Source organism: Plutella xylostella, chromosome 26, assembly GCF_932276165.1.
Source record: "Plutella xylostella chromosome 26, ilPluXylo3.1, whole genome shotgun sequence".
In the NCBI taxonomy this organism is placed as follows: Eukaryota; Metazoa; Arthropoda; class Insecta; order Lepidoptera; family Plutellidae; genus Plutella; species Plutella xylostella.
The window spans coordinates 6310766-6454944 of record NC_064006.1 but is presented as its reverse complement, the minus strand read 5'-3'; the positions used below and the strand labels follow the sequence as shown (position 1 = coordinate 6454944).

General features: G+C 38.4%; 7 protein-coding genes across 8 annotated transcripts; 3 read left to right on the top strand and 4 right to left on the bottom strand.

Moving 5' to 3' along the window:
* Positions 1-38740: 38740 nt before the first annotated feature.
* Positions 38741-51792, bottom strand: LOC105391681 (homeobox protein Hmx). The gene is made up of 3 exons (XM_011563205.3): positions 51493-51792; positions 44391-44500; positions 38741-39754 (listed from the first exon to the last, which is right to left on the bottom strand). Exons 1-3 carry the CDS (start codon positions 51768-51770, stop codon positions 39114-39116), a joined length of 1029 nt encoding a protein of 342 aa, XP_011561507.2. The 5' UTR covers positions 51771-51792; the 3' UTR covers positions 38741-39113.
* A 17735-nt stretch (positions 51793-69527) lies between these two features.
* LOC105391678 lies at positions 69528-87669 on the bottom strand. Its single transcript, XM_038111350.2, has 8 exons — positions 87443-87669; positions 79670-79882; positions 77204-78934; positions 74559-77128; positions 73425-73553; positions 72267-72407; positions 71791-71927; positions 69528-70302 (listed from the first exon to the last, which is right to left on the bottom strand). The coding sequence occupies exons 2-8, from the start codon at positions 79874-79876 to the stop codon at positions 70142-70144; spliced, it is 5076 nt and encodes a 1691-aa protein (XP_037967278.2). The 5' UTR covers positions 79877-79882; positions 87443-87669; the 3' UTR covers positions 69528-70141.
* On the top strand, positions 84938-104744 carry LOC105391679. 2 transcript variants are annotated; one of them, XM_011563201.3, is made up of 18 exons: positions 84938-85091; positions 94070-95087; positions 95204-95373; positions 95653-95792; positions 96770-96929; positions 97077-97256; positions 97491-97603; positions 98096-98163; positions 98578-98668; positions 101355-101435; positions 101656-101714; positions 102015-102074; positions 102211-102283; positions 102545-102674; positions 102913-103017; positions 103519-103692; positions 104282-104402; positions 104604-104744. In XM_011563201.3, exons 2-18 carry the CDS (start codon positions 94072-94074, stop codon positions 104713-104715), a joined length of 2853 nt encoding a protein of 950 aa, XP_011561503.3. In that variant the 5' UTR covers positions 84938-85091; positions 94070-94071; the 3' UTR covers positions 104716-104744. The 2 variants fall into 2 exon arrangements, with proteins under 2 accessions (XP_011561503.3, XP_011561505.3); XM_011563203.3 differs by lacking the exon at positions 101355-101435.
* LOC105391680 lies at positions 104729-109522 on the bottom strand. Its single transcript, XM_038111352.2, has 6 exons — positions 109277-109522; positions 108488-108603; positions 108046-108139; positions 107516-107614; positions 106266-106411; positions 104729-105936 (listed from the first exon to the last, which is right to left on the bottom strand). The coding sequence occupies exons 1-6, from the start codon at positions 109392-109394 to the stop codon at positions 104899-104901; spliced, it is 1611 nt and encodes a 536-aa protein (XP_037967280.2). The 5' UTR covers positions 109395-109522; the 3' UTR covers positions 104729-104898.
* Positions 109523-115801: 6279 nt separating this feature from the next.
* On the top strand, positions 115802-129395 carry LOC105391676 (retinol dehydrogenase 14). The gene is made up of 3 exons (XM_011563198.3): positions 115802-115928; positions 127820-128116; positions 128533-129395. Exons 2-3 carry the CDS (start codon positions 127822-127824, stop codon positions 129258-129260), a joined length of 1023 nt encoding a protein of 340 aa, XP_011561500.3. The 5' UTR covers positions 115802-115928; positions 127820-127821; the 3' UTR covers positions 129261-129395.
* A 95-nt stretch (positions 129396-129490) lies between these two features.
* LOC105391675 lies at positions 129491-133363 on the bottom strand. Its single transcript, XM_011563195.3, has 2 exons — positions 131989-133363; positions 129491-131223 (listed from the first exon to the last, which is right to left on the bottom strand). Exons 1-2 carry the CDS (start codon positions 133192-133194, stop codon positions 130081-130083), a joined length of 2349 nt encoding a protein of 782 aa, XP_011561497.3. The 5' UTR covers positions 133195-133363; the 3' UTR covers positions 129491-130080.
* Positions 133364-133850: 487 nt separating this feature from the next.
* LOC105384163 (nucleolar protein 56) lies at positions 133851-143642 on the top strand. Its single transcript, XM_038111641.2, has 8 exons — positions 133851-134012; positions 134087-134291; positions 134616-134783; positions 137064-137262; positions 137654-137917; positions 138981-139135; positions 142634-142804; positions 143404-143642. The coding sequence occupies exons 1-8, from the start codon at positions 134010-134012 to the stop codon at positions 143610-143612; spliced, it is 1374 nt and encodes a 457-aa protein (XP_037967569.1). The 5' UTR covers positions 133851-134009; the 3' UTR covers positions 143613-143642.
* The last annotated feature ends 537 nt before the right edge of the window (positions 143643-144179 follow it).

Genomic DNA, 144179 nt, shown 5'->3' with positions numbered 1-144179 from the left:
CCAACTTTCCGACACTAGGATGGCATTAGCGCAACCCGTAGAGAAGGTGTCTAGAAGTTCACTGTAATGTGCAGGTATGCTCTGAGCGTTAATGTGGCAAATATTTAAATTTTTAGAAAAAGGAGCAAAGTCTTTAGCTAAAACAGCACCCAGCGTCAAATCATCATCCGTGCTTAGATAAGAGAGCGAAGAGTGAGCTGATGCAAACGAGTCATCGTCGCTAGACATAAAATATAGATACAATAATATATAATACTAATAAATAAAAATATAATAAATTAACTATCCAGTGACGTAAGCAAAATATAAATTAAGCTAAATTAAAGACCAAAAAAAATTAATTCTATTGACCTGCACTGTCCTGCTGGCTGAAAGTTAGATTAAAAAATAAAATAAAGTGAACTAACATTTAACACAACAAGACAAAATATTCTGATAGCCCGGGTAAAAGTAAATTATGTTTTAACAAGTTGAAAATTGAGATAACTTACAAATATTATTCTGGCATACAAATTACGAGCGCAGCAAATAGATAGATGACACTGACATAAACAATGACATTTGCATTTGTCACTTCAAATTTTGACATTGACATTTGTCACTTCAAATTTCTATTTGACAATGACAACTACGAATTACAACATTGAAAAGAATAATAAAATGTACTCTGCGATTGAAAAAACAAAACGAAGACAAAATAAAAGCGGGCAAACGACAAAAACAAAATAACATGATACCTTCGAGGTGGAAGTAAAATAAAGCAATGAAATTGTGACAAAGCGAAGAATCACCGTTTGTCCCTGCAAGCCGATGAACCGGCAGTCCTACTCCTGGTGGCAGGCGCGGTCGCACCCGCGGCACGAGCTTTGGGCGGAGAGACCTTGCTCTGATTGACCACCGGCTTTGCAGAGGGCAGAGGGCCCTTCGCTGCGTCCTTAGTCTTCAGGGTGACGGCGGGGTGCTTCTTGCACAGCTCGTCCAGCGCCGCCTCGGTCACGACCTTGACCCGGCTGTCATCGGGCAACTTCACCATGACGGCGCCGCTCCTCGTCCAGCAGCTGCTGACTCCGAAGTGTCGGCGCGCGCGCATGAAGAGGCGCTGCCGGGGCTTCGTCAGGAACTCGCCGACGACCACTGGACTTGCCTTGAGCCTCGTCTTGCTGCTCCACAGTTGAGACTTGGTGGCTAGACTGGCAAGTCTAACCAAGATCGGCCTTGTAGCATCCGGACGTCGAGCACCAAGCCTGACACATTGGACCATGGAGCTCCTGTCAAACTCAGACATCCCCATGAGATTGACCACAGTGTCACAGATCAACGCAGATGGATCTTCATTATCCTCCTCCTTGATGCCAGTGAATAGGAGGGCATTCCGGCGGGTCTGGCAATCCATCTCGTCTACTTGTGTGGCAACACTGAGGATCTGTTCCTGCAGCAGGCGCAGCATGGGCAGCACGGACTCCTTGAAGCTGCAGTAATCCCGCGTGAGCTCCTCGAGGTCCAGCTTCTTCGGGGATGAACTCAAGCTACCAAGTCTCCTTTCGAAGTCCTCCATTCGGGCAGCCATTGTTTGCTCCAAGCTGATCTGAGTTTCATGCAGTTTTTGTGAAGTCATCATTTTGTTGTTTTTGTTTGATCTTGTTGTGATGACAGTTGAAAGGTCAGCCAGCAGGTGGGTGTGCAATTACTATTATTGCATGTAGTAAGCAACTCAATAACAGTTATTCACTATATTTGTAAATAATATGAATTTAAAAATAATATTGTAATTAATTTTTAGATGATTTTTCAAATATTTATAAATTAAAAATTTAAAGTTATGTGTTGACTTTATTACACCCTACCCGCGAACCAATTATAGGTTATCTTATTTCTAGCTAATTAACATGTTGATTCATATAACTAATGACTTGCCTATTTACTTTAGTGAAACAGCCAGTCCATCCTTGTCTGATGTTTATTATGATTTAAAACTGCAAATTGAAAATTTTCCTTATTAATATAAACTACAACTATGTTTTAAAACGAAAAACAACTAAAACGTAACATCCTTAATGTTTATGTTACGGCAAGAATGAATTTGGTAATTTTAACACTTAATAACTTGTTTCATTTACTTTCTGTGTTGCTTTTATTCGTATATACTACAAAAAAAAAAAAAAAAAAATCAAAAAATCAAAAATGTATTTATTGTTACAAACAAATCATTAACAAAAATGGCAAGGGCCCTTGTACTAGGTGGTAACCTGTATTACTAGGTACCCCGCTCTTTCACCACGACAATAATTATTTTAAAAGTAGCAGTATATTAAAACAAACACTGTACGCTATTAATTTAAGTTTTAGAATTGTAGGTATATATATTATTATAACTATCCGAGTTGGTTAGTAATGTAAAGTGTGTGTGTGTGTGTGTGTGTGTGTGTGTGTGTGTGTGTGTGTGTGTGTGTGTGTGTGTGTGTGTGTGTGTGTGTGTGTGTGTGTGTGTGTGTGTGTGTGTGTGTGTGTGTGTGTGTGTGTGTGTGTGTGGTGTGTATGTGACAATGGGCTAACATTTTAATTAACAAGATTCTCTGTTTCCTTATAGCTAAATTTTAACAATAGATTAGGTAACTTTCTTTTAATTTCGTTAATAGTCAAAGGATAAATTTGAATTATTTTATTTACTTTATTATAGATTGATGAACACTGGAAATTTAATTTATTTTTTAAGATGGTTAACAATACTATTATTAACCATCTTAAAAAATAAATTAAATTTATTAAAAAAAACAAAAAAGGAATATTGTAAGTTCAGTGGGATTTGAACCACCATTCCGATTCACGTAAGTCTTGTATCATACCAACTGAGCCATTTAATCATAAAATTTTGCTTCATATCATAAAACCAATGAATCATTGTCACTGGCACAACTACATGCTTACAATATCCGTGTGTGGCTTGCCCAGAACTAAATAATGACGTCAACGTCGCCGACACACACATACACTACCTGCGTTAGTGTGCCCTGCCAACCATTTAACGTTGCCGTGTGTACTTACTTTATTTAATTAAACTAACATTATAATTTTACTGTAATGATAAATGTAGAGATGAATTACTTAAGTGTGGAGATGAATATGTTACAAAAAAACATCTCAATAATCATTTCATCAAATGATCGACCCCTCCGAATGAGTATCGAATAGACTGCAAAGAATATAATCATAGAAATGAACTCCGAGTCCAAATGAAAAAGGTGTCAAAGATCGAATTTACGATTCATTATACTTAATCCGAGTAAAAACGGGGGAGGAATGCATAAACTCTGATGACCAAATAAGAACTTTACTACGCTCCAAATGGAACCCAAAATCGAAAAGACACATTCGATTTGATTTCAAAAAAAGAATTCGAAATGCGCACGCATGTAAGTACCCATTGTGGCGACAGATGTACCAACATCAGAATCGAAATGTCAGAACTACCATTCCAAATTCAAAACGTCCCAACTCGCGCTACACAACCCCAACCTTAACAATCTTTACACTCTATGGTCGGACGAGGTTGGATGCTATCTTTTTAATGGGTCTGTTTTTATAAAGGCGGTATGAAGATGAATCGGTGAGTGCTTGTGCTTAAAAAAGTAATTCGTTGGCGGGGTTCGTTGCGTGAGGGTGGCCGCACTGTAATTAAGTCTATATGAATCAGTTGTCATGTCTATTAGGGTTTATGAATAAAATTACTTCTGTTTCGTGCTGCGAGAGGCTTAGGCGTGACTGCGTAGTTTATGTTTATATTGGACGTTTTAATGGACGCGTAACCTTTGTTTTAATTGGATAAGTATTATTTTGTGTAGTTAGTTACTTTCTTTGTTGATGTTATGTTATGCATCAGTAGCTTACCGACCTATGTGTCGGTAATTTTTCCCAGACCAAAAGCTAGGTTGCTACACTAACCTACATAAAGTTATAGATAATCAACTTACTTAAAAACATAATTAATTCTAACCTCAAAATAAACAACATCAAAGTCTTGTGGTCACAGACCAATTACCCGACACCGCAAATTTACAAACTCTTATCTGTGTTCTCGGTTAAAATATCTTTAAAACAAAAAATTACCCCCAACCGCGGTCGAGAGGGCAATTTTGACCTCTCCTCATAAAATGGAGGAATAAATGAATTGAAAATATGTGTTTATGCCATTAGCGGGTCGACCATTAGGGCTGGGTCCCGCGGGTATAATGCCAAACTGGAGTATAGTTAACTGGCGACCATAGAGTAGAGAGCGGGCTTTTTATTGTTGATCTTTTCTATTTAAAAAATAAAATACTTAAATGGCAATATAAAATGCTCTGCTTACATTTTTTTTTCTTTTTTACATTTTGGTATACAAGTCAACATCCCGTATAGTGCAATGAATTAGGCATTTACGTGTTCAATGTTCATCTGTGGCTAACCGGTGACAAAAGTATACCAAGAAGCAATTTTTTAAAATAATTTCATTAAAAATATATTTAGGATTGCAATAACATTACTTTATACTAATATTTATGTGTAGTGTAGTAGGCACTTTCCGTGTTCAATGTTCATCTTTGGCTAACCGGGCGTGGGGCGCCCGCCGGATCAGGTTTCGCGCCATTTGGGCGACCACTCGTGTAATAGCCGGTTAGGGCCGACGCACACTTAGTCGTACTACTATTTCTGTTGGCCCAGTACTTAACAAAATAAAAAATATTATGATGTTGAAAAGGTAATCACGATTCTAAAAAAAATAAAAAAATGATAGTTGAGTATAAAGAAACAAGCTGTCGGCTGAATTAATCTTTTTATTTTCTGTACACTCACGACTCACGAGCAATTAGAAAGTTCCAGTAAGATATGGAACGTCAATGACAGGAGGTTTTTCATTGCTCATGAACTCATGAGTGTACTTATATATATTTAATAAAAATTAAACCTGTATAAATTTTGGCTAAGTGAGCGCCACCGCGCGACCCCCTAATGTTTCTCTCCAACCAGTATTGTCTATTTGAATTTGGAATAAGCCAGGTTGAAATTGGAATCGAGATGTTTGTTTTCGATTCGATGGTTAAATTCGATTCACGGGGGTCGTTAATCTAACAGGAGTTCCAAATTTGGAATAAGCCTATTAACACGTTAAGGACGTGTCGGATTCGTACTGGTTGGCGAGATTTTTACTTTTTTCGTTTTTGGAAGTCGTGAACTGGAAAACGAGTTTTTATATTGGCATAAATACATAATCTACCTATGAATTGAATTATGGATGCGTCTCTATTCTCTCAATAGTGAAATAAAATGTTTCTGTATAATACTTAAACGGTTATAACCGTCTGTTAGCTTAAGTACAAATGAACAAAGTGATTACACAAAATTAACCAAGCTGAGATTTCCTCCGAAATTAAATATAACATAACCCCAAAAACGTAAATTTCCACTAATCCTGTGTCCAATAATGGCACACATGATATCTGGTCTGCAGTCGGGCGGTAATTACTCCATTACACAGCAATAGGCGATGTAAGAGAGTTTTTGTTCCGTACAAAGGGGGCCTTAATTGGACCACTAGAATGTGCCCCGCGGATGTTTAGGGTTCGCGTGTGGATTGGGAGAAACCGACCGACTACGGTTAGATAGATAGATATAATACATACTCTTTATTGTACACAGGAAAAATAATATGAAAATTAAAAATAAATAAATAAAAATAAAATCATTTATTTTAATCATTTATACATACACATTAACATTTTTATATTAACACAATTACAATTAACAAGTTGTCACTTAATTAGGGTATAAAAGACGATCTTGTCACTGGCCAGAATTACTTCCTGAAAATAGACGCATTTTTCCTGAAATAAAAATGACATATTATGTATCTAGCCTATCTGAAACCTAGTTAAACATTGTGAGATTTGGCGTTTCGACTTTCTCCGTGTTCGGCATCATAAGGGTCACAGTGACAGTTAAATAAAGTCCATTTTTCTCTCCACCTTTAGTTTGCAAGGTGCGGGTGCCTATATAAATAGAGTGAGTCGCCCGCGCGCCTCAGTTGTAATATCACCATGCAGAAATGACTAGGTTTCAGATAGGCTAGATACATAATATGTCATTTTTATTTCAGGAAAAATGCGTCTATTATGTAGTCTGAGCCTATCTGAAACCTAGTTAAACATTGTGAGATGTGTTTATTATCGCATGGTGGAGAGAAAACCAACTGTGACCCATAAGCTACTGATGAGTGTATCAGTAGATAAATATTTGAATCTATAAATTTATAATGCATAGATTTCTAGGTAATAGATATACTAAAAAGAAAGGTATAAGTATACATAAGACTTAAGTACTTCCTTAATATTCCTGACTTGTCAGAAAGTTATGGAAGGTATGTACCTATACATATAGGTAGGTATTTATACATATGGATACACACAGTGCCTCTTCGAAAGCAATACTTATAAGTAATTATTGATCAAAATCTTGTTATTGTCAAGGCAATATTTTTAACATACACTAGCCGAATGGATGGAACCAGTGAAATACTTTGCAACAATATTTAAAAGTTGTAAAATGTAGAATATCGATCCAGGCCGCTGGGGCTCAGGTCAGCACATGCTGACTAGGGTATGTAATTCTGGACTGACCTCAGAAATGCAGCAGCCGACCCTGGAGCCTCGAGGACCTGCTCAGTCAGCCCTGTATGACGACACGGCCTGCAACACCTGGCGCGGCATCTAGTCCTTGGAACGAGGAGTGGTGCTTGAAGGGAAGATAATTTTACTAAATATCTCAGCCTCATCAGCTACTGGAAAAGATTAGATGAAGGCTGTGACACTGGCGGATAACTAAGTATTCAGTTTTTCAAAACATGATGCAGGTCACTATATTCATATTCTAGATTGACAAGTAACACACAGTCTAATTTTGTATTCTAACTAACTCGGCGGTTAACGAGTTCCTGTGCAGTCCTACTAGGAAGGAAAGTTATTTTATAAGCCTTTGCACCGATTTTGTGGGCTACTATCATTCTGTATCATCATGTGTGAATATTATGAGCTCTGGCAGCATTCCTTGGTAGATGACATCAATTAATAAAGATTGATTAACACAACAATAACAATTATAATAGTTGATAAATGAAACCCGGCTAACATGTCTTAACTGGGTAAGTAAATGATCAGTCATGCCACCAGGATAAGTAAAATGTTCAGTACTTCATATGAAAAACATTAACAAGGTCACCTTTAGGTATGTTCGTCAACACTAAGGGCAGGTCTCGGCCAAAACCTTAAGGCTTCGCCTTGTTGCAACTTCAAAGATACGTATGTAGGTACCTACTTACATTGTTGTAGGTTCGATTTTAAAACCATTAAGTCAACCTAGATAAAACAAAATAAAATAGCTCGATTAAATAAAGATGGTACGTAAAGATGTTAGTTGTACCTGATCAGACCTGATGCAACGACAGCCAACATAGACTCTCTAATCTGTGGAAGCAACAATCATGGTGGCGGGAACATGGACAGTTGGACGAGCCACCTCGAGCCTGACTTATCAATCAGAACTGACAGTTCGCCAACAGCAGATAGCTTGCGGCTATCTATAGGTAAACTTAGGTAGTTAGCTATACCCAAGAAAAATTCCTTGGACATCGATATAACAGTGGAACTGCGAATAACTGTGTCATTCTTTAAAACAAAAAGGCTTGTTGTGGTTGTCCAGCTAAGGAAGGTTACCTACTTCAGCGACCTGGTATTGCATTCTGAAAGAACTGCGAAGAGCTACTATTATGACTAATAATTATTACTTATTTAGAAAGTTTTCAGCAAACTCTAATAAATCAAGCAGCTACCTCGTCACCGCTGCCCGGTTATAACTCTGTACTAGCTTAGTAGATATATATACCAGTTCTAGCCTTCAGCTAGAGGCCAGGAGCTCCTAAATGAGATGCGAGTACGAGCATGACACAAGTAATTTTTTACTTGGTAACTAGTTACGTAACTAACTGAAAGATCCATAAAACAGTTGAGGATTACTAAAATGGAATTGTGAAAACGGCACGTCTGCATCTTAACCAGTCAGTCTAAGTAGTTTCAGCAGATACAGTGTTGAAAAATAGTTATGAAACGTTTGCGCCAAAATCAAATTAACATACATTTTCATTAGAGAAGCCGCTTAGGCATGAATAGGTACTTTCACCCTTTGGATTGTGCTCCAAATGATGACCTTCGAAATTCATAGAAATTTAATGACAACTGCCATTGTTTATTATCTAGCCCCGTACATTGAGTAGGGCTGCGGCTACACGTGATGTGATACACAGTACACAGTAGGTATATGCATGTTCCCAGAATAGTGGAAGTTATAATTTTACCAAAAGGTAGTCGTCTCGTGCAAGAGCACCGTTACTCGATTTATTCGATACACAACTAGTAGACAGCTGCTGCGTAGGAGGTTCACGCATTTTTCAACAAAGAGCTCGGATACACACTCACAATCCACTGGGACATAAGGAAGACAGCTAATATGGTGCCACTCAGAAACCGCGATGACACTCCGATCATGATCACCCGACAGTAAGATCATAATAAATTCGGTAACTTGTGAAGCGGTATGGTATAGCAACAGTGACTTTCACGAAATCAGGAATTAGCTCAGTGCTTTTAGGTTGAACACTCGCCGGTGGGATTCACTTTGCTCACAGACGAGAAAAGAAAATACTCAAAGCTGGAATCTGCCGATGTGTCATGACACTTAAGATAGTGTCTGGGGGGTCACTTTATATGACGAAAAACGAACTTTCAGTGCACTGCGGCGCGAGCCGCTCTATCTGTTTGTATGTATTAAACGTGCCGATTGCACGACAGCTCTCGTTCGTTCGTTTCTCATCAGTATAGAGTAACGCTCCTACTTACCGTGCGTCACCATTCCCATGAGCAGTCCAATGATCTTAAAGCAGTTTAGAACAAAAGCTGCATAAGACAGTTTCTTCAGCAGAGACATTGAAATAAAAAATTGATTGCACAACTATCCCCAGGAGCAGTCTACAGGTCACTTTGGGCAGTTCAGAAGAAAGCTGCTTTAATAGAATACCCTACCTCAGCGGAGGCATCAAATTGAAGTGCTATAACACTTTTAGAAGCGGTGCACGTACGTTACCCGATTTGTCGTCATCCATGCCGATGCGGCTACGGCGACTGCAGGTGGTTACTCAGGCTTCGTTGGTGTGCCCTTGTATGGCTATGCTTGGCAGTAAACGTTCGTCTGCATATGCCAAAATCACTGATGAATAGCGCACGTTACTCGATACCTTCTAAATAAGTCACTCCTAATGATGGCTGATGATGATGATGACCGTGCTAGCAATAGTGCAGGCGGTTCCGCTGAGCATAAAATCTCTTCCCAGACAGGGGGCGTTTGGATCCGGCAACCAGAACAGGAGTGCCAGGTGTGCGCAGCGATGCAGGTGGGACAACACCGCGGCCAGGGCAGGAGTACATGGTTGGGTCTATGCAGCGATGCAGGTAGCACAAACCGGTGGCCAGGGCCAGGACCGGGTGTACGCTGCGATGCAGGTGGCACGAAACGGCGGCCAGCGCAGGAGCACAGGGCCGGGTGTATGCTGCGATGCAGGTGGCACGAACCGGTGGCCAGGGCAGGAGCGCAGGGCCGGGTGTACGCTGCGATGCAGGTGGCACGAGACGGCGGCCAGCGCGGGAGCACAGGGCCGGGTGCAGGTTACACGAAACTTCAATTTCACCGAATCGGCCTGCCTACCCTTCAGCGGGTAGGTACCGGCGGATCACATTACTTGTCGCACATGCCACAATGTCCCAACATACTGAAACTCGGAGCCACGTGCTTCCTGTAAAAAATCCTATGACGGTCCTGGAAAGCTCCTGTTTGTAAAGCCTTACATAAGCTATAATCAAGTGCATTATTGTAATAGCAAAGTTTCTATCAACTGTTTTCTAAAAATATTAGAAATTGAGGGTAGAAAAATATATTTTTATTATTTTTCCTGTATAAAATTAACATATGCTTTACTTAAAGCGGTCATTAATGTAAGTATCTAGCTCAAGCGCCACTAGTAGGACCGGAATATGTGATCAATCATCACCACGACTATTGAATGGGACCCTACTGCGTGGGATAAAAACCCCAAGCGCCGGAGCATTATGACCAGTGGCTGAGCTTTTAAAAGCAGTAAATAATAGCATTTTACTCACGGCTTATCAACTCAAACCTTCGTTGCGAAATCCTCAGTAATGGCTGCGTCAGCAGCCGGCAGGTCCCGCTCCCCGACGCCACGTGTCACGGCGGCCGCGCCCCGCGCCGCCTGGTCCGCATCACGCTACAGCTCCCGGCAGCGAGGACTTCGCAAATTCAATATTATATTTTTCCCCGTTCGGAGCGAAGCCGACGAGAACCGTGGCTACATTGAGCCATTTTGCCGAAGTGTTCACTTCAAAAATCAAAAACCAACTGAGGCGCGCGGGCGACTCACTCTATTTATATAGGCACCCGCACCTTGCAAACTAAAGGTGGAGAGAAAAATGGACTTTATTTAACTGTCACTGTGACCCTTATGATGCCGAACACGGAGAAAGTCGAAACGCCAAATCTCACAATGTTTAACTAGGTTTCAGATAGGCTCAGACTACATAATACTTAATTTTAATTGGGTTTTCCTAAACCGATCGAGCCGTGAACACAAATTGGCGTTTACTCGCCGTTACTCTAACGGTGTAAGACTAAAAACCCACACTCCACATGCTGCAAAGAATTCAGACAACGAAAAGCTAAATGTGGCCTTTTAAAGTAAGTTTTTTAATCTCAGATTCTAAATTTACAGAAATGAGCACAGTCGATTGTCCCGCGATTACGTGACGTATCATTCTATTGGCGGGACAATCGACTGTTGATGAACCGTTCAGAATTCATTTAGTATCTGAGATAAAAAAAAGGAAATACAGACTCAGATTAGTAGGCTGAACTCATGTATTTTCTGCCGCTACACGTTTAACCCCGTTCTGGTGAGCATTTTTCTGCCGCCGGCAACCCACATTTGCTTGCTTAAACTTTTGTTTGTGAGAGAAGTCCACCAGATAATTACTCACCAATTTACCTAGGCCTCTGTCGTTTATTTATCTCGTACTAATTTGGGTACACAAGAAATTGTACAAGGTACGGTAGGAGACCAAGGTACACTGGTAGATTGGGTTAACAAAATGGACCTTTTTTAATTTTGTATTGGGATTATTATATTTTTATCAGTAAGTAGGTATCTTCTTTGTTTAATGGCAAGGTTATTAATTCAGGTACTTTATTGATTTATCTACCAGTCAGACAGTCAAATGTATTTAAAAATAGGTTATCAATATAACTTTCCTCTTGTTTCACCATTTCTGGCTTTAAAGAAAATACTTCATAACATAATTTCACCATTGAAGAAAGAGTAATCAATAGTTTAGAGACACAAATTATATCCCTCACCTGGGTTTGCATTGTTCCCTGGACACTTAGTAACTATTTATTCATCTGCGCCGGCAGGGCCCTAATGATGTGCCATAAAGGCAACAAGCATTCTAAATTAGGCACTGAACTAAACTGAAAAAGTTCCGTTCCTACCACCACCAACACATTAGTATTCAAAAATCCTTAAGCAACGTCGCTTAGCCACCAAACATCTGTCAGATCCATACAAGTCACGTCAGATTTGACAGATTCGTAAGCATTATTAATATGCGGTAGATACTAGTTGTTGCTTTTTTAAATGCAAACCAAATAAAACTAACTCACAACCTATTATTTTTTTTCAACCACTTACAATCTCATCAATCTCAGCCAAAAGTAACATCGGCCTCATAAAAAGATTGTCAAAACAACTGTTCGCCCCCACAGTACTCGCATCTCTATTTGCCGTCTCTCTAGAGGCCTGTCCCGGCCGGGATTCGAACAAAGGACCGCGGACACAAGAGGCAGATAGTTAATAGCCATAAACTGCAGTTAAATGATGGATATGTATGGTGCACTTATTTGGGGAGCTATTTGCGGTCTGTTGTTTTTATTTGTAGTATTTCTTATTTTTAAATTATAAACGGCCGAATGGCGTAGTGGTTAGTGACCCTGACTACTGAGCCGATGGTCCCGGGTTCGATTCCCGGCTGGGGCAGATATTTGTTTAAACACAGATATTTGTTCTCAGGTCTTGGATGTGCCCGTAAAATGGCAATAGGCCCGCCCCCTATTACATTGGGACTAACATACACTCTGGCGAAAAGTGGGTGCAGAAATGCACCTCTGCCTACCCCGCAAGGGAGTACATTAGTACAAGGCGTGAGTGCGTGTTTTTTTTTTTAAATTATAAAAAAGAATATACAGAAAATCTTACCTATATCGCATAACCTAAACAGGTTAGCTAGCCGTGTTTTTCGAATACTTTTGCTGTCTTAAACATGCACGTTTTAGCTGATAGTTATTTTAAACACTCAATTATAAATATTATAAGTACCTAATCAAAAAAAAACAGTTAAGTATTACTAAGCAAACATATAAATATCCTAATATTTGTATTTGTTAGTAGGTACATAACCATACATTATACGGCAGTTCTGTCAAGAATAATATTCTACAGGGTTCATGTTGACCACCTGAATCATCCCCTTTCGGCTTACTATACAGGGTGTTGCAAAATTGGTATATATTGAAAATTCGCGAAAAAAAATTTCATTTTCCATAGAAACTTTGTTTGTCACGTGACTTTTACTATGGAAAATAAAAAAAAAATTTCGCGAATTTCCAAATTCTGATTTCAGTTTCGGGCTTAGATATACCATGCTGCACATGTAGGTTTCGGCTTAGTATACCCTTTTTGCAACACTCTGTATATACACTTTTGCAACACCCTGTATACGATTCCACATTCTGTAGCTATGTTACATGTTACTCACTTCATCTTCAGCCTCCAATTAACCAGTGAGGCATCATCAATTCCACATTTTAACCTACAAAGTAACACATCCGCGTATAGCGATGATAAACATAAATTAATTAGGGCCGCCCCACAGTCTGCTAAAGATACACGATTCCGCAATTAGCGTGCGCGCGCCCTTACGCCGCGCCGGTGTGCGCGCGGCCTAATATCGGGTGTGCACATGAGCTTAATGCACAGTGGGACCCGTTGATAGTGTGGATACCTAAGTACAGTATGCCTGCTAGCTTATTAACCACTCGTCTCTCGAAACGAGTATTAGAAATCTTTGAAAAAAATAAAACACTATTACCACTGCTACAGCGCTACTACAAGGCACTAACTATACCACTCGCCACTGACAAGCCGAATAAAAATAAGCTATAGAGCTTCCACTATGCTATTGATTTTTGACGTGTCCTTTTATGTCTGGTAAGTAAAGTTGGTTTTCCTTTGCAGTCATCAAATATGTATGGGATTTTGAATGTCAAAAAACCAATAATATAATGGACAGAGTATAAAGTAACACATCCGCGTATTTTAATTCAGATACTAAATTGACTAGTGCAAATGTCAAATTGAGAAATATCAGTTCCATGATTTATTCAACTTGACATTTGCACTTGTCAATTTAGTATCTGAGATAAAATAATAGACTTTAATTTATAACAAAGTAAGTATGGTACCTACGTATTGAAATAACGAAAATAATATAATATCAATGAAGTTCAAATCAAACATGAACATGCCTGTGAGTTTCAACATTTTAGTCACGCAGCTAACTAAGGATTTAGTACTGACAACTAACAATAACAATAGCTTTAACAGTATCGTTACTGCCATTGGTACTGTGCCACGAGCTTAGGGTGGCATTTCATTTGTCGTGATTATGTTTGGCCGTTTTTGCTAACGAGGGATGGGGTTTGATGGGGTTTTATATTATATTTGATCATTTAACGACGTTAGATGAGAGTGGTGGGACGCGTTTGTAACGTGGAACTTTATTACTTAAATAATTTTAGGCGATTTAGTGAGGCGATAATGCATTTTGAGAACAGTTTGTAAATTAACAGATCACATCACAATATAAAGGTTGTTGTTAAAAGTATATGTAAACCAAAAAGGGGGAGGGCTTCGGAGGTAATTCTGAACAACTTTAATTCTGCTCCTTATTTATACGAGTTCCTGAAAACAAAAGCCATAGAAACATTGTTGGTGATTTGAATTTTTGTTCTCGGGTCTTGGATGTGCCCGTAAAATGGCAATAGGCCCGCCCCCTATTACATTGGGACTAACATAACACTCTGGCGAAAAGTGGGTGCAGCAATGCACCTCTGCCTACCCCGCAAGGGAGTACATTAGTACAAGGCGCGAGTGCGTGTGTGTGTGTGTTTGAATTTTTACTACACTCACGGGCAAAGAAACAGTTCCACTTACAAAATATTAACACCAAATAACCCCAATTTCTTAAAACATTTAATAGAAAATTTGAATAAAATCTTTACGTTATTAATTGGTAATATTTTGATCCGCCGATTAACCCACTGACGGACACTGACTGCATTTGACGTCCTCCACACTTTTAGAAAAAAATCACAACGTCGAATGCAGTCCCCGCTCTTTTTCTAATTATTTCAACAACGGTCAATGCAGTCCTGTTTTACCTAGAGTTTGTATGAAGACCATCTTGTTGTGCTTTATTTGGAAGGATTTCAAAGTTATATGTGCACCCAGAGTACCTTTTTTTCACACAGCAATAATTTTTCATACAGAAAAAAGTGTGAACTCACACGCACACAACGGTCATCGACGTCGTGATTTCTTTACTGCGTCTAGGCAGTGTGCCGGCATGTGCACCAGCAGATCATCACACAACTCCCATACAAAAATGTTGTGCGTTTTTATGAGTTTCACTGTTAATCTAGTGTCCATCAATGTGTTAAATGTACTTACTCAAATATTCGGCGCCATTAAGTTAGTTTTTTTCAGTTTTGGAGTAATTTGTTATTTTTCTCACTAGGGGCCACTTGCAGAAACATATTAAATCTAGATTTAGTGTTAAATCTCGATTTAGTGTCAAATTTTATATGGATTGACGTTTATTAAATCGACATTTGACACTAAAATCTAGTTTGTTGGTGCAAGGGGCCCTAGAACTTTTTCATTGCCCGTGAGTGTACTTAGGCATGGTTATGGTTGGCGTGCTTATAATATCTGTAAGATGAAAAGTCAATGGGCTACCAACTGGGCTGGGTCGACGATCTTAGGGCCAATTTTTTGATCCGTAGCTACTCATACTACTCAAGCATTTGTCAAAAATGGCAATAGTTAAAAATCACCAAAACTGTGACTTGACTTACGGTTAAAGGCCAAAAGCGGCCCTTAGCCGATACAGGTAAAGGCCGAGAAAATAGTACTTTTGCACTCCTTTTTTGGGAGGCCTATGTCCAGTGTCCAGTAGCTGGCGATTACAGGCGTCACAATCAGTCATGTGTTTAAATCATTTAGGAATTCCCTCAAGTTACTCTATCACAAATTCATATTAAAAAAATGATATACTTAACAAAAAAAACAGACGCCATGATAAAAAAAAAAACAACAACAATAAGTCTGTCGGAAACAATACTTGCTACCGTCTTCCGACAAAGCCATGATCTGGACCAAAGATAAATAATATTATTTTCATAAATAGCTTTTGTACTTATTAAGGGGAAGTCTTTGGGGTGGAGTAGTGAAAGTGAGCAAGTGCCGTTACGGTTCCATTCCATTGCTTGTTAAGAATAGGTCTGTAGCTTTTAATATTTATTTTATTTTGATATCATTTTACAAGTTTCATAGTAGGTAGTACTTATTCATTATTTTTATGCGTCCCCCTTTTTTACGACACAAGATTTACTCGTTAAATTTCTAGTATTAAAATTATAAATTCTAATAAAATAATACTTATTGTATAACATTTCAAGTACCCATACTATTCAACTCGTTGTACAAACAACTTGAGAGTTAAGTTATAAACCGAACTCCACTACAAAACCGACTCTCCAAAAAATCGAACAAAACCATAAGTTACTCCGCACTCGTAGTCATGCGACCGAATAATAATCCTCCCCTTAAATACACGTTAAGGGTGCTTCACACGCGTTATTAGCTTCTTTGTGGTGCTCTCCGATATTTCACGCATCGATTAGCGACGCTCGTGTGGGCGGGCCTTATATCTCTTTGTGAAAGGTATCTATTGTTTTTCTTGAAAGGAGGTTTCGCTAAATGGAAAACCTTTTTAATGTGCTTTTACTTTTATATCTCTGTTGCACAAGGGAGGTATTATTCCGAGGTTGGGATCTGCCAATAAATTCGCGATGGGTAGGTAAATTTTACTGTATGATTGTAACATTCATCAATGTTAGGTATACCTACCTAAGGGCTGATTTTTCAATGGTCAGATAAGTGTTATCTGAAAAATAAAATTGTTGCTGTCACTGTCTAGTAGACGACCGAATGGCGTAGTGGTTAGTGACCCTGACTACTGAGCCGATGGTCCCGGGTTCGATTCCCGGCTGGGGCAGATATTTGTTTAAACACAGATATTTGTTCTCAGGTCTTGGATGTGCCCGTAAAATGGCAATAGGCCCGCCCCGTATTACATTGGAACTAACATAACACTCTGGCGAAAAGTGGGTGCAGCAATGCACCTCTGCTTACCCCGCAAGGGAGTACATTAGCACAAGGCGTGAGTGCGTGTTTTTTTTTACTGTCTAGTACAAACATTCAGATGCGACAGCAACAATTTTATTCCTCAGATAAAACTTATCTGACTATTGAAAAATCAGCGCTAAAAGAGTTATATTGTTAAATTAATTTACTTGTTATAGATAGGTAACGTTATCTACGTCCTTCTTAATTTGTAGACAAAAACTTGACATATTTACACTTGATAGGTTCAAAAATCAGTCACTATCACTAAAACAGTATTTTTACAGAGAGCCTTTACGTGTAATATCCGATCAAATGGGGTAATTCAGTAATGGGTAGGTTTAGCCCTTGCTACCCATTATTCCACATTGTGCATTGTGACAAAAATTGATACAGGAACTGTCAAAAATGCTATCTCAAAAAAACCTGTAAGTATGAAAAAGACCAGCCCTAAGTAATTACCATAGAAGTACTGATACCAAATTAACTGTTTGTTCTCCAATCGACCATTAAAAAAAACAACAGTTAAATCCTCCAGACGTCGATATAAGCGGCCTGTGTCGGCGAAAAACAAACTATAAATGGATTATCTATGGTTAATTTCACCACTCTGGAGGCAATGGCGCGAAAAATCGCAAATTTTGTCTATGTCCGACCAAGATGGCCGACACAGATGCGCTCCAAACAGCCAAACCCTTTTGGGACTATGGAATCAAATAGCATAATGCCAGATGCTCTAATTTGCAATTTTATCGAATGTTGACAATTTAATAGTGGTTTACTGTAGTGTAATATAATGACTGTGGACAGATACGGCTGCGATGTGTCTCTATTAATCAGATCAAAACTAAACCGTATGACCGAAATTGAGTTAAAATTGTCACAGTGCCAATACTCGGTCATTTGTTTAGGAAGCATGTTGGAACTCAATGATGATTTATCAATTAAGTTCTCGTCATGTACTCGTGCGCAGAGTAGATATTGTTGTCAAACGAACTGCAAAAGAAACGTAGCGAAAAATAACATACAATGGTTGTCATTAGCTGCCAGTATAACTTTACCGATGACTGGTAGTTACCAAGAACTTCATCGGTCGAACTGCGAAGACAGTTTGACAGTAAACAAAATGCTTTTTTAAAATTCTTGAATGTGATATACTTACCATCTTGTTAGTATATTGTTAATCTAAGCATACGCTAGAACATGTTAACCATAGCTATGTAGTAAGTCCACGTCTGGTATCCAGTAATCCTCCGTGCAAAGGGTGCGGTAATAACGTTACTTTGTCGGTAACTCGTTTACATTTTTTTGCCGCCATTCGGAGTGCCGGCCGAAGATTCTTTTTTACTGTTTTCACGTACAGTTTTCAGGGACGCTATTCTGGAGAAAAAAGTGATAGTGGATCTGTAGAATGACGTACAGTCAAAATATAAAGTCCTGACATGAAAGAGTGCGATTTTGCTAAGACTTTTTATGATTATCACTTACTTATTTATTATTTTTACATAGGTACATTTTAAAAATAAAATATCTTTTGATTATGGATTTTTAACGGATATATCCTTTAATAAATACAACAAATCGATTCAATTTAATACAATCATAAACGATTAGATAGGATCAACTTCCGTTTTCACGACTTTATAGTTGGACTAAGCATTTTGTTAATTCAAGAGCAAAAACCTGATTTTGTACTACTTACCAAATTTTGACAACGGCAATCAGCTACCATGCAATCTTCTATTCTGTAAGCCTACCAATCACTTTTTCAACATCACCAAAGGTGTACTGGTCAAGAATGCTACAAGCATTAAGCTCGACATTGTACCTATTTACTTTGTGCCATAAAGAATAATAATATTACCACCGGCGATCATTGGCAATTAACAATACTGAAGCAGCATTATAACAAACACAAATGATCTGTATGTATCTGACAGATGTTTGACAGGTAGCGATGCTACTATGGGTTGCTAATGTGTCGATGGTGGTTAAGCAGCATATCCATAAACAATTAAGAATGCTCCTGTGGATTATTTGAATTGGGCAAGTAACTTGACACTAATGATATACTTTTCGTAATGTCTCATTGTTTTCAGCTGTCGATAAGCCACCAGTATCGGGTACAGTGCGACAAACTTTTCTGTTCCGGTAAGAGTTAACTGAATTGGTCCATATTTGAATATTTACTAATCATTTATACTTACATTGATATAGATTAGATAGGTTTATTAAAACCGCAAGGGTTTACCCTACCATTACGGGAAAACTTAACATCGTAAAGAATGAAGAAATATTATACATTTACGTGAGCTCTCACCGGAACAGGTAAGTTTGTGGCACTGTACAGATTAAGGAACTCACGATCACTTTGATATCGCCGAGGTGTCCTGAATAAGGCACCAGATAGGGGTGCTCCATGGCATCATTTTACATGCATATACCTAGCAATAAAGTTAGATACTTACATCCTATAATGAAAATAATTTTTCGTTCAAACGAAATTAAGTTTTTAATTATGTATGTAGTCCTCCGACAGCTATGATTACAATATTTAAGTTACTTTTTTATATAAAAAAAGAATATAAGTAGGTTTCTACTGAAAGATTGCCATTACCTATTTTTTTTACTCAACTCAATGTCGTGTCTTTACAATTTAAGTCATTATTTTATTAAACAAAGCTAAATGAAAGTAGTCTGCTAACCTATTTATGTAATCTGTACTTCTGCACTAAGTAATTAACTAGTTCACATATTCCTACAAACAAAATTTTGAAATGTTATTAAAAATAACCTCAAAATAACTGTGCATCCCTTCCCTATTCCCCACATATCGACGTTATGCAGCCATCAAAAATAAGTGCAATGAAACTCGTCATAGCTTTTCCATTTTTACCCAATCCTCTTCTGAAGCCCGTGAGTACAGTATGAGTACACGAGTACATTGAGTACATTCGTACTGGGCGCAGCTTTTAATTCATTTTGCCTTGATAACTTGGGATGCGGATTTAGATTTCTTTTTTAATTCATTTTTCATTTGGTGCATATTACTTTCCTGTGTAACAGCGTGCGGGGCTTCGTCCGGCGAGTGGGGAGCCTCGGGTTATGAACCACCGTCGAGGTGACTCAAATATTGTAAAACTGGCATTGTTGCGGGTCCAATTTACTACGCATTGGTTTACGCGGTTGCTGCTCCGGCAGCAGTCTTTAAGCCTAGTCAGAGGCCTTCCGGTGGCTTGAAAACATCTGACAGTCAGGTTGCCCACTTACCCGACAACTCTCTCAGCACAAGCTTACTTGTGTTGGTGTCTTCCAACCCGCACTTGGCCAGCGTGGTGGACTAGGCCTAAACCCTTCCTTCATTGGAAGGAGACCCGTGCCCCAGCAGTGGGGACGTGATAGGTCGTGATGAATTTACTAGGCAGTCAGAAGGCACTGGGTGCAAGAAGGGCACGCCAAGCCGTGACAAAAAAAAATCGAGCGCGAAACGAAAAACCTTTGTCACGTCTTGACGTGCTAGGTGCTAGGCCTTCTGGACACTTTTGCGGCTGCCTAATTTTTGCAGTATTTCGGCTATGTTAGCCGAAGCAAGGACCGATTATTTCGATGCAATCTGGCGCAAGAAGTCAGCGTCACTGCTGCGCTGCGGGGCGGCGGCAACACTATCCTCAGAAACATTGCAGATTGGAATGTTGAAAATTCTTAGCGAATTCGTGACGAAGACTAGCTAGTGGCTAGGGTTTGTCTTGTCACCTTGGTGGAAGGATTGGCCAGCCAGATAAGCGTCTTTCGCTGACTACCCAGTATGCGCCGGCGGACGTATTAATAACAAAAAGAGTCCTCCTTCCGTGCATCTTAAAAAAAATATGATCTAAATTGTAAAAAAATACTTTCTCCTTATAAACTTTGTCGGTCACGTGTAGTTTTTATGTGCTCTATGTACTTATAGGGATATTTTTCTCTCTAATTTTCAAAATTTGTCCAGAATAACGAGTTTAGGCCTCTCTCCTTTTCAGCCTTCTATACCACTTTCGCTGTCAAAATATGCAAGCTGAAGTGGCAGTGGGCTGGTCATATCTGCCGAAGAACCGATAACCGTTGGGGTAGACGAGTTCTCGAGTGGAGACCACGAACAGGCAAACGCAGCGTGGGACGCCCTCCTGCCCGCTGGACTGACGACCTTAGGCGGGTGGCGGGTAGTGGTTGGATGAGGAAGGCCGAGGACCGAGAGTTGTGGCGCTCCTTGGGAAAGGCCTATGTCCAGCAGTGGATGATTATTGGCTGATGATGATGATACCACTTTCTAAGTAACAAGTAATCCAAATTTAGATCTATCTATACTTACCTATAATATTATTTATTATAGCATCAAATGCGACATATTCCACGCGAGTGTAAAGCTGCGGGTTGAAATGCGTAAATATCAGTTATGAATTCATTAGCCGCTCGTGTGTCGCCGCCTTTATTTTATTTATGGTCGATTTTAGCCCGGGCTTGTGATACGTGCGCAGTTAGATGAATATTATGAAAGGACGTTTGTATGAAACCTATGGCTTTGGTGTAGATAATATTTCATACCTACGATATATTTATTACAAGCTGTTCCCGCGAGCTTCAGCTCCTTAAAAAGTTTTCCAATGGGAATTCCGAGATAAAAAGTAGCCTATATTATGACCATAATATGTATACCAAATTTCATTCAAATCCGTTCAGAAGTTTTGGCGTGAAAGAGTAACAGACAGACAGACAGACACAGCTACTTTCGCATATATAATATTATAGTTATACACGTACAGGTTGTTATAAAAAGGGTATAGGAAGCCGAAAGGGAGTAACTCAGGGGCTCATTCTGAACAACGTTTGAATTGACTTATCTTACTTGGTACTTTACTGTCTAACTAACCTTAGGTACTTCTTTATTTTTCAAGAGATAGCCGGCTCAGGATACCTACTACCAACTAAAAACAATAATATTTTGTTAAAATTTTAAATTAAATCTTTGAAAAAATGAGGGTCTTTTGATGTCAGAATTTTGTGAGTGGAACTTTTACATTGCCCGTGAGTGTATTTTAAAAGTAATTCAATACTCGCACTAAAACAATTTGGTCTAATCTTCTATATTATTAAATAGACCCAACATTTCTACTTTTCAAATCAATTAAAACCCAAGTCTCGCTTAATTTAGTAAAAGAATTAGGGTAAAAATTGTCACCTTTCACATTTTAATTGTGACTTTATATTTAATGCTAGAAACATCTGGCTTTGGGACAAAAAATACTGTTTAATTTATAGCTTTGTCACTTTTGTGACCCTCTGTCTCGTTTAATTTGCTCTTTGAGTATAATTTTGTTCGTTTACATATTTCTTAAACAATTGATATGCGTTCATTCCTATTAGAAAGCCTTTTGCCCTTGTTTTAAGATATCCTAACTAATATACTAACTTACTAACTATAATAATATTATAAATGCGAAAGTAACTGTGTCTGTCTGTCTGTTACTCTTTCACGCCAAAACTACTCAACGGATTTGAACTAAATTTGGTATACATACGGTCTAGACCCTGGGAAAAAACATAGGCTACTTTTTATCCCGGAATTCCCACGGAAAAACTTTTTAAGGCGAAGCGTAGCGCGCGGGAACAGCTAGTATTTAATAATATTAAAATTTGACACTGCTCTATAGGTATAATTAAAAACATTTAAGTAGATACTTAACATTTTTGGTATGCAAACTAAATATGTAAGTAGGTATATAAATATCCGAATAACTTACCTCGCTTATACAATTTAACTTATAACACTTTATCAAAATCCAATTTATACATATCAAACTAACAATAGGGTCTTTGAACGAATAACAATTCCTTTCTTAGCACTCATTCATTTTGCACAATCAAATTTGTATTACCCTATATCGTTGCTCAAGACGAACTAGTATCTATACTGCTGTGAGTAAAGTGCAAAGTCGTTTGCCGACGTTTTTACAAACCCCGCAAGTCTATCATTTGAAAGCTTTGTAACCCGACTCGCCACTATTTACCTATTCATTTTTCAAAAAAGGAACTTAACGCCCAAATCGTCGCACTAATACTGGACAAAAAGAAAATAAACGGCTTTTGTTGAGCCGAAAGAGAAAAAACGACCCTAACTTTTTAAATCGTAATTCGTAGGTTCAAGTTGCGAATGTGGCGTTCTATTTCCAAACAGCAGCAGTGTCATCGGACACTGTGTACAGGGTGCTGGGAATTTTAAAGTCACATTTTAGACAACTGTTACTGTTTTGATTTGTCTTGCTGCGATCTGTCAGAGCTGGACAGATGCCATGATTTTTTAAATTATCAAGTAGTAATTAGCCACTTAAAGCTAACTTATTGCTAACTTGTTTAGGGACCAGTTTACTATAAATTCTCCCCTGGGCCCTGCTCGGACGATGCCCAATGTTGAGACCCATGTACAGAAAATGAGTACTCGTTTTACAGCAAAAGAAATAGCAAAGGTCATAAGGTCTATATCTAGAGGGAAATCTCCAGGTCATGATGGTCTCAGCATTGAGCATCTCCAATACGCGGGTCCTCATATATCTAGGGTTCCGGCAATGTTCTTTACATTATGTGTTAGACACTCTTACTTACCTCCTGAGATGTTAATTACGGTGGTGGTGCCTGTCTTGAAAAATAAAACCGGCGACGTTGGAGATATGAATAACTATAGGCCCATATCTCTGGCGACAATCCTTGCGAAGGTTTTTGATGCCTTACTGAATGTGCATTTACAAAATCACTTGGTATTGCACGGTAATCAGTTCGGTTTTCGACCGAACCTATCAACTGAGAGTGCAATACTAAGTTTAAAGCACACAGTGAGGTACTACACCGATAGACAGACTCCGGTGTACGCCTGCTTCCTTGACCTCTCCAAAGCCTTTGACCTGGTCTCCTACGACATCTTATGGGGAAAACTGAGGGATATCGACTTGCCTCATGAGCTAGTTACAATTTTTCAGTACTGGTACTCGCACCAGGTCAACAACGTGAGATGGGCGGGCGTGATGTCCGAGTCTTTCGGTATGGAGTGCGGGGTGAGACAAGGGGGGTTAACCTCCCCCTCACTCTTTAACCTATATGTGGATGCGCTGATCGTCGCGCTTAGCAAGCAGCATGTCGGATGTCACGTAGACGGCGTATGTGTAAACAATTTGAGCTACGCAGATGACATGGTGCTGCTGAGCGCGTCGGTCTGCGGTCTGAGGAAGCTTCTGCGGATCTGTGAGGATTACGCAATGAGTCATGGTCTGAAATATAATGTGCCGAAAAGCAAATACATGGTCTTTGCGGCCGGTTCAAAACGTCCCGACGGTGTGCCGCCCATCAGACTATATGGCGTGCCTTTGGACCGGGTAGAACATTTTAAATACCTTGGGCATGTTCTAACACCAGACCTCAAAGACTGTGCTGATATAGAGCGGGAAAGAAGGGCCCTATCGATAAGAGCAAACATGTTGGCTCGCAGGTTTGCACGTTGTTCACAAAATGTAAAAATAACTCTCTTCCGAGCATTTTGTACCTCATTATACACGTGCAGCTTGTGGGCTAACTACACGCAGAAGTCTATTAGGGCCCTTCAAGTCCAGTATAATAACGCGCTAAGGGCAGTGTTGGGGCTGCCCCGTTACTGCAGCGCTTCAGGCATGTTCGCGTGGGCGCGCACTGACTGCTTCCACGCGACCGTGCGGAAGCGCTGCGCGTCCCTGGTGCGGAGGGTGCGGGCCAGCCCCAACACTGTCCTTGCGATGATTGCGAACAAAGAGGAGTGTCCTTATATCCGCCACTGCTGTCAAAAACATGTCACAACGAACAGTGGCAGATATAATATTATTAAATTTTAATTAAAATATATATAATTTTAATTATTATGATTTTTTGTATGTTTGTTTTTGTATAAATTTTATTTACGTTGACAATATTATTCGAAAAGTATCTTTGTTTTCTATTTATATTATTTTACTTATTGATAATTTATTTTAAATTTTACTGCATAATATTATTGTACCTAATGAATGTTTTAAAATTTTCTGTTAATTTGTTCCTCCGATTTTGTTTTGTGTTCTATGTGTAAATTGTATTTTTAATGTGTAAATGTAATTTTTAATGTTTTATATTATGAGTCCGTGGTTACTTGAAATAAATGAATTTAATTAATTAATTAAAAAAAAAAAGCCATTCAAATCAAGTGGCTTTCATAAACCCTCCTTCCAAGCAAGCCCATCCCCCCTAAAAATGTAGGCATACCATTATTGTATACAAATGAATAAGTAAATAAATATATTTCATTTACTCCACCTACTGTCTAACAATTAATAGTGGCTGCGTACAATAATTTTAAATGGCTTTCAGTTTAAATAGCAAAAGGATTTAACATAATTAATGAAATACCTACACAGTACGCGTAAGTACTTATAAATTATCTGATTTAAATGAATACCTGGGATCATTATGTGCAATTCACACGTATAATTTAAATGGAAAGGTTATAAGGTGATTATATATTTTGTCCGAACTCTGTTCATCACAATTAATTATTATTTTGTTCGGTTCAGTTCATTTTGTATTTAACCTTTGCATTTATTTTGGTTCAGTGAATAAATAACACTTTACAGAAACACCAGTTATGAATGATAACGATATATTCATGTAAGTACAGTACAGACATTAATTAAACACACGTAGGTACACGCGCTTTCAAGGAATATAATGTTCAAACAGGTAGGTATACTATGTATTCTTTGGGAAATTAAATATTCGATATAAAATTATAATGGTTCTGTATAATTTATATAGTGTTAAATTTTATATATTTATAAAACTATCTTAGCAAAAACTAAGCACCCTGTGTTCACATTACTATCAAGCGTTTTGAAATACGAAGCGAATGTTTTTAAAAACGTGTAATGGCGTTCGAATAGTCTGACACCTTCAGTTTAAAAACTTTTTGGTCTTTCATTGTTGTTAGAACTACTTATTCTTTGATTCCAAATTTTTATCTGTGATCCTTTTTTCTCAACAAAAGTAGAGATGAAGATAAAGTTGTTGAAAGGAGCGCATTAGAGAGATTTGTGAGAATATCCAGCTCCTTACAACATAGATAACTTGTGGAACTAAGCATTTAATCTTTTAAGCACAATACTTAATAAAGTTTTACTTACACTTAGAAAGTAAGTATTATTGTAACATAAACATCATACGTTTGTGTACTAACCTGAGCAACCCGCTAAAATAGCTGAAAACTATTCTACACCTACACTCAGTCACTCACACATATAAAAATTAAAATGATCAACAATCGCGATATGATTAGCAAAATGTATTCACTTACGAATTAATTTAATTAAGTACAGCCTTCTATTATTTATAATAAAACATACAAAGAATTTTTGACGGTTATGTTTAGGGTCCACACGACCCTCTATCGCTTGCTTAGATCAACAATGTGAGGTCTGATAAACGCTACATTTTTGTGTTAAAGACGACTTTGTTTTATGGCATTAAAATATATAATATAAATATATAAACATACCTTGTACTAATTACCTCTATGTACTCCCTTGCGGGGTAGGCAGAGGTGCATTGCTGCACCCACTTTTCGCCAGTGATTATGTTAGTCCCAATATAATATTTACGGAAACATAAAATTTTAATTTATTGCATGAAAAAGAGACAAAACTAAATACAGCAAGCTGATAGTGTTTTTTCTATTCTATTAGATGTGAGAAGAACCAATAACCGATTGGGTAAACGTGTTCAGCAGATCTAGTTCAGGTTTGATAGTTTGTCGAAAAGTATATATAAAAGTTCGAAAACTATAAAAGTTCTCGCATACTAAGTGGCGCCTCTAATGGAAACTATCATGAAACTTTTGACAGATAATGTATGCAGATGACAGGAGAAAACGTAAACTTTTTTCGTTTTCATAAATAGCAAAACCCGTACTAGAGGGTCTGGAGTGGAGACCGCGACTAGGCAAACGTAGTGTAGGACGCCCTCCGGCTAGATGGAGTGATTGGATGCGAGAATCTATAGATCGCATCCAGTAGCGTGCGAAGAGGCATAGGTCCAGCTGTGGACTGCTATAGGCTGATGATGATCTGTGAGGGTTTAAGCACCTACTGCACAACCTGGCTCAACACAACGGAACCTTTGTGCATATCCCCTATACTCTCCTAAGCTGGGTTGGTGAGATCACACATCTAGATGTGCTAATTCGAAATGATTCGGTTGCAAAAGTGGTATAGGGAGCCGAAAAGAGGAGACTCAGAGGGTTGATTCTAGTAAAGATTAGTTGATTCTAGTGAAGTAGTATCATCGATAGATCGACGCACGAATCGCACGATCAGAATCCACGTCCTCTTTTTAACCCCTTTGGGTGTAGGTACACTAGATACTGCACCACTTTTGCAACATTCCATAAGTATTATTATGTTTTTCCTCACGATGTTCACCATCCCCGTAAACGGACAATGTTTGTCGTATATACTGTTTTTAAGCTTACAGATAACTTTACTCTCCGTACGTTTGCACCAATACCACACATAACACTTCTTTTACCTATACTGTACTATATAAATAATGAGTTGTAAAGCCGTATCTACACTTTAATTGGATTTGACTAATTTGACGCGCGCGCTCCGGTTTACATAAAATAAACATTTGTCCGAGGCCCGTGCCTGCGCCCATGTGTGTATAGCCTGTTCGAACATTTACTGTGTGGAATGGCTACTTAGGTCATCTGGTAGAGATTGCTATTTTATTTTATTTTACTTTATTAGGGACAATAAACAGTTATACATTAAAGTGTAATACATTGTGTTAAATTTAAAAACTTACATAAATGTACAACCCACGACAATGTCCACAGGTTACAAAGAATCAATATTTATAAAAGAGGATACGCTATAAGAATATACTTAGGATAGCATTAAACATAAATCAGTAAATACAAAACCAAATAAACACACACTTACAAACAGTGAATAAAATAAAAATAAATCACTATTTATAAGCATAATGTGGATTTTGTGTAAACATCAAAACAAGAACAAGAAGAAAGAGAACAAGAAATCATTCACAAACACTGTTGATTAGAAATAAGTACACGAGTGCAATGGTTTTTAAAGCAGGATGGTGAAAGGGCAAAAATATCCACGTCCACAAAAGTTCCATTATAGGTTTCAACCAGGCGATACAGGGGAGATCGTGAACCAGAAATGGTGCGATTGGTCCTCATGGCAAACAATCGTCGCACGCGCACAGCACGACGGTGAACGGTTCTTGGTACTAAGTAGCATAGACTGTTAGTTAACTGATTGCAATCAAATTTGTTGTGGCAGATTCCGTACAAAGTCATGGCTTCCAAAAGTTGGCGTCGGGACTGAAGAGAGAGAATTTTGTATTTTTCTAGTAACTGAGGATAACTGAGGGAGAATTTGAAAAATTTAAAGTGTACTGAACGAAGGAATGATATAAGCAATAAGGCCGCCTTTTGTACTGTTTTTCTTTTTAAGTATACTTTTTTGTATTTCTATGTGTTTTGGTGCAATTATTGTAGTATATACTCTAAATACAAGAAAACAAAACAGGTTTTTCGCATGATCGTATGTTATTATTTTGCAAATAATTATTACTTAAATATCGTATCACTGGTAAAAAATGGCTTTACTTTATGCCCGCCACTGTATTATTATGCGCGCTAGTATTTTAAACGGCGCGAAATGTTTTATAATTTATAGTGTATAGCCAAGAAGTATTACCTACTTAGGCCCTGTTTCACAATTTCTGGTTAGTGGCTACCTGTGAGATAAAAGACATGCTGTTATTCTCTGTTATTATAAAATTACAAAACGCACCTTCTTTCATCGAACGCGCATTCACTTATCTCCCACACATCGTTACTAACAAAGTCAATTTATTGTCTAATTACAAATAACTAATGCTGCCTTCTGCTTTTTAACTGAAATTCGTTGGCATTATGCTAATGCGCGTGTGCCGATTAATTTAAAACAATATTGCGGCCGCGCTTCTGAATATTTTAGGAAGATACTTTGCATATGTTGTGTCTTTTAACTTAATATTTTACGGATAGATGTAATGTATAGCTAGTTAATAATGTTCTTCTTCTTGGATGGTAGGTGACAAATGCTACATTATTTCTTAGTTCAATGTTTTCAGTTATGTCTTTTAAAGGTAAGCGTCCATCTATCGGTATCGTACGAAGAAAAACGGTGCGCGGTGTCCGGCAATGGCGATGAAGTGGACGAACTTGTGTGAATTTCTGTACAAAGAATAGTAATGCGATGCGTCCGTTGCGTACGATAACGTACCTTATAAAGCCTGCTGAACGACGTGAACGTAACAACCTATTAATTACACCGTTAATAGTCTACAAATGGCAATTTTATTGGACATTAGATAGTATATATAACTATTAAATAAGCATAGACTATGATACAGGCCACCAAATGATCCAAAACCACTCAGCTATATTAATACTGGGTGAAAACTGTTACTATTGTTTTAAGGGGAAGTGTGGTTAATGGTTAATTGCTATAAGTAATGATAATTTTTAAATAACTACCTAAAAAAAAATAAACAACCTAAATAAAAAATACCAGAGCAATCTGTGAATTTAGCTTGTATTCATTACTTATGAACGGCTGGACAGATTTTTATGAATCACTATGGTCATGACACATGAAAAAAAAACAAGACACTCTAAGACAAAATCTAATACAAAAATATATTAAAATTTTATATACTTAAGAGTAGAGTATAGCACTTGCTCGTCCATACAAAAAGAGAAAACGTTTTACTACCCCTAAATATTATCCAATCTCCATGATTTTTTAATATGTTATTGACACAAGGAATAACTAGGTTTATAGGTTTTCCTTTTTTCAAAATTTTTTATAGATTCAAACTTATAGGCACCTCAAATAATGTTTTTTTTGTGATTGCGACTTTGTTGAATTAAGCCGTTTGTGGATCAATAACAACGTATTTTTTTAAAAAAAGCGAAACCTATAAACCTAGAATATATTAAGCTGAAGCGATTGACACTAAAATCAAAGAGATTGGTTGATATTTAGTTAGTGTAAAACGTTTTCTCCCAAAACCAGAATTTCATCAAGAAAAGTACCTATTGTCAGTCCCGAGCTGCAGTGCTCTCTATCGCACGATTGAGGGTCGGGGGGGGGAAGCAAAGCACACGTACGATAGGGATGTCCATAGTGAAGTCGATAGTAGAGATGGGATCCCACCTGCGTTATCGATATCTATAGATATACACAGGATGTCCCATGTTAAATTGCACATCCGAATCATAGTGACACAACTCGTCATTCTAAACATCTTTTGTTTTAAGACTTTTGATTTTTTGCGAATTTTATTTTTGCTAATTCATAGAAACGAGATGATTATGAGATTTTTTACTATAGACAGTAGATTTTTTTTCACGAATTTACAAAAGTCGTAAAACAAAAGTTGTTTAGAATAACAAATTAAGTCACTATAATTTTTATGTGCACTTTAATTTAGGACACCCTGTATATAAAAAGATGTGAATAGGAAAAGTTTAAAGTACTAGTAGGTTTTCAAGCAAAAAAATGACTAGTGACTATATTATATTTAATCCTCACTCAACATGGATTAGGTTACTTAGGAAATTTTATTTACTTACATCTAAACTAACATAGTTACTTACATAAAAATATAATACTTACTTACTTACTATAAATTGACTTGAGGCCACAAAAGCGAATTATAAAATGTATTCTATGATATAATTACTTAGGTAAGTATACTAAGACATCATCAGCCAATAATCATCCACTGCTGGACATAGGCCTCTCCCAAGGAGTGCCACAACACTCGGTCCTCGGCCTTCCTCATCCAACCACTACCCGCTACCCGCCTAAGGTCGTCAGTCCAGCGAGCAGGAGGGCGTCCCACGCTGCGTTTGCCTGTTCGTGGTCTCCACTCGAGAACTCGTCTACCCCAACGGTTATCGGTTCTTCGGCAGATATGACCAGCCCACTGCCAATTCAGCTTGCATATTTTGACAGCTATGTCGGTAACCTTAGTCCTCTGACGGAAAACCTCATTTCTGATACGATCCATCAGAGAAACCCCAAGCATAGCTCTCTCCATAGCACGCTGAGCGACTTTAAATCGGTGGACCAGTCCTACCGTCAGTGTCCACGTCTCTGCACCATACGTCATCACTGGCAGGACGCACTGGTTGAAGACTTTTGTCTTCAGGCTCTGAGGAATGGCCGAGGAGAATATGTGACGAAGTTTCCCGAATGCAGCCCAACCCAGTTGGATGCGCCTTGCAGCCTCCTTGTCGAAGTTGCTTCTGCCTAGCCAAATAGTCTGCCCGAGGTAGACATATTCTTGCACAACTTCGATTGTTGCCTCACCAACGGCGACCGGCTCCGGTTTGATGTGAGCATTGTACAGTAAGGGGCAGATAAACCTGACCCCCCTCAGAAGCATTGTTAGTATGAGAGGGGGGTCAGGTTTCTTTGCACCTGACCGTACATGACTTTCGTCTTGTCCAAGTTCATACCGAGGCCTACACGTCGGGAAGCAGCATTTAGGCCACTTAGCATCCAGCTGAGTTCCTGCAGAGATTCTGCCATAATAACGATGTCGTCCGCGAAGCGGAGGTGTGACATGTACTCGCCATTTATACATATGCCATGTCCTTTCTAGTCCAACGTCTTAAAGACATCTTCCAATGCATTGGTGAACAGTTTCGGAGATATCACATCCCCCTGTCTCACTCCACGTTGCAGTTGGATAGGTCTTGTCTTGTGGTCCTGTACTTGGACAGTCATAGTAGCGGCGTTGTACAGACATCTCAACACCTCGATATAGCGCCAATCGATTTGGCATCTCTGCAAGGATTCCAAAACTGCCCAGGTCTCGATGGAGTCGAAGGCTTTTTCATAGTCCACAAAGGCTGATTATACTCTTCGGTCTTCTGTATAATCTGCCTTACTGTGTGGATGTGGTCTATTCTACTAAAGCCTTTTCGAAACTGAAACTCGTCTAACTTTTGGGCAAGACGGTTTGTGATAACCCTTGAGAACAGCTTGTATACATGGCTTAAAAGCGAGATCGGTCTATAGTTCTTCAGAAGGGTTTTGTCACCCTTCTTAAAGAACAATACCACGACGCTCTCAGACCATGCCTCCGGTGTAATGCCATTGTGAAGAACCGAATTGAAGAGCCTCTGGAGCTGTTCGAGGATTGCAATACCTCCAGCTTTCAGAAGCTCTGTAGTAATTCCGTCTTCACCCGGAGCCTTGTTGTTTTTAAGCTGCTCAAGGGCTATCCTAATCTCGCCTATGTCGACGTCAGGGATGTCGTCAGTGTAGTGGCGTATTAGTGGCGCTCTGGAATCGGTGAGCTGAGCCACAGACTTCTGCGCGTGTGAAACATAAAGTTGTCCGTAAAAACCTTCGATTTCGGCAAGAACCTCCGGCTTAGAGGCAACGATATTACCATCTGCAGACCTCAACTTCGTCAAGTGGCCTCTCCCAAGTTGCTGAACGAAGACTTTTGACCCCCGATTTCGCTCAATTGCTGCTTCTATGGCGCGTGTGTTGGAGCGACGGAGATCTCTTCGTATCAGCTTCTTTATACGCTTGTTGAGTACCCGTAGTTCTGACGAAGTGTCACCTGCCGACGGAAATTCGCGTCTCTGCCTCATAAGCTCGAGTGTCTCGCTTGAAAGTTTAGACTCCTTGCTTTTGCTTCTCATGCTAAAAGAAATAAATACTAAGACAACTCAAGATTTATAAACAGCCCCGAAACTTTGTTAGTAGGTACTTATAAACTTATATTTTTACAAAACTATCATAATGTTTTTTAGTTTCACTGTATAGATGTAAATAACCTTACATACAAAATTATAGTCCAAGTACCGGCAAAAGGTCTATTTTCCAATAATCAAAAATCAATTTTATGTACTTACCTACTAGCTCGTTACTAGGTAGGTAATTACCTACATAATAAAATACTTACTCACATGAAATTATCACTAATTACTTATACTTCTTTCTATTTATCTTCAATAATTTCAAGTTTCGCTCACAAGTCACAACTCACAAGCACAACACAGAAATAATAATATGAAGGTAAGACGAAGACACTCCGTGTTTGGTCGCAATTTCTCGCCAACCGGCGCGGCGGCGCGGCAGCGGCAGCGTCCATCGATGTGTGCGTGACGCTACTTGCATGTGTGTGTGCGGTGCCCGGCGCGGGCGAGTGCACGAGCGACAGCAATACTTTTCCTAAATACCTATTTCGCTAGGATCGCGAAGCTATACTCTCCTCTTAAGTCCCTAACTAAAAAATAAAGACAAATTTATAAAGAAGGACTCCTATAAAGATACAATACCTAGGTATTATGAGTAAGTATACACAATCAGAACTTGACTTTACTAACACCTACATTGTAACTATTGTAAGCATGCAGGATACTTACTTAGGCACTGTAATGTCAGTAACCAATATTATTTTGCTACCTTACTTTCCATTCTTCTTCTTATTTTTGTCGGTGACAAACACTAGGTACTTACAGCTATTACTAGATCCTAGGTTTTCCCATCATGGTGGAAGGACTTCCCCTTAAGTTGAAGCTTTTCTTTTTCATGAACATAGTCTGATCACGGAATACGCTCGTTAAAAACAACCTAATACTTATTTTATTTTGAACGGCTAGAAATGAGTTAATTTTCATTTCATTTTATATGTTGCATTCATCATCCCATCGAACTTAATATTTTTTTTATAAATAGTTTAGAAAAAAATAAACTTGGTAATTGATTTATTAATTTAATTGTTAGGGTGCAGCACCTATATGCATGCCTACCTATGTATCACGGTCCTTAACATTTAGTTTTTACGGGACTTATTGTTAGTGTGGTTAGGTTAGCTAATGTTATTATAGAAAAAAATATAATGTTTGATAATAACAGCGTAACGTAATGGATAAGGCCTCGTCCTCTCAATCGAGAGGCCGTGGGTTGAAATCCTGGCCTGTACCAATGAATTCTTTCAATTGTGTTTTCAATTAAGGAGTTTAAGTACAATAATACCACGTGCTCTTACGGTGATGGAAAACATCGTGAGGAAACCTGCACATCTAGATTCTAGATGTGTATCCTAAGTGCATTGTACTCATCCCAAAACGGCGATATGGTTCGCAACCTATCACGTGAGTACAAATGTGCTGCGAAAAGTGGGTGGCTCGCTTAAGGGCCACCTCTGACTACCCCTTCGGGGATTACAGTCGTGAGTGCATATGTATATTATGTTAATAATAGATTTCAATGTTTTCTTCCGACTCCACATAATTAACAACTATACTTACATAACAAAATCTGAAACATAAAATAACAATACCTACTTATAGCCTACTAGGTACGTAGATTTAATAATGCTACAAACACTAAATTCATATTAAATTAATTGCGCAAATGAATAAATTCCATTAAAAGTAAAGCATTACAACACTGTCATCCGATTCACGTATCATTAACGCATATAATTGTTATTAAATTCAAAGAGCAATTAAGCAGCCCATTAATTTACAATGGCGGCCAAAAAACTGGGCCCACCCGAAATTAACCCGACTATCGTGTTCGGACCAAATCGATTACCGCGCGCATTTATGCCGCATCTGCTGTTCCAAATTTGAATAATTACAAGTTTTAAAAACAAAAACAAACAGAGCGGCAATGGAACCCGCTATTATGCCAACGTGTCGATGATACAAAAACTGTCAGTTTGCGTAAATTACCTCTTAACATGTTATTAATGGACTCTGATATCGTTAGTTCACGGAATCGGCCATCCCTCATGTTCTTGTTGACTTCGCCGTGTAATTTAAAAGGTTTATCGTGTTCCTCTATCTACGGTTTTATTCATGTAAGATAATATGAACCGGATACTTAATAAGCTTATGCAATTAAAAGTTCTAAAATGACATTGTGATGTCATGATGTGACAGGAAAAAAAACTGCGATAAATGAGACAGTGAGTACTGCAGGGTTGGGACTGTGTAAAAATCGTTAAGGCCACTTAGAAAAGAGTGTGCACTCACGAAATTAAAAATAAAAGTTTTTATTAGTGAAGTGACAGTTAAAAGGGACAAAACGGCGTCCCGGTAACAGTCGGAGCGTGGCGGCACTCCGGGGCACGCGCGATCGCGCGATAAAAACGATCGAATTTTAATTAAATTAAGATTCCTGAGTTCCTCACTCGACATTTTCAAACGTTAGATGGCGCTGATACCGCTTCTCAATGCAATCTAAACTCTATTAACCTGATATAGAGCGCCAATCCAATAAATACAGTGTCTTAGGTTTACAGTAATTATTTCTGAATGTTGGCGTTTGTTGCGGTAGTTTTAAGGTTCGGTTTGCTTTGCCAAGGTACAGTTAAAGCCATGTCAGGAAGATAATTAGAGAATTGTCGTGATAAACCAATGTAATCTCTATTACGGACCGATAAAATCCAAATTGCTTTATGGTAATGGTCCTGCTTGCGTGATACGCCAGCATTATCGAGATAAGAGTGTGTTTTGTGTAGTTTTTTTATATGAAGTAATAATCGAATAAAATTGCGAATCGCTTAATTAAATAGATATCTTAATTAAGAGCCGACAGACATTGAAATGTATTGGCTTTTTGGGTGTAATATTGTAAATAATATCTAATATTCGTGACTAATGATAGTTTTGTGTTTTTTTTAACGAGGTCGTTCGCGATGGGTGTTAGATAATGTTTTGGGGGTAATAATTCATACATATTTATGGTTATCGCTTTCTGGCTATGGCGAAATTGTAGTGGAGTCTACATTAACAGCTCTGTTATGATATTTAGTTATTACTTGGCACAAAGTTTTACTTAATTACATAAATAGTTTTAGAATTTACTTAGTACTTACGTTTTATACAGCTTCATCACACGCCTTATGAGTTGCACAAATACTTGTTGTAATTTTAAGTTCAGCCAGTGACTCTCACTGTATTATTACAAATCGTACCGGGCAGTCAGCTACTGACGCTATTCTTGACGGCTTCTTTCACTGAAGAGACAAACCCTAGACCACTTCAAGTTAATTTTTCAGGTGCCATGAAATTGGCGCGGGGCCTGGGGTGGGGGTCACTCTATACTGACGAAAAACTAAGTTTCGGAGTGAGCCACGACTCTATCTCGTTGTACCAACCAACCATGCTGATTGCACGACAGCTCTCATTCTATCGTATTCCGTCAGTATAGATAGAGTAACCCAGCTTTTTACGTATTTTATTTAATTCTTTATTGTAAATACCTATTAAAAATAAAAGTTCAAAGGGTGGACTTAATGCTAAAACCATTTTCTGCCAGTATTTTAAGCAGCGTAATTCAATTCTCCATAATACTCCCTCGATTCACACGCTTATAACCTTATAAAACCACGTGGCAGCCCGTACCCTCTGACCGGAAGTAGCTAACCTCAGGGACCGGATGTGGTGTTTAGCGCGCGCCGACACTTGCCGCCCTCGCTATGCTGTTTATCGATAGCCATCTTGACAAAATGGCGACGTGTGTTTGAAAATTTATTTGAAAATATCGTGACTGCAAATTGTAACGTTATTTAGGCGATCATAGCTCAGGGAGTCAGGGGAAGGTGATGGTTCGCATTAAAAACAAATCATGTCGGAATGAGACCTATTGATGTAATCTACTGACCTGCAAACGTTTTCACTAGAACTTATGAATCCGTAGTTTTACATTTCCTTACGAGGGCGATACCGAAATGATCGGGAATAGAAAAAAGTACAAAGATATCATAATATTATTTACTTTTATTGTTTTTCAAAGTAGTCTCCGTGACATTCAATGCACTTTTTCATTCGATTAAACCAATCATTGAAACAGTAATTCCAGTCTGAAGTGGATACTGTCAAAACAGCTGATTTGTAAGCTTCGACCGCCTCTTCTGGGCCGCTAAACCGTTGACCACGTAGCATATCTTTAATTCTTGGGAATGTAAAATAATCATTGGGGCTCAGATCAGGGCTATACGGAGGATGGTCCATCAACTCCACGTTTTCCATATTTAAAAACGTTCTTGTTTTGCGAGCGGTATGAGAGCTTGCATTATCGTGGTGAAGGATTATACGACGATTCGGGTTAGTTTTACGAAGTTCTCTTACGACTTCCGGCAAACAAACTGTTGTGTGCCAATCAGCAGTAACCGTCCTTTGTTCTTGTAATGGAATCGTAGCCACATGGCCAGTTTTCGATACAAACGAAGCGACCATTTTTTTCGACACGCTGCGTGAGCGAATAACTTTTGTTGGCTTGACCTCACCTTCGAAGACCCAAACTGCCGATTGATGTTTTCTTTCGGGCTCATATGAATAAATCCACGATTCATCACCAGAGACGATATTGTAGACAGCATTTGAACTGCCTCCATTGAACCGTTGCAGAGCAGATCGACACCAATTAACACGAGCCGACTTTTGTTCCTCGGTCAAACGGTGGGGCACCCAGCGCGAAACTAACTTCTTGACACCCAGTTCTTCATGTAAAATGGTTTGAATGGCTGTCATACCAATGCTGAGAGAAGCCCGAATCTGCTCGTATGTCACATGTCTATCTTCTTTTATTAACTGGCGTACAGCATCGATGTTATCTTGTGTTACCGCTGTTTTTGGCCGACCAGTAGAAGGGACTGTGGTAAGAGAGGAACGTCCACGGCGAAACTCAGAATACCAACGATATATATTCGTTTTACTTGGTGCTTCAAGTTTATAAATAGAAACAAGCTCGGCGAGACATTGTTCTTGAGATAAACCTCGACGAAAGTTGTGAAAAATTATTGCACGGAAATGTTCCCGCGTAAGCTCCATTTTTTACACCGACTTGTCAAATTCAAATGGTCAATAATCTTTTATTTTTTACTTTTTTTAAAATTCGAAAATGGAATTATGTTTGAAAAAACACTACATTTGATACACCAAAAAGGTTTCACTCTAATTTATTCCTAAGTATTCTATTCCCGATCTTTTCGGTGTAGCCCTCGTAATTTTGTGCTTTTTGATGATTCACAAGTTCATAAAAAAAAAAAAAAAAAAACACGCACTCGCGCCTTGTACTAATGTACTCCCTTGCGGGGTAGGCAGAGGTGCATTGCTGCACCCACTTTTCGCCAGAGTGTATGTTAGTCCCAATGTAATAGGGGGCGGGCCTATTGCCATTTTACGGGCACATCCAAGACCTGAGAACAAATATCTGTGTTTAAACAAATATCTGCCCCAGCCGGGAATCGAACCCGGGACCATCGGCTCAGTAGTCAGGGTCACTAACCACTACGCCATTCGGTCGTATTTCTTTTTAACTAAGTCGACAACATCCGCAGTCACCCTACCTTAAGCTGCGTACAAACCGGCCCACGATGAACGGCCCACCGGCGAACGCCCAACGATGGATATTTATACATACAGGGTCAGATTGCAGCATGAAGGTCAACGTAACCCGTTTGTTGGCGTTCGTTTGGCCGGTCTGTACGCAGCTTTACCCAGCTAAAAAAAATCAACGGTGGTGGGTACTGAGGTACTCAATAGCTGTGGATAACTGTGAATAAATAATTAAAAGGCGTAAAATATTGCAATAATTTGTTTTATTTTCACCTTACTTCAGCGTTATCATAATAATTATAATTACAGTACAATAATGACAAAGATCTCTCACCTACTATCAATAAATAACATTAAGACATGAAAAGGATTATTCATTTACGCTTAGCATTTACAAGACTATGCCGAAGCGACATGGCGTAACGTGGCGACCTAGCAAATTAATTCTAATCCTATATCTTTTAAGACATCTTTTCTTCCTCTGTACTTATGTAATTTATGGGAAATTTTCTTTGTACTTACATAGATAGATTTTAAATTTGGGAAACATAGTAAAATAAGGATAAGGATATTAAGTGTTCCAGTAAAGGTGAGCTTTCAGTACTGCTTTCAATAATAATGAAGATTGAATATTTCGTTGCCTCATGTCATAAAACTTCAAATTCATACTTACGTTCTAACAAAGCATAATCAGTTCTTGTACACCTAACATTTATTTACACTTAAACCTAATCGAATAAATATTTATTTACGTTGAATTACAAATACTCCTACGCTCCTTATTTACAATCATTTACAACAATTTCGAATGATAGTTTTGTACGTTACGATTACCACATCTTAGTTACAGCATAATTTACACTTAAACCCTTAAACACTACACAAATTTGGCATTCATAATTTGACTAGTCCGCACATCCACTAACACCGTCCGTCAGAGAACATGCTATCAGCGCCATCTAGTGGCAGCTAGACGAGTCCGGAGAGCGGCGCTCTGGAGGTGACTGGCGAGGGTGGCAGCGGTTGGAGCTGCTGCGGGGCTTGGGGCTGGAAGTACACTCCAGGCTCATTGGAGAACTGCGGGTGTAATGGCATGGGTGTGTGCGGCATGCCCGTCGGCCGCGACTCGTGGTACAGAATAGGGACGCGCACCAATCTTTGAGCAGCATGCGCCATATTTGCCGCCTCTAGTTCAGCCGCTAGCTGCCTCTTCCACTTATTCCGTCGGTTCTGGAACCAGATCTTCACTTGCGTCTCCGTCAGGTGCAGACTAGCAGCTAAGCCAGCGCGTTCGGAGCTGCTCAAATACCGTTTCATGTCGAAGGTAGTCTCGAGCTGGAAGACTTGGGATCGGCTGAAGACCGTCCGAGTTTTCTTCTTTCGTTTGCCCAGCGACTGGTTAGGGTCTCGCTTCTCGTCTTTGTCGAAATCATCGCTCTCGTCTACATCAGGGTCGGAGTCGTTCTGGTCTGCTGGCTGGTAGAGCGCGGGGTGGAGGCGAGGGGAGCGCGGGGACGAGCGCGAGGGCGACGGCGGGGTGGCGGCGCGGGGCGGGGACCGCGCGCGGGGGGACCCCGTCGCTGACCCTTCCTCGTTGGTTGTTGAGTCCTCTGTAACAAGAGATGGGAGTTGAGATCTTGGTTTTAGGATCTAAAGGCTTTTGAAAGGCTAGGCTGGTTTTCTAAATCTCGATTCACACTGTCTACGAGAGGTTTTGTCTCTGGTTTGGACAAAACTATTCACTTTTAAAACTACTGGCGAGCTGTGCCGAATAGGGTCTACACTACAGTACTCGCTACGTCTCGTGTAGATTTTCGAGAGTCTGGAGCGCGCTTAACATAGGTAGGTAGACTGCAAGCCCATTAATTATAACTAAATTGGTATCACTATCCGATGAGACTAAATTCAACTTAAATTAACTGAAAGCCAAAGTGAAACGTCACGACCTTTCCTCATTTAAGTAAACACACAATGTGACACATAAAGAGAATCGAATTAAAACCTCTCCTATGGCTTCCATTTCATTGGAAATCAACACATTTGTATTGACCATTGTATTGTGAAATCCAATTATAGTATTGTCTGTAATCTGTATTACATGGCGTATGCACGGTCGAGTGGTCTTAGTGCCTGCGATTGAGCAATTTGACACATTTCTAGTAAGTAGCTGACGATTTGTTTTGTAAAGCGGGCGCGATTTCTTTGGCCTAGTGTACACTTGAGAGTTTTGTAATGAACGCTATAGTGAAATATGCACACTTATGATCTTTCATAATAAAATCTGTGTAAGTAGCAGTAGCTAACATAAAATATTATTTTTTTGCTTTAATCTTCTTCATTCGCAACGTAACCTTAAAATAGTCATAATTAAATATGTACAGGCAGATTTTGATACAATGGTGGCGGGGAGGCGAATATTCACTATTTTCTCTAAGATTTATTTACAATTTTAAACACTTTTATTTATCAATATGGTATACCAAACAGCAGTTAATCAAAACATGGTACACAGTTTTAAGTTTCTAAGATATAATCTAGATCAACTACCGAGGTGAGATTTTTAGTTAGAATAGAATTGAATTCATTTATTCACATTAAGCAAGTTATTCTAAGGCTTGTACGTAGTGACAGAAGGTCCGCTCTCTATGGCTTCCTGGACGCATCAGATTGCAGCTAGTAATCGATTCAACCTTAGATGAACAATACACGACCAGATGGTGTGTCACGTACAAAAACTAAGCAAAAAAACTGCCCGCATTTTGTTTACTGTCAAACCGTTTTAAGTTCAATCTATTCACAACTCTTTAAAGTTGCAAATCTTCTAACAAAATTAATTCCAAATAAGAGCTCAGTGGTGAAAATTACGTGTTATTTGTTGACACGTGTCTTTTGCACTGACGCTCCATCTAGTTCGCTTATTGTTAATCTAAGGATCAACTAACAATCGATCCTGCGATGTCTCGAGTTACAGCCGACACTGATTGTTTTACATCGCTCTGTGGGTATTCACACCTTTTTAAGTAGGAATTAATAATTGTTGGGGGATTTGACGGTCATACGGTGACCATCACTGCTTTAATTTTTATTTCGTTTCGGCTTTGCACTTGTTTCATTAAAAACTGTGAGTCCAATCTTATAAAGTGTCTCTTTAAGATGACTGTTTTTTTAACAATATTAGACATTAACAATTTGACAGTAAACAATTCGGAATCAGCCCCACTAATAAATTATAATTTCGTGGTAAGTAACATAATCTCATGATTGTAGCAAATGCAGCATTTTGTATTTTCTTGTTATTCCCTAAATTTTCAGAAGCAATACCTAATACGTTTGGCCCTATGAAACTACAAACAGTGAACTCAATCACAAAATAGGTCAGAACCAAAGAGGATACACGCTCAACGAAATTTGAAATTCGAAGTAATTCCATTCTGCGAACCGGCCAGTGTGTCTGTGCCCGCGGTTCCATTCCAAACAGCCACATCTCGTTGGCGCCAAAACAAAGACTTTCGCGCCATTTCGCGCTGAACATAGCGCGAACAAAGCACTGTCATGTATGCTAACACCGCAGGGAAACTATAAAAATACTGCTATCTCACTCCTGCACATAGTGACTGTATGGCTGTCTCACTCCCGCGTTGCAGTTATTGATGCCTTGTTTTTCGGATTGCATTGTTTGTCTTTTTGACTTTTGCCGTCTATCTATGCGGGGTTTTTCATTTCAACCCCATTTTGCGTTGGAAATTGTCTGACTTTTTCCCCGTAAACATGGTACCCTCGTTCTGAAAGGTTCTTCGACTGAATAATCATTGTTTGCGAGATGGCTGCTGATGCAAAAGTACGGTCGCAGTTAACTGACTGGTTTGATGCCGCTTCGGGCTCTAAATAAGTGGGTTTCGCCCCTTGGGTTTGTACTTCAAAGGATAATTATTCGGTCGGTAGGTACATTGCAAATTTCAAATAATAATTGGTAATTATTAAAGTTGCTGGCCCACTTGCTGGCCCACTTGCTGGCCCACGACAGAGAAGCATGGAAGCGCCTGGTGTCAGCCCCAGACTCCTCGGAGGAGTAACGGGATTGAAAAAGAACAATTATTAAAGTAAAAACTAAAATAAAATTAACAACTTGGTTTATATTTCCTAACTTTTGTCTACAAAAAAAAAACATGCACTCACGCCTTGTACTAATGTACTCCCTTGCGGGGTAGGCAGAGGTGCATTGCTGTACCCACTTTTCGCCAGAGTGTTATGTTAGTCCCAATGTAATAGGGGGCGGGCCTATTGCCATTTTACGGGCACATCCAAGACCCGAGAACCAATATCTGTGTTTAAACAAATATCTGCCCCAGCCGGGAATCGAACCCGGGACCATCGGCTCAGTAGTCAGGTTCACTAACCACTACGCCATTCGGTCGCCTTATGTCTACATTTAATTTATTTCAATGGACAACATTTCATTTTCTTTACCCTATATTTTTATTAGCTATTCGGAAAATTTATAGAAAATTAGAGGACCCGTATTTTTTTATTTTGTATATACATTAATTTTTGCATGTTATTTTTAACTTTAAAGTTAATTATTTTAAAACCGGAAGTATCGTCACATATTAGGTTCAATTTTTAATTTTGTCTATTGCCTTAGTCTCGAAAAAAAACATAAATGACACTGACAAGTGACATTTAAACTTTGTTTACATGCCAACCAATAAATGGGTCATTTTCAAATGACATTGATGATACAAAGTACTTATCATGTAAAAAAATAACCAGAAGCATTTTTCAGAAGCATTTTTTCAGCTGTGTAGGCGGTGGCATGCTCTGGGACATATTATATAGAGGTCATCTCTTAATACGTACTAACCATTATATATAATAAATAAACAAATAGTCAGAAAGTGTCAGAACAGAATTTATGAAAATGACCCAAATAAACAAAAACTTCACGATAAAACGTCAACGTCAATCAAAAATGAAAGTGACAGTTACTTTGTTTTTAAATCTATAGGCTTTGATCATCAAAATGCATCGCACCTGATGCATGACGTCATCAGCACTTTTTTACTATTTCATGATTTTCTCGAAAATGATACATCCAAAAAATACAAAAACATTTTTTTTGTGGCCTTTAGAGCTAAATCTCGAAATGGTTTTCGATTTATAGCAGCTTTAGTTTTTTGAAATGTTGTCCATTAAGTAGCTATTTTTGTGAGTAGTAAAAAGTATTAAATTACTTTTATTTATTACTAGCTGTTCCCGCGAGCTTCGCTTCGCCTTAAAAAGTTTTCCCGTGGGAATTCCGGGATAAAAAGTAGCCTATGTTCTTTCCCAGGGTCTATACCATATGTATACCAAATTTCATTCAAATCCGTTCAGTAGTTTTGGCGTGAAAGAGTAACAGACAGACAGACAGACAGACAGACAGACAGACAGACAGACACAGTTACTTTCGCATTTATAATATTAGTTAGGATAAATAAGCTACCACTGGGCCCTTAGTTACATTTTTTTTAAATCTAAACATAATATTGCAGAAATAAATAAACTGTCAGTTTAGAACGTGTCTGCACGTACTCTTGCAAAACTTACTTTGAGCGCGCATTTATAAACTACTTAACTCATAAGCTTTGTGTAAACAGAGCAACCGTAACATAGGATTTGAAACTACGCGGGCTTCGAAAATCGATATAACAACCAGATTTTAAGACCCCCGTTCCGATTGCAATTCCTCCAACAAAGGGGCCAAGTTATAATGGAATATCAGCCATTTGCAAATTTAAAACGTTGTTTAGTCAAATGAAAGTGGACCTTGTAGCTTAATAGGTTAGAATAGAAGGTGTATTGAATTGTTTGGTTTGTGGAAATCGGTGTCAGATTTTAATCGCGGTGACATGGGTGGAGTTACTTCCTTGCTAACTAAATGCTTTTTCTGCAGCTACTTAATAAAAAGGATATTTTTAATTATGTTATGTACAAAAGGTGTCGTGTAACGGATAAACTCTCATGAAACCGTGGGTTCGAATCCTGCCATGTACCAATGAATTCTTTGAAATAAGAAATTAAAGTACGTACAATAATTATACCATGTACTCTTACAGTGAAGGAAAACATCGTGAGGAAACCTGCACATCTATAATTATCAACATAGATGTGTGTGTGAGATTTGGCAACCCTACAATAAAAATCACTAGTGTTTACATTTACAGGCTAAGTCCACCACCATTTCCGCCCTAGGGCTGAAAGACCTACCTCTCTGCGGACTGCGTTCATGCGGGCGCGGCCCCCAGTACCACGGCGCGCCGGGGACCAGCCCCCCGTAGCGGCCCGCCAGCGCCCCCCACTGGGAGATCAGGCCCAGTCTGCAACAAGAGGAGGAATGGGTTAGTTGGTTGGTGAAGATCTTCTTACAAATTAAGCATCAAATTCATAGATAGGGTTGTAAATATATAACAAGACTGCAAAATCAGGCTAGTCTCCAACAAGAGTAACATAAGGAATGATTAAGTTGATTGGTACAAAATCTATTTATCCCCTTCTCCCACTAAGCGACTCTGAAGCGACTGCGACTGCGACGCAACCCTTGGCCGACGCGTATAAGACCAGTTTTTAAAGGCTATCATGGGTTGCGTCGCAGTCGCGTCACTTAGAAGTCACGCAGTGGGAGAATGGGTTTAAAAACTAGCACCCGAATTCATAGAACGAACTGTAATTTTACAAACGCCATCGATTGGTAATACTCGAATGTTGGTTTTTCTGTGTAACACAAATAGTCAAACATGGAGTATCAAGATGATGCTTGAAAGCCTCTTGTAAACCGACAGTTCGGTTTATGAATTCGGTGGTAAAAGTTTAAGGATAAAGCCACCTTTTAAGGCTGTACGAGAGCTAACTAGCGCCGCCAATTGAAAAAATAATTTCTGGTACCTTTTTTCTAAAACTGCTAGGTACGGTGGCCTGCGCCTAAAAGTATACAGGCGGAGTTTTTAAAATAGCGATCCCTGATGATGAAGGGACCAGCACATCTGTTATAAATCCGGGGACGTGTTGTGTGTGATATGTGTAGAAATGGTGTTTATGTGGATGTGCAGCATGTGGTGTTTATGTGTGTGTTGAGCAGCATCTGAGCTTGAGATCGCTATTTTAAAAACTCCGCCTGTATACTTTTAGGCGCAGGCCACCGTACCTACATCTGTGCTTCATCCGAATTCCATTCATTGTACAAAATGTGTAAGCAGGACATTTTTATTTCAAAATATAAAGATATAGATGAGATGAGGAAGAGGCACACAAATAATAACAGCCAGTATTAAATAAACAATGCAACTCGATCCCAGCATACTTCCACGATATGAAAATCTATTTCAGATCAACAAAACAGACAATTTCTATAACATATTGTAGGATGCGGATAGCTCATCTCTCGGTTATAATTGTAATGAACCGGTTCAGCTTACCGAGACATCACAACACTAGTCCCTAGAGACACTGTTGTCGGCTAGTGATGGGGTAGAGTAGTTAAGTTTTTTTTTGTTTGACGGTTGAATTTTTAACTTTGTGTAACGAAACGAGTAACAGTTGGTAGATTATTATTTTTTAACTTCTTTTTTTAGTTTTTGTCTTCGTGTAACAAATAAGTTGGTAGATCTATTCTTGTTTAACTTTGGGTTAAGACTAAATAAATGAGTGAAAAAGAAAAGTAAGACGATGATACGTCAGTGTCAGAAATTTGTACTTAATAATAAATGTAGCCTGTTTCTGTTAAAAAGTTAGCGCTGGCGTACTCTATAAGGTAAAAGGTTAATTTCCACGGCAAACCTAAACATTCTGTAATTATAACAGAAGATAATATTAACTGATAGTAGCTATTATCAAGTTTTATCTTATTTAATAATAAAACTTAAACTTGTATTGTTAAATATAAAACTTACAAAAGCTATCTCGTAGGCTTATTGCTACGTTTTTGCTACGCGTGCTACGGGCGTTCTATTGGGAGCTACGTACATGCTACGCGGGCTACGAAACGCCTACACCGCCCGTAGTGTTATGTCTCGTAGCGCATTATGACGTTACCTCAATCAATAATAGGAACAGAAATTATATAAAATTTTCCAGTGAATATTATTAATTTTATAAATAAGCCATTCTTCCGAATATTTTTTTATTACAATTTTTTTAAGAAATAATAACATAATGTGTTACGTTTTGGCTATTACGGCTACATGTTTTATACTTAGCTCTCTCATGTTTTAAAACAAAATCATCGATATTGTAATCATCACATCACCATAAAAATACCCGTTCTAAAAGTATCTTCTATCTTTTGAACATCGTTTTATTTTTATCGATATTTCGCAATGACAATAAAAATGGCAGCTATTCCCGATGAAAAGAAAAATCTCACAGTCGCTGTTGACTAGTGAAATGAGAAAAAAATATTGACTTTTAACAATAGTTACATTTGTATGACACAACCTTTTGAATTTTGAATCGAATGTGCATCGATTTTTTTTAAATGAAATATAATATACATAGTATGACAAAGTTTTAAAAAAAAATATATAAAACCACTTTAGTAACTAAACTGCCCTGTAGATTATGTATGGCTATAAAGACCCTTTAGATTACATTTTAACATCCAAGACATTAAAAGTCAATTTCAACGTACCCAAAAAACTTTAATAAAACCGAGACCTTCTGAATCCATGTCTCAAAGCTTTCTGAAAAAAAAAACAAATCTGCATTCATTTCCCGCTCCCGCGCGTAGGACTTCAGAACGAAAATTCCATTACACGATAAACCTCCACTTCCTTTTAAAAAGAAGAAGCCACGCCACGATTGGTCGGTTCGTCGCGCCGTGATTGGCTGGCTCGACTAACCCCGCCCCGCTCAGGGGGTATAAAAATCGATGAGGGAACCGCTAGCTTTCTTTTTGTCGCCGGGCGTCGACACTGACACTCGGAGAAAACTCTTACTAATAATGGTGTTTGTATTTCCTTTTATGCTTTAAAACGTTTAGTTGTAGCGAAGCGGGGCCTTTTGTACTGGAGTTAGCTGATAGGGACGGCTAAATGTGCCAGGGACTCGTTTAAAAGCTTTTCTTGAATGTTCTTTAGGTATTGTGGTCGCCTGTCGCACTAGACTGCCGGCTCGCCGTCTTGGGGCGTTCTTTTTACAAATGTGGTGAAAGAAAACTGTAATATTTTTAGACGTTAGTTTTGGACAACAGTTAACAATGCTTGAAAGTTAGTAAGAATGTCGTGCCGTATAAATACGTGCGCATTTTTCTTCTTCAGCGATACAAATCGAGTCAGAAGTCGAAAATCTCTGCCCAAAAAGAGCCCTCGATCGCAAATCAGCCGTAAACCGTTAAGTACCTGCCTGAGTACATGCTCACCCCAACTTAAGACTATATACATCGAGGGGTAAATCTTAAGGTCCCTTAAGTTATTTACGAGAGTGGTCGAGTATACACACTCTCGGGGGAACAGCTTAAGGGGCCCAATTTTACCATTATTATTATTTCGCCTTTGTTTATTTTTCGGTTATGGCGTATTATTCAATTTCTTTTGGGGTGTTGAGTTAAGAGCATTATTTAGGTGTGATGAGAAGATTATGTGAGTATGGCTTCTTTGGTTGCGCTTTGATGTGTCGTAAAGGAGGTTATTTATGGGAAATTAGTTTTCAGGGTTAGCTTTTGTTTTTGGTATGTTAATAATGTTACGACCACACAACTGAGTGGTTCTATTGTTTATTTCAACATAATGTATTATGATTTTAATTTTTGTTGCAGAATTAATTTCCATGAAACTTATCGCCGTTTCACCATTTCTAAATTCAAAATATAATGATGTCGTACTAGACCAACGCACATTAGTATAAATTCTGAAACCTAATTTTTGGCATATCCGGCCAGAATGTCCCCTACACCACTATTCCGGCTGTCAGTCCTATATCTTCTAAACTTGTGAGATGTAGTTAACTTATTTACGACCACGGCAAGTTCCTGTCTAAAAACACATCTACCCCAAACCGCATCTTATAGCCATCTCATTCATACAGCTATAACGTGTACGTGTGTGAAGGAGACGGGAAAATAGATGATTTGGAGAGATTTCTGAGCTTTTCTGCAGACGTCTTTAGATTTAAGATGTTTAGAAGATTGTAACTTGGGGAAGTTAAACGTGTAGGGGCATCTTAGACGTGAATTTGGAATGCTATTTCTGAATAAGGTAAATACAGTTTGGAATGCAACCATGTTTACACATTTTGTTAATTACAGTCAGTTCAAAACATTCCATCATTCACATTCTAGAGCGCACAAAAATTAAACTCAAGTGCCGCAAATCTCTCATAATTAAGATATTAAATTTCTTAATTAATCCTCTGAATTCGTCTTAGGGGAAACAAGGATAAAAGTGTAGAAAAATAAGTTTAAAAAAGACTGAGAGGACACAAGACAAGGACAAGACAGATCGTTTACAGAGAGGACAAGATGTCCTCCGTCACTCTACGATAATTAAGTGAGACAAGGTTCCAGTCACTGCCCCACGCCGAATATTCTTAAAGACTTTCCTTATTTTTGTGCGGCCATATTTGTTTTTTTGGCAACTGGCGACACTCGCTAGCAATAAGCGAATGGAGTTTCCCCGCTTGCTCTATTGGGTTAGTGGAAAAGAAAGATGTCAGATGTGCTTTTGTGTCATTCATTGAAACTCATTGATCACTGAGATATGTTCATATGAGATACGTACAGCACTTGCTGAGCTAATGCCTTTTTGATGCTATAAACAACAGTAACCTTTTAAGCAATTTAACTTTAAATGCTGTAGATAAATTGCTTAATCTTCATCCATTACTTTGTGTCTTTTCTCAAACTATTACCCCACTATGCAATATTTATCCCCATTTTCACTGCATTGTCAATAATTATTTTGTTTTGATTTTCTTTGTTATAAAAAAGTCATATCCTTTACTTTACTAACTTAATTTGCTTGTCAAACTATACAAACAAATGATTACAACCGGGTGAATCCGGATGTAACCGGACGGAACCGGGTGTAAGTGGACGGAATCCGGTTTAACGTGGGTTTTTCACGAGCAACGTCGCTGCTACAGATAAAAACCCCGTTTGGGCTGGACTAGTTCCGACTAGGACGTTGAGTGTGGACCGAGAGGCAAATTATTGCATACAACTAAACTCAAGAGCAATGAAAAAGTTCCAGTGACAAATGCACCAAAGTACTCCTAAACGGAAAAGAGGTAACCTAGCTTATTGACGCCGTTTACAATATTGAAGTACCTACTTACATGTAACAGCGCATATTATGAAAATAATATTGATGAAAAATATCTTGCTACTAATTTGGCTGTACAAACACACATACAAATAAGTTCACATCTACAATATCACAACAAACACCTCTAGCAATCACAATAACCAACATTTTCCCCCATTTTCCCCAAACAGTGAGTCCAATGCTTCATCCCCACTGAACCTAACCCTTAGAAGCCACACGAAGGCAAAACTACTGGGGTCTTGTTTAAGATACTTTGCGCTGATTAAATGGGGTTGGACATGGGTAGTAATGAAGCGTAGGGATTTTTGTGACTTGTCCGTGATGGGTTAAGTATGTTGACAAGATGGCAAGTCAGTGGGACTTCTTTTACGTGTTATAAATACACATACTCACAGAGGGGTCACTGTATCTTGAGAAAAACGAATTTTCAAGCGCTGTGCTAGCTAAGTCTCTATGTCGTTGTGTTGAACGTGTTGATTGCGTTTCATTTTGTTCGTTTGTGTTTTATGGATCTAGATTCTAGAGAAACCCTCCTGGTGTTTATTTGAGATAGGGTTTAGCGACTGATTAGAGGGGTTTCAGATGGAAACTTTGTAGATTTACGCTGTGTTTTTCATGTTTGTTTCAAGGAAGAATAATGTATAAATTATATCTGATAAAGGACTGAAAAAGACATTAGAACTTCTTCTTTTTGGTCAAATATATAGTGCCAAAATGTTCCTTCGAAGTAAAAAAAAAACCATAGCTTATTGTTGTGCTTATTTACTCAGGACAGTGGATACGGCACTTATAATGAGATTATTAGAAATTATTACAGTTATCTAAACTTGTAAAGCCGTGTTAAATGGTTTCAATAAATGATGATTATTATTATCATTAGTTGCGAAAATCCTTGTGTAAATATTAAATGGCTAATCCACCAATAGCAAAGGCCAATTCGGCCAGTCATGGAGCCAGCTCCGCTTCACCACAATCGCTGACCGTTCACTTAAAGTTAGAACAGGGTTAAAACCGAACTGTTCAATGCTTGATCGAGCTAAGATCGTGCGTGTTTAGATGGGACAATGGACTTGCTTGTAGCGGTAGATATTTTTCCAGTAGCTGGAGTAGGATTCTAACAGAAATTGTGTACGAGTAGGTATGTGATACATGCGATCTCGTTCTTACTTGACCGACGGCGATAGATTTAAGAACTTAGATATTTTTTTGTTCTCTTTGACTCAAAATGTGTGTTATATTTTTTGCTATTTCAGTTTCTGTTCATATACCTACTTCTTATTATCTATTATAATCATAATATCAGTGAATATTATAAGAGCAATATGAACATACTTATATTCAGTTTGTGACATTGATACTCAGTATGTTGAATCAGAGGATAGGTAAATTTGAATGGGTGTTCTTAACAACATTTTTATAATTTCTCATAGGCACTAGCCCATCCACTATCCCTTTCACTCGCCCAAGTCCTGTCCAGCGTGTAAACGCAGCACGGCCTGAGCGATCTGCCCAGATTAAGTTCACGTAATGGCCGTCGGTTTCCAACTAATAGACGCCCGTATTACCCCGGCGGCCGCAAGCACGGAATGCCTAGTTTCAGATACGGATTATGCAATAGACAGATTACCTAGAAGGTCTGTTGATTGGTGATTGGCTAGATCAAGTATAAATGGTTTAGATCAAGGGATATAAGTAGGTACTTCTCTAACGAGATGCTTGAGAGTGACAAGAAACGTAAGCTGTGAGTTTATGACTCTGTTCACAGTAGACAAACCTCATATTCGGTATTCTGAATTGCAGAGTTTTGTCAGTTTGCTAGTTTTGCGCTCACTCTACGCAACTTGCAGCGTGCCTCTCCTAATACGCTATAATAAATTTGTAGGTAGGTACTATTTTATATCTAAGTTTTTGTTATTTAATTTTATGTAGGTATTGCTTTTCTAATTCCCTACTTAATCCTTTCTTCGCGAAACTTAAGTATTACACACAAGAAACATAAGTATTATATAATAATTACTTAGCAACAATATTATAATTACAACTGAAAAACTCACCTAGAAAGCATAGCAGCATCAGTAGCATTGCCAAAATGGTGCGCCGCGAGCGCCGCCTCCAACACATTGGATTCCCTCCGCGGCTCCGCCCGATTCAGGATCGAAGATATGGAGAAACTCGTGTAGGGGGCGCTGCCGGCCGCCTTGTCTTTGTCTTTCTCATAGTAGGGGCTCTTCCGGTCGTCTTTGAGCGAGCAGGTGATGTCGGGAGTAGAGGCCCCGGAGACCACGTTCACTTCGATATCGCGTTCGTCCTGGGACGAGGTGGGGGAGTCCATGGTGGCTCAGGCACGCATGGCTAGCTGGAAGGGAAAAGGGGGGTTAGTGGTAATAGTAATCATTATTTCACCATAGTCGGTTAGAGCACAACCAGGGAGAAGTGGGTGACTTTTGAGTCTTTTGACACATCTGTCATGAATTTTATATGGAGATGACGTTTAATTGTTGATGCAGTTTGACCGCCGTCGCATGCGGACGCAGATTTAGTTAATTGTTTATGAATTATTTTATCTGATTCATGTATCAGCATTTCTTCTAACTGTGTCAAGAGTGAGTTACAAACATGGACTAGTGAACTTTGTACCATCATGTCGAACGCGGAAGCTAGCCCGTTCAACCGCAGCTCCAGGACAGCCCGGAGCCCCCCTCCCGCCTCCCCCTGCACGGGGGACCATCAGAATAAGGAAGAAAAACCCGCACCGCCTGTGATAGAAGTTATTTCGACCCCTGAAATTCAAAAATGGATGGCCCATATAGAAAGTTGTCTAAATGAGGTCTGCATTATCTCCACTGAAGGAAAACTTAATTCGGACCAGAAGTTACGAATAGCCACCCTCTGCCGTAAGATTGGTGCTGGGACCTCACAAATGGCTGTGCAATATCAATCAGTGAAGCAGCACGCGATCTCAGCCCAGGAGAAAATAGAGCATCTTTATGAACAAGGAGGTGTACGGAAATGTCTCGAAGCCCTCAACACTTCAATCCAAGATGTGTGCAAGAAGCAGCCGAATCCAGCAAGCAGCCAGCCTTCCTTTGCGGATGTTATCAAAAAGGGTAACAGCCAGGTCATTAGACCTTCCAACTCCAGCTCTATAGCCATTTTCCCAGAAAATAAAGAAAAAAGTAGCGAGGAAACTAAAAACTTAGTCCAAAAAATTATCAGTCCTGAAGAATTAAAACTGCACGTGAGTAGCGTCAGGAAAACAAAGAACGGTGGCGTCATTATTAGCACTGAAAGAAAGCAAGACATCCAGAAACTGAAGCAATGCGAGAAGTTCAACTCTGCTGGCCTAACTATCTCAGAGGTCAGCAAACGGAAACCAAGAATTATTATTATTGATGTCCCCAATAACTTAAGTAATAATCAAGTAATAGATTACTTATATGAACAGAATATAGCTGACCATTTCCCAAACTCAGAACGAGACTCTATAGTAAGCAATATTAAACTAAGTCATCTCTCAGGAAAGAAAGGAGGCCTATATTCTAACTATATTTTGGAAGTCCCAGCTGACGTAAGGAAACTACTGATATCACAGCGTCGAGTATATCTTCACTGGTCATCATGCCCCGTTAGAGACTACACATATGTCTCGAGGTGCTTCAAGTGTCAGCAATATGGCCACTCAGCCAAATTTTGCCGAGAGCCCGAGTCGACTTGTGGTCACTGCGGACAAGTCGGCCATACCATCAAAGAGTGCCCCCAGACAACTGAGCCCCCAGTATGTGCGACGTGCCTCCGCTTCAAAAAACCTAGTGACCATAAAACCGGCGAGGAAGCCTGTCCTGCAAGGAAATTTGCCGAATTGAAGATGATCAACTCAACTGATTATGAGGTCCCTACGAGCGGTCTAATTTAAAATAGCCTAGTACGTGGTAATTTACCTACGTAATTATTATGTATGACACCGTTTTATTAATCTTAATGCTGACTATTGCTGACAACTCTTTTCACATGCTGACATAAAAACCTTGCTGACAAGTCTAAAATAGTCTTGTAGGTAATAATTTTGTTTTGTTTACCTCATTATGCCAATTCACCTAATAACCTAGTTTTTATATCTATGTATGTCCCTAATTAAATTTAAACTTTTACACCGTTAGTTTTATATAGATCGGATAAACTAAATTTTACTGTATTATTTTTGGATTTTTTATTTACATTATGTGCTCTTTAAGCATACCTGAGATACAAAGTACATAGCGTACCTTAGTTCAGGTTTGATTATATTAATTTAAGTTCTATAAATAACATATTTAGAATAGTTATAATTTGTATGATTTTTGTGAAATTTTAATAAATTTATCTTATCTTATCTTATCTTAATTTATAAATCAATCCCTGTCGGTTAGATAACCGACTATGGAGAAATTGGCACTTAGGTCAAAAGGCAGACATGTTGGCTTCGGTTGGTTCGTTTGTCAAGGTACAAAAGTGCATTCGCTGCCAACTTCAGCACCACCAAGTCGTTTGAACTGAACTGTAATATGTAGACAGAATAGGAAGGTCAGAATACACACACAGTCCAACCACCCCCGTATGCCGTGACCTGTATAACCTGCATTAAACTAAAGGTGAGCCTGAATTTACGTTTACATTTTACAAAGTTACAAGGACCCCTGTACTAGGTTCTTCGCCCTATATCTCCTCTATAATCTTATAATAATCTACAAAAGCTAAGATGTCGGCTCACAAAAAAAAAACCTTATTTCTAATTCTAAAATGACTGAAACACCGACAGTACCCTAAAACCCAACCCAATATAATAGAGGCTTATAACAACAACAAGAAAAAATCCGCACAAGTTACCCGTAACTCGATCGCCTTAAGTCTTGAGATTTTTCTCTTCAACTAAAATAGCTTATTACTTATTCAGAGTTGCGAACCTACGGGACCCTCCGAATATAATCTTAAAGCCGGAGGGACGCTAAATACGGCTAAGAACAATAAAGCACTTTGCCACGTGAATTATAAATAAAGCTCGTCTTTACTTGGAAATTTGGATGCCTAACGCGATATTATATCTAGTAGCTTTATGAATTAACTTAAGCACATACAAGTTTTACGAGGAAAATGAGTAGAGGATACACGAGTAAAAAGTATTATAGTATTTACATAGTATGTTGCCAAACGAAGGGAAGTATTGAATGTTGACGATAGATAGTATTTTACTGATAGAAAACTTTTTTATAGGTAGGTGACCTAAAAAATCATAACTTCCGTTTGATAGAGTTTTTTTCCTGACACGTTTCACGCCCTTTTCGTGCTTATTCCAATTTTTAGAACCCAGTAAGTACCTAGAATGTAGAAATAAATGTCGTTTCCACCAGAAACGGCCGTTTTTAGCGATTCTGGTCTAGGTAAATACCAAAAATAGTAATCTCATCTCGACCAAAGCTATTTACACATTAAATTTGAATTTGGAATTATAAATCGAACGGCAAAACGGTTCGATTGCGCGGTAGATAGGCAGCATTTAGTTTGACAAGTCACCCGCAGGCAGCGCTGTATTGCATTGAAAAACATGCTGGATGCTACTGGCCATTTTAAAACATGTTTTACTACTTATACAGTATACGATGATATGAGAGTGTCAACAGCTGAGTGGACCATTTCCCAGTCTTTGTATCCTCATTTTACGAATTTTTGCGCAGTTTTAACTCATCGTACTCATCAATAAAAAATATTCTATGTTTTTTTTTTTTTTTTTTTGTTTCTATGTTCATAAAGGTTCCTTATATGTATATTTTGAAAGGAGATGAAAAAGCTACACCTGAAAAAGGTTGCTAAGTCAAAAGTGAATGTATTTATTTAGCAACATTTGTACATAACACATTTTTAATTTCTTATGCAATAAATTGTTAAGTTGAAGAACGGAGGTTAAACTTACAATATTTTTTAAATATGACTTAAAATTTACTAATTTTTTCGTATACAATACCTATTTACATACACTAAATATGTTTATATTGATGTCGTATTGTGCATCTCAAACTAACATGTCGATGCAACTGTGGTCAAGTAATCATCAAGTTTTGATTGTTTGATGAAATTACCGCACCCAATTCCGAGAACATAATCCGACCAATCTGACCAATCTCTCAATTATGAGCGATGTGCTTTGTTCCTAGATCGAGTCTCGGCTAGACACAGTCAATCAAATGACAATCGCTCAATACTGGCCGCTGATTGGCTAGACAACTTGTAGTATAGGAAGCTATACTTGAGCTATAACGATTGATTTGTGATTGATATGAACGCACAAGATTTAATTTTAGCTGTGTCAAATTATATTGTCGCCTCTGAAAATTTGATTTACGGAAACTTATTTATTTATATACACATTTTATTGAATATAAAAAAACAATATACAAAGTTAGTAATAGTACCTAAGCACACAAAGGTGATTTTATTGCCAAAACGGTAGGTACATGCAAGGAACCACTGCCTCTCGAATAAGAGGGCAAGGCCTTATAAATCCGTATTGCGTCTACGGCCCTAAAGCATTCCGAAACATTTTAAGTATAATATTATAGCCATTTCAAAACCTAAAATACTTTATGCAACTCTGCAACCAATTCAATAACAGTGCCAATATTTGATTTTTCAACGTGTCGCTGCTCTAGACTAGATCTCCGACACCCTATCAGGGAAGCATAGCCGACGGGGTTTCAACACGAGCCCGAAGCGACGGCTTTCCGACAATACCATTGTCACTTTTCCGAATTACATTTAAAAGCTTCGTGTTAATTAAAGAATGGTATTTTTAGTAGCTTTAATAATATGGTTGCTATAGTGGCGTATTATCTATTATGTATCGAAACGGAAACATCATTTATCCGACGTGCAAGAGATAAGATGTATTACTTACTTTTATATCTCGTATACTTTTTTATCACTTCGTTCGCAAATTTTGTAATGGTTTCGTACTGAGCTATTTTTATATGTGACTAAACAGCATTGCGTGTATTACTGTAATAAACTGAAAACGGGACAAGTACCTACCTACTCAACGCACACGGTGTCATGCTACTCATGGTATAGACGTTAAAATTGCTATAATTATTATTGAAGAGGAATAAAACACTAACGCGGCTGTTGTACTTTAAAAAGAAGTTTGAATAGGTTATAATTTTACCAAAATGTGTTAAGCCAATCAAAAGTTAAGTATATTGTTATGTATGAATATGTGAAAATTAACACTCACATTCGTGTTATAATTATTCGTATTTTTAATTGTTGTAGGCGTTATTGTTAATTGTACCCCATCGTTACAATTACAATTATTCAAATGTACAACACCATGGTAAATGAGTACTTTGTACTTTTAAATTAATTTGCTAAGTTTTATCAGTGTTATTAATGACTGGGTTTATATTTCGGTATTCACCATGACAATTTTAATTAAGTTCAGTGTTTCTCCCGAATTCAAAAACCTACAAAGGGGTTATAGAAGGTTTGTGAGTCGGTTCGCAGTTAACAAGTAAGCAATAAGCTGTCGGAAAGCTATAGATAGATCGTATCCAGTGGCGTGCTTAAGGAGAGACCTACGTCCAGCAGTGGACTGATATAGGCTGATGATGAAGCAATGAGCTAGAGCCAACGACAATCAAAACTTTTGATATAATTATGAAGATGCAAGTGCAACCAATATAATGAATAAACAGAGCCTCGTCAAGTGAAGTATCAACTGTATGCAATATACACTCACGGGCAATGAAAAAGTTCCACCCACAAAATACCGACACCAAGCAACCCCATTTTATACAAAATTTAATTTAAAATTTGAACAAAATATTACCGTTTTTAGTTGGTAATATCCTGATGCTCTGTTAAATGTACTTCAATGTTGCAGAAAACGTCATTTGCTACCCATTTCCGTTTAAGAGTGATTTGGTGTTTTGCTCAATGGATTATTTCATTGCCCGTGAGTATACGTATGGTGCACCCTGAGCTGAAAACTTATCTAACTGTGTTCTTTCACCACTAGAGCTGGACTCGTGTGTGTCACCGGATGGTTCTAAAACTGGAATTAACATGAAGAGGGCGTAAAACGTTGCAGTTTTGAGAAAAAAACGCTTTCAAACGGAAGTTATGCTTTTTTCATTTAGTCTGTTAGATTTATATTATTGGATAGAAGAAGGCTAATAACTATTTCTAAGATGGCATACTTAGGTACATTATTAGTATTACAGAAACTGCCGCAAATGAAATCTTACTGTATAATTTCTTTGTATTTCTGTTTTATTTGATGTTTGCAAATACGATGTGCTACGAATGCTAAGACACCCTCGCCATTCGGTGCTTCAAAAACCGATCAAGTCAATATTTACGTAAACAAATCCACCGTTCTCACCACAGTAACAAGATACTACTCGATGCTCGAATCACTCACGAATCGGCCGGGTGTTTCGGAATCGATGACGCGTAATTGATTATGAAATCGATACTTTTTGAATCGATTAAGTCTGGGATGCGTTTTTTAAGTCGCACCCGCCCGACGTTTACGAAATACTGGCAATTAAAATTAAATATTGGTTAAAAACTGTAAGAGAAATATGTTTGGGAAAGAAACGGCAGAAGTGTACTAATGACAAAAAAAATAGTAACTTACTTAAGTACCTACCTGGTACTTAAGTAAGTTAAAAAGTAAATTTTTATTTATCTAATGTATAAACTACTATAAACCATCACATACCTACACATTTGGAGGTGAAAACTGTGGCCTGGCAAGTCCACTTACCTAAGGCATATTACTGTTGGTATATCCTAGATGTCATGCCTTGACTCGCTACCATAGCCTCTATCAGTAACTGTAACTGACTCAACAAAATAATAAATTAATAACTCCATAATTAACATAACTCCGTCATCTAACACAAAAAACGGCGCAAGACCATCCAAAATTAATACATTATAGATGATAATCTTATCTAACACCGAAAAACATTTTAATTTCGTCCCCTACCCTGCTTGTTACAAGAAGTTTTAACCCTCAAACCAGATGGTCACTTAGCAGATAAGGATCGCGCCAGGGCGGACCACTAGACCCTATAAACTTTACGATGCACTAAAACCTAACCCTTTTCATTAGAAGGTTAGCCGCGACAGAATCTTTGTTAAAGGGTTATTAAAATTTGACTTTGTAATGTTATTAGCGGTTTTAAGTGTTGAATTGGCCTTTTAACCGACTTCCGATGTGGAAAACGGTTAACTATTATATCCGGAATATCACGCAACATTTTAAAATTCGAATTACATTCGATACCTTATGAGCAAATTGGTCGTTAACGCCACGCCATGGGATTATAAATTTATGTACAGACCCTGTCACAGGCTATCACATGAATCCCAGAGAAATACCTAGAAACCGACACATCGTCAGAAGCAACCTCATGTAAGTGCCTAGTACGCCGCCAGTTTACGCCTTTATATAATGGCCTTCCATCGGAGTGGCACAAAACCTTCATCACAACGTGATACACGTTGTCCTATTTGTGGTCTCCACTCGAAAACATTTTCAGTCCTGCGGCAAAGATAACTTTGACCGGGCACAGCCAATAAAAAAATTGCACGTAATTTTGACTGTAGGTTAATGAAAATATCATTGAAATTAATTGAAAAGAGCCAGTTTCACAAAGTCTGGTAAGAAAATAAACGTTTGAGACAAAAACAATGGATACTTTCTGTCATAAAATAAAATTCTAACTCATAATCTTTATCACACATGTAGGTGAGATAAGGTACCTACAGACAATGCGAAACCGGCGGCGGTTAGAGGTGGCAACAGTTACCGTATCACCACCGACACATTACCAATAAAAATCCATAAGCAGCGTCGCTTGCGTGTCAAACATCTGCCAGATCCATACAAGTTACGTCAGATTTGACTAGCGAGTGACACTGCTTATGTTAATGGCAAAATTTTGGAGGTGGTAGCCCCATTAGTTAAGTACTATACCTAGTTCGGGCAGCAGGACTATTGTGTAAACGCATAATGGTGGCGGAGCGGTCGTGCTTATGTGTGCTTGAATGATAGGCTTGCCCCCTATTAAATTGGGCCTAAGCATTACAATGTAGAAATAAGTACGTGCAATGAACCTCTGCCTACCCCTGCAGGGATACTACTCTTTTTACTTTGAGTAAGCACTTATGGATCTGTGTTTTAAAAAACTTACCACTAAAACATAATCCAGAAGAGAATAAATAAGAAGTAGGTACAGTGACACCGTCACAGTCACAAAAGTATCATACTTTCAAAATTATAACACTTCAAAATCACAACTGTAGCAATCCTTTCGAAATCTTTTTCACAGATTTTTTTACTCAATATTAAAATCTAAGAAACTGTATAAAAACAATAACTGGGTTAAACTATAAAAATAATTATAAGTAAACTCGAAATTCTTCTATTTCCGAACTGTCCAGTAAAATTTAAAATTACGGAATTCGAACGCGGTATAAAGCTGCGTGCACACTGGCCTCGACATACACCGAGCCGCGCTCAGCCACTGTCTGACACTACCCCGTCTTTAGGGCGGCACTCTTTTCGAGAACCACCCCTTACACGGGTCCCAACCCACCCCATATCGCCATCCCTTTCGCACTGCGACCCCAACTTTACTTTACTCGTATGCTGCGCTAGTTTCAACCCTACTAGAACGAAATAAAGTTCCTCACAGGCCGGGATAAAAGTTGGTTGGCAACTGAGGGTAGGTGATCGATCGTAGGAGCCACGTCTTGCAATAGGCTAAATGGTAACACAATTAAGGATGGTTCTTCGGGCAGACATTTCTGAAACTATTTTCGTGTATAGTCGGGGCTAAATTTCCGTGGGCGTCAGATAATTAGCCCACTTAGTGGGTGTAGTGCTTTATTTATTGTTAAAATCTTTCGGGTTTGTACCGTTTTTCGGCGAAGCGGTTTTCGGAGTTCTGTTAAGATTTACTTAATTAATGTAGGCAGTCGGCTTTTAAGGGTTTTTATATGGAAGTCGCTCGCGAATGTAATGCAGAATTTAGTAATGCCTAGCTTATGTTAGTAGAAGTAGTAGGTACATTGATGGGTTTGTCTGTAGTATTTTTGAAGGTGTCACTTGCACTTTTCTAAAGTACTTACCTATAATTTTAAGTATAAACGGTGTGACCAAACAATCGAAAAAAACATAACTTCCGTTATAACCGCTAGAGACCCAGAGATCTCATACGATGACATAATGTGGACACCAACGACAGGTTTCAGACAAAGTTAAGTTTGCAGCTGCTGAAAACTGAAAATCAACCTTTTTTTTATTAATTAGGTATGTTTTAATGTAGGTAAGTACATTATTAGTAAGTATAAGGGTCAAAATCAGAGAGGTGAGCATTATGCTTCCGATAAAGTTTTTCCTCATTTTATTACATGATATTACTAAAATACTTATTTCAAAATAAAGGTTCTGTGCATATAATTACAGCGCACTCAGCATATTTATTTCGCTATGGTAAGTTTTATTTGATTTTAAACAAAAAAGGTCTAAATCGTCATTCCGGGAATGCGTCCTTATACCATGTTTCATAGTTCAGACAAGTATTTTTTTTTAAACTACCACTTAATACTGTCATATTTTAATATTAGCTTTTAGTATAATTAAATTAAGAATATACGTATAAATTACATTATTACAAGTAAAACTTCTTCATATTTTGGCTATTCAAATGCTGTCCGTCGTTTATCAAATCATTCCGTGAACGTGGTGGATATCGGTCGATGTAAATAAAACAACACACGCCAGGTGGCGTTAGCGAGCAGCAGTGTAAAGTTCACAATTCAAAGCAAAAGGCGTGTGTTATGTTTTCGAAAAAAAAAAATAGATTTTGTTGGTAAGTACCTTTTAATTTCAAATGTGTGAAGCGTACTTTAATTCCCTGTCACTACGGGAACGCTCTTAAGTAAGTAGTTTTTCGAAAAATTGCGTACTTTTAGCAAAATTCTTATAAATATTGTTGCTCACTTGTTCATAATCTCTAAAACCAATATTTAACATGGCGGCGTCAAGCGGGACATGAAAATATTTAACGAATAATCATTTCGGGAACGGTCATTTCGGGAACGTTCTGGTATATGACAGATGTTCCCGAAATGACGCCTACGTTCCTGAAATGCCATTTTTTTGGGCAAAATTATGCTTTAATGCTTATAAAACCATAAACATGCAAAATTTTGGTGTTAGGTATCCATTTAGTACGAGTAAGATGAAGAACGATGAAAATGAAGAGAAAAGGAAGTCAAAAAAGGCGTCCGAATAAACTTTAGCGTTGGTAGCTCAGTCGGGTAAGCGCCCGCTTCTCACGCAAGAGATGCGGGTTCAAATCTCGGCACTGACATGTACCAATGAGTTATTTTAACTTAAGTTCAATGTATACCATCGCTCTTACGGTGAAGGAAGACATCGTGAAGAAACCTTCATATCTAGATTTAGCACATCTAGATATGTGAACCAGCCGCAGTGGACCAGCGTGGTGGGAAATGGTCCAAGCTTAGGAAAGCAGTTTAGACCTTGGGGATATGCGCAAAGGTTCCACTCGAGAGAGCCAGGTGCAGGTACTTGCACCCCCACAGAGAATAGAATAGAACCTTAGCGTTTGTGGACTATCAGAAGGCCTTTGATTCGATCGAGACAACAAGGCCTTACAACGGTGTCACATTGACTACGGGTATATCGAAGTGTTAAAGTGATTGTATAGAAACGCCACCATGTCAGTTTGAGCACAGGACCAGACTACGGAAGCAATTCCATTGCAGAGAGGTGTGAGACCAGGAGATGTTATAAGTATCTCCGAAGCTCTTCACTAATGCGATGGAAGATGGTTAATAAATCTTTTCGATTACTTTGCTCATCTTAATCTTAATTTAACTTAAATTTTCAGTTTGATTAATTATGTGCGGTCTTTGGCAATAGCTTATGGTGTGGCGTGTTACCTTGTTACAATGTGAACTATTCACCTATTAATTTATAGTAATCAGCTTCTGCTTATGACGTAAGTTGTGATGTAATTGTGACGGGGTGCTAAGCTGATGGTATGCTGATGCTTGTGCTTGAGTCTGCACTTATTTATTTTGTTAATTTTTATTTTTTGTTTGTATTTTTTATTTTGTGTTAAAAGAAACAGCTGTATCTGACCTAAATGTATACTACAGTTTAAAATGTAAATCCTATTAGTGGCCTTATTATAACTAGCTATAAACATATTTATAAAAACTTGTAACGCTGTTGGATTTAAATAAATAAATAAATAAATAAATAAATAAATAAATAAATAAATAAATAAATAAATAAATAAAAGATGTCTTCAAGCTCCTAGACTGGGAAGAACTCGGCAATCAACGGCGAATACATCTCTCACCTTCGGTTTGCCGACCATATCGTGGATATGGCAGAATCGGTGGAAGACCTAAGCAAAATGCTGACCTCAATCGGGTTTCCCAACAGATAGGCCTCATGATGGATATAGACAAGTTGAAAGTCATGGCCAATTCTCAGGTAGCGCCCACCTCAATATCTATAGGGAACTCGATTCTTGAAGTGGTGGAAAATTACGTCTACCTTGGACAAACAGTCCAACTAGGAAGATCCAACTTCGGGAAAGAGGTCACTCAGCGAATCCAACTTGGCTGGGCAGCGTTTGGGAAGTTACGAAGCATCTTCACGCCCGAAATTCCCCAGTGCCTCAAGACGAAAGTCTTCGAACAGTGCCAGTGATGACCTACGGTGCCGAGACGTGGTCTCTAACTTTAGGCCTCTTGAATAGGCTCGGAGTCACCCAGCGAGCTATGGAAAGGGCTATGCTCGGCGTGTCTCTACGTGATCGAATCAGAAATGAAGAGATCCGTAGAAGAACCATGGTAACCGACATAGCTTATCGAGTCAGTAAGCTGAAATGGCAGTGGGCCGGACACATTGCTCGAAGGACTGATGGTCGGTGGAGCAGAAGAGTCCTCGAGTGGAGACCACGTACCGGCAAGCGCAGCGTTGGGCGGCCCCCCGCGATATGAACGGTCGATATAGTCAAGTCCGCGGGGAAGCACTGGATGCGGGCCGCCTCCGATCGGACAAGGTGGAAATCATTAGGGGAGGCCTATGTTCAGCCATGCACGTCCTATGGCTGAGATGATGATGATGATGATTATATTATTTTCATACACCAAATGTACCAAAAATCTAGCTCTGCGTTCATTTAGGGAAGGTCAACGTCACTTAGGGAACTTTGTTCATTTTGGGAATCATTTTGGGAACACCCCCATCATTTTCGGGAACATCACAAAAACGGCAAATATGTCACTATTATGTAATGCTATAATTAAATCTTGCATATACAGCATTAAATTACCTTGAAACCTTTGTATTTATATTATTAATATATAACGTAGTGCAAAAATGTATACAATAAATTGAAATTATGGAACGAAATTTGCACAAATTGGAAATTTATGGAGAGTAATTTGAAAAATAAGTGTTTTGATTATGAAAAAAATCAAAATAATAATATTTTCTGATTTAGGAAAAGGTTAATTACAACTTCTTGAAGGGGATTCTTAAACGTGTTCGTTATATTATTATTTAAAAAATAATTAAAAGTGTTCCCGAAATGACTCTTGACCCTGTCATTATTCTTATTAACAGGTATAATTTCTAAAATATACAATTTTGTGCGTGCCTCATCACAGGCTATGTTCATGACAAATGCCACAACAGACTCCACTTGTTAGTTTTCTTCAAAATAAAACTTAATTTCTCAGATATTTGAAAACCTAAAATGCTCACCTCTCTGATTTTGACCCATAAATACACTCACGTGCAAAGAAACAATTCCTGCGTTTACGTAATCCTATTTTTTCAAACATACCTGTAATAAGAAATTTGAACTAAATATTCACGTTAAAACGACCGAATGGCGTAGTGGTTAGTGACCCTGACTACTGAGCCGAAGGTCCCGGGTTCGATTCCCGGCTGGGGCAGATATTTGTTTAAACACAGATATTTGTTCTCGGGTCTTGGATGTGCCCGTAAAATGGCAATAGGCCCTCCCCCTATTACATTGGGACTAACAAAAGAAAAGTGGGTGCAGCAATGCACCTCTGCCTACCCCGCAAGGGAGTACATTAGTACAAGGCGTGTGTGTGTGTGTGTGTGTGTGTGTATTTACGTTTTTAGTTGGTAATATTCTGATACACCTTTAAATGTACTTACTTAAATGTTGCAGAAGGCGTAATTAAGTTAATGTTTTCCGTTTAGGAGTGAAATGGTGATTTTGTCCATGGAACTTTTTCATTGCCCGTGAGTGTAATCAAAAATATACTTATAGGTAAGTATATGGCAGCGAAACTCAATGGTCCACCCAAGGGTTCCCTATTATAACAATAACAACATAACAAGGGATTCGGTTAGGGTTGATAGATAAGTGGCAAATTAGTAAGACGAACGTATGTTCCTGCCTACAGCTATAACTACAGGATGTTGGAAAAGTGGTAAGTAAGTATAGTGAGGCGAAAGAGGGTGACTCCTCTCGTCATTCTGGATAACTTTTGGTAGGTAGTTAAGAATAGAATAAAATACTCTTTATTTTGCACCATTAAAGAAAACATTACAATTTTACAAAGATAGATAAAGATAAAAGAAAGTTTATTTCGAGTTAATCTTAATACTAACATGCTAAAAATCTATTGACTTAAACAAAAACAATAGTCACATAGGTACATAGTTAAAAGAACAAAAAAATATAAACTCGAAACAACAACAACAACAACAACAACTTATATATAAAATTGTACAAAAAAAGGCGGTCTTATTGCTTAAAGCAATCTCTACCAGTCAACCTTTGGATGGAAGAGACAATTTTAACATAATTAATGGGAGTAGAGGTGCAAGGTATACTACTTAAACATAATATTAATAGTTAAGTAGTAGAAAAGGCTCATGAACATTCGCGAAAAAAAATGGGATTAGCAGTGAAACATTTTATAGGCATCTAGGCACGCTTAACTAAGTAGATACCTAAGTACATGGGTGACCCATAATCCATAATCAGGGATGTATATAGTTGTATACTACCACTTTACCTAGTTATATGCTTTATCATATATTTGGTTGATAAAATATTCTTACTTAGGTATAGGTACCTTTAAAAAGATATTATGTAGCGGATTAAAAGGCGTACATATCCTATTTTTGCTCCCACAGATAATAAGTACAGTTCTTAATAGTACCTACTTATAGAGTACTCACCTAATTATTAAAATAAAATTGGTGATCATATTTTTTTAAATCTCGGCTCTCAAAGCGCTCCCGCTTATAAGCAAGCGCTGCTACAAAATCCAATCCTAAGGCTGTATTCCTATAACAATAGTTAGGGTTCCGCAGCCGGGGAGAGTGACAAATTAGCCAGATGCGCCCGGGGCGGTTCCGCAGGCTGGCTATTGTGGTGTCCCACGCCGGATCAAGCTATAGATACGCCGCTAATTGTTTGTCTAGACTTGGTTTAAGCACCTCAGGAGATCAGAATAATAACTTAGGTACAGGGTTGGAGTTTTACTGTCTACACTGTGTCCTCAACCTTCCTCACGTACACACGTTTACGCGTAATAAACCGTATTCGTAATCAACCTTTCAGTTTAAAGTTCCTTCCAGTAGTTTATAAGTTAGGGCTCTTTATAATTTTGTGAGTTTCGCTAGACTACGAGTTAGCTTCCTGCATACCTTCCAATTTCATCACACTACAACTTGTCTAAGCACTACAACCACACACACTCATGACCCTTTATATTTGTTATAATATTAGTTTAAGTTTATAAAGCAAGACTACCGGATGGCGTAATAGTCACTGCTGTGGCAAGGGTCCTGGGTTCGATTCCTAGCCAGAATTCTCGAGTCTCACTAATGCTTGAAGATAGAGGCCTATTATTATTATCATCACATCCCATCACGTCCCAACTGCTGGGTCACGGGTCTCCTTCTAATGAAGGGAAGGTTTAGGCCAAGTCCACCACGCTGGCCTAGTGCGGATTGGTGGACCAACACAAGCAAAAGCAATCTTATACCTACTAGTGGTCAGCCCGGCTGTCGGCCCCTCTAGTATGGGTTTTGCTATTTATGAAAACGAAAAAAGTTTACGTTTTCTCCTGACATCCTGCATACATTATTTGCCAAAAGTTTCACGATAATTTCCATTAGACGCGCCACTTAGTTTTCGACAAACTATCAAACCCCCGTACTAGACCCCCTGATGTTTTCAAGACTCTGACTAGGGATTACGACTCGACTGCTACCGAAACAGCAAGGCAAGTATATTGGCCATAAAACTGCACCGATGGAAAATGAGTGCAGTATTGGACCTCTGTAGTACCCTGCAATAGGAGTAAGTATAGTCAGTTAGTCACCTAGTAATACCATAGAATAACTAGTACAGTAGTAGTAACACAAAGATAGATTGAGTGTGTGTAATATAAATGATAAACACAAAACTAGGCATGTAATAACGTCTAGTAAGTGTGTTTATTACACCATAAATCTTCATCAATCTTGATTTTCTTTACAATAATGCCATGTCAAACTAGGGTCAATGAGACCATTGAAAATACTGCTAGCGACATCTAGTGGGCGGTGTTTTAAACTATTTAGTCGTTAGAGGTTTCCTTTTCTGCCACTCCGTGCTACTGTACCTGTCCCTCCCTACTACATACTCAGTTCCATTACCCGACAAAAGATGGCATTCGTATAACTTTTAGACTGCTTGAAAATTTGATTTTATTTCAAAGCACTTATGCCTAGTTTCACTATAGTCTGTTAGATCATTAACACCCCTGTCACATAGTAATGTCATCTCCATATTAAATTATTGACAGATGTGTCAAAAGTCCATAACGAATCCATTGTTTGAAACTGGGGCTTAGCGAGGGCTTAGCGTAATAATGATACAACACACTACTTCTACTTAGGTATAGGATTGTCAAAAAAACGTTAAAAAAACAAATATATTTTTTGAAATTTTCGTTTTATTTGCATTTTTATAACCATTTAAAATATCGAGTATTCAAAAAGGCTCTTACGAGGACAACTCATAGAAACATTGCATTCAGAGTTTTTTTTTTATATCTGCTAAAACTAAATAAAAATAATAATTTGTCACCCACGATCGCCGCTGCCTGTGACAGAAGTATCTGGCAACACTCACGGCTAGAGCTATCTCTTTCACACGCATTTGACATCACCATAGAGTGTTGCCAATAAAGATCACAGATTTTGGCAATGGGTATTAATGTAGCTCTAATCAAATCACTCTGTTAACACAAGCCTCTCACCTCTTAGAACCTTGTCAGAGCTAAATAACCGTCATAATTTGTCTTCTTACATCTAAAGTGATATCCGACAGGGTTCCATGAGGGTAAGTCTTGTTATATCATCAGACATTTTGCTTAATTTTAGACAAAATAAATATCATCACAACGCTAAAACTCAAAAAACATTTGACTAGGCTTTTAAAATAATATGTTAATCATCTCAAAACAGTTCTAGAAAAGTATTTTTAACTCATTCTAATCTTCTTTTAAATATATAAAAAAGATGTAATAAATTTTGGCTTCTCTTACCAAGCTAAGTTACAAATTGTATCTTACATTTAAATTATAGGTAAATGGTCTGTTCGGATATTGGAAACGATACACTAAAATTGGAATAATTACGCTTTCGTTTTACTTTGAAAACCCATGTGTACTTATAGATGGAGATCTGTTCACTGTTCAGTAAATTGTATACAGGAAAACCATTTTGGCACGTAACTTCTTGCGGAAAGGAAGATATTTTGTTTCTATAGGTACTCATAATATCATTCTGTTATATACCGTGATGTTTAACACCAATTAATGACATAATTTTATACAAAATTGACGCCAAATCACAAAGAAATATCGCACTTTTTTGTAAACTTAACATTATTAAAATTCGTATTTTCGTTTTCATTTCTAACATGGTATAACAGTTTACTTACATGTCACCGTACCAGTGGCCCTAATGATTACAGTTGGATACTTGGTGTGCAAGCATATTATACAATTTATGCAAATATAGTGGCTAAGTTAAAAAGCCAACATAATATACAGAGTGTTGCCAACATTGTATTGTAAGCCTTTTGGGTCACTGGAAAATGATCATTGTTGTTTTTTGACACCTCTTAAGGTCTTCGCACATTATAACAACTCCACGCCAACGCGGCAGCAACTCTACTCACACTCCTTTAGTTTTTCTAGACATTTAGTGTACGATGCGTAGGCCACTCGTTGTACACTACTTTATAATCATTTTTAGAAATTAAGCCTTGAATATATGACACAGGGCTTAAGTATCAATGTCTAGCATAGAGTCGAGTCGCCGGTGAGTTGTTATAATGTGCGAAAACCTTTATCTAAGCTTACATATTTCACAACTGTATCCACCCTCACACAAGGATATGCGAATTTGTATTAATTTCAAATAATACATAGAAAAAGAAGATCAGGCTTACGTAAGTATGTTTAGAGTGTCTACTTAAAATTAAGAAAGCTTTCATTTAGAAATTATCTATTTACAAACCGATTGCAAACTAAACTAACTAACCAACAAAATAAAATTTCTATAAACAAGTTGGTAAGAAATTATAACATTCAGTGCCTGCTTCGCCGTGTCCGGATAAAAAATATCTGAAGGATAAAAACCATGTCATTGTCTAAAACGTTATTTAAGAGAGTGACAACATGATTTTTATGGCTCAGATAACTATTTTCCAGACACTGTGAAATATGTTATTTATCAACTACAATGTTTTTCTATACATTATACTCATTCATGTAGCCCATAATAATTATATAAGTAGGTCTTTTTCAAACTTAAAAAGCATCAGTAGGTACATTTTTGTGCGAAATTTTAATGTGACATAATATCGTTAAAAACAGAACTAATAATTGGTGAACAAACAAAACATGATATTATTATATTGGTTCGATACTTTGGATGAATAGTTGAATACAGAGGTAGTTTTATATCAGTACCATTTACTAAACATTTAAAAAAAAAACTGGTTATAAATCCAAAATCAACTCAAAAGCAATGGTGTTAAGTGCATTTTTTCTTCAAACGTTTGTACTCAGATAATGTCAAATACACTGTCGAAGTGATATCAGAGAGATAAAGTAAGACTACACATACATAAAGTACGAAAACGAATAAAAAAATCGACTAAACCTAATATTTACATACACGAGGTAAGTTAGCAACTAATTTAAACAATAAAATGTACTAAAGGAAAAACGAATAGGTACAATGTGAGCAACATAAGACTTTTCAACTAACAATAACCCGAAAATCTCTTACACAGCGTAGAATAGTCTCATTTCATAATAAATATACTTTGACTTTCTTTTCGCGCCACATTGACAGCTGTCAAAATCACACACCTACTTCAATCGAAACAACCGTGTCCATCTGACAGCTGTCAAACTGACAGTGACGCCTACCAATCACAAAGCTACCCTGAATCGGTTCTAGAACCACAGCCGCGTTTGCGGACAGCAAAAAGGCGCGGCCTTTTAAAAAACGAACGATAGAAATTTAAGAAAAAAATATCCGGCCAGCAACAACCGTCAAGGTTGGTCGTCCGCCCTCTTTTCGCTCTTGCGTTGGCTGAGTTTGTTCTTCATCTCTTGCAGCATTTGTTCGAATGACATATCGTCGTTGCGAATGACGGGCGGCAGCGCTGGCTGGCCCATGTACGCGCTCTCTGTGTACTCTGCTTCCAGGCCATCTGTGGAGGAAATGTTAAGTTAGTATTTGTGAAGAATAAATTATATTATAGTAAATTTTTTTAAGAAACGAGAACTGTTGGTTTAACTGCTTTGCTATTGGTCTACGCAATTTATTACTGCGTTCTAACAATGACCCATCTCACTCAGTAAATATCAAAAATGTGCGAGAGACATACTCAATACACGTTTTTAAAAAAAAGCTCTCCAGTCTGGAGGGCGTCCCACTATATGTTTTCCTGAGTCATACTGACATTGAATGCGGTTCAATGCTTTGTGCCACTGACTTATTTGTGTGTAAGGACACAGTGTTGATATTGGAGGTGTTTGGCGAATCTCCAGAATTTGTGTTTTTATTTTATTTTTACCAAATACCGATCAAAATACATGGATCGTTAACAAGCAGCAATGCACCTCGAGAACATACATATAATTAACTCATTTTAGGTACTACTATTACTGACTATTTCATTAGAGGTTAGAGGTATCTGGGCAAGTATGGCCCTGGGCAGCTCGTCGTTTAGTAGCTATTGGACTATTGCAACTTTATCTTATCATTCGCACATGAATGCAATATGCCCGATATTGGTTGGTCCTTCGAGAGAGATATCCTATAGTTAGTAAGCGCTTCTAATTTTCCAGCTTTCTTTCTGTATACGGCCTTACCCGCGATTTATATAGTACATTTTTTTCTAGATACAGCATATGATACTGCTCCTATCTCTATACAGAGTGTTCCAAAAAGGGTACAAGCCGAAATCAGAATGTCAGAATTCTGACATCCTAATTTCATTTCCGGGCTTAGATATAACATGCTGCACACGTAGGTTTCAGCTTAGTACCTATATCCATTTTCAACACCCTGTAGAATGTACTGGTGTTACCTAAGTCAGCATATCTCTGCCTGCAGAAGGCCCGGCGGCCCCCAAAGCCGATGTCGTACTGCGGCAGCGCCGCGCCCGCCTCCACCGCCGCCCAGGCGTCACTCTACCACACCTTTTTAGGATCTATGTGGTGGCAATTGAAGTATATAGGCCCTTCGTAGGATCTATATGGGGTCAATTGATGAAAACAGACCCTTTCTATGATCTATATCGACGCTGGTAATCGACATTTCAGTGGGCAATACGTACGCAAGCTGCCGCTCCATTATAGAATGTCTTACCGACGATTTATAGTCGAGTTTCTCTAGAAGCAGCTTCGTAGCTCCTATACATCCATAAGGCTCTCACCTAAATCAGCATATCTCTGCCTGCAGAAGGCGCGGCGTCCTCCAAACCCGATGTCGTACTGAGGTAGGGCGGCGCCCGCCTCCACCGCCGCCCAGGCGTCACTCTACCACACCTTCTTAGGATATATGTGGTGGTATATATGTCTATTGATGGACATAGGCCCTTCGTAGGAAGATGTAGGATCTATATGGTGTCAATAGCTGTCCGCATGCTGTTAAAAACAGCCTAAGGTTCCATTACAGAATGTGCGGGTGTTACCTAAATCAGCATATCTCTGCCTGCAGAAGGCGCGGCGGCCTCCGAAGCCGATGTCGTACTGAGGAAGGGCGGCGCCCGCCTCCACCGCCGCCCAGGCGTCGCGCCCGCACCGGAACGTCACGAAGCCGTAGCGACATCTGGTGGACAAATATAATGTGTTATTGTAAAGTTTAATGACAGTAGAGCTGGACTCAGTTATTACCCAAAAAACTTACTCTGACCATTGAAAAATCAGTACTAAATAAAGCATGAAAGGAACTTCTGGCAGCTTCTGCTAATCTAAATAGCTTGCTCATATCCTTCTCATAAATACTACTCAGACCACAAAATACAATGGGCCTTACCACAACAACTTAGACAGTATTTAACAGGTGTTTAGCACTGTCAAACGCCTGCAAAATCTGACAAATTTCGTTTTAAACACTTGTTTAACAGTGTTTAGTTTTTTGTGGTAGTACAGTAAGTATTTAACTCACCCATCCTCCTTACTATGCAGTGTGACCTCCAGTATCGGTCCGAACTTGCAGAACAGGCTCCGCAGGCCCGCCTTGCTCATATCCTGCTCCAGTTTACCCACGAACACTATGCGGCGCTCTTCGACTGGCGTGTTGTTGTCTCTGTGGGGGGGATGGGGGGGTTATTGTTTGGAGGTATTAGGGGTAACTTTGAACCTGGCGAATCGGCTAGTGTGTTGATGTGTATGTGGGGAAATTTGCACGTTGATTTTGAGGGAAAAAGGGTTAGTTTGAGAGTGTTTTTTTTAATTTCGAGCTGATTTCACCCGCAAGTAGTTTGCATGCTAGTATTTATAGGAATGCATTGAATAAGTTTGAAAAACACGGGTAAATAAGCGCTATCTTGCAATCTTGCGCTGTTGCGACACAGCGTTTTTACAATCAGAGTGATAGTAAAAACACTCTGTTGTCTCGTAAATATGTATAATTATTATTATCTAAATGCGGCACTCATTATGAATTTATATTTATTCAAGCTTATTTGTAGAACCTTTTACAAGCCCGCAAAATTTCTAATGTCTTCAATCTTAGGTGCTATTGTGACGACGTATTTTGCGTCAGTCAACATTCAGTGCCGTAAGCAATCTGATAACGGCGTCACGATTATGCTATGATGCTATTTGATAAGGTTTCACCGCATTGTAATGGTAATTATCAATTTATCTATAGTTTATCTACCAAACAGCTATCCGATCCATTGAAATTATATCAGTTCTGACAGATAGGATTAAGGATTGTTGATGGTGGTACGGAAACAGTTATGAATATATGGTAATGTCAAATCTGAAGGCGCAAATTCTAATTTTATTTCTGTCAAAACCTATCTTAAAGAATTCGTTTCTATGAGTGTTTCCTCCGATTTCATTTATCGCTGGCAAAATTTATAGTTTGACCGCTCCAAAACTAGAATTTGAGCCTTCAGAATCGAAATCAGTGTAGGTATGTACAATACTTCGGCCGTTGAGAGAATGCATTTTTGCCGTTGGCATAATTATGTCTGGTAAGTAAAGTTGGTTTTTCTTTGCAGTCATCAAATATCTATGGGATTTTGAATGTCAAAACCGCATTCTCTCAACGGCCATACTATACGGACCAAAGAACCCGGCCTAAGTTACTGACCGTGCTTCCTCACTGTACGAGGTGTAGGCGCGTCGGTAGGCGGGCGACACGGTCCGCCGCTTGGAGCGGCTGCGCGAGCGGCTGCGGTCCGAGCCCGAGGATGATGACGATGACGAGCTTGATGATGAGCTGGGGAGTAGAGGAGGGGGGGTTAGAGGTTAATAATAATATATGTGGGGACATCTCACACACGAGTTCACACGACCATCCGACCCCAAGCTAGGCAGAACCTGTGTTATGGGTATCGGACATCTGATATATCTATACACAAATACATAGATAGATACATAGTAAATATAAATATCAACACCCAAGACCCGAGTACAAATATCTGTCTTTAAAGAAATATCAACCAAATATAAAACAAAAGGTTGGATTGAGGGAGTTTTATGTGATAGATAGTGGAATTAGGGGAGACTATTCAATAGTCAGATAAATATAATATTATGAGGAATAAAGACGAACTGGACGATGAGCTGAGGAGTAGACGAGGAGGGTTAGAGGTTGACGTGGGTTTGAGGGATTTTTTGTGTGGTAGACGATAGATAGATATAGCATTCATCCAGATGGGATAGATCCAGATAGGATAGATGGATAGGGCAGATTTAATAATTTATAAACGATGAATAGATATTGGATTTAGGGCAGATTTCTCAATAGTCAGATAAATGTTATCTGAGGAATGAAATTGTTGCAGATGCGACAGCATCAGCTAACTTTGATCTGAAATTCTTTAGTCATTATTACAGGCAGTACAGATATACCCCCTTATTCATAAAAAAGTTACTGGACGGATTAACTATTGAACTGTTCTGTCCCTCTCTAACAGAGAACAATTTGTTCTTTGACAGAGAGTGACAAAACAGTTCAATAGTTAATCCGTCCAGTAACTTTTTTATGAATAAGGGGGATAGCATTTTAGTTTCAGTTTAGTCAGCTTAAATACCATATAGCTTATATTGTAGGACCTCATACATCACCTGTGTCCATCAACAATATCAGTACCTTGGAACAGAAAGAGCCTTTGACACTGGCAAGCAATTAAAAAGTTCCACCTCAAGTTCCATAATATGGACAGACATAATATATTATGTCAGTGGAACTGTTTCATTGCGCGTGAGTATATTAACTCACCTCGACGACGAGTCTGAGCTTTCAGAAACCGTCGGCTTCCTCAGGGGAGGCGTGTTGGATCTTTCCAACTTCTTCTCAGTCTTGTCCACTTCTGGACTGGCTTTAGTCTTCTTCGCTATTGGACTCCTGGACCTGTGGGACGTGTGCCGCGACCGCGATCGCGTTCTGACCGAGCGGTAATCGCGTCTTCTGGAACGCGAGCGGGTGGACGACCGCCGGTAGCGAGAACGCGAACGCTTGCTGCATCTGTACGGCGAGTCCGAACGTCTATATCTGCGGTAGCGGTCTATGGACCGAGATCTGCCTCTGGACTTCGATCGCGTTCTGCTTCGCGTTCTTCTGCGGCGGCGGCTCCTAGAACGCCTGCTCCTGGACCGCGATCGCCGGCGGTACTTCGACTCGTATCGGTCTTTCGATCGCGATCGGCGTTCCATTGAGATTTTCAGATTCCTCTCTTCAGATATTTGTTTCTCTGGTTTGTTCTGTTTGTCTTCTATCCTCTTCTTGTCTTTGTTCTCTGTCTTCCTCGGTGGACTAGTCTCGCTGGATATCGACATGTCGCTAGCAGTTCTCTTTCTACTCGCGTCTTTTGGACTGTCGTTAGTTACTGTTAGTTCTGGTAGTGTTTCCAGCTGAGCAAAGTCATCGCTCGGGTCAGTCTGTACAACCATACAACAGGCAGTAGGTTTTGATCTATTTTTCTCAAGATGTAGAATTATTTTATCTTCGCCGTGTTCTACTTTGGAGTCGAAGTCACGCACGATTTTGGTCTTCACTGAACTCGATTTGAAGAATGTTTGCTTTTCCACAGGTGATGATGGTTTAGACCTCCTGTCATCTCTCTTTTTCTCCACTTTTTCTTCGACTACTTTCTCTTCTTCTGGTGCTTTCTTTAGAACCACATCCTGTATACTCGCAAATAGAGAATTACTTGATACTTTCGTATGTTTACCAACACTTTTGAGTGTAGCTGTTATATCTTTGTACCGTTCTTTGTCAATTTTTGGTTCCTTGGTGTTAGCTGGTGACGGTTGCCTTTTCTCGCGTTTCTCTTCAGTTTGCGTTTTCGAATCCTTTTTGGCTGCTTCAAATACGTTTTGCTTAAGTACAGAGTCTGATTTCTTGATTTTGAAATTTATTGTTGATTTATCATGTGTGGGTGATGTCAGAATCCTTTCTCTTTCGTTTTCTATCTCCTTTTTCTTATTTTGCGCTTGTATTTGTCGCCTCATTTTTTTCAACACTGCCTCATCAGTGTTGGTTCCAACACTGACTAAGACTATTTCAACATAATCTTTATTACTTTTCGGTTTCTCTGTGGATGGGACAGGGATGGGTAGAATCTCATTGGGTACCATGCCAACCATTTTCATCATCTCTGCGTCACTAATGAGCGGTTGGAGCTGTAGATTTTCGACTTTAGGTATCTTGCTCATCACTATATCTTCGTCCCTTTTTCTTGTGGCTTCGGCTTTTTTGTTCTTAGTGTTTGCAAGTATTTTCCGCGAAGCTTCTCTTATTGGGTCGAAGATTTTCTTAGGCGTTTCCAGGTCGTTTTTGTCGGGCGTGGTCAACAGATTGTTGGGAGAGATTTGACTTTTAGGCAGCAGCTTATCCAGGTTTATTGGAATATGCATTTCTGGGAATATTGCTTCAGGGCTGACTGTTCTTGAGCTGCCATTAGAGGGAGCGCCTTCCCTCCTCAGCATATATTCCTGCAGATTTAGTTTCTTCTTTTGAGGTTTAGTTTCAGTATTCGTTACGGGCGGGCTTGTAACGATTTCCGTAATTTCCTCTTTCTGAACACTGTCTATGGGCTTTGTCTCAGATTTAACTATCTCTGGTTCGGGAAGAGTTATCTGAATGTCTTGTTTGTTTTTAAAAAGTGCTGTGTAAAAGTCTTCTTTCATTGGACGGGGTTCTTCCTTAACAACTACATCAGTAGAAATATTGTTACCTATACTATTAGCTTCAATTTTATTTACATTGCTATCTACTTTAGTATTTTTCTGAATAACTTTCTTATCAAAGTCCACTTGCTTGCAAACACTGGGTTTCACCGGTTCACTGTTTTTAATAATTTTGTGCGAGTCTTTTTTATCATCACAGTCTATTTTAAGTATAACTTTAGACTTATTTTTAATAGTTAACTTAATGCTACCACTGGAACTTTGACTACAGTTATCACTTGCTTTAGAAGCATTATTTGAAATCACAGTAATGTTGCTTTCCTTAATAACATCACTAGGGGGAGGAGAAAGTTTCTTTCTGTGGTTGGATATGAGCGGGGCCTTTACACTTGCTTTTACACTGCTTTCTTTTTTGTTCTTACTGCTGTCCGCACTTTCGTCGTCACTACTCAAGTGGTAGACAACTTTTTTGTTTTTGCACGAGCGATGTCTCGAGCTAAGTATTTTGTTGTTGCTGGACAACACTTCTGGCTTCAACAAGCTCTGACCACCTTTCAAAGAAGCGGGGAGACTGTGCCGTTTCTTCGGAGAGCAGTAGTCGTGGTCAGAATGTACAGTCTGACTCTTTTTGACTACCGTGTTGCCCGTCGGTGACGACATCTGTAATAAATTCTAGAAGTAGAGTAATGTTGGGAAGTCGGTCATCATTACCTACACTAGAAAGCGTATACTCACCAAAATTTGACGCATTTTATTCTTGTTGAGTTGAACAGCCGCGTCTTGCAAACGCATGCCATTTGCAAGACCATTCGACACTTTGCCTTTAGTGCTAGGCTCCACTTTAACCACTTGTTTTCTTCTAACATTAGGGTTGATCTTCTCCGAGGCTTCAAATTGTTCTAACAGTGAGCTGACATTGTTTGCCGCGAGTACTGGGATCACGGTATCATTTAACGATTCCACATCAACAAAATCATCTGCCTCTTGTTTGATTTCCTTTTCTTTTTTTATTACCTTCTTCTCTGAAGCAGGTTTCTCTATGCAAAAATCGAGTAGTGTTGACGATGCTTTAGGTTTAGGAGTAGAAGTGAGTGGTACTACATGTTTTTTATCAATTACAATTGTTTTCTTCGAGTGTTTATGTTGTTCTATTGCTGGTGGCTTAACTATTGGTGTTATTACACTGGCTTTTATTTCCGATTCTATATCTATTTCTCCAACTACTGGATTCACTACAGTGGTGGGTGGTGTAGGCTCTACATTAGTTTTATTGACATTAGGTTCTATTGCAAATATTTTTTCCGTAGAGCAATCAATTTTAGCTTCTACTGGACAATCTATCTCCATATCCTCTTGGTTTAGATCTACATCTGCTTTGGGGTCTTCAAATGCCAATTCAATGTCTTTTTTGCTTTTTATCAAGAAGCTATTTACATCTTCTTCAGTTAATGTCCTCGGAGGATCATCACTTTTATTAGCACTGTTGTTGGATGAAAATGAAAAGTTCTTTTCGCCTTTACTTTCATCAAATGAGAAATCAGATAGATCTAAGTTTAGATCTTCAAAGCTCAAGCTAGTTTTAGCATCGTCAGCATCGAGGTATGAGAAATGCGCAGGCGAATGAGGCAACGAACATGATCTTTGAACAGATTTCGATTGTAATTTAGGACATGGCATGTCTTCCAGCAGAAACCTTTTTATATGCTCTATATGAGGAAGTATGTCTTGTTCAGTGCTAACTATATGAGTATCTTCAACTTTGGTTTCAGATACTGGTGCTTGTTTATCTTCCACTTTGTTAAAGAAATCGTCAACGTTTGGGACAGTACCCACAAGATCTTCAATCTCTTTATTAGGTTTAGCATCTTTAACAAAAAAGTCATCGACATTCGGTATAGTAGATTCTTCCTCTTCCACTTGCAGCTCATTGTTAATTTTATTACTATCTTTAATAAAATATTCATCTACATCAGCGACCACCGGTTGATCTTTGACCTCCAATATTTTCTCATCATTCCTAGACCCATCTTTTATGAAATATTCGTCGACATTTGAAACGACTGGAGTATCTAAATTTATACCTAAATTGTCATGGTTCTCCTGTTCATTATGGTATCCGTTCTCAGCATTTTCTGCATACGCAACCGTCGATACTTCCTCTTCGTAGACTGCGTCAGTTTCATCGACGCTTTTGTTTTGTATGCAGTAGTCTTCTTCATCAGAAGCCTCGAGGTCTAGATCAGGGTCAACAGCGTACACCTGTATGATGGGGCCGTCAGAGTGCGGAGCATCGTCATCTACTACTATCTCGTAATCATCATCACTATCACACACTTCCTCTTCGTAATACTCTTCGACCACCTCTGGGTCGTGAGATGTGACCACATTTGTCTCAGGATGATCTGCCTCTTCCTCGTCTGAACTCAACTCACTTGATTCTTCCTCGGCTTTGACTGAGACATTTGCCTGAAATACCAAATTAGGATTAGTGTAATGATTCTAATGTACCTATGTTTACGATTAGCTTTTCATGTAATATCTATCGATATTATTTATGAGATATTACATTTTATGGTTTTTCTGGCAATAGGAAGCTGGTGATAGAATAGAATCAAAAGAAAATTTCATACAAAATCCAATAAAACGTAAAACGTAATAGATAAGCAAAGCTCCAGTTTGACAGATATTTGATAACAACTACAACATTTTAGCTCAGAGTTAGTGAATAGGTGGGCTGATAAGAAAAGTTTCAGTTGATAATTTTATCTCCACTGACCTTGAATACCACATGTTGAGTCAAGGGTTACACTTCTTTGTAACATATTTACTTAGAGAATTATTTACGTCACAGTCATGAATATAAATTAATGATAAGTTGATAATTCACTTACTTATTTATCATAATTTAATTACTCATGTTATGTGGATGCATTTGATGCTTAAATAAATAATTACTTAAGTATGTACTTGCATAAACTAATAAAATAGACAGCTATACAGTAATCGTTCTTAATAAAAATTGATGCTGCTTTATATTTTTATACAAACACTATGAAAAACAAAGTTATGTTTGCTGCTGCTGGTGGTAAAAATATTGGCTATTAAAGGAAATATTTAAGTATATGCACACATATAAAAATATAATTCATAATCCCAAATGTCTGTAAGTAAAAAACATAATAATTATATTAATAGACTCACATCACCGTTTCGGTTGGCCTCCCAGTTGCCACAGGCCTCCTCTGCAGTATACTCCGTGGCCTGCGGTGCAAACTTCTCCGGGTAGTCCGGACTGTTCTGAGTGCAGCTACCCTCTGAGGAGTAAGACTCACTGGTCGAACCCATGCGGTTGTGGCCGTGGATGCGGTAGCGGGCTTGATGGTACGAGTTTAGGATGTGAGACTCCATAATACTCTGGAATGAAAGGGGAATGTTATTGTTTTTATGGATTAACATCCCACAGTACAGTCAGGGGCAGAGAAACCTTTCAAAAGCATTCTTACTATGAGACTGTCTACCTGTCACTGTACCTGAAAAAATGCACAAACTTTTTTTGTTGGTCTATAAGGTACACAATGTTCATTAATAGAAACTGGTCACAGACTTGCCAGAGCCAAACTATGTTACTTAGAAATAATTGTTACACGTCTTTTTGTTGGTAATAAACATAAGCGGCCCACAACGAGCTTCATGAATGCAACTCAAGATTAGTTCCGCTATCTGTCACTGCTGTTAAAATTGTCGCCACTTTCGCGTCTCCCATCAATATTGTATTGTAGCGTATTTTGGTATTCGGAAAAATATATCTAATTAACTAAGTAATCCTCGCAATTGTTTCATTCCTACAGGTTATGGGCCGTCCCGTAAACCTTTGCGAGCAAAGTTATCAGTATATTTCAGCGAAATAACATAATCTGCAACAATTGTGTCGTATTGTCAAAACCGGCGACACCGAAAATGAATAACCTACAAATTGAAAAATTGTCCAGCAGAGATAATTACAATACGTGGAGATTCGCTGTTAAATCTTATTTACAGCATGAAGATTTATGGGATTGCGTGGATCCGTTGAGCACCAGTGAAATTGACTCCAAAAAAGACGTCAAAGCAAAGTCCAAGCTAATTTTACTCGTGGACCCCGTCAACTTCGTTCATATTGAAGAAGCTAGTAGTGCACGAGAGGTGTGGAAGAATCTACAAAAAGCTTTCGAGGACTCCGGGCTTTCGAGAAAAGTCGGGTTGTTGAGAGACCTGATAAATACGTCATTGGACAATTGTGCTAACATTGAAGAATATGTCACGAAGATCATGTCAACCGCCCATAAGTTGCGAAATATAGGCTTCAAAGTTGATGATGAGTGGTTGGGAACTCTAATGCTGGCCGGTTTACCAGACAGTTATAAACCTATGATAATGGGAATAGAAAGTTCTGGGATAACCATCTCATCCGATTTTATAAAGACAAAACTTTTACAGGAGGTTAAAGTTTCCGAGTCTTCCGTGTTTTATACAAAGCATAACAAGAAGCCATTCAGTAATACCCAGCAAAGACCTAAAACTAAGGGAAAAGGTCCCCGGTGTTACAATTGTAACCAATATGGCCATTATAAAACTCAGTGTACTGTGAAGAAAAATGCATCAAATAATGAAAATGTCTTTTCAGCCATTTTTTCAGCTTACAGTTCAGTAAATGACAATGACTGGTATGTGGACTCCGGTGCGTCAATGCATATGTCAAGACGAGAGGACTGGATGTATGAACAGCGACAGCCATCGGTACAAAGGATAACAGTTGCTAATAATGATGTTGTCTCCGTGCAGAAAATGGGTAACGTAAACTTTACCACCGTTATAAGCAATGATGAGCATCAGATACAGGTGAGAGATGTTTTATTTATACCTGAATTAAGCACCAACTTGTTATCGGTTAGTCAGTTAACCAAAAATGGTTGTAAAGTTCAATTTACTGACACTGGCTGTGAGATTTATAATTCTGAGGAGAAACTTGTAGCTACGGCAAGACTAACCAATAACATGTACAAGTTAAACATAGCTACATGTAATGCATATGCTACGGCAGTCACTGAGAGCACAGCTAGTATGGAAATATGGCATAGGAGAATGGGTCACTTAAATATGGCAGATGTTAAAAGGCTACAAGATTGTACTGAAGGCATAATGATTAAAAAGGAAGGAAATGATGAAGTATGTTTACCGTGTATAGAAGCAAAGCAAAGTAGATATCCGTTTCCCACTGGAGGGTCCAGAGCAAATGCATTATTGGAGATAGTACATTCCGATCTCTGTGGTCCTATGGAGGTTCAGTCCATCGGCGGAGCAAAATATTTCATAACCTTCATTGATGATTACTCCCACAAAGTTTTTGTCTATTTCTTGAAAAATAAAATGGATATAAAAACTGTATTTGAGCAATTCAAGAATGAGGTAGAGAATGAGCTAGACCGAAAGATCAAAATACTGAGAACTGATAACGGGACTGAATACTGTAACAAAGTTTTTCATAAATTCTTGACAGATTCCGGCATCAAGCACCAAACGACCACGCCTTATACTCCCCAGCAGAATGGAGTTGCGGAGCGGATGAATAGAACGCTGGTAGAACGCGCCAAGTGCATGCTGTTTGATGCAAAACTGACAAAAGGATATTGGGCAGAGGCTGTAGCCACAGCGGCCTATGTGGTCAACCGGTCACCTTCACGAGTTCTTGATGAGAGCACGCCGGAAGAAAAGTGGACTGGAAAGAAACCAAATATTTCACATTTGAGAATCTTCGGGACCAAGGTCATGGTACACACGCCAAAAGAAAAACGATTAAAATGGGACAGAAAATCTACTGAGATGATATTCCTCGGATATTGTGAAAATACAAAAGGATACAGGCTATACAATGCAAAACAGAAGAAATTTGTGATCAGCAGAGATGTTGTATTTATAGAAAGCAAAAATGAGAATAATGAACCTCAAGAAATGCGGACACGGTCACAAGATGACGCTAAAAGAATGTTACAAGTCACTTTTGATGACAAAAGCGGAAAAGAAAGTCGAGAATCTGTACAGACGACTGATGACACATTACATACTGATCAATCTGAAAGTACATTATTGTCACCTGGTACTAGTTCATTTGATAGCTGTGTCAATGATACTGATGAAACCTATCATCCGGACAGCAGTGAAGATATGGATAGTGATGATGATGATACGAAGAATAATATTACACTTAGACCTCATCAACGGAGGAATAAGAATTGTAATGGTAATAATTTGATGTGTGTCACGCCGTATACAGATCCCACAACAGTAGAAGAGGCATTGTCAAGCACAGAAAGTGAGCATTGGATCAAAGCAATGGATGAAGAATACAAATCATTATTATCTAACTCGACTTGGGAACTGACTGATTTACCTCCGAACAAGCGAGCAATACCTTGTAAATGGGTTTTTAAAATTAAAACCAATGAGAAGGGTGAAATAGTAAAGTACAAAGCGAGGTTAGTAATAAAAGGATGTGCTCAGAAAAAAGGATTGGAGTACAATGAAGTGTATTCACCAGTGGTGAGACTCTCATCACTGAGATATTTGTTTGCACTGGCAGTGAAATATGATTTGAATATATACCAAATGGACGCCATGTCTGCGTTCCTTCAGGGTGATATTGAAGAGGAAATCTATATGATTCAGCCGCCTATGTACAAAGAAGGAGAACAAGTGTGTTTACTAAAGAAGTCACTGTATGGATTAAAGCAAGCGAGCAGGCAATGGAACCGCAAGTTAGATGCTGCTTTAAAAGAACTGAATTTAACACGTTCTAAACTTGATCCGTGTATTTATTACCGCATAACAGATGATACAAACATGCTATTTATAGCTACGTATGTCGACGACTTGGTTATGCTAAGTAAAAGTGTATCGGACTTTGAAGAAATAAGAGAGAAATTGTGTAAAAAGTTCCACATGAAGTACCTGGGAGAGCTGACTTACTGCATAGGATTGCATGTAGAGAGAGATAGAGACAATAAAGTCATTTATTTGGATCAAAAGAAGTATATACAGGAAGTTTTACTTAAATATGGGATGTCAGATTGCAAACCAGTGAAGAGTCCTATGGATGCCAATGAAAAGTTGAAAAGCACAAATGAAAACACTAATATCTTACACGGTGTTCCGTATCAAGAGCTTATTGGATGCCTGTTATACATTTCTCAAGGCACAAGGCCCGACATCAGCTATGTTGTCAATTTACTCAGTAAATACAATAATAGACCCGAGATGCAGCACTGGAATGCTTTAAAGCGAGTGTTGCGCTATTTAAAAGGAAGTCAAGACTACAGATTGACCTTCAAGAATGTCCCAGATGAGAATATGACTCATGGTTACTGTGATGCTGACTGGGCAAGCTCTGAAGACGATAGACGTTCTTGCACTGGATACGTCTTTACTTTTCAGGGAGGATCAATAAGTTGGAACTCCAGACGTCAGCCTACAGTTGCTCTGTCTACAACGGAGGCTGAATACATGTCACTTACATCATGTATACAAGAAGGGTTATGGCTGAAACAATTTCAAGAAGAAATTTGGCCATGTTTGAAGACTGAACCGTTGGTTATTTACTGTGATAATCAAAGCTGTATTAAACTTTCAGGTACTGACGGTTATCATTCCAGGACAAAGCACATCGATGTCAGACATCACTTTATTCGTGACAAGATAAGCGCCGGTCTGATTGAAGTTCGCTATATACAGACTGGTGAGATGGTTGCAGATGCTCTGACCAAACCTACCACACACTCGAAGCTCGAATACTGCTCCGCGAGGATGGGAATATGTTAAAGGGAGGATGTTGGTAATAAACATAAGCGGCCCACAACGAGCTTCATGAATGCAACTCAAGATTAGTTCCGCTATCTGTCACTGCTGTTAAAATTGTCGCCACTTTCGCGTCTCCCATCAATATTGTATTGTAGCGTATTTTGGTATTCGGAAAAATATATCTAATTAACTAAGTAATCCTCGCAATTGTTTCATTCCTACACTTTTTAATTGTGTACCTATAATAGTTAAATTATTTATTTTAGTAGGAACTGACTTATCATCCACAATGGTAGTAACTGGGAGCTTTTAAGTGTTTCTGGTGTTCAAAAGTACTAACTTTTTTCTATTGCATATTAAATGCTTGTTGTATCAATAGAGTGCAAAAAATTGCAATTAATTAATTCAATCACTTATTAAGTGAAGTGTAATGCCACTTTTTAGAACCTACCTGCCTACCTGCTAGGAAGTGGCCTTACACTTCACCTTACATTAGCTACAGGGTCAGGGTATACATAAAACTACCTACTGTTGGGAAATCCTTGCTGTACTATTAATTTAGGACCTGCAGATCTTATCACTCCTTGTTTTGAGGATTTATTGTCAGCCATTTTTCAGCTGACAAAATTTTATAAATGTCAAGTAAACAATTAAAACATGTTTACTGCTTGAGTGTAAGCAAAAAAATAATTAAATAAATATAAAACTTAAAAAAATATGTACCTAATATGAAAGTGTAATATTCAAGAGGAAGAAAATTGAGAACAAAGACTTACATATTGGGACAAAGGCAGTAAGTACACAGTCAATGTTTTTATACACATTCATAGCACTATCCTAGGAGGAAGACACAAGATAATAATATGTGTTATAAGTCTACATTAGCTTTTGAATAGCTAGGCCTTAGATATGATCTGAGATCTAGGCTAGCCACACAATAAAATAGGAGACATGTACAAGAGAGCCATGCAAATACAGGTTGTGCCAAAAATACTGATGATGAATGAGAAAAGTAGAATATAAAGTTGTGTATAAAAAGCATTTAACTCATTCTTCTTTATATACCCTATATCAGTTATTGCAGATGTGTGATTTGTGTGAACCTACAAACCCACAGTCAACCAGCATGGTAGCTTAGGAAGGGAGTTGAATCACTAGAGGTATGGGGGTGGATGGGGATGGAACCTTTCCACATTTTACCCGGTACAGGAAAAAATCCAAAAGAATAGTATACAAATAATGATAAAAGCAATTTTTTATTTACTAAACATACATAAGGATTAAAGCTAGATATATCAAAAGGCATTTCTTTTATTAGAATGAAAACAATAAAGCTCACATTTTTTTTTTGCATAAAATAATTTACTTTCAGGTAAATATTTAATTTGGTATCTTTGAGATTATAAAAAGCACATCATTGCATGCAAAGGTATGCGAAATATTACTGGCAAATTTGTTAAACAACACTCCCACTAACACAGTACCATAACAGCTGATGCTGTGGCAAGCAGATTTTACACATTTTGCCTCTGAGGCAGTGCTGTAGCTAGCGTGTGAGCTTTTACAACTTATTTATTTATTTATTAAAACACAAAATGGATTACAATTAATACGTCACAATAGTATTATTATGTACTATTAAGTTTTGTTCAGAATTGAAATCCAAAGTATGTGTTTACAGCTAACTTAATTTGGACAAATCATGCTTATGCTTAACCTATAGTATAACTAAGTAAGTAACTAAAGGACTAACACTAACTAACTGTGCTACATCATTTACTTTTGTATACTTTGTATAAAATTTCAACATAAGAGCATATTGTTGAAAGCAACACTTTAAAACTGTATAAAGATACAGAATCCTTTCTTCATAGATGAGTCTAACTCACTATTTATTTATTTCATTGGCCCCCTAGGGTCTGCACTCAGTGCCTAAATTGACACACCCCTATGTTTCCCCTATTTCCTATGTACAGCAAGGTCTAAAGTCTAAAGGTCCAGCTCGTAATGTATTAATTCCTAGTAACTTTTAGGACAGCAATTCTAAAATTTGGTTTTTATGTACAGTGCCTGAGTGTCAATGTAAATAAAAACCCACATTTGCTTTACAAATTATGAAATGGCTTATTGTTTCATAATGAACTACACTTAAAAAACTTAATAGAATTTATTTACAGATTTAATATTAATCAAATAGCTGGCCTGGCAAACTTTATACTGCCTCTTTACCCTAACATACTAACCTATCCCTACCGTACCTAATGAATCTGTCTACATTATAAGCTTTAGATTATTATAGGTCTGTATACAGACTACAAGCAAAATTTAAAGTAAAATTAGATCTTCCTGTATCCCGTCTTGTTCACCATTGATGACCATGAAATAGTAATGTCCTACAATTAACATACATAACGATAAACAAGCAATCACAATCCAGCATACAAACTTTTCATTATATCATAGTTATGTAAAAAAGCTATTGTCAACAAAAAAAACACAGTCCCATGGCTGTCCCTGAATAATGTTTAAAAAGTAAAGCTAGCTATATCATGAATCAGGTGCAAAGCTCTCTGCAGTTCACCCAAAGACACAGATTCCTCTCGCGGTGATAAGAAGCTGATAACGCCAGCTACCTATCTGTCAAGTCTGAAACGTTTTCGTCACGTGACGTCTTTGTTATTGCACCTTCTGGTGCTCGAATCGGTCTCATTACGATGCAATGTAAAGCACTCGCCAAAGCTAACGGTTATCTCTCGGCGAGCGCACAAAAAACCCGCACAACTGATACGAAAAAATTGTAGGTTAGGTCCGACTTTCAACACACATTTTTGGCACTGTAACAAAGAAATTACGCTCGTAACAACTTTGTTTACTATTTATATGAGTAAAGGAGAAGCTTTCGAGGGATTTCGAGCTTGTTCTTGCTGTAAAATAACAAATAAACATTCTTATCGTGACAGAAAACGCGGGCTCCGACCAACCTAACCTTGATTACGAAAAAAGGTTGTTACAGACTTCTAGTTCAAGGTCTCATGAAAAAACTGAAAAGTCACATGAAAGCGTTACACAAACAAAACTGAAATATCATTGCAACCCGCACAACAGTCTATTTTAAGACAAACAACAGACAGAAAAAGCACTAACCTTTCAACTCAGGTGACTGGTTTATCCATGTATTTTTTGTCGCCGGCCACTAAACTATGAAACACTGATTCAACAACACAATGCACTTAAAGTATCACTCACAATCCACTAATAATTCAAATTCAGTTCACTTTAGCACGTTTTTTTCCCTAAAAACTGTAAATTTTCACGAAAATATCACATGCTAGAACTTCACGATTTGCAAAATTTAAGGGTTGCCATATAAATTAATCTGTCACCAAAAGTCAAACATAAAATAATATGTCAGATCGATGTGTCATATCTTAAATGATTGTTCTGAGCCTTTAATGTTGCCACAATAGGAAAAATATTTATTTTAAACCGAGTACCAAGTAAATCTGACAATTATGCTGTTTCCGATACGCAAAATGAGCAATGTGCCTGGTAATTAAGGGTCTGCAATAGGGAATCGAGGGTTGGCATTGTCATAGAATTATGTAGTAAATGATGCTCTACAGCCTTGAAAAAAATCACACAGGTAGTTGAAGAGTCTAGCTAGGTGCTGAATCATTCGAATTTAAGTAAATGATTATGGATAACTGTAAATTAATTTCAGAATATCAAGAAAAACCAGTCAATCACACTCCCGTATTGTAACAACTGTGTCGTAATTATAAAAAATTTTCATATGATTTTTATCATATTATAAAGTTAAAGGCTTGGGCTAGGCGCTAAATACCTTGTTTTTTTAATAAACACACACTTATTTTGTGTAAATTAATCCCAAACTTGAGCAATTTTTTTCCCTCAAATCTTCATACAAATATCTATGGCGGCTTTCTGTGTTATAAAATCATAAACACAAGTGACGTTTGACTCAGTTGGCCGCTGGCCTCCAAAGAAGGGTCACGTCGGTTTAGGCAGCACTGACAGCTCGCGATCTTATCGTGTACAGATACAAAATCACTGCACATTGGTTGTCATTGCACTTTTTCAACTTTTATGACACCAACATAATTTGATTTGAAATTGAGGAAGCATAATTCTTCCAGTATATTCAATACATTAAATTAAATTAGATAGTGTGCAATATTCTCGTGATATTACAGTCTCGTAAAGGTCTGATGAGGAGCAGGAATATAGCGAATGGATCTAAGTGATGACAATACGCACGAACATTAGGTTAGGGATCAAAAATACAGTCTCTTGGTGCTGGTTGAGGTATGGTCTCGTGAGGATCTGATGAGGGCAGTAACACGGTGGTGGCTCAATTTTATTTCAAAGATGTTAATAGCTAAAAGCATCGAGTTTGGGCTATTAAGTATGTTTTTCAGAGAGAGAGAAAGAGATTTTGTTTTTCCTCTGGATGTGTTAGGTTTACTGGGTTTACTAAGTTCATTCTGTTAATGGCATCAAGTTGTTATGTGTTCATAAGTAATAATTATTTATTAACAAAATGCTGTTGATTCTCCACGAAAATGTAAAAATAAAAATAAAATAAATAAAAATAAATTCGTAACGTAAAATTGTCAATGACGGAATTTCTTCTATAGACAGTAGCCACAAAAAAAACAAACGATAGATGGCGTGATTTGAAGATAAAGATACATTTTTTCGATACATAGACAGCAACAACAAAAAAAATACAGATTTAAAGAAAAGAAACACATACTTATACAAAACAACAAAGAAAAAAAAGGATACACATCAAAATAACTGGAAAAAATATAAGCCCCAATTTACTTGTGTGGGACAGGGAGTACCATAATATTTTTTTTGGGGTACTCCCCATCTATGCGAAATATAAGCTTGATATCTTTACCCGTTTCTGAGAAAAAGGGCGGTGACAGACAGTCAGTCAGACAGACGGACAACAAAGAGATCCTATAACGGTTGCTTTTTTCTTTTGACGTTCGAAACCCTAAAATTAAGTAAAAATATTATGCTGCCAAAAAATGTACTTACAGGTATTGAAAAAGCGGTATATAAACAAATTATACCAGCAGAGGGTTCACCATTTAGCTGAATGTTACTTAGAAAACGGCCTTGAGTGGCGGTCAAGTTGGTCCCCGCCTGCGATACTTTCCATTAACATTGGGACTCGTTTTCATGTTTTTAGCGTACAGTCAGGTTTTTAATTTTTTATAATTGTATTTTTTTATTTGTAACTTTTTAGTTGTTTTTATTTTATGAAATTTTACGTCGGTAGGTAGTTCATGATCATTTTTTATTTCAATAATTTTGGTGTTGTTATTTAAATACCTTCAATATGCATATTTTTGTAATGTGAAAATCAAGTCCTTTCATTTGATACTTTACACGGCAAAGTTGAATTATTATTTTTTCGATCATCACGTTATGTCCTCAAGAGGGCGCTATGTACATTTTAATGGAACGTCACATAGCCTATAGCCATCGCGCCATCAATACGCTTCTAACAATACCTCATACATCAAAATCTATCAAGCCGTTTAGGCTACAGGAGGGAACAAAGAAACAGACAAACATACATATACAGGGTTATTGGTAAGTAGACCAGATCCTTTCAGGAGGTGATAGAGGAAGGCATTTCGAGTCGATTGAACCCAATAATGCATTATCCGAAACCTAACCATTTCTAAGATATTTAGTATTTAAGTTTTTTAATTTTTTTTGCCAAAATGTTATGCTTAAAACCGAAAATAAAAAAAACTGTCACATTTCAATATTTTTTTTGGTTGTTTCTCATAAGTAACACCTTAATAAGCTAATAAAAATAATCAAATGTGCATTATTCGTTTTAAATTAGACATAATATTTCAGAATAGTTAAACATTTTGAAAAAATATTCAAAACGCAAAAACAAATAAATTAAATTAAAAAAGAATTTCATATGACATTTTTTTGGGCACTTCAGCATAAAAAACATGGTCAACTAATAAGCTTTCAAACAAGATAGTTCAATATCCATTCGATTGAGGTTTCACCAAGATATGGCCAAAACAACCAGCACAGACGAACAAAATTCAACCGGAAAACTAACAAAATTAGGCCAATTTAAAGGTAAAAAGTGTGATTGTGTTCAGTCCTTTTGACTTTAGTATGGAAACCCCTGTTGAGTTTTCTCCGCTTTCTCTGGTTGTTTTGGCTATATCTTGGTGATACCTTAATCGATTTGATATTGAATTATCTTGTTTGAAAGCTTATTAGTTGACTATGTTTTTATGCTGAAGTGCACAAAAAAATGTTTAATCGACTGTAAATACCTTCTTCTATCGCCTCCTGAAAGGATCTGGTCTACTTACCAATAACCCTGTATACATAGGGTAAACAGTGGTGAAATTGGCCACCCCCAATAACTGGCCACACAGCTTTTCATTCGCCTAAAATAAGAAATACGATGACAGCACGCCATCTGTTACAGCTTGACACTAACCACTAGTAAGTTGTCGTTCATTTTAGTTCACACTCACTCCGCTTGAAGGATTGGTCTTCAAAATACCCGCAATTTTCTGACAGTCGGCGACAGTGCGTCTGTTAAAATGGTTGTGCGCTAAGAAAACGTTAAGCGAAGACATTATTTCGAGAGGCGATATTTTTTGTCCCCATCTTCTGTGAGTGACTTTAAATAGTGACAACGATAGATTTTGAGGTAAGCAATTATAATTTGTACTGATTTAATCCTTGATTTGATTTTTTATTGCATTTTTCGACTTGGCCAGTTACTGGTTCCTGTTTTATAGTATTTTTAGTAACTGGCCCCCCTATGCCAGTTACCCCAATTTGCTACTTGCAAATAAATTAACTTAAAATACAGCTTATTATCTTGGATTTAAATAGCATTTTCTGTGGTAAAAATTTTGTAAAAATCGTTCAATATTTAGTAGTAACTGGCATAGGTATTCTAGTGGCCAGTTACTACATGGCCAGTTACTGCAAAATATTTTATGTTTCAGGATATATGCTAAAATCTCTTCAGGATAATGGTAGCCCAGCCGACAAACAGCCTTCATCCTTCAGCCTCTTTCATTTGGACTGTATCCTCGTCAATATCCGTAGTGGTTAGCAGCGATTTGAATCGGCTCTGTTATTCTCTTTGGAAGCTGGAGTTGCCATGGCAACTTCAATTTGGTGCAGCGTGGGACGAAGGGCCTGCTTCATCAGTCTTCTCTCCAGCTTGAAGTTGATATTCAGAGTGCCTCCAAGAAGTCGGTGATCACTCCCAGTTTAAAATGTATAAATCATATTGTGTAAATCACTGAGGCATCTCTGGATATGTGCCGCTTGTCAGTCATAATGAAGTCGATTTCATTTTTCGTCCTACACCATCGGGGCTTGACCATGTTCACTTCCTCCGGGGATGTTTCTCATAGAAAAAATTCATCAAGTACAGCCCATTCTGGTCTGTCTCATTCGAGGAAGTCAACAAGAATTTGCCCTCTCCGATTTCTGCTACTAAAGCCATGGGGTCCTACCCTCAATTCTTTGCATTCTTGTACTCCCACTTTGGCGTTGAAGTCCCCCATCACAATGGTGTATTGGGTCTTAGCAGTACACTTGATAGCCCTAGAGATATCTTCGTAACTATACTGCTTCGACTTCTGAGTCAGAGTGTCTCGAGGTTGGTGCATATACCTGTACGACCTTCAAGGAATCCCTCTCGGTTAGTTTAAGTACAAGGTACGCTACCCGATTCGACACACTACTGATCTCCACTAACTTGTTGACAAGGATCTTGTTGACAAGAAATCCTACGCCACCTTGGGACAGTTGGTTACCCTCCCGATGGTAGAGCATGTGGCCAGACTTCAGGGTCATCGTGTCCCTCTCTAAGGATTTCCGATAGCCCTATTCTATTATATTCTGTGTGGGGGTGTCAGTGCCTGCACCTGGCTCTCTCGAATGGAACCTTTGTGCATAACCCCAAGGTCTAAACTGTCTTTCTTAGCTTGGACCATTTCCCTCCATGCTGGCATTCCACTGCGGGTTGGTGGGTTCACATATCTAGATGTGCAAAATCTAGACATGCAGGTTTCCTCACGATGTTTTCCTTCACCGTAAGAGTGATGGTATACATTGTACTTAAGTTAAAAGAACTAATTGGTACATGTCAGCACCGGGATTCGAATCCGCATCTCTGGCGTGAGAAGCGGGCGCTTACCCGACTGAGCTACCACCGCTCTCCGATAGCCCTAAGATGTCCTTATTTTTTTGCCCAGCTCTACCTCGTGTTACATCATCTTCTCGTCCTCTCTCAGTGTCCGTGCGTTGTATGTAGCAAGTTGTATTTTATACAATCTTAAAATTAGTTCATGAAGAAGCTAAGATTTAAGGATTTGACTTAATATAAACTTGAAATAATTCAATATGATTGTTAATAAAGATTTGTGATGATTTATAGATAAGAAACTTATTTTTTGTCATAATAATATGTGAATTGTGACGTTGTTACACTAATTACATTGAAGGAGTATTGAATTGTAGAAGTATTTTTGTTTTTATATTAAATTTTGTTAGAAAATCCTTCCTTCATTGGAAGGAAACCCGTGCCCCAGCAGGTGGGGACGTGATGATGATGATGAACTGTTTATTTGTTAAGAAATATTAGATATTTCTCATGATTAAGTGTTAACACATTAACTACGTCATAATACATTAATTGTAATAGGTTTTTTATAATGTTTGCAGTAGTTATAAGGTTAAAACTTGTCATTTTAGTTAATTATATTAGGTGGCCAGTTACTGCAAAATAAGAGGGCCAGTTACTAAAATTTATGGCCAGTTACTACACAAAAGTGATACTTTTCATTTAAATAAAGATATTTAAATAAATAGTTCTTATTGATTATTAAATTGATCAAAAAAACAATCAACAGGATCTAGTGAATCATTAGATATATAAATCACCTAAATCGGATCATGCATTTAGATGGAGCACACACGTAAAGTGGCCAAGGTGCTTAAGTGGCCAGTTACTACCCCTTTTACCCTACATACAATCAAAAAACATTACCCTCCTCCTTCGGCAGTCGGGTAAAAAGGAGTAAGACAGGGGGTCATTCTGAACTTTTGCTCTACGAGTTTTGGAAATTAACAAAAAAAAACCTTTTTCATAGAAACTTTGTTGGACATGTGACTTTTTACCATGGAAAACGAATATTTTTTTACGCGAATTTGCAAATCTCGTAGAACAAAAGTTGTTCAGAATGACCCCTTGAGTCATCCCCTTTTGGCTTAGTATAGCCCTTTTGCGACACTATGTATTTACTTTGCTTTGTCGTCGGGGTTCAGTTGGCTGGAGGATGCCCGAAACTTATTATCTACACTTTAATAATACTTTTAGTTACCTTTCTACAAGTAAATACCACATTTGTTTGAGAAAGCTAATCGGGTTCCGAGTATAGAGTAAAGTGGCACCCCTATTAATTTCTACTCTTTCCTGGTGCCTACCAGTGTAAGTAAGAATTATACTTACTTACCCTAAAATCACCCAAAATGTACTTGAACATAATTGTCAATAAAGTTGGCGAGTCAAAGTTTATCGACCCACTGTGCAAACTTACATGTGTGCGTGTCACTGCGTGTGCTGTGTGAAGAGCATTGAAAACCCAAAATTGGCGCGGCACGTCACCCTGTACGGGCCCTTAAAGTTTACGTTAAGATATTAGTACAATATTTTTGTTACAGATATGTCTAACGGTAATACTGAAGGGCTTGATCAAGAAGAAAATCATAATAATGTACCGAACACAACCAGCAATAACTTGAAAAGTAAACAGTCTTTAACAGTAAAGTTATCGTCAAAACAAAATGTGGTTAACGATGCTAATACAAATTCTAAACATAGTGTTCATAATAAAATACAGCTGGGCTCTAAACCAAATATTGAATCGAAAGACAAATTAGGCCATGACAGACGAAGTAACATCAATAATAAAAACCCAACATCGAAGCAAAACTTAAGTCATGGCAATGTAGCGTCGAAGAATTTGGATCACGATAGACGTGGCAGTGTCAGAATTTCTCAGCCGACATTGAAATTCAATAATCATGATAAAGCTGTGTCAAAAGAACAATTAGACCATGATAGACGTGGAAGCAATGGTAATGCTAAACCAATTTCGACACACAATGTCTATCTCGAAACAAATAAAAGTAAAATAGATACTTCATCAAAACAAGCTATGTCTAATAACGACCAATCCGTCGCTAAAATTAAAAGTAACATACATAGTTCAGAAAGTCATCATACCAGGAAAAGTATAAGCATTCATGATACAATTAAAAGCAACGTAAATACACCATCCACTGCTGAACAAAATGTTGAAACCTATAAAGTTGATGAAGAAAAAATAAGAAGCAGTTCTGTATCAGATAATTTGCGATTGTCGTCAAAAAAATCATCAAGCCGCGCTGATAAAATAAAAAGTCGCCCTGATTTTTTATCGACTCAAAAACTTACAAATTCGATACAAAATCTTAGCCACAATAAAATGCAATCGGAACACTTATTGGAAGAAGAAGGTTGTTATTGTTGTATGTGCAAATATGTCTCACATTTACACGAAGAAGTCCTGGAAGAAGAAGAACCTGTAGATATTCAACAGCTACTTGATAACAAAGAAAATGAACTGCGGAATGAATTTCAACTTCATTTAGAGAAACAAATGACTGCAATGAAAGAAAAGTTTAATTTCATACTGCAGTAAGTATCGTAGGCCGCCAATACGTGTACATAATATAGGTAGTTAGATAGGTACATAAGAATAATATTTTACAACTTATTAAACACACGCATAAAATAAAAACGTTTACATTCAGTAATGAACAAGTAAGAGCGAGTTACATGTTACGTGAAGCTCACAGAGAGAGACAGGAGAAAATCACTGCGCTTCAAACTCTTCTCGAGTGCAAGAACTTGGCTGGTCTCATGTACGTCATGTGTTCAGAACGAAGAAGAAGTCAGCTGGAGATAATGAAGATTAAACAAGGTAAGAGCAGACCGCACCACCAAATCCACCACCGACACATTAGCCATTTGGTACTCAGAGTTAGCAATTAAAAATCTGTCAGATCCATACATAAGTTACGTCAAATTTGACATGCAAGCGACGCTGCTTATTATCATAGTTAGTATAGCTTATGTTCAGTGGGGGTAACCCTACAGATTTTTTTATATGTTGGTCAATACTAGCCAGCCTTCTAAATGCATTGATAAGTACCTTAAATACAAAGAAATATTAATTAGTTACTAAGTAAAACAATTTTAGAATATACAAATTACATTCGAGCTCTACAAGAGATCCTTGCGGAAGGGCAAGCGTTGATTCTGCATTTGTCCCGCGGATACAAGACCGCGTTGCGCGTAGACAATGAGTGGCGTGACAAAATGAAGGACGTCATCAGAGAGGTATTAATTTATAATAAAATTGATTAACAGTATAGTAAGGGGCAGAAAAACCTGACCCCTCTCAGAAACATTGTTACTATGGTAGGGGGGTCAGGTTTCTCTGTACCTGACCGTACTATTGAATAAAGTAGTTTTTTTTGGAAAATTTTACTGCTCACACTTTACACTCGAAGTCGAACCCATCTTCGAAAAAAAACCGGCCAAGTGCGAGTCGGGCTCGCGCACAAAGGGTTCCGTAGCAGCAAAATTACAGTTAAATCAACCTATCTCAAAAACTATAAGAGATACTTTGATCAAACCAAAAATCGTTGAAAGAGTTAATTAGCATGCATCACCTCTATTTTTTTTAGAATTTTATACCCCGTAGTTATAAAAATAGAGGGGGGGGGACATACTTTTTACGACTTTGAGAGCTGATATCTCAAAAACCGTTCACTTTAAGAAAAATGTTTTTTAGAAAACTTTATATCATTTTAAAAGACCTTTCCATTGATACCCCACACGGGTATGTACATCGAAAAAAAAAATTTCATCCCTCAGTTACATGTATGGGGGGCCCCACCCCCAATTCTTTTTTTTACTATTTAGTGTCATATTTTTGTAGCGGTTCATACAACACATATTCCCATCAAATTTCATCACTGTAGTACTTATAGTTTCCGAGTAAATCGGCTGTGACAGACGGACAGACGGACAGACGGACAGACGGACAGACGGACAGACGGACATGACGAAACTATAAGGGTTCCGTTTTTGCCATTTTGGCTACGGAACCCTAAAAATGGATAAACTTGAATCCTCAAAATAATTATTATGTATCCGTCATTGGAAGTGTTGCCAGGTAATAAGATATTTTTACTGGATAACGCACCTTACGCACCGGACTTTTTCATTTAACGGTTACAGCAAGATTTAAAACTTTCGTGTAGACACCTTTTATATTTTTTTCGGACCTAAAAACTTTAAAGCATTTTTAGTTTCAACTTTTCGTATGCCACTACATGGGTGGTGATTTAGAAGCGAACGAGTACTTATTTGACATACCAAAGCTGATGGAAACCGCCTCACCATTGGAAGTTGATGATGAAGAGGAGCCCTGTGCCGAAAATGATGAAGAAATAGTACGGCAGGCTGAAGGTTACTTTGTTTTAACTTAAAACCTTTCAAAAAGCCGTTAAGTTTTAAATACGTTTGTAAGAATAAAATGAAATCCTGTTGCGTTAAGTGAATTTCTGCAAAGTGTTGCCATATTACAATAACAAATAAAAATTATATACTTTCCAGAGTCCTTTAAGAAATTAGAAGAGGAAAGCAAAGATTTAAAATGGTGGGACCGTATGGAGGGTGACTGCCCACCGTTCATAATGTTTGGAGATTTGTCAGAGTTTGAGGCACCGAGGAGGAGGGAGATATCAAACAAGTTGAAGGCTATGAAGTCTGCGCCAAAGAAGTGGAAAGAATATGGTCAGTATTTCACTTTTCGCCGTGACCTCCGAATTTGGTAAATGGCAGCCAACCTCATAGCCCCCATAGATCAGCCATCTCATCTGAATTTTCTCCAGAATCTTCTAGCCACTATATTGTCTACTTTAGACAATATATGTTACACTTTAGTTTAGTTTCAAACAACTAAATACTTAACCGCCTATTTTAACTCCTTAACACCTGTTTAACCTGGCAACCCCGCGCCACCCGCAGCGTTCCACGACATGTTCCTTCGCGCCGACTGCGGCAACCATCAGCTCATCAAGGACGTGTACCCGCCGCCGCCGGGCAGGAACCGCTGCGAGCTCGACGCCGTAGGGTCCAATGTAAGCTTCTCGGAGCCTATTAATCATAACATAACGTAACCTATAAAGCCGGATGATTTTGACAGCTGTCATTGGATAAGTTAACGAGCAACGACAACGAACTGTCAAACTGTCGGCGAAATTGGATGACGGTATAACGATAGCGCCACGGCTCTTACAGTGCCAACTAGGTACAACTTTCGGCACAAAAGCATCCGAATGAAGTGAGGATTAGAATATGGTGTGTACTAAAGTGTTTTTCAAGATTTGCCAAATGTCGATAGATCGCCGAGTAGGTAACTAGGTGTACCTTATATTAGTTTCCCTATAGCGTTGCATTGAGGTGTATTGCTCAGCGTGCTATGGAAGGAGCTTTGGATACTTACCTTTACCTAGGTACCTACCTAGTCTACCTACAGTTTATTTACACCCTAAGAAAAATTACAACCAAAAAAAGGCCTTGTTTCTCAAAACAACCAAGTTACAGTTTAACAGTGGTATTGTTGTCCACAGTACAACGGGAGCAGACGGCCAACAGGCGGCAGCACCGACACTCGAGCGGGGTCCATACTGCGACTCATGTAAATATTGTATTTCCTTACTCCGCCCTTTAAACTATACAGGGTCTTAATATGGTACTTTATAGTAAGTAAAAGTTCTTATAAAGGGTATTATTTGGAAGGGTATTAATTCCCAACTGCCCCCGAATTATCCCATTCGGCATACCGCTTCTGCAACATCCTGGAACGTAACAGTAAATACATATAACTAACTGATCATCATGATCAAAAATATTCTTCCTTTTCAACGCCGCGCCGATATGATTGTCTCGAAGGCAGGTGAACTAATCCGATATCGACGTGCCTACAGGGGTTATAAGTTATAAGTGACATCAAATATGAGAATAATGTTCGTAAGTACCCCATCGTAAGTACCTAGGTGGCAACTGCCTAGCTATGTAGGTACTTAGGTAAATTTATTTTGTTTGTTTTCAGGACATCTGACGGGAATTACCAAACCGACAAGAGCACACTGTTGGCTGCCAAGGATTCCTTGGAGATTGCCTCCTCGAAGCATTTATTGCATGTAAGTTACCTGCCCCCTTTTTATGTCAATAGTGATCTTTGATGCACTGCCTGGCCACAATTTGATGGATTTATGAATTTAGTAAAACTTTTATAGTCTCTCCTTCATTTAGTTACTGTGGTATTTACATATATTTTTTTTTACTTATAAGTTTTTTTCTATAGTACCTATACAGTGTGTTGCATAAAGGCTATGCTAAGCCGAAAGGGGGTGACTCAGGGGGTCATCCTGAACAACTTTTGTTCTAATAGTTTTCGAAAATTCACTAAAAAAATATTTCCTGTTGGTCCTGATGAGCTTTCTACAAAAATTTTAAAATGTAGTGCTGATATAATAGCTCCAGTTATCTCTCATCTGGTTAACGTGTCATTTGAGCAAGGAATATTTCCAAGTAAACTTAATAATAATGAATGTCCTCCTAGCCGAATTTCGACTACGGCGGCCAATCTCATTTGAGATCAGCCATCTACGCAGGAGTAGATTATAGTGCCCAAGTGTGTGCGCAGTACACAGGAGCACTCTCTGTTCCATCACTCTCATAACCCAATGGGACGGATTGACCGACACGACTGGAGAGAGCTAGGCGCAGGACCGACTGCTTTACATGCCCATCCGACAGCATGGATCGTTTCACTGTTTCGGACATCAGGTGATCAGCCTTCTATGTCCTAACCAAACTTAGAACCACAATTTAGAAACACAAATTGATGGTCCCACCCGGGAATCGAACCCGGGACCTCTGGGCCATGAAGCGAAGCTTCTACCACTAGACCACAGAGGCAGTGCAGTAAGTAAACTTAAACTATATATGATAAAAGCACTTCATAAACAAGGCGATAAAACATGCATGGGTAAATACAGACCTGTGGCGCTTCTCCCAGTAATATCTAAGATTTTTGAAAAAATATTTAAGAAAAGGCTTATTGCTTTCATTGATAAATTTAAAATCATAGCCGATGAACAATTTGGTTTTCAAAAAAAGAAATCCACCTCATTGGCTGTTTACAATCTTATAAAAGATGTTTCTCAGCTAATTGATGTTCGTGAACCAGCTATCGTAATGTTCTTTGATATGTCAAAAGCATTCGACTTTGTGGACCATAAAACGCTTTTATATAAATGTAATAACTATGGCATCAGAGGACCTGCTCTAGATTGGATACAGAGCTATCTGCAGAATAGACAGCAGTTTGTTCGGATTGATAGCATAGTCAATGATGAAATAGTATTATTTGATTTTTCGACTAGGGAAAATACATTTGGAGTACCTCAAGGAAGTGTTCTAGGGCCAATACTATTCCTTCTGTACATTAATGATCTACCAGATGTATCAAATTATAGGACAATATTATTTGCAGATGACATATCTATTTTAATTTCAGCAAATAAAGAGAGATTAGAGTCTGAGATTAATTTAACTATTGAATCAGTTGTTGGTTGGCTTCAGTCGAACAATCTTAAAGTTAACCTAGATAAAACTACTTATGTACAATTTTATAATTATAATAATAAAAAAGCTAAAATTACAATAAAACATAAAAATATAATAATAAAAGAGTCTGAATCAATCAAATTTCTTGGTGTAACAATTGATAGACACTGCAATTGGAAATCCCATATTGATATTGTATGTAAGAAGTTAAATAGATTTGTATATGCTCTCTACAGGTTAAGCAAAATATCCGGACAAAAAGTTGCATTGGCAGCATATCACGGCTATGTACTTTCTGTACTAAGATATGGTTTGTTAATTTGGGGAAATTCCACAGATTTCAATAAGGCTTTTATAGTGCAGAAAAAATGCTTGAGGGCAATATATGGCAAAAAACAAACAGACTCATGTAAGCCACTGTTCAAAAAATCAAAAATAATGACACTTGTTTGTATGTACATACTAGAGGTGGGCATACATGTCAAAAGTAACCCAAACCTTTATACAAAAGTAGGTAATGTTGTAAATTTTAACACCAGGAACCAAGAACGACTTGTGTTACCTAAAAATAAAAGTGCATTATACAGCAAAAACTGTCATATCATGACCATAAAGATTTATAATCGTATTCCAAACGATATAAAGCAGTTGCCACTCAATCATTTTAAGCAAAAACTAAAACAGTGGTTGACTGAAAAAATGTTTTATGCAATTAAAGATTTTTTTGATAATAGTTATTAACTAATATTAAGTGTTATTAAATTGTATTATTAATTAGTAGAAATGAGAATGAAATTAAATTATATAAATTGTATTTTAAGCTTTTATAAATAGACATAAAGTATTATAAATTATTATTGTTGTTGACTTAATAGCATATTAAATCAATATAAATAAATTGCATGAATTAAAATTGTACCTATAATTACATTAAAATTGTATTTCACATACCGTCTGCTCGGTGAAACATGATTGTCTCTATAAACTGTACTTTAAGAACTACTGTATACCTTGTTTCTGGTGAATAAATGAATTCTATTCTATTCTATTCTATTCTATTCATAGAAACTTTGTAGGTCACGTTAATTTTTACTATGGAGAACGAATATTTTTTTTCGTGAATTTCCAAAACTCGTAGAACAGAATTACCCCCTGAGTCACCCCCTTTCGGCTTAGTATACCCTTTGAAACACCCTGTATATACCTACCTACATAAGTTTTTTTTGTTTTTTATGTTATTATTATTACTTATAGCATGGAAAACAGCGATCGTTTCGAAGTCATTCAGACAGTCAGTATCATTCGGTGGAAAATATAGACATTAAAAAAATAAGAGTAAGTTTTAATTTGAACATTTATTTTTATCGATTCAGGAAAGGATAGAGCCAACGGTGAGGTGGACAATAAGTACCTACTTATCCCCTTTTTAGTTTGGTCTTTTATTCTATCTTTTTATTTTTCTTAAATTATTTTTGTTAATAAGAATTCATTATTGAAATATACAACCTACTACTATTATAATTTATAAGTACCTAAAGTGATTGATTTTTTCTAGCATTCGATCGTGGTTGAAGAACTAGAACAAGAACAACAACTTTATGATGTGACAGAAGAGTAAGTTTAAAAAAAATATAAGTACTATAATTATATATTATGTATACAGGTTTTTGCCTCAATGGCCGAAGGAAGCACATGATGGGGAACGGTGGTCAGTTCATAGGGAGGCCTTTGCCCAGCAGTGGGACATACATACTACCCATAGTACGGGGGTAATAATGATAAATAAGATAAATAAGACGTGTTCATGATTACCCCGTTCTGTTCACGATTACGATTATATTTGTGCAATAAAGAATTAAATTAATAAATTACCACGTATTGTATGTGGACTATGATAAGAATATTTATTTTCAGATGCCTATGCGGTCCTGAAGAAGAAGAAGAAGAAGAAAAGGAGGATATTCAGAATAAAATGTAAGGGTTCCCGCTTTTATACCTATGTACCTATAGGTATAGTATTGTTGACCTAAGACTGTTGACGAATGGTGTTCTGGAATTCTGTATTTTTTTCCTGGTACTTACATAAGTAATAATTATTAATTTATTTCAGTACCGTGGTGGACAGTTTAACTTGTGTCAGAGCACACGTCCCAGATGCTGATTCTAAGATTAATTATGAAAAGGTACTATTCCAGGGTTTATTGTCCAAACTAGCTTGTAACTTTTTTACTTTACTTATTACTATACTTACCTAGCAGTATTAATTTTTTCTTCTATAAGTACTACCTACTTAAAACTCCGAAACGTATCCTAGGCCATAATAAGTACATAAATTGACTGACCATATTTTGGTAGTCTTTTCGGAGAGGTGCTTCCACCAGTATATGATTATTAGCCGAATAAAAAAATACATTTATTGAAAGCTAACTCTCCAACCCCAACAGTACTGTCCGATGGACAAGTGTGAGCTGATGCGCATGAGCTCCTTCGACCGCGCGCTCCCTCCGTACATGAAGGCGAACCCCTACACCCACTTCCGGCAGACCTTCGAGCACTACCACCCTTGCTCACCTGGTGAGGATATTCTACTCCTATTAATAAAATTGTTTCTTCCATCCAAAGGTTGTCTGGTAGAGATTGCTTTAAGCAATAAGGTATGGAATCCCTATGGTGTTCGTTTTTACCCCTTACCCCAAATCTGTAAAGCAGGGTCCAATTTAGAGTTCCACCTGTATTTTCTTCCTGAAATTATCCTTGCTATTGTAAATTGATAAAAAATAATGTCCGAATCCTTTTTGACGCAAAATTTCAGAGCAACTCGAAATAATACAAGAACGTATCAAAGAGAGAGAAGCTAAAGAGAAACTTATGAGAGAAGGCAAGAGCAAACCGGATGTCTTAGAGGAGTGGAGAGATGGTATGAATTAGTATGTTTGAACTTTGATCTCTGATCAAAACCTTCGACAATATGTATTAGAATTATGTTGGTTGTAAAAATATGCAAGCTGAAGCTGAAGTTAGCAGTGGGCTGGTCATATCTGCCGAAGAACCGGTAACCGTTGGGGTCGACGAGTTCTCGAGTGGAGACCAGACCACGAATAGGTAAACGCAGCGACCTTAGGCGGGTGGCGGGTAATGGTTGGATGAGGAAGGCCGAGGACCGAGTGTTGTGGCGCTCCTTGGGAGAGGCCTATGTCCAGCAGTGGATGATTATTGGCTGTTGATGATGATGATGATACCCCATTAATTTGTCCGCCTGGTTTAGTTGTAACAAGTCCTTATAAGAGCGAGCTTAAAGTTCCTTGTCCTTTTAAATGCCATCATTATTATATTGGTCAAATTATCCTTATCATCTAAAAAATATGCAGCCCGATTATTTTTTATCGTACCCCATTAATTTGTTCTTCTAACGCTGTAGAAGTGGGCGGCGTGGCGACGCAGACCTCAGACTACATGCTGGGAGACCTCCCCCCCTGCACCTGCCGCGACCCTCACCTCAACCCCGCGTTCAGCAGCGTCCCTCACCCCACCCCCGCGTTTAGCAGCGTCCCTCACCCCACCCCCGCGTCCAGCAGCGTCCGGATGTTTAATGGTGAGTTGAGGGTTTTTAAAAGAAATAAATAACACTTTGATCTGTGAGAATACCTCCTAAAGGATATCTTCCACAATCTTCACGGCGTGCCACTGCCACTGCTGCTGCCGCTGCCGGGCTGAATGCAAAAGTCAATCCAATGTAACTTTAGGTCGCATCGCATAGGCCGCAAAAATTATTCTCATTCTCAGGTTTTTGTCCTTACCTGTCATTACCCCATTACCCCATCAGTAGCATTGGGGGTAAAAACGATTGGTTATTTAAACCAAAATTACTTCTTCAGCAATCAGCATCAACATTGAACCAAAATGCATAACAATAATTAATATAATATGAACAACTTATGTGACATGGTATTTAAGGAACTAAATAAATGAAAATAATTGCATTAAGGTGGCTGACCAACGTTACGACGTGTAATGTAACATATTACACAGCGAGCATTCGTGTAGTCAATACGTAGTATTACAGAGAAACCAGCGAGATTTTAGAACACAGTGTTGAGTAACATGCTCCCTGGAATGTTACATTACAGTCCGGAATGTGACATTTATATTACCTTCAATCCTGACTCTTATTCATACTGCAGTCCAAGATCTGCTGCCAATGAAGGAGGCCCTGGCGCAGATAGCCACGGAACAGATGTCCGACCACAAGGCCAACTTCAACCGACTCCAAGTCGACGGACAGGGGGAGAATGTGGATGAAATGTAAGTAGTTTTGACAATATTGCAAAAATTTAACGAACAAAATGGGGAGGTATCTAAAATGAGTACTTAATTTCCTAAAGTTATTCAGTTCTACGTATATGTCAGATTGGCTAGATCTAAGTTTAGTTTCAGTTTCCTATAATCTATCCTAAACATCCTGAAAATAAAGAAGGTTCAGACCTAATCACTAAACTTTCACAGCTTGAATCAAGATCGAAAAACATTCACGAAAAACAGAATGGAGTCAATAAAGGAAATTTTCAAGAAGTACCCCAGCCTAGCAGACTTATTCCAAGGAAATGCCATGTGCTAAAAAAAATACTGGATCATTCCCTTTTGTATATTTCCAAATTATAAGTAAATGTTTTTAAAAACTAATAAGACTTTTAATCCTACATGTAAACACTATAAAGTATCTTCAAAATCTATCTAAGTCGTCGGCTTTGACTAGCTTCGTAGTCCAATCTATTCCGTTCTTATTTAATTGGAGGCTTTCTCACTCTGGTGGGTTAGCAACAACCAAAACTTCAGCCTTACTTTTGCTTTCTTGTAACTGCCCCATGTTATTTGAAATATCATTGATTTCTTTTCTTATAGTCTGTTCAACGGTGACCACGTTATCGAAATCGTTCTCACTGTCTTCATAATTTTCTTCATCTATTGAATGATGGTCTTGGTCGGCCTCCTCAAACACATCAGATTTGACTCTGTCCACCTCTGGTTGTATACTTTCTTTAACTTCTGGGATATTGGCAGGCACCGCAGCTGGTTTTGTAATCTCGTAACTACCCTTTGGAAGGAAAGGAAACATCCTCTCGGATTTATTTGTAAGATCGTTGACGTAAATTAGTGTTGAAGCGGGCGTATTTGAAATCATTCCACTCGGTGCTGGGACAGTTGGTGGATCATTAAGGATCTGATTGTCAATTTTAACTTCTAAATGCGATTCTGTTTTACTTTTCTTTATGTCAACTACAGGGGCCGTAGCGCTGGGCTTCATCTCTACAGATGGTTTTGTTACACTAACCCTAGCTTCAGCTATTGGTTTTGTCATACTTAACTTGACATCAACTGGTGCTTTTGTAAAACTCTTTTTGATGTCAGCAACAGTCGGTATATATTCTGCTTCTATGGGACTAATATTTTTAGTGGTATTATCGATATTCTTTATAGATGCTTTCGGTTCTATGATAGGACTAATACTCTTTCTTGATGTACATTCTGGAAGTTTGGTTACTGATTGTTTCGATGTCCTTTCAGCTACATTAGTCGGTTTAGCAATAGAAGACACTTTCTTCAACAAAGGTGTTTCATTCATTATTCTACCCTCATTAGTCAAAGATATTTTAGATTTCGATGATTTTTCTACTTCTGGTATTGAAAAGCTGGACTTTTCTGAATGTTCAACATCATCTAACTTTTTATTTGTTAAAGCTTCTATTTCTTTGCGTCTTGCTGTTTTTCTTTCAAGTTGCTTTTGCAATTCTTCTATTCTCTCGTCTTTTACTTTCAATAATGTGTCTAACTGTTCAACCTGGAAATTATAATTCTTAATTTTACACATAAGGTACAAATTATCAGGGAAGCAGGAGACATTATGAGAAAAATATATATTCTAAAACTAAGAGTCTATGCAAAGACAGCGACGGCATACTTATATGTTTATGCTGCTAGCCCACCAGGTTATTCGTATTTGCCAGAACTTCATAGCACACTTCCATATTCGCCAAACTTATAGCGGGTTTTTCCTATAAGTTGCCTATTTGGCAAATATAGATAATGGAAGTTTTGGCAAATATGCAAATACGAATAGCCAAGACGTATGGTAGCAGCATTACATAATATATTTCCATGCCCACCAACCTTCTGTTTCAGCAGGTCAGCACCCTCCCTGGCCTCTGCCAGCTCTCGCGCCACCGCCAGATACTGGTTGTAGCCGATCACCTTCAGCTGCACCGTCTCCAGGACTCCGTTCACACGGTTCTTCACTGGCACGAGGAGCACGTTCGCTGGAGATATGGTTCTAGTCTTTAGTGATACCCTGATGCCAGTCGTGCATATACGGGGGTTGTTGAAAATGTGGTATTTAGTAGCCAAGCCAAGGGATGGGTGTGGGTCAGGGGGTTAATTAATTATGAACAACTTTTATCAATAAACGGAAAAGAATATTAATTAATTACAATGGTAAAAAGTACTAAAAACTATAAAATCACGTGACCAACAAACATTTTATGAAGGTACCTATTTTTATCCTCCATTTCAACAGTTGTTCAGAATTACCCCCTAAATTACCCCAGAAGAAAAGCTAAATTTATTACGAAAATTTCCAATACTTGTAGAACGAAAGTTATCACCCCCTTTTGCAACATCCTGTACGTCCGAATGCTATTCCTAACTTTGTTGTATCGTGTGCCGCTATAATCCAGTGTTACTATGTCGGATACGAAGATCTAGATATGTTTAGACTGTGAATACGTAAGACAACTTTCTAGATTTCCCTGACACGTTATTATGAGTCGTGTGATGTTCAGTGAAGTTTATCTACCTTTGTAAGTACTGGGAACTTTCTATTGTATGAAAATGTTTGCAAATGTAGCACTCAACCTATTTCAAATAAGAAACTCTCAAAAAGTAATAATACTGTCTACCGCTAGAGAGGACCCGTGACGACCCAATAGTGTAGTGGTTGGTGACCCTGATTGCTATGCCGAAGGTCCCGGTTCCTATAAAGGCCTCTACACACCAAAGCCGCTGACCCGTCGGCTCAGGCCGCCGGCTCAACCCGCCGGCCTCATTTTTTACAATCATGCCTCATTTTGTACTATGTTAACCCGCCGGCACTAGGCCGCCGGGCTATGCCGCCGGGTCCGCGGCTTTGGTGTGTAGAGGCCTTAACCGGCCGGGGCAGATATTGTTTAATGACAGATACTTGTACTCTGGACTTGGGTATACTATATTATGTAACCTGTCCGAATCCCGGATCTGCCTAGTTTGACAATGGATGGCCACGTATGAGATGCACCCGCATATTATCATAATTATTAGCACATCATTTACTTGCCTTGATTACTGATAAAACTCCACCCTGTATTTACAACAGTAACGGTACTAACGGTCATCCCCCAGAGCCTCGTGGTAGCTGCCTCCACTCGACAGGTTCTGCTCCTCCTTGGCCCGGCTCGCTTCCTCATCACGGAGGATCTTCTCACGGACTGGAAACAGCACAGTTGTATTAGCATCATCAGCCAATAATAGCTGGATATACATAGGTCGAGAGGCATCCGGTTTTACTATAAACTCTAGGTAGAAGTTAAATAGATTATGGCTATACTAGCTATTATTACATACCCAGCAGCCCAGCACCTACGACTAACGAACGAACAAGAATTAGAGATTCGTAGATTTAGACAGTGAACCCTCTGTGATCTGTGACATACCGAGCTTATAATTCTCATTAAACTCACTTTATATGGCAATCTGTCCGTCCGTCAATCTCTCAACCTTGTTCATCTAAACACTATCAGGCTCCTAGCGCTTAAGTTCGTCGGCCCAGCAGACTGGTAAGTATCTTCTTAAATTTGACCATATATTATGTACCTAACAGTCATTGCATCCAATTTGAATAAACTTCAGAAAACCTTACCCATAATAAGGACTCGCTCAATAATGTTGGGTGTGGCGTTGGCTAGCTGTTCCATGGTGGCGTAGCACAGGTTTAGTTTCAGCTTTTTGAGCACCTGAAATTACACGCGCAAATTAAATCAGATATTTAATTAAGTATGTACCGCAATATTCACTCGTTTTTAATATTCACATAACTGGGCAATAATACGTGTTGGTGTTGATTCACAGCCTAACCACATCCTTAAATCTGGATGCTAAATTCAAAACACACACAAACTTAAGGTGGTGCATGTTCTTAGCTGCCGAAATACCGAAAACTGCTGGCGTTACCGAGTGAGGACCACGAACAAAGCTTGGAACACTGTCCCACTTTTTGTACCTACATGGACCCAATACTACTCGAATGGGGACCATCAATAGACCATGGCTGAAATAATAATATAATAAAGTGAACCCAATACCTTTCTATTGAGAGTCATCCAGTTGTTAAGTTTGAGCGCGTGGCTATTCCGGGCCGGGTAGTTGTGCATGTCGATGAGCTTCGGATAGTGGACGCTCAGCATCTCTGCTAGCAGGACTGTGGGTTGAAGAACTTCATCAAGCGGGAAGTTTCAGGAATCTTATGAGAAATTTCAGTAACCTTATGAAAAACTTCAGGAATCTTATGAGAAATTTCAGGAACCTTATGAGAAATTTCAGGAATCTTATGAGAAATTTTAGGAATCTTATGAGAAATTTCAGGAATCTTATGAGGCTGTATCATATGGGAAAACCATGATAGTGGGATTCCATAATAATATCCCATGTGCAACTCGTCGTGTGTTTGCAGTGAAGTTAGGCTTCAAGGATGGAAGCGGTTCTACGCTACTAAGGTATTACTAGTTAGGTAAGTAAGATGTATTGCTATGGGAACGTTTTTCGTGAATATTATAAATACTTATTTTTATATTCGCACAAAAAAAACAACAGACATGTTAAACACCCAAGGCCCTTGAATAAATCACGATTTATAAGTATGCTCAGCAGGCTGGGTATCAAACCCTGGACACCTTAACCAACCTTAGCACATCAGTCCTAACCACGGTGCCATCGCCATCCCCAATCATTGCTAAAATCTACGAATTTAACTACAAATCCAATTTCTTGTTCCAATTTGTCGTATGTATAACCGACACCACTCCTAGGTCCTAGCGTCACACGACTAAACCCGGTCGGATACATCATCATCATCATCATCACCAGGTACTCACCAGCATCAGAGAAGTCCCTATTGATCTTCCTGGTGGTCCGGGACAGCTTGAAGGAGTCCACCCACGCCAGCACCGACTCTATCTCGGACACGGGAATAGGGGACTGGAAGTTTGTCATTATTGCGTATTTATTTACAGTTTCGTGCCGGTTTCGTGGGTAAATTTCAGAGTTTTGCGGTGTCAACACAAATTTCAGTTTTCACATCGTGTTTACAGGGAATGTCAGGGTGGTTTGTGGTTTTTTTTCGTCGGTTTTCTGTGTCGGGCCAGTGTTTTTTTAAGGTTGTAGAAGGAGGTTGGTTATCGAGCCACAAGCTAGCCTACTGTACTTACACATCTCACGAAAGATGAATAAGTAGAATAGGCGCCATCTGAATGGTTAATAGTAGGTAAAGACGTACTTACCATGGCTGTTATTCGGTTACCTACCTATAAGTATCAAATGCCTGCAAGCATAAAATAAAATATGAAACGTAATAATAACACGAAAGGTAAAAGACCTCGAGAATGTGTCTAGATTTCCTGCACTTATTGAAAATGACAAGTCATCATTATGACCGAAACATAACACTGTTGACTGTACGCGTCCGCTTACAACCAAACCAACAACCAATGTAAGTTTACCCCTGATGTCGAAATGAGCCGGGGTGCTTACAATATCAAGACAGGCTGGTAGGTACTTCTAAAGTGCAGTTACTGCACAGCAACTATACATAATGTAATAGGTATAGATATACCTATCTACTTTTCTAATTATAGTTAGTATCGATCTCATAGTGAAATTTGCTAAGTATAGAAAGTAGGTCTTACTTAAAGTACCTACTTATTCTATGACTATAAAATTATACGAGACGATCACGATCAATGATGCTGCGGTTATCGAATAATTTTATTAATGGAAATATATTGCACCCCAATGAGCCGTTTTCCTTGACAGCTGTCAGTTGAGCTTTTGGGTAAGCCGATAGATGGCGTGAAAACGCAGTGTACCAACTGTCAAAAATTACATAGAGAGCAAAGAGTACTAAACTCAGAATAAGAACTCACTAGTTGTGATTAAATGTCGGGTGGTAGCGCGAGCCATCCTTCCGAGGCTCAGACTGCATGTGGCTTGGGATAGTGCTAAGTATTCTGTGAATAGTTCTACCCGCGCCGTCACGTAGTGTTCTTTTCTCTATGCGCGCTACTATATTATTATTGTAAATGCTTTGATCAAACTTACCTCTGAACCAAGACGGCTTTCCGTCCAGTTAGTTTGGCATTCCGTTTTCGTAACTCTATCTTCAGATTGGCAAGGGACCATGATCCATAGTCCTTAGGCATTATTACAGTATAGTAGTCACTATCACAAGAGTCACTATCTCACAAGAGTCACTATCTCAAAAGAGTCACTATCTGAAGTACACTAACTCTACAGTATCAAGGGAGGAGGAGCAGATAGCTCAACTACAACTCAATTAATACAGGAGAAACACAAGGAAATTGAGAAAACTTGAAAAGAACGGCTGTACGCACAATCGCACTGAACGCTGAAGCAACAGTGACATCGACATCATAGAGAAAATAATACTACAATTCTACCTACCTATAGTGCCACAATCTTATCTGTTCCGGTGGCGACGTCGCTGTCATGGAATCCAGTGATGCCAACGATTAAATTTTGCCTATTTCTGGTTTAAACGACATTGCATTTCTGCTATTACCTATTGTTATAATTTTAAACCAGAAATAGGCAAAATTTAATACATTCATAAGTATAGATAAATCAAAATATAGGGTCGATAGTAAATGAAAGTGGATATAATATATCAAACGACATTTGTTGTATGGAAAATTTGTCCACGGCGAACAGAAATAAAATTAGTTCTGATTATGTTCTGCTTCTGATATAGGAGATTAAATCTAGATTGCAAAGGTATAGGTAATATATGTGGGTCGTGAGAATAACGAGATAGATAGACTTTAAAAAAACTATTAATTAAGTATTATTTTTGAACACTTTATTTTACATTTTCTAAAGTAACAAGAAACAAAAGCTTACAATTAAAAGAAATTCAGACAGTGTGCAAAGGCTAATTCATCATCATCCTCATCATCTCGACCCATCACGTCCCCACTGCTGGGGCACGGGTCTCCTTCCAAAGGCTAATTGCTAAAAAGCAATTTCTTTCAGCCAACTCTTGATAAGTTGGGAAAACAATGACATGTCATAAATCATCATTATTTCGTCTAAAATCGCTGCAGGTGCGCGAAATTCTTCTTGGTATATTGCCTAAGATTTAAAGTATCATGTCACGTCCTCACACCTGTAACCAAAGAAAAATAAAGATGATATACTTTTCATCACGAGTACCACGACCCATCCCGTCCCCACTGCTGGGGCACGGGCCTCTCGGGAAAATATTTCATAAAATTACATGGAGTATATATGGGTAAAATTATTCGTCATATTTGGCAACACTAACCTGTAGCCGCTGCAACTCGTTCTTCCAATTTTTCAAACGGATTTAAAGGCGCCTGAATACGTTATTCTTCCTGCATAAAAGCCAATATATATAGTACTACTTTTCTTGCATCTCATTACAGCGCTTTTGGCAGTATTTCACCCAGAAAATCACAAAACAAATTAAATAACGTAGCGTCAGCTTCTTCGCAGAAATTGACAACTCAAATAACGCACAGAGTATGAAATGACGTTTGACAATGACGTCTCGTTGTTGCACATTTTGACCACCGGAAATAAGATTGTGGCACTATACGTCACTTTCACATTTCGTTAGCCTCACAGAATAACATATTGTGATCTGAGTGTGTTCTGAGGGTTTGAAAGTTGGTACAACCCCAAACAACGCCATCTATTTCTCCAAAAAGGAACTTTTTTTTTTTTTTAACAAACGCCTCATTGCACATCGTTTACATCGAGCAATCACATCTACAGTCACACATACTTATCTGTTCCGGTGAGTGAAGTAAATGTCTATTATTTCTTTATTCTTTAAGATTTTAAGTTTCTCCGTGGTGCTGGTGGTAATACATCCTTGCGGTTTTAATAAATCCATCTAATCTATTTTTTATTTATTTATTTTATTTAAGCCTACCTGTAACTTAAATAACATTAAATTCTTACTAAAAACATGCAGTTTATAAATTTACTTATACCTAAAACTAAGCCTACAAGTATCAAATTACAACATAGCCAAATTCAATTAATACAATCCATAGTAAAATCTTAATAATTCATGCAATAATAAAATACAGACAATAGAATCAGAATAGGTAATATCTTATTAATTTCATTTTTAAATGCAATTTCATTAATTTATAATTACAGGTGATCCCATTGTTGGGCAAAGGCCTCCCCCATTTGTCTCCATTTATGCCGATAGTGTGTGTGTCGCGTCCAGAGGACACCGTGACCGTTGAACTGCTCCAGCTCGTCGCGCCAGCGCACGCGGGGCCGCCCGCGCCGGCGCGTGTTCTGCCGCGGACACCACTCCGTCACCTCCCGTGTCCATCGTCCATCGTCCAGTCTCATCACGTGACCAGCCCATTCCCATTTTAATTTTTTGGCGTGTCTTATGACATCCCGTATTTTGGTCATGTTTCTCAGGTCTTTATTCGTGGTCTTTTCTATTAGTCTCAGATGCAACATACTTCTCTCCATTTTTCTTTGTGTGGTTTTCAGTTTGAGAATATCCTTTTTTGTCAAAGCCCAGGTTTGTGCGCCATAGGTTAGTATTGGTAGCAGGCATGCGTCAAAGACTCTACACTTCAATTTTATAGATATTCGTTTATTTTTAAAGATATGTTTTAACTGCCAGTACCTCTTCCATGTGTTGGCGATTCGCCTTTCAATCTCCTCCGATTGGTTGTTTTGAAAAGATAAGTTTCTTCCAAGATATATGAACTCAGTTACAGTTTCCAATGTTTCCCCTTCCAGTTGTAACTGTACTAAGTCTGTAGTGTTTGACATAATCTTTGTTTTCTTTTTGTTTATGTAGAGACCCACTTTGTTGCATTGGATATTGATTTCGGATAGCATACCTTGTAGTTCCTCTTTCGTACTTGCAAATATAGCGATGTCATCCGCGAATCTTATATTGGACATGTACTTTCCATTTATATTGATACCTTTTTTCTGCCAGTTGCATTTTTTAAAGATATGTTCCAGCACTGAATTGAAAAGTTTTGGTGAGATAGAGTCACCCTGCTTTACTCCTTTCTCTTTGTTGAATTTTGGCCCAGATTGGTCTAGTTTTATAGTTGCCGAGCTGTGATCGTAAATATGTTTTAGTAGGGCTATGTATTTTGGTTCTATCTTGTCTTTACATAATGCCTCCCACAGATAACAATGTTCTATAGAGTCAAAGGCCTTTGTAAAGTCTATCTATAGTCTATATATATCTTTGTATAGTCATCTAATCTATACCAATATATAATTCATGAATAAGTAATGAGATATGGATCAACTTAGTCTCTTAGACTCACCGGAACAGATAAGTTTGTCGCACTGTAGAAACATCACATACTTAACATTTTAACTCGCAGATATCTCGTAGGATTATAAATCTATAGCAAGCGATGCGCTCATAACTATAGTAGGCACACTACCTTACTCAATTATAGACCTTTATCTATATTTAGATGTTTCCTCGTACTATTCGCAAGCGGACATATTGACTAGTAAACGTCGCTAGTACCTATCCACAAAGGGAACTTTCTACCCATTGGTAACAGTGACAGGCAAAAAGTGTTTGTACAACACTTTGTAGTGTAGGTGCAACCAGTGAAGAGATCAGCGTTTCGAGAGAAAACCTCGGGTAAGACGTCTCGTCAGCTATATGTGTAGTCCGCTACCCATCGGCACCTTTATGGCCGATTCACACACTGTTTAATGCGAGTGTTAAGTACTACTTAGATTAAATGGTATTTGCTTTTGCCATTTTCGATTAATGAAGTGTTTCAACCTTAGCGTGTATTCTTTTATGCATTAAATTTGTTATTTTTTAGTCACTTGTTCACTTTTTTTTAAACTTAGCATACTGTCAACACACCATTAGGGTGCATTACTAGTTTTAAGCTTGAATTTATATGTTTTTATGCGTATTATGTTAACTATGTACCTGTTGTGTGATGCCAATAAATAAATAAGTAGTAGTAGACGTTTACTTGTCTAACCTACATTGCTGGGCTTGTTGTATAGTAGGTATTTGCAAAACTTTTGTATGAGCCATAGGTACATACTCACTCAGCAATGTAGGTACGTCTACTTAACACTCGCACTAAACAGTGTGTGAATCGGCCTTTGTGTTGTGGTGGCTGGTGAAGTGGAAATAAAATTATGATGAGGATCAGATTGCTGCAAAAATAGACTAAGTTGGTTCTTGATGCTGCCTTTATTGACTTCCTAGACTCCCTATGTCTAAGTATTACTTATATTGTTATACATATTCTGTAAGTTAAAAAACTACAGTAACCTTACCATAGTTAACTAATTAATCGTATAGATAGAGCTAACTAACTAACAGTTAGGTAATAGAGGTACCTACTGTATCTAATCTACATTGTATATAGCAAATAATTACTTGGTACAATTAAGTTTAAATTACAATTAAATATTACCTACGTATGGCGTCGTGTTTATGGCTGAAGCACTCGTAAGCATCATTCATAATTATCTAGATTAAAGTTTCAGATAATCTTGAGATTGTATAATGTGAGGGACATAAGCAGTAGGATATACCTAAGTATAGTACTTACTTAACTATACTTAGTCCTAGTTAATACACTCACGGTCAATGAAAAGCTTCTACTGAGAAAATCACCAAATTACTCCTAAACGGAAATTATGCCATCTGCAACATTGAATTGAAGTACCTACATTTTAACAGAGCATCAGGATATTACTATACTATAACTAGAAACGCTAATATTTTGTTATTTTTTAAGTAAATGTTTGAAAAAATTGCCTTTTGTGAGTGGAACCTTTTCAGTTTTAATAAAGCACAACTATAGAGCTTCCACTATGTTATTGTAATTTAGACGTTTCCTTATATCTGGTAAGTAAAGTTGGTTTCCCTTTGCAATCGTCAAAAATTTATGGGATTTGAACTGTCTAAAAACCAATAATGTAATGGACAGAGTATAGTTATTAGGTTAACTATACTTTTTTAATAAAGAATTAATAGTTTTTTTAAAAGTTTTATTAATAGTTTGTAATAAAGAAGGCCGAAGACCGAGTGTGGTACTTACTTAATACTTAGGTGCCACCACGGTCATTGGGTGAGGCCCAACTATGTCCATTGTCCACTGGTGTCGTCATCATAAACCCGACACCTAAGAAATTTCTTCATTTCTCCGCAACACAAAACAGCAACAACAAGCACCGACAATCAAACAAAACAACCTCACATTCGCAACTTCTAAGAAGAAAACCTCAAGAATTCAAAAGCTTCCGACTCTTATAGCCAGTGCGAAGAGTCGACAATGCCTTGCGAATATGTCTAAGGTGTATGGCTAAGAAAGTGATTCATCAAATCATCATACAACCTCAGTCAGTGTCGGCTGGTCCACCGTTGGCTGAGCATTGTGGATACCTGAAGGCTGTTAGTGTCGTAAATTTTCAATTTGTGGGGAATTAAAAAGTTTGAAGGTAAGTTAAAACAGCTTTTTTAAAAGCAGAAATGCATGTTGTTGCTTCATGAAACCGGCCGGTGCTTCATCGTACTTAGCCCACATTTTTCTAGTAAGGTAGATAAAGTTCATCCACCAAAACAACAGATACCTACTTATAAAGGTACAGGGAATGCAGTTCAGTGATTTTTTTCAGGGGGGTCACTATAATGATGACAATGAGTTTAGATTAGTTGTGGTTAGAGAGTTACCCTCCAGTGCCTTATCACACCCGGCGCATCTAGAATATCCATTACATTTTCCATAAAGTTGCGTCTATAATTAAGTACTTACTTATTATTTTATTAGGTAGGTACCTTACCTACATATAAAATCGGAGTACTTAGTTTATTTTAGTAGTATGTTAGGTATGGGCACAGAATAATAAGTAAGAATAATACTACTTAACTATATGTAGGTACTAATTAGTATGGGTATGTCTTTGTCTATGTTTCGAGTGTTGTTTGTCCGAAACCCGGCCGGGGTATTCCCGGGTTATTAAAAGCTCCGTGACGCGAGTTAACGTGACCATAGACTAATACACTATTAGTCTATGACGTGACCCAGGTAGGTAGGTAGGCATATATCTACTTACTGTATGTTGTATCGTCCTATAAATGTGATTCCATGACGCAGGACTTAATTGACACTCGATCACTTATTGCCTTCTCAATCGTTAAAAAAACATTTATTATAAAATATTTATTATTAAATAATTATAATGTACTCTTGGATTCGAGGCCGATGCAATTAAATTAACATAAAAGAGACCCCAAACCCCGTTTTAATGGCTGATGTAAACAGTAGCAGACACAATAGACAACTAAATCTAGGCATTAACAGGATGATGTTAAGATGACCATCACACATCCACGCTGTCTGGAGGACGAATATTGTACCAACTACCTACATACCAATGTATCCCTAATGGGGTTCCCCGAAGCCTCTAGATTACGAATAACTAAGTTTCTGAGCAGGGTCTTGCGCTTAACCACGTTTCGTTCGAAAAGCTGTAGATCCCATCCAGTGCTATCCAGGTCTTGGTCCAGCAGTGGACTGCTAAGTACCTATAGGCTGATGATGATGATGATGAAAGAAAAAGAATAAACTTCTTGAATTAGGGTACTTACCTCCAGTGACACGAAACATCCTGTACCTACCTTGAATTTAAATGCGTGTGCTAAATAATGAGGTTATCGTCTGCCCGGCATCGGCTGCCCGCAGAAGTTCGTCAGTTGATGTTCGGTGGTCGATTAAGATACAGTGTGGTTGTGTTGCTAGTAATATTAATAAAACAATTACTTAAACACAAGTTTCTTATAAATAGTCGGCCTTTTGTTTACGGATGTTAAGTGATATCAAGAAAGAACGGAAACGTTTAAACGGAAATATTTTGTGAGTACCTATCTATCTATACCTACCTAATCTAATTGAAATTTTAGTTAAACACGGTGTAAGCATACCTGCTTATTCCTACATGTAGAATATGATCATGGGAGATAAATCCTATGTTTTTTAGACAAATTACTTAGTGCTTATAATCCTATTAGATAAAAAGTACCTAACTAGCTAAGATATAGTATGTGCTTGTTTATACTAATACGGATTGATACAAAGATTTCAACGTAATAATGGATAAGTACTTAACTAGGTAATTATTTTGGTTTAACTGCTACCTACCGTCATTAGAAAATGAACAAGCTGAAGTTAGCATTCGACTCACAAACACTATGCAAATATTTTAATAAGTAAAGCTCCTGAGTTGTGGTGGGCTTGTGGCCATTGAACTCTGGCTAGAATAACAGAACAAACAACTATTAAGTATATTAATATTATTATCAGATTTTGACAATATAGCGGTCATCAAATTCCATTTAGCACCGCCACGCAGTTTCGATTAACCTAATACCAAATAATAATTGCCCATACTAATAAAAAATAAAATCATTACTTATAAAATGATTTACTTATAGGTATATAGGTACAGTATTGTGCAAATTAATGTGAACACGAGTGAAAATTTGAAAAAAATACATTTATTAGTTAGTTCTAAAATAAAATAAAAGATAATATTAATACAATTTCAGTTATTTTAATAGAAATTGTGTCATCTCTGGCTTTTAAAACTTCTTCAACACGTTTTGGCATAGAATCGACATGATTTTAACAGTTTTCTGATATTTACTGGTCTAAAAAACTTGTATGGATTACAGCCTCACCCTCGGTTTCGCAACTGAGTATTTGAGGTTGAGTCGTTCTCAAAGCCTACTTAAGTTCATACTTATTAAATTTCTGTTTCTGAATTGAGATTTCTTATGATTGAGTTTGGTTTGAGCAACAGAGCTTGAGAAATCTCAAATTTGACAGTTGGCATGCTTAACTTCATGCTTAGCGACAAAAATGCGTTTCACAACGCGTTTGACAGCGCTCAAACCGTACTTGCTCAAAGTTGAGTCTGTCAAATTTAAGTAACCAATTTCGGCTACTTAAACCTTAATCAAATATTTTTACTCGTGATTATTGTGAAATATCAAGTATTATACAAGAGTTTTGTTTGCTGTACAATGTCCAGTGACGATACTTCGTTAATCTAATCTTATAACACCATTCATAAATGTAGCCATACCGTCACAAGAAGCATTTAAAAGAGCCCAGAACCCAACAAGAAACACCATTGAGTGATGCTTTGTGGTGCTAAAGAGAAGATTCCCATATCTACATTATGGAATGCAACTCTTATAAGGTAAGGAAGGTTTACAAGGTCATTATGAGATGTTGCACAACATGGCTCTAGAACTAGACGATTATACTTGTGGTTCTGGACAATGAAATAGAAGAGGAACCATATGCTGTGCAGCCTTTGCCTCAAGAACTGCAAAGTTTTGAAAACAAGAAGAATATGCTGTAAGAACCATGTAAGAACAGCACTGGTGGAGACATATTAAATATTTATGAATGTAAGGACTTAGATTTCATGGCTATAAATAAAAATATTTGTTTAAACTTTTATATTCTTTAATTAATAATATTTTTTATCAGGAAACAACAAAAATCACAGTAATTACTTAGAAATCAAATTTTTTTTTTTTTTTTTTTTTTTTTTTTTTCATATTTTGTTTGCCAACTTGCGATCGGTTTAATATAACCATAAGCAGTTCATTTCATTGTTTATTTGGCTTTGCAGGCATACCCTCCCATTGTCAGGTTGCCTTCTTAATGTATTATAGGTCTATGTTATCCCAGATATTTTTTCTTTTTAGTCTTCTGGTGGGTACATTACTGGTAAGGTCAGTGGCCAGTTTGTTTGGGTGATTTACAATCCTGTCTCGGTAGGTTCTTGTAAGTTTTGCAACCTCCTCTCTCACGGTAGGCATTTTCAAATATTCATGCACCTCATCCATTCTGGTGAACCAGGGTGCATTTACTATGGCTTTGAGTACTCCGTTTTGAAATCTTTGTAGGATTTCAATATTTGTTTGGCTTGCTGTTCCCCACAGTTGAATACCGTAGGTCCACACGGGTTTCAGGACTGTTTTGTAAATCAACAATTTATTTTCGAGTGATAGTCTAGATTTCCTACCCATAAGCCACTCCAGTGATCGGTATCTCTGATTTAGCTCGTCTCTTTTCTTCTGAATATGGCATTTCCAAGTTTGTTTCCTGTCTAAGTGGAAGCCCAGGTACTTTACAGTAGATTGATGGGGGAGCACTTCGTTTCCAAGTTTCACTGGAGGGCAGTCTTGTTTCCTCAAGGTAAATGTGACATGATTCGACTTAGTTGCGCTAGCCTTTATTCGCCAATCTTTCATCCATTCATTAACTTTATCTAAATGGCTCTGTAAAATTTCAGATGCCAAATTGTTATTTTCATCCGAAGCAAGAACAGCGGTATCGTCTGCAAAGGTAGCGGTCATCACATTGTCTGATTCAGGCACATCAGCAGTATAGAGTAGGTACAGCGACGGTCCCAGCACTGAGCCTTGAGGAACTCCTGCATTGATCTCGTAGAACTCTGAGACTGAGTCATTAATCTTGACATAAAATATGCGATGTTCTAAGTATGACTTTAGTAGTAGGTACAAGTTGTGGGGCAGTGACTTTTTCAACTTGTACAGCAGGCCATTATGCCAAACCTTGTCAAAGGCTTGTTGAACATCCAAAAATACTCCTGAGCAGTACTTCTTACATTCCAGAGCTTCCCTAATGTGTTCACAGACCCTGTGTACTTGTTCAACAGTAGCATGGTTTTTTCTAAACCCAAACTGGTGGTCAGGGATAGTACTGGCGTCTTTAAGGCTTTGATTTAATCGAGCACTGATAATTTTTTCTAGTACTTTCGATAGCACTGGTAGCAAGCTGATTGGCCGGTACGAGGAAGTCAGGTGCGGAGGCTTCCCAGGTTTAGGTACCATTTTTATCTGGGAAACTTTCCATACACGAGGAAAGTATGACATTCTCAATATAGCATTGAACAGTGTGGTTATGAATACTATTGCCTTTTTAGGAAGTTGTTTTAGTATCTCTGCTGTTATAAGATCAAATCCTGGTGCCTTTTTTAGTTCCAGTAGTTTTATTGTATTCCGGACCTCTGTCGGTGTGCAGTGTTGTAAGGGCAGACTGAGTTGTAGGTCAGATTCAAGAAACTTTCTAACTTCTTCATCTAATGTCTCTGTTCCCATGCTGCTGTTCGGTTGGAACACATCACTTAGGAATAAGCCATAGGCTTCAGCTCTTTCGGGGTCCGTTTTTGCCCATGTGCCACGATCTGTTTTTAGGGGATGTTGAGCCAGTTGTGGTTTGTTTCTTGATTTGACAGTTTGCCACAGGGAGTTTTCAACTTTTGCTGGAGTTTTGGCTGTCAAGTTTTCTAAGCGCTGTTGCAATGTTTCATTTTCTATTTCCACAAGAAACCTTTTGAGGCTTGCAGCTGACTTGTTGTATTCCCGTTTATCTGCTGGATGCCGGCTATTCTGCCAAATGCGTCGAAGTCTACGTTTTTCTAAAACTTTCTGCTTTACAATAAACGGAAGATTGGAGTGTGCTCTATTATTAGATGATTCCTTCTGGGATGGAGTACTTGCCCATGCTGCTCTTTGAATGGATGTTATGATATGTTCGGTGGCAGTATCTATATCATCTTCACTTTTCAGACAAAGTTTGAGATTTAAGTTATCATTAAGATGTCTCCTGAAGTTTTCCCAATCTGTGTGATTGTTGCACAGGTACGGATTGACGGGACGTTCAATAATGGTATAGCTCAGAGTCGCTATGACTGGTGTATGATCCGAGGATGAGTCATGGCAGCTTTCTACTGACAGAAAGTGAGTCTGCACGCCTTTGTAGATGAAGAAGTCCAACAGATCTGGGAGTTTTTGTGGGTCAGTGGGCCAGTATGTTGGTTCACAAGTTGTCAGGGCATTAAGCTTGTGGTAGTCCATGCTCCTTTTTAAGTTACGTCCTCGTGTTGTGGTGAGGCGTGATCCCCATTGTAGGTTCTTTGCATTCCAGTCCCCTCCGACAATAAATCTATGACCAAGTGACTCGAAGAATCTATTGAAATCCTCTTCTGTAGTCTCCGGGTTTCTCTTTTGTTTTGGCGAGCAGTAGATGGATGTTATTGTGATTGGACTTTGTTTATCATGTATCATTATTGAAGTTGCCTGAATTTTTGTTGATCTATACTCTGGAAGTAATTGGTGCTGGATGGTATTTTTTATAATAATTGCAGTGCCTGCATGAGAGGTGTTATCAGGGTGGTACGTAGCATAGGTACTATACCCCTCCAAATTAAAAGATGTTTTTTCTGTTAGGTGAGCTTCAGATATAAGAAGTATATCAAGTTTTTGAATATTCAGTAATATTTTAACTTCTTGTTTTTTACCAATCAGTCCGTTCACATTCCAAGTTGCAACTCGTAGGGCCATATTATTTGACTAACTTGTTCACGATGGTTGTCAAGAGACCCATTAAGGTACTCATGTGGTCAATAAGGCGATCTAGTTTCTTTGTTTGTTCTGAAAGAATTGTTTCAAGGCTACCTGTCACTCCCGCTGTGGCTTGGGCATACGTTTTGTTTCCCAGATTTGGTGTGTATTCGTCGGTGCCTGATTTTGGTTCCTTGGGGTTCTTACTTTCTTGTTGGTTTGGCTTGGCTGATTTGTTGTTTGGTCTAGCGCCAAATTTCCTCTTCTCAATTTCTTTGAAAACTCTGCATCCTCTGTAGTTGGCAGCATGATCTTCTAGGCAAAGGGCGCACTTGGCTGGTTCTTGTCTGTCCTTTTTAGGGCAGTCCGCTGTGTTGTGGCTTTCAGCACACTTAACACACCTGTATGGTCGCATACAGTAGTTCTTGGTGTGACCATATTGTTGGCATCTCTTGCATTGGGGGATTGTGTTTTTCCGTATTGGATCTTCTATTTTGACACTCGTGTGATAGATATATTTAATATTTTTTACTTCACTATTATTGGGCCCAGGTTCTAGGTTAACAAACCAGGTTGACAGTGGTGTCTTAGTGGATCCATGACGTGCATTTATGATTTCCCCTTTAACCTTGTTTCCAGTTTCCTCTATGACGTCTTTTATGGCTTGAATAGGTGTTGAATGGTGAAGATTTTTTATGACAATCCTACACGGTCTCTCACTTTTTGGCACAAAGGTGTGACCAATGAGTTGTTTTTCGCGAACCACTGCCATTATCTTTTTGTATGCCTCCATATTTTCAGTAGAAACTCTCATTTGATTTTTGGTGACAATCTTGAATGAGTATTGCGTTTTATCCAATACCACTTCAATGGTTTCTTTCAGTTTTGTTACATTTTTAATGCCATATAGCATAATTGGTGGCGGCTTCAGCGTTTTCGACGTAACTTCAACTTGAGGAGCATCATCAACATTGAGTGCAGAGTATCTATTGTAAGATCGTAGATCCTGTTTTTCTGGTGACGGTGTACTTAGTCTCTTCCTTTTGTACCTATTTTGATGTTGACGGAGTATTGGGATTGTTTGCCAGTCATTTTCATCCTCACTATTTTGATTCTGGGGATCGAGATTAATTTTGGCTGATCCCGAGCTTTTCATGAGTTTGCCTGCGGCATCTTTTGGATTTTCACCAGTAGCTTTGACTTTCTCAGAGGCCTGGACAGCCACCTCCGAGAAAGAATCTACCATATGGGAGGTAATTTTATGCAATGGCAACACTAATACATTGACATGTCATTTTGACAGCTGATTTTGAAACGCACTCTCCTGACAATGGTAAATAAATGAGGGTAGAAAAATAAATTAGGCCTTTCAAGTGACTATCGCGAATTTTGTTTGCACTATTTTTGGTTGAAATACGGCAAATCACACGCAGATAACACTTTCACAAATGTCCAAAGTATTTGTCTACACTTTTTTGTTGGTTTAAGATCACAATATCACTGTTTACACACAAAACTGAATTTAACTTCAAGAGCAGGTTTTTGTTTGCTTGACAGTTGACAGTCGAATCAAAATAATGCTCCGGGTTTGATTTGTTGTTGTTGTTGTTGTTCTAAGGTACCCTGGTGGTACAGAGGGTCTTCACGAGAGTGCGCCACGCCGTCCGGTCCTCAGCAACCGCTCTGAACTCCTTCCAGCTCAGGCCTTGCGCTCGCAGCTCGCCGTCGACTGTACGCCGCCATGTGTGCACGAGGCGACCGCGTCTGCGGTGGTGCGTCCCTTCTGATAGTGTGGCCGATCAATCTCCAATTCGCCATGCGACTTCTTACTCGATATGTAGTTGGTTCATCGATCCCTTAGTCACAATCGAACAGCAGAAGCGACTTGACCACGGAGTTGAAGAGGGGTTTTTACGCAAGCAACGCTTGAGCATGTTGGGGTCCCACACAGATCCGAGTTGAGGGAAGGCAGTTTTCGTTATTTATTCCAGCATTCACACGGGGCTACCAAGTCAGTGCTCTACTTGGTTGCTCACTGGGTCCAGTCACTGAACTAACTAATTATTATCTTCCTTTCCATTTTAATATTTGGTTAGAATCCTTTAATTTAATGGATAACTATGGTAAAATACACAAGATTATATTTGGTTTTGAAGATGAATATTTTTATGAAATGACAATAGATTTGATTGATTGACAATGAAATGACAATGACATTTCGAATTTCACAGATTGGATTTTGAAATGCGTTCCGTTGTCTATCCTGGTGATTCGAAATTAAAAGAAATATCTGAATTTATAACATTATGGCCTAATACATTATAAATAGATAATTCTTTTAATAATTTCACGTGTTTGTAATTAAATTCGTCAATATTTTTTAACAAAAATCCTATACTATAGTTTTATCGATTAAAACCGGTTTTTTGAACATATAATGAAACGTAAAGTCGTGCTTAGATGCACCTTGATTAAATACTTAGCTAAGTACGGTTTGATAAAAACTATGTTCGACTTGTGAAACGTAGAAAACCTAAGTATCTACTCAACCATTGAGCAAATCTCTACTGAGATTTTCTTGAATACTTTATTCTGAAACCGGGTGTCAGTCATTTTAGTTTTTCTTGTGAAATCCGTTTTACGAAGTATAACTTTGACGATGGCCCACTTATTTTCAATGGGATTAAGTGCCGGTGAGTTCTCTGGCTATCCAAAGGCATGATATCTTGTTGCCTTTGAAATAATTAAGCATAATCTTGGACACGTGGAGTGGAGCCGAATTTTGTTGAAAAACTTATTTTACCGTTAGCATCAACTTTTCTTAGTTTGGGGCTGTTTTTCTTATATAGGTACCGGATGACTTATGCCCGTCGAAGGGATGATGGACTCGCTAAAATACAGTGACTTGCTAGAACGGAGATTAGAAGTTGAACTATGAAAATTTGATGATAACGGTCAATAAGTTTTTCAACAAAATTCGGCTCCATTCCAAGTGTCCAAGATTATGCTTTTAAATATTTCAAAGGCAACAAGATATCATGCCTTTGGATAGCCAGAGATTCCATTGAAAATAAGTGGGCCATCGTCAAAGTTAGACTTCGTAAAACGGATTCCACAAGAAAAACTAAAATGATTGAGGCTGTAATCCATACAAGTTTTTTAGATCAGTTAATATCAGAAAACTGTTAAAATTATGTCGATTCTATGCCAAAACGTGTTTAAGAAGTTATAAAAGCCAGGGAGGACACATTTTCTATTAAAATAACTTAAATTGTATTCATATATCTCTGTTTTTAGGGTTCCGTAGCCAAAATGGCAAAAACGGAACCCTTATAGTTTCGTCATGTCCGTCTGTCCGTCTGTCCGTCTGTCCGTCTGTCACAGCCGATTTACTCGGAAACTATAAGTACTACAGTGATGAAATTTGATGGGAATATGTGTTGTATGAACCGCTACAAAAATATGACACTAAATAGTAAAAAAAAGAATTGGGGGTGGGGCCCCCCATACATGTAACTGAGGGATGAAATTTTTTTTTTCGATGTACATACCCGTGTGGGGTATCAATGGAAAGGTCTTTTAAAATGATATAAAGTTTTTTAAAAAACATTTTTCTTAAAGTGAACGGTTTTTGAGATATCAGCTCTCAAAGTCGTAAAAAGTATGTCCCCCCCCCTCTATTTTTATAACTACGGGGTATAAAATTCTAAAAAAAATAGAGGTGATGCATGCTAATTAACTCTTTCAACGATTTTTGGTTTGATCAAAGTATCTCTTATAGTTTTTGAGATAGGTTGATTTAACTGTAAACGGAACCCTTTGTGCGCGAGCCCGACTCGCACTTGGCCGGTTTTTTTTATTTTAGAACTAATAAATGTATTTTTTTCAAATTTTCACTCGTGTTCACGAATATCGAATAGGTAAATATTCGTGAACACGAGTGAAAATTTGAAAAAAATACATTTATTAGTTCTAAAATAGAAAAATACATTTATTAGTTCTAAAATAAAATTCACCAAAATCTGTTAGGTAGGTAATTGATTAGTGGTTCTAAACTCCAGAAACCACTGCCTGCTTGCTGCTTTGATTTAACGGTAACATGAGAGTAGGTACTTACTTCATCCATCATCATATTCATCCTAGTATCTAGCTGCGTAACTTTTAGTTCGAAAGAGAAAATAAACATACAAAAGAAAGCAAATAAACCCATTCGTCTTGAGTTCTCTCGGCCTACTTCCACAGAACCGTGTCGGTTATGCAACGTATTGTGCCACAAGGCGACAGGTTAAAGGTGTCTGTCTCGATCGATTTGAGGGACTCTTGCGCAGCCGAACGCAATCATCTTCATTATTTGGCTGTGCCGATGGTCAGTGAATACTAATTTAATTAATTATAGGTACTAAAACAATTTAGTTTTTAGTTCTAGGTTCTTACATATATTGTTACTATGCAATATAAAGGCTTCGTACTGCCCCTGACCATATAAATCTTTATTATAGGAAAGTACTTATTGTGTAATAGAAATAGAAGCACCTTAGTACCTACAAGGTATACCTATTAACTAAGCGTTCGTCCCTGACCCTTGACCGTTAATTCATCACGCATTCATTGAGAATCGTAGGTAGATCGATAACCTGATTAAGTACCTATAAATAAGTAGGTACTTTACCTACGTTAGTATGAGTCAGTTCAGCAAACGAGTCTTTATATTAAAAGTATTGTTTTAATTAAATCACAGGTTTTCTCAACTAAGTTAAGCGTGGTTATATCTGCAGAGAGGTTAGCATTAGACAAATCATAAAAGATCCTAAAATTGAGTGGATGAATATCAAACTGCCATATGTCCACCTACCCGAAAAATTGACTTTTTGATTTGGTCGTGTTCTCCGTTAAAATGTCAGTTTGCCTATGCCCTTCATGTTCCAATAAGTGTAAGGCATCCATGAGAAAAAAGCCGTTAAAAAAGTAAGTTTTTTTCAAATCCTTTTAAGTCTAACCGTTTCGCATTACAAATTTTCACAAGTCCATTCCGGCCAATCACAGAGCGTAATTTTTTCAACATGGCGTCAGTCTTGGTGAGAATTTCGAGGCTGTGGTGTGTGCTCCCAGTGTTTTATAACGAATATGAATGAAAATTTTGAGGAAATTGTGATTGTGGACCCTGATAAAGCTCGGAAAAGGAACAGATTGAAGAGTGTAGCAAAAAAACGACAGAAAACTATGGCGAAGTAAGTTTAAAACCTCTTTTTTCCAACCCACGTGTCAATCACAAAGCATTTTCGGAGTAAACACAGGGCCGTATCGGGTAGAATATAATACGGTAGGTAGGTACTTTTCTACCGAAAAATTTTGGTTGATTAACTTCATTGTATTTAATAGAATATAGACTATATTAGTCTTACTGAGTCCGGCCCATGTTATTAGTATTTTTCAAACAACTATAAGTCCTTATGACTCATATCAAAACAGAATAAGTCTTGTATGGGCATATCAAACTGCTATAAGTACAAACTGTTTATTAACTTTTACGCCTTTCTATGAGTGTTATAATGGATTTCTTTATTAAAATACGTTCTTAAGGTCACAAGTCAACTGATTAAATCACGGGGCAAGTTCTATGACCATTAAATAATAGAGAAAACAAAAACCTCCATTTCCCAAATTTTGCGTGGACGTGACATATGGCAGTTTGATATTCATCCACTCAATTAGAAATACACGCTCTCTGAATTCAGGCTAATTACTCCATTAGCTTTTGTAATTTAAATTTAAGTTATTATAAATTTAATATAACCAAGCAAAACCTAGATAATGAGATGTATATACCTAGTTAGGTACCAAACGTTATAATAATTTCAAAGTTTGAACTTTACAATTTACCTCTAACTTCCCCAATTCCACTCTCACTTCAACTGCTAAACTAATCAAAAACCTTCTCCCTCCCCAGAGATGCTAATCGCAAAATCGTGGTCCCGCACCGAGATCTTCTACTGGCTGCTACCCTACCTACTCCTGATCGCCGCTGTTGCCCTAGTACTCTTCTTAATCGTGGTCTACGCTTTGCACCTGTACGCTAAGTACTCTTGCGGGATGTACGCTGAGGAGACCAGGATGGAGGGCAAGACGGTGGTGGTAACGGGCTGCACCAGCGGCATTGGCAAGGAGACTGCGAAGGAGCTGGCGAAAAGAGGCGCCAGGGTGGTGATGGCGTGCCGGAATATGGAGGCGGCGGAGAAAATTAAAGGTGAGATTTTGAGTTTTTGACCCTCATAACTAGGTACCATAATTTTATATAAGTTTGTACATAGTAACTAGTAGTGACTGCGGTCAGTGCTATTGTGTGGTAGTATAGTGGCTATTTTAATTCCTACTAAGTTCACTATTATATTACCTATAAGTAGGTACCAAGGGTACCTACTTATAGGTAATATAATCAACTGATAGGTATTCACATATCCACCTTTGGCACGCTGAGTATTACCGGAACTGAAAAGCAAAAAACTTGAAGAATATCTATAGGTACTTATCTAATCTATGCCACAAGTCCACAACCCACAACTTACAAGTACCCACCTTTGGTTGGTGCTTTTATTCTAAAAGGTAAATTAAGTACGACGTCTACATCTACTACCTTTAATTAACAGCCATTTCTCCTTCCAGACGAAATAATCGACAGCACAAAGAACAATAAGGTCTTCGTCAAGAAGCTCGACCTCACCTCCTTCGCGTCCATCCGTGAGTTCGCCGCTGACGTCATCAAGACGGAACCACGACTCGACGTGCTGATCCACAACGCCGGCTACGCAGAGACCTTCCTCAAGGGAGTCACTATGGACGGGCTGGAAATGACCATGCAAACCAACCACTACGGACCTTTTCTCCTGACCCATCTCCTCATAGACTTGCTGAAGAAAAGCGCTCCATCAAGGATTGTCGTCGTCGCATCTTCACTGTATCGTTTAGCGTCCGTCAACCTTGAAAACCCTAACCCTCTGACGTCATTGCCGGCGTATGTGTACTACCAGTCGAAAGAGGCCAATATCCTCTTCACGCGCGAGCTAGCGAGACGCTTGGAAGGCACTGGGGTAACTGCCAACTGTCTGCACCCAGGGTTGATCGACACTGGTATCTGGAGAAGCGTCCCCGCGCCTTTAAGCTGGGGTCTGTCGCTAATAAACAAGATGTTCTTCAAAACCCCGGAACAGGGTTGTCAGACGACGGTCATGTTGGCAGTGGATGAGAAGTTGGAGACTGTGACTGGGAAGTACTTCTCTGACTGTCAGGAGAGTACGGTGTCAGCGTCAGTAGCCGAGCCGGGTAGAGCCAGGAAACTGTGGGAGATCTCTGAAGGCATCGCAAAGTTGGAAATCACTGACCCTAAAATCTGATAAGCTATGTTTTGTTTTAAGTACAAATTATGTTTATGCCATTATCTCCATGTATACTTTCAGTATTTAATCTGTATATTTGGTTGATGTTTGTAATTTTAAGTTGTTTTTTATTAAATTTTTATATTAAAATTACTTGTGGTTTTGAAATGAAAATCGCCAAGTTAGCGTTTGGGAATTTTATTACGTAATACATAGTGTGAACACATTATTAATAGTCTAATAACTAAATAAGTTAAACCTAATTATTAAAGATTAAAGCATTTAATAGAGAAGACACTAGGTTACGAACTAAAATAAGTATATACAATTTAAAACTATGAAAACATTGTGCAGTCTTTTAAAGTTAATAAAGTTAACTGCTTCAAACTACACTATTTTGTTAAAACGACAAATCTCAGTGCTTATTCAAAATTTTGCTAAATAATTTGTTCTAGTTAGTAGGAATCTAGGAATTAGTACGATATATAAATACTAAAAAGGTTACATAACGCCTAACAATGTCCAGCAGTAAACGTCGAGTCAAAGGCATTAGAAACTCGCCCTTATGTAAGAAATACAATAGCGTGAAAATAGTAACAATAATTTATACGTGTAATCTATTTTATCATGCATGAGACCTTCTTTATAATGTAGGGGTATCTATGTACAGTCTGTTTTTTAATCTCGGATAGGTACTTAACTGACACATTCTGAACGGTTCATCATAAACAGTTGATTACTTTGTCGATTACATTCTGTTGGCGGGACAATCGACTGTTGATGAACCTTTCAGAATCTGTCAATTTAGTATCTGAGATTATAAAACAGACTTTAGGGTTCAGTCTATCAGTTCGAACTGGTCTAGGAACGTGTTGTCGACGCCCAGCGCAGTACCCAGGCTCTGTCGGGGTTTGCGGCCCTCTTTCTCTTCCATCTCGAAGCATAACTGGTCCAGAATATCCGTAGGCTTCTCCTGAGCCACACTGTAGCTCGGACTCAACAGGTCAGGCAATAGGACCCTATTAGCCGTGAATATGGTGTTTATCTGGTTGAAATCATTCTCCTTACCTTCTAAAATGGTGTTGAAATCTTTACGGCTGTCGTCGTGGTTGTCAGGTATCACGCTTTCTCGGACCTTCTTGAATCGGTTGATGATTTTCTCTATCGAACTTGTCTTTCTGATTGGCTTGGTGATGGCTGTCGGTGTGTTTGCACATAAATGCTCTGTGCTTATGTGTATTGATATGTCCTTCATGGGTTTAATCTCGATTTTTTCCTCTTCGGAAAGTTGATGGTTGAAATCGTCCTCTTTAGATATGTGGTAGGGACTGATGCCAGATACTTCAAGTAGCGATGTTGGGCTGTCTTCTTTCATGACAGACAGTTTTCTGGCGCGTCCTTTACTAAACGACTTCCTCTCTCGATTCTCGAACAGATTTGGACTGGAGTGACTTCTGAATAGTCCACTGTCTCCCGTGTCATTGAATAGACCACCTTTCACGACTTTCACTGTTTGTGGCCGCTCGCCATTAAACTTGTGTTTTTTCGAACTACTCGTCTTTTTAGTTGAGAGTAGCCTCTGTATTTGTTGTTTTGTGAAACCTGAAGTACACTCCGCTATGGTTTCATTCCCTCGGCCAGCGTTTTGGGAAATAATTGAAATATTCTGGCTCATGTCCAGTTTGTTGCGGTTGTCTGAGCCAAATCTGCAGGAGACCAAACTTGAGAGGAAGTCATGGCGTTGTGGTTGTTGGTACGGGGTGATCAGTGATCTCGGCTGTGGTTTTAGGAATGTGTGCATAGATGTCTTCCGTCGCGTGTTGAAGTGGAATTTGGAGAGGTTGATGGGACTGAATGTGTCGAACATGGGGTACAAGCTCAAATCTCCGGTGCTCTTCAGGTCGCTGAGGTCTGGCAGGCGGGGGATTTCACACAGCTCTTTCAGTGATATTGACTGGTCCATGTGGTTGATTGGTGATTGCTGAAAGTAGAAATATGTATTGTATTAACATCCTACTAATGTAATAAGTAAATGCAAGTGGGTATGGAATATGGCTGTTTGTTACTCTGCACAAGAAAAATGCTGAGTCAATTTTGATTTTGAAGTAAAATGTTAGATATCCAGGTCTGGCATACCCAAGATTAACACATATGCTACTTTTTATCCTCTGAGTCCCAGGAATGAACTGCTGCAGGAACTTTTTTAAGGAAATAATAATAATAATAATAATAATAAGTTTATTTGCCAAAAAGAAGAACACAGTTACAATTAATGTACAAACAGTAGGTATATAGGTACAATGGCAGAGAGTCTACAGTAGAAATATATGGGGTAGTAACCCCTAAACTAGGCAGAGCCTGTAACTTAGGGGATACTTAAATATCCTTAATTGCTACCGGTATGCAACACACATTACTACATGGATTTACATAGGACATTAACTGGATAAAATCACACATTACTACATGGATTTACATAAGACATTAAAGGAAAGCTTTTCTGCAAATCAATGTGATCTATCCAACCTTGAATAATTTCAAAATATGTACTTGAAAATACATTTAATGAGTCATCCACTGATCTACTGCTGGACATAGTCCCCTCTCAAGGAGCATCATAAAACTCTATCCTTGACCATCCTCAGAAAGCCACTACTGGCTCAAAAATGTCTAAGGTCAGTATGGTGTTCCACTACATTTATTTGACTATTTCTACTATGTTTATAATAATTATGTAATTAAGTACCTGTAATTTGACTTCTGCTGTCAGTACTCTCTCATACAGTAGCTTGAAAGCAGACACTATTTCAGCATAGTTCCTCCTTTCAGTCTGCAAATATTCACTCAATTTGTAAATATCCTCTCCGAGCTCTGCATTTTTCAGGATGTAGCAGGTCGCAATGACAAAGCCTCTGATGAGGTTTGGGAAATTCAGTCTTTCTTCTTTAACTATGTTTTTGAGAACGTATTTCTGTTGGCTGTTGACTAGCGGCTGTAGATCTGCAGTATTTATTTCATCAGTTTGATGATTGTACTCCAGCATGAAAGATTTTTTATCCATTTCTCCAGTTTGCCGCAGGATCAAAGCTTCTGTGCACTCGTGGCAGCTTTTAGCAGTCTCCAAAAATGGATGAACTTTTTCATCCCAATCTCTTTCCATATTTATGATTTTTTCATCAACATGTTCCAGCCAGGTATTGAAAAGAGGTGCCGGCTCCATAATTTGTGTTATTTGTATGATTTCACTGGCCGCCTTATTCTCATCTATATCATTATAATGGTGTGAGGCTAGGAATCCATCCACAATATTATTGAGTGGATCTTTAGCTTTAATAGATTCATATTTTTTCTCATTTTTCAGTATCTGTTTCTTCATTAGCTCACTTATTTTCTGTACAGCCAGCTTCTTCTGCTGGTAAACTACCAACTTATTTGTTAATGTCTCAGTTTCTTTATCTATGTACTCTACAAAGTCCTTGCCACCCGACTTGTACCTCTCAGTGGCTTCATTGTACAACTGCTTGTGCTTCTCCGTCTTCATCATGGTTGTTAAAGTGTGTTGCACACTAAACTGGGATAGCTGGTACAGCAACTTAGTCACTTTGAAGCAACCGGGGTTCACAAAGTATGAAGACATCACTGGTGATATCACTCCCATCTTGCAGTACTCAATAATGAAGTTAGAGAAGTCTGTCCTGTAGGTTTTCTCCAGCTTGGAGTCATACAGTGGCCAGGTCAATGAGGCAGCTTTCTGAGCATCAATGATGCAAGCCAAGTAGTGAGTAAGATGGATGAAAACGTTCTGTGTGGGCTTCTCTAAGGCGTCCTCTTTAAATATTTGCCTGTATAGGTCTGGAGGCATCGAATGAGCCTTGCTCAGAAGGCTCACATACCACAAAGTGGCTTTTTTGTAGGCGTTCAGATGATCTCTTTGCGAGTGTAGAGAAGACATGGTGTTTTGCACTTCACAAAATTATTCACACATCACAATGGTTCCGAAGGTTTGGTCCTTTGCAAATTTTTAGTTATTTCTCAATATCCATGAAGACATTTACATAATCGCAATTTCCAAACAAAACGGTATCCAACGCGAAGATTTTCAAACAAAATTCAAATGTCAAAATGTCCGTTATTCACAGAGTATTCCATTATTGTGCGGTGGTCACATTATACAGAGTAGATTGTCTGTCCAACCAAATCGGTCGTGTGAAAGGGGCAACGACGCGGGGGCCGGACAACACGGCAAGTTGATGTTAAGCCGCGTACAGACCGGCCCAACGAACGCCAACGAACAGGTTTCATTGACCTTCGTTGCTGCAATCTGCCCTGTATTATGTATGATAAATATCCATCGTTGGGATAACCGTTGGCGTTCGTTGGGCGTTTGTTGGCCCGGTCTGTACGCAGCTTTAAAAATATGAAAAACATAATACAGGGTGTAGCGTTAATAGTGGTCCAAGCTTAAGAGGGTGATACATCAACGATAACCCATCAAATACCCAAATTTGAAATGATTTTACCCATACAGACTTATGGTCGTTTATTAATGCTACACCCTGTGTCAAAAATATGTGGCCCTACCATTAATTTAATCATCTGTGAGGGCTGAGACGCTGTCACAAACAACACGTTCTAAATTTTTTATCTGTGGTAACATAACCTCAAAATTTTCAAAAGAACGCGGTCTAAACTTGCAACACACGTGTGTTGTTATTTTCCACTTTAAAAATACAATAATGCAGTGAAAACAACACAAACAGCCTCAAAATGGTGCGTAGCATTTCCCTCAACCCTAACCCTGCATTTGCAGAAGTTCGTGCTAAGTATTTTCGTGATTTTTGCAGAGTAAGATGTTTGTGCTCTACGAGCACAGCGCGGGCTTCGGCCTGTTCAAAGTGGCGGAGTTCGAGGAGCTGGCGGCGTTCCTGCCGCAGGTGGAGGCGTCGGTGACGGACCTGCAGCGGTTCAACTCCGTGGTCTCGCTCGTCGGGTTCCAGCCGTTCAAGTCCGCGATCGTCGCGCTTGAGAATATCAACGCGGTGTCTGAAGGTTAGTTTGTGTTGAACACGTTGTTGAGAATGCCGTGGTGTTTTTATTGGTTTCTTTTGATTGTGCATGGGTAAATATAATGGGTGCGTAGTGTTGTTTATTGTTGTATAGAAAAGAATATTGAACATAATTAAACTTATAAAAAATACAATAGGTACAATATACAATCAATGTCCAATAGGCTGCCTTATCGCTTAGAGCGATCGTACAGGCAAGATTATGTAGAAAGGAAACAAAGTTTAGTCATATAATACATATCATGTTTACAATAAAACATGGCAACCCTTCAACCTTTTCATTCAATCACACTGCAATACCCTCCAGGTATCCTGCCAGAAGACCTGAGCCTGTTCCTAGAAGGTGCTTTGCCGAAGAGGAAGAAGCGGTCAAAATGCTCCCTCGGAGTGGCAGACTCCAAGCTCGGGGCGGCCATCACGGAGGCCCTGGAGATTCCCTGTTCTCATGTTGGAGCTGTGCCAGAGTTATTGAGAGGTAAAAGATACAACTCTTTTAATCTAATTAATAAAAAAAAAATATCATTTATTGACAATAATAATAAAGCTTTGCCCAGTGGCGGATTAAGAGCATCGGTGGCCCTAAGCACAAAGCCTGTGTAGGCCCCTAATTTAGAACAATTTGTTCCTTGACAAAGAGTGACAAAACAGTTCAATAGCTAAAACGTCCTATAACTTTTCTATAAAAAAGGATGTAGGTAAAACATTTAAAAACAAATTTGCTTGCCTTAAAGGCCTACGACACGCGCAAGTATCACCACCGGCACCGTTACAACTGCGCAGGTACGACGAGCTATCACACGGCACCTTAGAGTATACAATGTGTTGTTTTTCAAAACCGACAAACTTTAAGGGTGTATTCTACGAGTGATTTTATCGAGAAAACACCCCCATATGTGGGGTCAAATCTCAATATTCTAGAAATAGCGGCCATTTAAAAGTTTTAGATACTTTTTTTTTTCCTCAACCTTTAGTGTCCCACTGCTGGGCAAAGGTCTCTCCTTGAATTTTCCACTTATCCCTTTCTTGGGCCTGCTCACACCATTCCGTGCTAAAATTGTCCAGGTCGTCCCGTCATCTCCTTCTTGATCTGCCTCTGCGCCGGAGGCCGTTGATGGGTATCCATTGGATGGCCTTTTTTGCCCACCTCTCCGGCTGCATACGGCAGACATGCCCGCCCAGTCCCACTTCAGTTTAGCAGTCTTGGCACCCACGTCAGCTATTTGAGTTTTGGAGCGCAGGTCGGTGTTGCGAATGTGATCTGTTCGCTTTACAACCACAATACTACGCTCTCTGGCAAACCTTGAGTTTGGACTTTTGAGACACGGTCAGTGACCATGTTTGAGCACCGTAGCCTAGATTAAACTAGTGCTTGTAACTTATTTTAGGTATCTTTTTAGCGGTTGTGCATATTTTTATTGAATAGAAATGACCTTTTGTGGATAAAATCATTTTATTTCATGTCCGTAATGCGTTTAAATCTCGAGATATGATTTTTTTTGAAAACTAACTATCTAAAACTTTAAAATGGCCGCCATTTCTAGAATATTGGGATTTGACCCCACATATGGGGGTGTTTTCTCGATGAAATCACTCCTAGAATACACCCTTAAAGTTTGTCGGGTTCGAAAAACAACACATTGTACGAGTATATGCACGGCACAGTTAAGTACGCGCAAGCCTCATTTTTGTCAAAATCATCGGCGTGGAAACTAGAAACAATGTTTCCCAATGAGGAACTATTTCTTCTACTGGTATATTTTCAATGTTTGCAAAGCACTAGAATTTTTTCACTAGAAAAAAGTCTAGTTGCATGCTATTCCCAAAAATCAAACCGTACACGATCGAAGTGGACAAAAAATTGCTGTAAAATTTTAAAAAAATCATTCACATGTTACTACTCAAAGATTTAGAGAATACTCTAATATAGAGAATATAATGAATGGCAAAATTATTAAAATTTCAAACATTTCGAAAAATGCGCAAGCCGCGCTTCGAGGTTGGCGCGGTATACAGTTTTACCACCCATTCGCACAGTATTCCATGTACAGTACAAGCCGGCCTGCGCAGGCAAAACTGTGGTAATACTTACGCGTGTGGTAGGCCCTTTACCAACCACACGCACGGTATTCCGTGTTTAAGCCGGCCTGCGCAGGCAAAACTGTGGTGATACTTATGCGTGTGGTAGGTCCTTTAGTTCGGTGTCTAAGAATTCAAGGGATCTGTATCGAGCTTCTAGATACTTCATTCATTCATTCAAGGTTGGTCATCAGCCTATAGCAGTCCACTGCTGGACGTAGGCCTCTCCCAAAGCACGCCACTGGATGCGATCTAAACTCATTACATCGGACATATTGAGGATGAATAAAATGTAGGTATAAAATGAAACAGCAGCAGAGGATGGGGGCCCCTGGAGGCCCGGGGCCCCAAGCACGTGCTTGTCGTGCTTATAGGTTAATCCGCCACTGGCTTTGCCCCAGGTCTAATAACAATAAATTACTTTGTGGCCATAGTCATATCCATAGCAAGGATGCTGTCGTAGCAAAAAGATGCTATGAACAGCCAACAGCCAAGGCATATTTATTTGACTATGTAGTGCATTTATGTAATGGTCTTCTAAAGATAGATAAAGTAATGCACACTCTGCATTCATTCATCATAAAAAAAAACAAAGTAAAAGTATAAAAAAAACAAAATAAAAGTTTATACTAAAAATAAGTAGATTAAAAAAAAAACTTATCCATAACAATTTCCGCAGGCATCCGCCACCACTTCCACAACCTCATCAAGGGCCTGACCCTGAAGGCGTGCAGCGTGGCGCAGCTCGGGCTCGGGCACTCCTACTCGCGTGCTCGGGTCAAGTTCAACGTGCACCGAGTGGATAACATGATCATCCAGTCCATCGCCCTGTTGGACCAGCTGGACAAGGATGTCAATACATTCTCTATGCGGATCAGGTACTGCAGCTTTTTTGTCTAATGTAAATTTTAGTTTAAGGCTACATAGGATGCTAATGGAAGGTAATCTAGCTCAGCAAATAGAAAAAAGTCATGACATCAGTTTAAAAGTATTTTTTCTAAAACTACTAGTTAATTTTTGCGTTCGCTGCAGCCTTAAAGCACAGATACCTACTGTACTATTGCTATGTCTTTTACAGATGAAGTTTAATTTATAGAAACTTAGCATATCTAGATTTTCTTTTAAATACTTACCCACTGCCTTCTTCACATTGTCTATGTTTATTGATAGATATGTGTAGCAGCAACACTAATTACATCATACAAACTTACCAACACCTTAAACTTAACCAAAACCACCGTCTTAACTTACCAAACAACCCTTTCCCAGAGAGTGGTACTCCTACCACTTCCCCGAGCTGGTGGCCATCGTGCCCGACAACCATCTCTACACCAAGTGCGCGGAATACATCAAGGACCGCAAGAGCCTCTCCGAAGAGTCCGTGGAGCCCCTGACTGAGATCTTGGGAGACTCGGAGAAGGCCCAGGCTATATTGGATGCGTCTAAAATGTCGATGGGCATGGATATTTCGCCGGTGGACCTGATCAATATACAGATGTTTGCTGGACGGGTCGTTCGGTTGGCTGATTACAGGTTTGTGTTGTAGATAATAAAAAAAAAATTTCCGAAAATGTTTATTGGGAGAAGAAGCAATGTTTCCTTTTGATAGCGTGTAAAATAGTATTAGGTATTCTAATGTGTTTTCGGTGAGTGGAGGAGCAAGGGGGAAGTTTGAAGGAAGAAACTGACCTGGCAGGAACGGTTGTCCGGCTGATCAAATGCGTTTGACCTCTTCGATTTTCCACCCGTTCTTCTCCAGGTTGATGTGCTGATGTACCGGTGCGCGGCGTAGAGCTACGTATGTTGCAGTACGCGGCGGATTGTGCTTCTATCGCGGATTGAGTGACGGGAGCGTAAGGTGCGTCGACCGACTCTAATCGCGGCGGTGGTAGAAGTGGACGAGGGTTGGTCGTTGAGGTGGCAGATGACAGCTAGTGTTCATCTACCTGCAGTTTCCGTTAGGATAGGGAAGGTGGGAAGGAGTTACAAACATCTGTGTACCTGTCTGTCAGCTGTTTGTGTGTGTACCCACGAAGTTCCTTGACCCTATGCCTATGGCCCCAACATTGAGGTTGGGTTGGTTTACTATTTTAGTCAGAGCTTTTATTACCATCCAACTGAGCCAGGTCTTAGGCCCTGTTTCACAATGTCTGGTTAGTGACTACCTGTCGGATAAAATACATGCCTGTCACTGTCAAAAAAGTAATAACAGATAGTGACAGCATGTATTTTATCTCACAGGTAGCCACTAACAGACTATGCCTATGGCCCCAACATTGAGGTTGGGTTGGTTTACTATTTTAGTCAGAGCTTTTATTACCATCCAACTGAGCCAGGTCTTAGGACCTGTTTCACAATGTCTGGTTAGTGGCTACCTGTGAGATAAAATACATGCTGTCACTATCTGTTATTACTTTTTTGACAGTGACAGGCATGTATTTTATCCGACAGGTAGTCACTAACCAGACATTGTGAAACAGGCCCTTAGAATCAAAATATTTGGACAACTAACTTGTAAAATTTAACGTTGAATAAAGGCTATTTGATATCTATAAATTATGATGATAATAACTTCACTCCCATTTCCTCTCCCCAGGAAGCAGATAGCCGAGTACCTGCACACAAAGATGAACTCCGTAGCTCCGAACCTGACAGTGCTAGTCGGCGACCAGGTGGGCGCGCGGCTCATCAGCAAGGCGGGCAGCCTCACCAGCCTCGCCAAGTACCCGGCCAGCACGCTGCAGATACTGGGTAGGTTGTGTGCAAAAGGACGAGAACCGAGTTTTGTGGCGCTCCTTATGAGAGGCCTATGTCCAGCTCTGGGTGATCATAGGTTGATGCTGATGATGTGCAAAAGTTAATGTTAAAAGCACTTTCCACCAGTAAACCTACCTATTGCTGGGGCGTAACAATAAGAATGAAATAGGGGCCACATTAATTCTGGTTAGCCACCATTCTTGGGTATGGTATTCATTGGATATAATTTTAAGCCTTAGGTAAATATACATACGGCAGGCGGATTTGTCTATTAGTCCATCCATCGAAAGTTTGTCTGCAAGAAATTGCTTTTATAATGTGGCAAGTTACTTGGCGACCCTCCTTGCGGGGTGAAAGAAGTGGCGGGGCGAGGTAGCACGACATGCTACACACGTAGAAAAGTGTGCCCGGATTAATCTCGCGATAGCTTGTAACTATTTCTGACGTAAGTAAAATTTTATTCTATGAGTGTTCCCGTAAATGTCATATTTAGCTTAAAATTTATAGTTTGACAGCATTAAAATTTGGATTTTTACCTTCAGAATATCTACCAATTTGAATTTATTTATGTAAAAGTGTTTTATTTTATAAATCAATTTCCATGTCACTTTCATGTTCACTCTCTGTTTGAACTTATTCATCGTCGTCGTCATCCTCATCTTCATCATCGTTTTCATTAACTTCAATTATAAATCTAAGACAAAAACCAAAAAACATTATACCTACTTTGAAGTATAATGTACTAGAGTACGCCAGTCATATTAGTTCAGTGTACACCTATAATATTTTATGTTTAATTTACATTAAATTATAAATAAACAATAACATACCTGTCCAATACATCGTCAAATACTCTATCAGATTTATAATATTCGTCTTAATTTTTTATGACATGGTCGTCACAATTTCTGCACTTTTCAGGCGAATAATTAGGGAAAAGCAACTCTAAGTCTTTTATCTCTTTATCTAAGTTAGAGTCAATCGACGTTCTTGCGAGCTCGCCTTTCACGTACCGCCACACAAGTTCAATAGGATTTAATTCCGGGTGGTATGGGGGTAGGCGAAGCACGATATGACCATTTTCTTTCAAAATTTCATCAATTTTGTAATTTTTCTCTGTGTTTTGCTTATTAATTACTTTCATTAAATCACATAAAGGAGAACGGCAGTGGGCGTACCGCCTTTTTTTTGGAGCGTTTCAGAACCATGTTTTCACCATTTATTAATACAGTGTAGATAAGGTATTTTCAGTAATTACAATATTTTTAGAAGTCGGGGGAAAAGAAAAACTGATAAATGAAGAATATTTAAATCTAAGGATAATGGAACGTAAAAACAAACATATAGAGAACGGAACGTAACAACAGTGGTGCCAGACCTCGGAATATTACCAGCAAATCCGAGCAAAAAAGTAATCGAATAGAAATATCGATACATTCTTAAATACAAAAGATATTTTATTTATCAATAAATTACATGTTCTGGTACTATTTGTGCCACAACTAGTACATTTGGTTTATAAAATATCATTATATTTAATTCTTGAAGACTTTTATCCATAGTAAACCATTTTCTTTTTCTCTTTATTCGATTCACTATAATCGATATTTTTTGAATATTTAAATCTAATAACACTGAATCTTGCTTGTCAATCTTGTCATAGTACTTGTTATTTCATTTTCCATTACCTAACCTAATTATTTAATATTTTGAATACCGCTGAAACTGCTGAAGATATAGAACAAATGTGACAAAGGGGAGAACTCTGGTTCTCGGTTCCTGTTCCACCTCCCCGGCAGGCTCCCGTCCCACTTCTTCATCAGGAACCTGCAGAAGCAGCAGAACAAGAACACGCAAAATCCTGACAATATTTTCTATGAACCATAGGATGATAAATACCTAAGTCAAATATGAGAAGAGCAACTGCGTTCTGCAGTTCGAATCCCGGCGCTGACATGTACCAATGTGTTCTTTGAATTTAATTAAAATGTATACCATCACACTTACAGTGAAGGAAACCTGCATACCTATCTAGATTTAGCACATCTAGAGAGCCAAGTGCAGGTACTTACACCCCAACAGAGAATAGAATAGAGTAGGTAATAGGAACATAAAATTCCTAAAGTTGATTCCAGGCAAATTATGTTATGTAAATAAAACAATGATCTTTTAAACAGTATATTTTATTTCATTACATTACTCGCCAAATGCATACCCATATAGTAGAACCTTTACATATAGCATTTCGAAATGGCATAGCAGATCCCTGTTGCGGAATGGCAATTTAAAACTTCAGAAGTTGGATAAGTATAACATTATTTCATGATGAAAGTAGTAGGCTGATCTAGTCGATAATATTAATAAAATCATTATATTTATTATGTACGTTGCACGTCCCGTATTTATTTAAACGTAAACATATAACTTGAAATACCTAACATATTATTATCAAATTATTATTCACGTTGTTCGTCTTGTGTTGTTCAAGTGTTGACATGGTGTTGACGTTTAGTTGTTGACATGACACATTTTTTATCATTTCAATTTTTCTGCTCTGGTTTGTCAATTTTTATCATTATACTGAGATCCAACCTAGACATTTATGACGTAAATCACAGAGTACTTGGCATAAACATTACTTCACTTGACGTTCCATTCTTCCTGTATGAATGTTTACGTTCCATTGCGACTACATTTTAAAGATTCTTTTTTTCCGTTTTTCTCTTTTCTCCCAGCTTCTAAAAATCTAGTAATTAATTGACTTGTGTACCTGTACAGTGTCTCTCTAATCATGGTACTTTCATTACGGAACCCGTCATTTCCATAGTGGTACAAAACGTCCTTAGAACCCTGCCTTTGTCCTTTTGGTTGCTTTCCTAGTTACAAGAACTGACAACTGACGCACTGTCATATGGACTCTTCGTCTTTGTTGTTTACTTTTTCGTATCTGACTGCGCAGTACCAACCTTTAGCCGCGCAGCATGACTGATCCGGTACGCTGTTCTACAAGAAGCCCCTATATTGAGACATTATACGATTTGTTGTTTTTAACGTTATTTTGTTGACGAATTATAGATACCTAATAATAATATAATGATAATATTAAAAAGGCCTCAACACTCATCCTAAGACTAATGGTCTCAGGATCAATGATCTCATGTGGGTCGCACTCAAATTATGACAGACTATATAAGACATGTGGCCGCCTCGGCTGCGCGGCCGAGACTGCCGTAACAATGACATGCAGTGCACGCGTTGCCCTTCACCGCTACCCCTCCCGCTACCCGCTGTCGTCTTGGGTACCTCGTCCCCTCCGCGTCTTTCACCCCGCAAGGAGGGTCGCCAAGCAACTTGCCAATCTATAGTACCCTAGCTAAGTTGTAATCTGTTTAACTCCTTATTTTATCAGTGAACAAATAAAGATTCCATCTATCTAATATACAAATCAGCCTCCACTTGACTTCACTCCTAACTCAACCCCATTATCCACAGGTGCCGAGAAAGCTTTATTCAGAGCTCTCAAGACCCGCTCCAACACGCCCAAGTACGGTCTGCTGTACCACTCCACGTTCATCGGGCGCGCCGGGCTCAAGAACAAGGGCCGGATCAGCCGCTACCTCGCCAACAAGTGCTCCATCGCGTCCAGGATCGACTGCTTCTCTGGTGAGTGAAGGTTTTAAACTCCTAAAAATATACCAGAAGACTTCATTCTAATTAGCATCAGAGAGGCATTATGACGACCAGTTATGAGCCGTACAACAATACATTTGCATAAATATAGATAGCAATAAATCTTCAGTAATTAACGTATTAGTGGATGTCATACCTGTTTTGAGCTTCTGTCTAATAATGCTATTTGAAATTGCTAGTTTAGACTTTGGGGATATGCATAAAGGCACCATTCGAAATAGCCAGGTGCAGGTACTTACACCCCCAAACAGAATAGAATAGAATGAGGCATAGAATAAAAGCATCCAGCAAAATTTCAGTGGTAATATGCACACTTTGATCTATTGCAAGCGACATAAATGTGCTTGTGGTAATAACAGTTGTGCTAGATAAACGCACGATTCCAGCACAACATTATTCTGTGTAATGATTGTGCCAAATTATTGCTACAAATTAATAAATTAATACAAGACAAGACTTTATCAAACATAGTAAATAACTTATTTTGCTGGTGATGCCTTGCCGGTTGTATCCTCTATCATCATATTTCTGTTCATTCACCCTGTATAACCCAAACAATCTTTCTCCTCCAGAATCCCAAACAACAGTGTTTGGGGAGCACCTTCGTCAGCAGGTTGAAGACCGTCTCAAGTTCTACGAGACCGGAGACATCCCCAAGAAGAACATCGAGGTGATGAAGGAAGCCATGGAGGCGGTCGGCCAGCAAGAGCCGGAGGAGGAGCCGAGTGCCAAGAAGAAGAAGAAAAAGAAGAAGAAGAAGGATGAAGCTATGGAGGAATAGATGTGGGTGGTGTTTGGGAGTTGTCACTTTAACAAGCTTTTACTTACATACAAAAGACCGAGTTTGTAGTCTATTAAATTTTTGTAAGTAATTAAGAGCTTGTGTTTGAACTTATCGTTTTCATATTATTATAATTAAATAGAGCATAGAATCCCAATGTAAGAGATGGAAAAGCGAAATAGGCGAAGTCCTACTTTGCAGCGCATTGTAATAATTCGTATTTTTTTATGGTTCATGAAAAAAATCTAGAACACCAATATTTGCCCAAGTTAACTGTTATCAGTTTGCTGTGACAAGTAGATATATCGAATTGATATAATCACATTAGAAAATGTAATACGAATACCTCTACATAACAGTAAATATTTCTGATCCGAATATAAAATTTATATGTTGTTAAACAAGTGTACATAGGTGACTTTTCTATGGCTAGTAACAGTTTTAATATACGAATGGTATGTGATGAAATTATTCCGTTGTTAAACATGGAAATGTCGACCTAGAACTTACAGTAATATTATTATTTAGAAATTATATCTATCAATAATATTAGTGTAATATAGTTTA

Coding starts and splice junctions, on each gene's coding strand:
- LOC105391681 (XM_011563205.3), bottom strand. CDS start 51,770: ATGGACTCCCCCACCTCGTCCCAGGACGAACGCGATATCGAAGTGAAC. Junction 44,501..51,492: donor GATGCTGCTATGCTTTCTAG/GTGAGTTTTTCA, acceptor CTCTTGTTGCAG/ACTGGGCCTGATCTCCCAGT. Junction 39,755..44,390: donor TGAACGCAGTCCGCAGAGAG/GTAGGTCTTTCA, acceptor CTCTTGTTACAG/AGGACTCAACAACCAACGAG.
- LOC105391678 (XM_038111350.2), bottom strand. CDS start 79,876: ATGGAGTCTCACATCCTAAACTCGTACCATCAAGCCCGCTACCGCATC. Junction 72,408..73,424: donor TCGTACAGTGAGGAAGCACG/GTCAGTAACTTA, acceptor TCCCCCCCACAG/AGACAACAACACGCCAGTCG. Junction 71,928..72,266: donor CTGCATAGTAAGGAGGATGG/GTGAGTTAAATA, acceptor TTTGTCCACCAG/ATGTCGCTACGGCTTCGTGA.
- LOC105391679 (XM_011563201.3), top strand. CDS start 94,072: ATGTCTAACGGTAATACTGAAGGGCTTGATCAAGAAGAAAATCATAAT. Junction 97,604..98,095: donor TCGACGCCGTAGGGTCCAAT/GTAAGCTTCTCG, acceptor TGTTGTCCACAG/TACAACGGGAGCAGACGGCC. Junction 101,715..102,014: donor CTTTATGATGTGACAGAAGA/GTAAGTTTAAAA, acceptor ATTTATTTTCAG/ATGCCTATGCGGTCCTGAAG.
- LOC105391680 (XM_038111352.2), bottom strand. CDS start 109,394: ATGACAAACTTCCAGTCCCCTATTCCCGTGTCCGAGATAGAGTCGGTG. Junction 108,140..108,487: donor GGATGACTCTCAATAGAAAG/GTATTGGGTTCA, acceptor GTGTAATTTCAG/GTGCTCAAAAAGCTGAAACT. Junction 107,615..108,045: donor TGAGCGAGTCCTTATTATGG/GTAAGGTTTTCT, acceptor TGCTGTTTCCAG/TCCGTGAGAAGATCCTCCGT.
- LOC105391676 (XM_011563198.3), top strand. CDS start 127,822: ATGCTAATCGCAAAATCGTGGTCCCGCACCGAGATCTTCTACTGGCTG. Junction 128,117..128,532: donor GGCGGCGGAGAAAATTAAAG/GTGAGATTTTGA, acceptor TTCTCCTTCCAG/ACGAAATAATCGACAGCACA.
- LOC105391675 (XM_011563195.3), bottom strand. CDS start 133,194: ATGTCTTCTCTACACTCGCAAAGAGATCATCTGAACGCCTACAAAAAA. Junction 131,224..131,988: donor CAGCAGAAGTCAAATTACAG/GTACTTAATTAC, acceptor TTCTACTTTCAG/CAATCACCAATCAACCACAT.
- LOC105384163 (XM_038111641.2), top strand. Junction 137,918..138,980: donor GTTCGGTTGGCTGATTACAG/GTTTGTGTTGTA, acceptor TCCTCTCCCCAG/GAAGCAGATAGCCGAGTACC. Junction 142,805..143,403: donor CAGGATCGACTGCTTCTCTG/GTGAGTGAAGGT, acceptor TTTCTCCTCCAG/AATCCCAAACAACAGTGTTT.